Source organism: Calidris pugnax, unplaced genomic scaffold (genome assembly GCF_001431845.1).
Source record: "Calidris pugnax isolate Ruff unplaced genomic scaffold, ASM143184v1 scaffold317, whole genome shotgun sequence".
Taxonomy (NCBI): domain Eukaryota; kingdom Metazoa; phylum Chordata; class Aves; order Charadriiformes; family Scolopacidae; genus Calidris; species Calidris pugnax.
This window is the reverse complement of record NW_015091111.1, coordinates 2619394-2761073: the sequence shown is the minus strand read 5'-3', so window position 1 is coordinate 2761073 and position 141680 is coordinate 2619394. Positions and strand designations below refer to the sequence as shown.

General features: G+C 43.0%; 6 protein-coding genes across 12 annotated transcripts in view; 3 read left to right on the top strand and 3 right to left on the bottom strand.

The window, feature by feature from the left end:
* Window positions 1-16746, bottom strand: part of PDE6B (phosphodiesterase 6B) — a 20689-nt gene extending 3943 nt beyond the window's left edge. The window contains exons 1-17 of the mRNA XM_014958101.1: window positions 16178-16746; window positions 13685-13837; window positions 13262-13351; window positions 11895-12035; window positions 10761-10835; window positions 10606-10670; window positions 9473-9539; window positions 9278-9325; window positions 8947-9096; window positions 7810-7953; window positions 7158-7223; window positions 6378-6524; window positions 4676-4783; window positions 3607-3716; window positions 2527-2614; window positions 1850-1950; window positions 270-377 (exon numbers count right to left, since the gene is read on the bottom strand). Of these exons, the coding sequence (XP_014813587.1) occupies window positions 270-377; window positions 1850-1950; window positions 2527-2614; window positions 3607-3716; window positions 4676-4783; window positions 6378-6524; window positions 7158-7223; window positions 7810-7953; window positions 8947-9096; window positions 9278-9325; window positions 9473-9539; window positions 10606-10670; window positions 10761-10835; window positions 11895-12035; window positions 13262-13351; window positions 13685-13837; window positions 16178-16588 (2072 nt within the window). The 5' untranslated portion in view covers window positions 16589-16746. The remainder of the gene's footprint in view (window positions 1-269; window positions 378-1849; window positions 1951-2526; window positions 2615-3606; window positions 3717-4675; window positions 4784-6377; window positions 6525-7157; window positions 7224-7809; window positions 7954-8946; window positions 9097-9277; window positions 9326-9472; window positions 9540-10605; window positions 10671-10760; window positions 10836-11894; window positions 12036-13261; window positions 13352-13684; window positions 13838-16177) is intronic.
* A 14679-nt stretch (window positions 16747-31425) lies between these two features.
* On the top strand, window positions 31426-37846 carry LOC106897497 (purpurin). The gene is made up of 6 exons (XM_014958165.1): window positions 31426-31482; window positions 32420-32537; window positions 33996-34132; window positions 35007-35119; window positions 36196-36408; window positions 37716-37846. Exons 2-6 carry the CDS (start codon window positions 32421-32423, stop codon window positions 37724-37726), a joined length of 591 nt encoding a protein of 196 aa, XP_014813651.1. The 5' UTR covers window positions 31426-31482; window position 32420; the 3' UTR covers window positions 37727-37846.
* A 2720-nt stretch (window positions 37847-40566) lies between these two features.
* IDUA (iduronidase, alpha-L-) lies at window positions 40567-89163 on the bottom strand. Of its 3 annotated transcripts, XM_014958163.1 has the most exons (14): window positions 88888-89163; window positions 85575-85715; window positions 56120-56202; window positions 55399-55506; window positions 54663-54758; window positions 53912-54114; window positions 53331-53510; window positions 51564-51780; window positions 49885-50100; window positions 49141-49262; window positions 47763-47888; window positions 47056-47132; window positions 46239-46339; window positions 40567-44172 (listed from the first exon to the last, which is right to left on the bottom strand). In XM_014958163.1, exons 1-14 carry the CDS (start codon window positions 89007-89009, stop codon window positions 44072-44074), a joined length of 1893 nt encoding a protein of 630 aa, XP_014813649.1. In that variant the 5' UTR covers window positions 89010-89163; the 3' UTR covers window positions 40567-44071. The 3 variants fall into 3 exon arrangements, 2 of the variants coding, with proteins under 2 accessions (XP_014813649.1, XP_014813650.1); XR_001413778.1 differs by lacking the exon at window positions 47056-47132; XM_014958164.1 differs by lacking the exon at window positions 56120-56202 and having other exon boundaries at window positions 88888-89025.
* On the top strand, window positions 44037-82377 carry SLC26A1 (solute carrier family 26 (anion exchanger), member 1). Of its 4 annotated transcripts, XM_014958159.1 has the most exons (7): window positions 44037-44265; window positions 44537-44632; window positions 62956-63052; window positions 68159-68306; window positions 69095-69173; window positions 76055-76705; window positions 78063-82377. In XM_014958159.1, exons 6-7 carry the CDS (start codon window positions 76061-76063, stop codon window positions 79581-79583), a joined length of 2166 nt encoding a protein of 721 aa, XP_014813645.1. In that variant the 5' UTR covers window positions 44037-44265; window positions 44537-44632; window positions 62956-63052; window positions 68159-68306; window positions 69095-69173; window positions 76055-76060; the 3' UTR covers window positions 79584-82377. The 4 variants fall into 4 exon arrangements, with proteins under 4 accessions (XP_014813645.1, XP_014813644.1, XP_014813646.1 ...); XM_014958158.1 differs by lacking the exon at window positions 62956-63052; XM_014958160.1 differs by lacking the exons at window positions 62956-63052; window positions 68159-68306; window positions 69095-69173.
* A 20736-nt stretch (window positions 89164-109899) lies between the features above and the next one.
* On the top strand, window positions 109900-126331 carry CHRNA6 (cholinergic receptor, nicotinic alpha 6). 2 transcript variants are annotated; one of them, XM_014958095.1, is made up of 6 exons: window positions 109900-110150; window positions 112449-112588; window positions 114417-114461; window positions 120252-120361; window positions 120461-121448; window positions 124227-126331. In XM_014958095.1, the coding sequence occupies exons 1-6, from the start codon at window positions 110072-110074 to the stop codon at window positions 124347-124349; spliced, it is 1485 nt and encodes a 494-aa protein (XP_014813581.1). In that variant the 5' UTR covers window positions 109900-110071; the 3' UTR covers window positions 124350-126331. The 2 variants fall into 2 exon arrangements, with proteins under 2 accessions (XP_014813581.1, XP_014813582.1); XM_014958096.1 differs by lacking the exons at window positions 109900-110150; window positions 112449-112588; window positions 114417-114461 and adding an exon at window positions 116503-116541.
* Window positions 126332-128700: 2369 nt separating this feature from the next.
* On the bottom strand, window positions 128701-141014 carry CHRNB3 (cholinergic receptor, nicotinic beta 3). Its single transcript, XM_014958099.1, has 6 exons — window positions 140720-141014; window positions 138092-138243; window positions 136978-137022; window positions 132178-132287; window positions 131083-131965; window positions 128701-130231 (listed from the first exon to the last, which is right to left on the bottom strand). Exons 1-6 carry the CDS (start codon window positions 140760-140762, stop codon window positions 130097-130099), a joined length of 1368 nt encoding a protein of 455 aa, XP_014813585.1. The 5' UTR covers window positions 140763-141014; the 3' UTR covers window positions 128701-130096.
* Window positions 141015-141680: the final 666 nt, after the last annotated feature.

Sequence of the window (141680 nt, the reverse complement as noted above, 5' to 3'; positions counted from 1 at the left end):
TCTGGTAGGAATTTATGGCCAGAAGGGGTACTGCATCTTGTTAGGAGTATACAACCAGAATAACACTCCAAAAACAGTCACTTATCTAGATGAAAATTTGCTTTAAGCTTTTTTCCCCTATTTTTCCCCTCCTTCTCCAGAAGATCAGATTTGAGTGGACAGTAATGTATCATGTGTTGATGATTTTGTGCAAAGTGCAGCACAAGGTATGTTCTAGGTGCTCTCACCAGGTGACCACATCACTAGCCTTTCCAGAGCCGCTTACTCACATGACAACCTCTTTTTTTGTTGTCTCCAGAGACAGGTATTCAGTCCATGCAGTCATGCTATCATATGTCTTCGACTCGTCAACGATCTTTTGAAACATTGTTCTCTTTCTTTGAGAGGGCGGAAAAAAAAAAAAAAAAAAAGCTCCAAAACAAGTAGACAAAAGTGTTAAAAACAAATGTCTGATCCTGGTATCGATAACCCTTCCAGAAGGGTTTCCGGAAATTACTGTCCTACATTTAGATCCTCAAGTAAGCTCTCAACAAATCCAAGCACAATCACCTGCTTCTCTTAAGTAAGGGAAACTATTGTAAATTACTTAAAAATAAGCATAGTGGTGAGACATGAGCAGGAACTTGAAAGTATGAGGTACTGCAAGTTACATCAGCTGAGAAATGCTTCCACCTTTGTTGGCAGCTAAAGAAGGCTTTTCCCCTGAATGTTAAGCAAGCTGTGGAAACGTGGAACTGGCTAGAGTATTTGTAAAGCTACCTGGCTTTATATACTTAGTCTGAACTTGTTAACCTTATTTATATACCTAAATATATGTAGCATTTCTGGGAAGGGGTTTATACACAACACACCCATGTTTTGAGTGACATGAAATCTGCAAAAATCTACTGTTTCCATGCTAGCAGAGAAGACATTTAGGCCAGAACCACAAAATGACTTGCACACATGTTCTGTCTGTATCATTTTTGCCTGGATCTAACCTCAACCAAGCCTTAGCTTGCAGATCATGGACCACGGAGGGCAAAGACTGGATTGTTCCCACCCTATCCTTCGAGTAGGAGGACTGGCTATTACTCCTTCTGTCATATTCCTCTTTTGTGAATTGCTTATATTTCACAGAATCACAGAATGGTAGGGGTTGGAAGGAACCTTTGGAGATCATCTAGTGCAAACCCCTGCCAAAGCACATTCACCCGGAGCAGGCTGGACAGAAACGCATCCAGATGGGTTTTGAGTATCTTGTATAATCAGTCTTAGTGCAAAACACAGAAGCAGTCTCTGGTCTTGGCACTGTATTTTGAAAGCACATTTTGAAAGCTCCTTGCTAGTTAGGAAGTCATATGTTATTGAATTCCAGCCTGATGTCCCAGTAACTCTGTGTATGCTGCTCCGAGATATTTGGCGTTTTTGGTTTTTGAGTGTGAAATAGATTGTGAACTGGACAATGGATCACTTGTTATTTGGGTTATGCTGCTCTCCCAGAGAGGTTAATTTAGCCCTGGCCAGGCCATTCACCTTTTATGAGTATTGTGAGTGCTGAAGTGCTAGGTAAAAAATAAATAAATTAGACATCTCTTTCTGTTAGGGGATCACACAGCACTGCCCTATTAGAAACAGAAGGTTAACAAGTCATGTATGTGATCTAATGAGTAAAAGTTCAAAATTCTTTTGAACAATTTGAGCAGTACCCAGCGGTTCTAACGCCAGTATTAAAAGCAGCCTCTTGGAGGCAGTGCCTGTGAAGAGGGCTGCCGCATGGATGGCCTCTCAGAGCAAAGCACCCTGTTTTGCCTTTGTAAAGCACTAGCTGCTTTTTTCCCTTCACACATAGAGGACACGACTGACTTACTTGAAGTAGAGTGCCAGGTCTGTTGCTATAATGGCGATTTCCATCAGGTGAATCATGTGCTCATGCTGTCTGCGGTTGAGGTTCTGGCATATATTCAGTGACTGAAAAGAGAAGGAAAGAAGCTGCAAAATCCAAACACTGTCGTTGTGAGATACTGGTCATCTCACTTTCTCAAATGTGCCCACTTTTTTTTTTTTAAAAACTTCAGCTTGCTGCCCTAAGGTGCAAGGGTTGTGAGCCCCATTCACAATACGTTGGTGCCTAGTCTCTTCTTTTGTTCACTGACCCAGGGCAGTGTCCCGAATCTTTTTACACAGCCTGTGCCCAAACCCCGTCCGCTGGTCCCACTGCAAATTTGCCTGAAATGAGAAGTTAGGTGAGGGACCCTGTCAGCCTTGGCCTTGTCAGAGGGGCTACAGAAGTACAATCCTGTATTTAATGTATTCCTGTGGGGATAACGATATGGCTTCTGAAGAAACCAAGTCGTGCATTTAGGAAGCCTATGTGTTTTGGTCCTGGGTGAGCATAGAGTACTGTAGAGTACTTGGGGAATGAGGCAGCTGCAGTTCCTCAGATATCCAAACCAGGAAAGGTCTTGTGCTGACAGCTCTGTTGTTGTGGGAGAACTTCCCTGAAAGTAAATTATTCATGTTCTTACATTACAGTTCACAACCAACCTCTTCAGAAAGCAAGAATTTTCCAAATTCCAAGTGATGTCTCTCCAAAATTGAAGATCCATGAAGCTTAGCTAAAGGATTTTGAGACCTGGTTGCATAAAGGAAAAATTGTTAGTGCAGCACTTAAGAATAAAAAGAAGTGTCCTAGTTTGTATTTGATTTTGTCACACACACAAGTTCAACTCATTTTAAAAGGCTGAAAAGCAGTATTTTTAATAGCTAATGAGTTCAATCTAGTAAAAGACTTTTGTGACACTGCTTGTAACTATTTGGACACTGTATAAAACAGTCTTCCAACTACAAATTTCACCCAAAATATTGTTTATGACTGGACTGTTATTACTTAGCATAGTAGGCTTGTTTAATTCCTGAATAACTACATGGTGATATATTGTAATACGAACTATAAAGAGCTGTACTTGGACATTTTCTTAGCTGGAAAGCAAGACCCTCTTGTATCCAAAACACAAGCCAGCTTCACGTACATTTTTACAAAGCTCCAGAAAACAGTAAGACAGTACAACCAGCAAGCATTGCAGATGAGCTGTGATCTGATGCTACTTTAAGCAAGCAGCAGAGGCTTGACTGGTCCATGAAATCATGCAACTTTTTTTCTGCAGCTAGTAACTACCTACTGAGAGCACCACCTTCATACTTATAGGTGCTTTGTTTCTGCAGATGGTGAGGGCAGTGCCATGCATGGTGCTTTCTCCATAGATACCTTCCAGGAAAAGGTAGGCTTTCTATGTTCAGAGTGCTGCTGGTGGTACCCTGAGTCTCCTATGATGCTCAAGCTACTAAATGTCTGTGCTGTGCTTGTTCCACCCTGTAATGGTAATGTAGACTCTTGCTTTAACTACAGGAGGTTTTCCGGGAGGCAAAGAAAGCCCCCAGAGAGTATCACAAAATTTCAGCTTCCCCACTGTCTGTAGCAAGCTGAAAAGCAAGTTTATTTGCAAAAGAAGATTGTTACCCTTGTATGTAAAACAGAGCTGTACTGGAGTTTGGTGTGATCACACCCTGATCCCACTCCACACGAGAGCAACAGTAAATGGTCTGAGGTGGTAGGAAAGTGCTTACTTCATTTGGTAAAGGTTGTTGGTTCCTCTGTGGTCTATATCATGGCACAGAGCAGCAGTTACCATTGCAAGGGCTTCAAGGTCTGTGTAGTAACGCTTCAGTTTGCCAGTCTGGAGGGTGAGAATTTGCATGTTGTCTGTTAGTATCTCTTACAGAAAAAGGTACTGGGTTGTGACTGCCCTCCTCATTGAAACAGTCCTGGAGAACTGAAAATACTTGTAAAGCTAAATGCAGTACAGAGTATACTTTGGTTAAAATGGGGAAGCAGCTGGAAATTAAACATTTCAGGCTCAGGTAGGACACGTCATGCGTATGTGCTTGATGCCCATCTGCAATGTTGGTTACCTGCTGCTATAGCAGCCTTGTGCTCTAGAGACACCGTGCTGCTTATAAGCACCCTTCCAGTCACTGGACACAAAGTGCTTTGCAAAGGGGCTCTGGACCTTTCTGGGCAATGGGGGCAATACAGTCTTCAAGCTGAATCACCCAAAGGGTTGTCTGGAGGTTGTAGGTGTAATTCTGTTGCCAGCTGCATGGGCCACACCACCTGCACTGGGTCCTGGTGCTGGTCCATATTTGGTGTGGAGCAGCAGTCTGACACCTTTATTTCTTGTTGGGACACCTGTTGCCCTGAGACCCTGTGGGAAATGGCACTTTTCACATTCACGCTAGCAACAGACTTAGACCCGTGCCTGCCATGCCTGGAAATGGAAAGTTTGAGGTTGTCTCTGTCCCAGCCAGCTAATTTCAGCCTGGCTCTTACTGTCAGTAACTGCAGGAGGAAGGGAAGTCCTGTAGTCTCCCCCCACCTACCCTGCAGAAGGGGAGGGCTAAGGCTGTTCAACACCATCCACATCTGTACCCATGAGAGTCAAAGCAGCCCACTCATTGGGCAGTATTGGCTGCAGCTTTATGTGTAGTGCAAGGGCTGTCACTTAAGGCAAATTAGCAGGACCTGTGCTAGGAGTGACAAAGTCTTACCCTACACCTGCATATCTCCAGGGTGCAACAGAAGACCTCCTGTGAATAAACCCCTGCTGCAGAATTAACTGGGGTGGTGTTACCTTACCATCAGGAGCGTGAACATGGTCTGTGCGACGTTGAAGCCATGGCGCCAGTTGTGGTAAGTTATCTTCCGGTAGCCTTTGCTGACAGAGTACACAAACCTCACCAGAACCTACAAATCGGGGAAGAGGATGTTAGTTTGTGTGATGAAGCTGCTGCCTGGTCCTCTTGAAATAAAGACCACGTACAGAAGTCCATGGATGAGGCTCTGACCAGCTTTACAGAGGTTGCCCCAGAAAGGAATTGGAAGTTGTAATATCATCAGGCTTCCTTGACAGTGTTGTTATAATAGAGCCTATCGGAGAGTTAAAGAGGACACTAAAACATAACTCTCTGCTTTCTAATACCTTGCTCTATTTTTTGGTGGGTTTTTTGGGTTGTTTTTTTTTTTGGGTGGGGCATGTGTTCTGCTTGGTTGGTTGGTTTTTTAAAGAAAAATGAAATCACAGAGGTGGGAAACAAGAAACAGCAATGTCTAGAGGAAAAGAGGTTTCACCCTGCTTTTTGTGAATTTATTGAATTTCTTTGTTTCTCTGTGTTGTCACTTGTAAGATTTATCCCTCCCATGTCCTGTGATTTACTAATATTAGTATCTCTCTTCAAGAGACGTGGCTCCATAGATGTAGAGAAGGGTGGCATTTATATCACCTAAAATATTACAATATTAGAAAATATTAAAAACTATTTTTTCCCCCTGCATTCTACTTCTCCATGTGTACTACCTCTGTAGCTATATAGGTTTTCTCATTAGAGAGCTAATTAATTACAGATGAGTATACATTTTTTAAATTCCCAACTGCTTAGAGTGGTAGGAAAGCATGACTGCTTTTCACACCTGTAATAGGGGTTGGTTGTTCCAGGGTATATATTTTGAATACTTTTTGACATTACATGCTGTAAGTAAGAAGCACAGAAGTAAATCCCATTCAGAGGCCTTTGCTTCCCTCCTACTCCATAACCTGGGTTCCTAGGGTGAAAACTCTTGCTGCAGTTACCCCCAGATCCCACTAGATGGAAATAAACGCCTTAGAAATCCTGTGGGGAGAAGCAGAGCTGCTGAAATGCCGGTTTCACCAGTCCAACACGGGTTTGAACTGCGGCAAACATCGTGAATTTGCACGTCAGGGGCTATGGGGTCCTTGCTCCCACAAGGTCCCACCACTCCTGTGGCCAGCAGTCAGGAAATTGGAACAACTGCACCAATGAAGGCATGTCCGTATTTGCAGGGGGAGGAAGTGTGTGCCAGTGTGTGTTTTAGTGCATGTTGCCTGAAAGCTATAGGGTACTGGTGTGGTTTAGGCTATATAGACTATTCTACAGCAAATGAAACATGCACACATGTATACACTGCCCCGTGTCCTACTTGGAAACTCGGCTTTTACACTGTGTGGCATTAGACACAGCAAATGCAAGCAACTTTTTGCATGGTGTAGCCCCATCTATACAGCCCCCATAGCAAACCAACACCTGTAGCAGACAGTGCAGAGCAGAAGAGGCCAGCTTCACGCTCCAAACCCACATGGGGCGACTGTGCTGAGAGGGGGTTCCCTGCCCTCGATGGGGCGAGGGACTTGAGGACACACGCTCCTCTCCCCACAAACCCTCGTGAACTTCTGGCCACTCAGTAAGCTGTTAAGGGCATGCATGGGGACCTCAGCCACGCTGGCCATCTGAGATAGCAGTCCCTGGGTGTTGCCAGCTCCTACCTCCTGTGGGATCTGGAACTTTTTCACCACGCCGAGCTCGTAGTACATCTGAATGCCGCACTTCACCAGTTCTAGCTCGGTGCAGTCAAAATCAGAGAACCTGAACTCATAGATTTCGAACTTGGTGGGCCCTGGGAGTTCTTCTTTCTGTAAGAGAGGAAGAACATTTTGTTGCTGAGCAACTTATGCCATTCCTAGAAACATCTGGAATGTGTTTTGCTTAATAAAAATCTGTGAGTCTGATGCTGTTGGGAACTTTTCCTTTTAGAATATAACACATAAATAGACTGAAAGGCAGTTTTTCATGGTAACCCCATTAGTAGGGGAAGAGGGAGGACATTTTTTGGTAAAGTGCAAGAAATATTGCTTGTTTTCGGTTAAGGACTTTTCTTGTTGAGTTGATACAGTTCAGAGACTCCAAACTTGACAGGAGTCAAGATTTACAGGAGAAGACTGCTGCCCTCCATATTTACTCTAGAGAACAAAATGTGTGACAAGTCAAGCTGGCTGATGGGTTTTCCAGACAGACTTTGAACTCTTTGAGATAAAGTGGCCGAGAGCAGGTACTTTCTGGGAGCTGGGGAAGTCATTCAGTGTCACCTGACAATAATAATCTCAAACTCCCATGGCAGAGGCAGGCAGGGTATGCTTTGCTTTCACCCTTCATCAGGTGCCCTGTTGATGTGTACCACTGTGTCAGCACTGGGAGCTCTTTCCTGTATCCACCCAGGCAATGTTTGTTTGCCAAGGCTGTCCATTCCAGTCGTATATTGCTCTTACCAGGATGCTTGCCAGCTCCTCTTCCTCACACTCACTTGGCTCCTTTCCCAGCTTTTCTCGTGTTGGCTGCAAAGAGCATGGATGTGTTAAACTGACAACAGAACCACACTGGACTTTGCACTGTGCAGCTTTAGGGCAACCTAGGGCAGCTCTCGCATGCAAATTGTATTTTCTCCCTGGACTTTACTTCTATTTCTGATCTTTCAACCCATTCTTCCTGGTAAATGATCTGTTTCTCATTCATTTTGGCTCATGTTTCCCCCACTTGCAAATGACCCCCTGGAGCCAGTGTCCCAGCTGGGTCGTCTAACTTCACATCCTCTGCACTAAGGAGGTTTGGGGAATAAATCAGCTCCTCTTCCACCCCTACAGCCCTGACCTGGGTAGCACCTGCATGAGCCCACCTGCAGGGCTGTCTTTTTCTGAGGAAACTAGAAAGGACACGGTGTGGCAGTGTGCTGAGGTGAAGGGCAGACTACAGGGTCAAAACAAAGACTTGTTCTGCCGCTGTGCAGTATCTGGGGCCCTGTGTGCTGCCTCCACGCTCTGGTGGCTGGAAGCATTTCTGTGGGGTGGGAGACCTGTGTCTGTGCCGTAAGTCATGGGCCAGGCCAGTACATTTGGGGGTGTGCCGTATGTTGTGAGACATTACCAGAATTTCCTGGATTTCGTCTTTGTCACACTTCACATGGTAGAGCACCATATCCTGAGCAATGTCCTTCCGGTTCTCCAGCTTGTTCATCTTGTCATACGTGTCTGTGTTGAGTACAGACCAGCCCAGGAACTGTGTCAAGGACTTGGTCAGGGGAAAAGAAGGAAACACTGAAATGACTAAAACAACCATTCCTCAAAGACATAGTAATAGAACACTGCATGATGTATTTGTAGAGAAAAACAAGCTCTGCTTTGGCCACAAGTCTAGCAATGAGCAACAGTGTGTTTGCTCCAAATTGCTACTTGTTCCTCAGCAGATCACTTCCCCAGCCATTAAATCAACCAAGGTCTCCAGAGCATCCATGCTGTGGAGGTTCGAGAAGCCTCTGTCCAGTTCAGTATATGGAAAGCTATTTTTGTGTTGTTGCAAGTGTCTCCATGCCTGTGGAAAGGCTAGTGTCACAATGGGGACAGCAGGTCAGGAACCCTCATATCATTGGAGAGCAAGGTGGTCTCATCACCTGTGTTTACTCACAGCCTGTGTTTTCTCTCAACTTGTGTGCTGCCCAGTGGACAACTGATTCTCTCTCCCCCTTCCCCCCCGCAGTCTTTTTGTTTGATAAGAAAATTCTGTTTCAGTGAATGTTCTGATTGATGAGAGATGCCAAGAGCCTATATTGGACTGAAACTAGCATAGAAGCATTTCTAAGCAGAGAGGTCTTTAATTACAGCTGGTTTTGGTAGATTTAATAGCAGGCCACTTTTTGTATCTTAGCTACACAGATAATTTCTGTGGAATTTCTCGAGGGAGTTGACCAGCCAATGTGAGCCAGCTGTCTGTGAACATGGGTGAGAATGGTCATGTTAGCACATCATAGCTGCTCATGACTAGGTGTTCATTCTAAGAATGCTGAAACAAAATGATGTGAAAATAGCTGGGTTTCCAAGACCAAAAAGCCCCACTAGTTCATATAGTTCCTTTCAAATCTTTCAAGCTGATGTATAACACCTCCATAAGCAACAAAGAAACTTACTTAGCTCCAAAACACTGGGGGATGCCTTGCAGGTGCATAATGAGCAATTCTGATCTCTTTCAATCATATGGACTACCTCCAGCCACAGAAAGGAACTATACCTCCATGAGGGTCTCGTCCTGTTCATCAAATGGTTTCCCATCTTTTCTGTTATAAAATGTGACAACGCCAACAATTTCTTCCTTTTTGTTGACTATTGGCATCGATAGAACATTTTTGATAGTCCATCCTGATTCATCTAGAGGACCTTCCTTGAAGCAACAGCAAGCAGAAAGACACCATGTACTTAATGTGTTTTCTAAATACTCCAGCACTCCCATTTTACAGCAAGACTACAGGCTAAAGAAATATTTTTATGCCTAATATAGACTCTAAACTACATTTCTGCAAACAAAGTAGAATCCTTGATGGGATTGGAAGTTTTCACAGTACCTGAAATTTAAACATCTCATCTGCAGCAGCATTCATAATGTTGCAAATCTAGGGGATCACACACAAAAAAAGAAGTTTTACAATACAGGCAATTAGAAGTTTAAATACCAAAACAAAGCACTGAATTGATGAAGAAGCAGCATTAGTATGACTTCATCTCAGAAAGCCTTGATGAAATCGAAGTTAGGTACTTACAAACCCACTTTCAGCCACATAGGTTGGCAGTCCAGTAACTAGTGCCCAGTGATCAGGGGTAGGATTTCTGGATGAAAGAAAAATGCATAAGAGAAATTAAGAAAATTGAAGAATGAAGGACTGATTGAAGAATGATCATGGAGCTGATAAGTATTTACTTCACTGCACAATCCATATTTACATGTTTCACCTTCAGTAACTAAACAGTCCTATTACTTTCAAAGGACCTATATGTGCAAACAATGATTTTTTTAAATAAGTGAATACTTTTCTTTCAAGGATTCAGTACTGAATGACTCATAAAATATCATTGTCTGCAGAGACTTAAGAAAAAGTCATTCCTGGGAGTTGGGGCCATGTTTCAGACCTTCAGCACAGAGAAAGATAAAAGAAAGTCCCTGGATAAGAATGCCAGTCAGAAGTTTCGAACACTGCTGTACCTAAAAAATGGGGGCCTTTCTTGCAGCACTTAGACTGATACAAAGCTGCATGACTAGAACGCGGTGAAACTCCTGTTATTTGTCCAAGGTGCTCAAGGCTCCTCTAAAAAATTCAGTGGCAAGAAGAGGGTGGCCTTCAGAAAGACGGAGTCTCAGTGTGGTGTCAAGGGAGGAGGAAAGGCCAGACATATCCTTGAGATGGGTGAATGACTGGAGGATAAGAGAGAAGCAAGGAAGCTGGTATACAGGCAGGGGAGCAGGAGGGACCATGAGAGGTCTGGGGAGTAGCAGAGGGGTGAGAGGCAGGACTGGAGCAGCGGGTGCTTCAACACAAGGGCAACCGGGATGGGCTCACCCATATCACAGGGAAGGCACCAAGAAGGAATGATGGCTTAGCCTGGCAAGGAGAGTGGAAGAACTGCAAGCAGTCAAGGCAGTTCACTTCTGCATCTAAAAAGAATCACTAGTTGCAGCATCTTTTGGAGCCTGACTTGCAAGCCAGGATCCCAATTGTCCTAGAGGAAATCTTTGTCCCACAGACATGTGTCTCAAAACATCAAATTGTATTCTGGCTCTCTTCCTCAGTCTTCTATCAGTCCTTCGCTTGTCTCCTCGTGAATGTCTTTAAATCATGGGGAACCCTCGTTATAGCTACGCTGTGTCAGTACCTACATACAGAAAGTGGGCACTTACGGGATGACTTTAATGTCTTCTTTTCCATGTAATATATAATCAATGACCTTGTAAAAGACAATTTCCTACAAATAAAAAGAAGAATGGTGTTAAAATTAGTGGTGAAACAATCCAGCCAGACAGAAGAGAGTTTAAGAAATCTGGTTCTCACATACCCTGCCATCTGGGGTACGAGGTCCTGAGTAGGGGGGAACTTCTCCCAGCAGAACTGGCCACAGGTCAAAAAATTCCTGGTTTTAAAATAAAAGAAGTATTTTTAGAGTGTGTTCTGCCTTGAGCCTCAAGGTAACCACTGCTCTACCATGCTGGTTTTGGTTCTGTGTCAACAAGGCATGAAATAACAAGACTAGTTTACTACTAGACAGTAGAATGGTGTATCTTATTCAGGAAGTGTCAGTTGTGTTATATGGCTGTATATCATCATATATTACCTATACACAGAATGCTGCTTCATTCAATGAGTAGCACAGGCTGTGCTCACAGAGAAAATGGCTGTGACAATATTTTATATGTTCTTTATGTGGCCATAGGGCTGATCTAATACTTGCTGGCTTGTTAAAATGAAATATTTTTGTTGTTGTTTTTCTTAGGCTGCATTATAATGCCAATTAAAGTGTCTTTAGCACACTAATGATCTTTTAATACACCTCTTCACAAGACAGCATGCTACAAAGGCTCTGGCAACATGGTGGAGATCAAAGTTCACAGTAGGCTCAGTCAGCCTGACCATGGAATAAAGCAGTGCTCTTATGAAAAGAATGCTATGTAACCCCCACATAAAGCTTGCCACATGTGCAATCAGACCAAGTCAGAGCTGCAGAAGTAACTTAGCTCCTGTCAGCTTATTTTCCTGAAGCCAAATTTCACCTAAAAGCCTGGATAATGTGCACGTTGATGATACCTTGAGGAAGGCAGCTGCTTTTTTGCTGGGGGTTTCCAAACGCATCTCACTGTACTTTTGGTATCCATAGACTTTGTGAGGATGTGCTTATGTTGCAGACTTTGACCAGCGTTGCCATGGTCAGACACATTTGCCCTTCCTTTCTTTTCTGAGCCTCTGATTCCTTCAACAGTCCCATTCTAGTAATAAGCCCTTCCCTTTCCCTCTCTATATTTTATTCCAGGCTTTTTATTTGCACAATGGAATAAAAAAATGCCACCCAAAGCAGAAATAATGCCTGAAAGCTAGCTTGCATTTGAGCTGTCCCAGTAAAACCTTCCCCCACACATCACCCCTCAGTGGACAGCAGTAACACAGAAAGATGTACAACACACGTGTGAACACTCACCTTCTGCTTTGTCATGTCCAGGAGACCTACTGAGTACCGGTCACAGTTCAGGTATGCTCTCACCGTGTAAAAAGCCTTGTGGAACTGTCTCTCAATGTCAGTTAGTTCCTCGAAAACCTTATTAGCTGACCACAACAGCACCTGCAGGATAAAATCCGGATGTAAACATACCCTCTCCATAAGAGCTGGTGCTTCCCAAATGTGTTTGGAGTAACAAGGCAGCGATTGGGTTTTTATACTACAGTTCCTGAAAAGTGCAGTAGCAACCTACCCTGGAAAATGTAAAATCATTTCTTATTCACACTGGGAATTACTAGGGAAAGATACACTCTGACGAAGAGTCAGAGTCATCAGGGAGTGCTATGTGAAAGTACAGTCTGACAAATACAGCACAAAAAAGTAGTAGTGCCAGACACCCATAAGTAAAAGCTTGTATCCAAAAGCAATTAACACCAAATGTGTTGCAAATTGCTGGGGTTGGAAATATCCGAATTAACACTTTCCTTAAAGCCTTTGTGCAGCTGCTTTATGCACACATCAGCCTATGATCCTTTTCCCCTTTCTGTGCCCTGCAGGTGGACCCTTAAGAAAGCTGTTGCTATTAGGCTGTTTCATTTGTAAAAAGAGAGGTTATGCAGTGAATTAGGTAAGTATTTCTGGTAGCACAAGGACAGTCTTTGTGGGCCTAATGGAGAAGTTAATTTTCTCTGAAATTATAAAGGAAGCCATCTAAGAAATTGGCTAGTTCAGCTAGTGCACGTGTGCCTGTGTCTGAGCAGCGTGTGTGCTTTGCTTTCTGAGCCCAGGACACATGAGGAGCAGTGATTCAGAAGCACCAAGAATTGCTACTGGAAACTGACTGGACCTGTGCTTTCAACAAGAAGTACTGTTACATGGCCACAACCAGGTAAAGTGTCTCACATCTTCACTGGACATCAGCAGATATTTTTGACAGTTCTGAGCTGCATCAGTCTCTGTTTCTAATCATTGGCCTCTGAGCATCCCTCAGATAGGACAGTGGTGGTGTCATACAAACCATTAGAGGAAAACAAGCCATGCTTTCTTTTTGGCATTTCACAGCATGCAATCAGTAACGCTGACAGCTGCAAGCCCAGTGAGGAGGACTGAAAGAAGCACCAGAAGAATGGACAATTCATGGAATGATGTAAAGAAGTTGGGCAAAATATGTTATATGGTCTTCTGCAGTTAGGATTTGCAATACTAAAATCCTAGACCACTTTTGAGAATGTAGTTTGCTCACTCTGTACTTTGGTACATTTAATTCTAACACAGTGAACAGTCACAGACCATTAGGTCTAAATGGCCAGAGGCCAGAGTTCTGAGAGTTGAACTATTTCCACTCTTACCTGGCCTCTTCGAGTCTCACAATTGTGAAGATAACTCAAGTGATAAATTTTCAAGTTCAAGGAGGCAAAATTCAGGTACTTCAGAAAAAGCTGAAAAGGCAAACAATAAGATTGAGTTGAATGCGGTAGCAGCCTCATGTATACTGGATTTCATAACACCCATTTAGCAACATCATGGTAACTCCCCTGGATAAATGCTTTGTTTTGCACTGGTGTGAGATGAGGCTTATCCCACTCTAAATTCCCTGAAAGATTTCTGAGATAAGCATCCTCATAATAAGCCTCTTCTGTTAGAGGGTGAGTCCCCTGTAGGGAAATTCACACCAGTGGAGCTTCACTAAAGCAGATATCCCTAATGTGGAAGAGTCTGTGGTACATGGCAGAAGCAACAACATGATAGAAACTGAGCTACTGACCACTTACTGTTTCATCAGAGCTGGTGAAGTATGGGCCGTTCAACTTATTAATAGCCAAAATGACAGCAACTAAATCTTTGCCATTCAAGATGGGTGTCGCAAGGATGCTTTTTGTAGTGTAGTCGGTGAGCTCATCAACAAACGGACTGAACTGGGCACACTGTTCAACAGAGAATTTACAGATTAAGCATTTCCACAATGTCTGCAGTCTTAAAACAGAACTAAAGCCCATCCTCTCAAAGTGAGCTGTCTAAAGGAACTTTTGCTTAAAAAATCATTAGGGAAGGGAAAGGAATTAGCAGAAAGTTGGATAATGTATGGGTGATAAAGCTAGTATCAAGAGAACTGGCTGTGGTTTCTAACTGCGACATGTGCGCTTTTCCACTTTTTGCAAAGATCTTGCAAATCATAAGCTTTCACATGTCAAACTGTCAGAACAAGGAGGCTATCCACTGGTCATTCTCAGATCACTGACATCCTTCATAGTACCTCTTACATCCTTTCCTCCAATTTCTCATTAGCACCGCAAAGTAGGCAAGGCCAATTACCATGCAGCACTGTGTGGCCATAGTTTATAAACCAGTGTTGGCTAGTAGAGCTGACACTGAAAGCTTCACTCATCCTCATTTTTCTTCTGCTTTTGCCTGGGGCCTGACTCTTCTGTCAGCTTGTAGCCTCCGTCAAGCCATTTACCCCTCATTTCTCTTCCAAGTGTTCTCCCAGGCATTCCCTGCCATGTTGCCGAGCCTTTGTGAGTGGGGTGATAGATGATAGGGAAGGTATCCCACTGGAGGATGCAGCTGGCACTTTCCCCTTGCCCCTGAGAATGACCCACCCCTACCCCAGGAGCATTTTGGCAGCAGTTGCAATGTGCAGGCATCCCCGGTACGGCCTAGACTACCCAGGGAGTTGCTCATGAGAGAGCCACCATTCAGAACACTGGGAGAGTGCTAGGCCATGCTGTAGGGGCAGCACAAAGGGAACTCGTCCAGTTTTTCTTTACATGAATGTCACTGTACCCCCCTTCCCAAAAGAAAACAAAGCAGAAAAAGGGCAGTGTGGGGAAGGCCGACCGTCCATCACCTTGCCTGTACAGGGCCTTATTGACACTATCATCACCTGCCAAAAGGGAGTGCAGGGATGGTCTTGCTGACCCAAGACCTTCTCCCTGCTCAGTTGAATAACTAGTCAGTTACAAATCCTTCTAGTTGGCTTAGAAAAAGTCCCGCAGCTCTGATCATATTCAGGAGGCTGCACTAGAAAGAATAGTCACTCCCTGAGGCACCTTCTCTCTACACCTCCCCCACTGCTGGCTTTTCCTGCCAATTGGGGTAGACCGAGCATCTAGTCGCCAGGTCTCCTTCAAAGGAATTGCCTTATGGCAATGCCTGAAAGTGTTGGAGTGCAGCACTTGGTTCTCAGCACTGAAATCCTACCATATTCTTGGAGAATCGTCTGAAGCTAGAGAGCTTTTAAAAGTTTAAGTCATATTCTGGAGCTTCCCCCTGCTCTCTCCTTCCTCCTTCCCCCCCAAAAAAAAGCAAAAAAGAAAAGTGATTGCAAAAATAAATGTCTCAGCATGTTCTGTGGAGGGCAAGGAAGTTTTTGCTAGAGCATTTGGATATGCTTGTATTGAGCAACAAATGGATGGATACACAGATGGTCTCTTTGTAACTAGCAAACAATAGATGGAGTAATCCCAAATGCCATATTTGGGTCACACGGATTTTAGTTTTATACCTATGATTACAACAAGCGGATTGTTATTGCTGCCATTCAGGTTTACATGATCCAGCCCAGGAGTATGGGAGGGTAAAAATTGTCATGAAGACATAACAATAAAACATTAAAATTCCTTGGATGCTTCCTGGTGTTGCAGTGTGCAGTGTTTGTTGAAAGAGGTTTTTTGATCAAAGTTTGTCTCTTGCTGCTTCTGATGAAGATGACCTGTGCACAGGTGCAATTAACCCATCTGCTCTGAAGTCCACTCCCTCTGGTTGATAAAAATGCCTCAAAACGCCCTTGGCCCAAGCTTCATTGGACAGCAAACATTTTCAAATGTCACTTGTGGCGGAAAAACCTTTTCCAGACTCATTGTAAAGGATTTATCTCTCTTTGCTGATTACTCTTGGAATGTAAACACGTGTGGAAAATTCCATGTATATTCAGTGCAGATCTGATTGTACCTCGCTTTCTCTTCTCTGGTGAACTATATGTGATTTTATTTATATTTTTTTTTAATTAGACATGCAAGGTGTGACTGCACTTGTTTGCAGGCATTAACACCTAGTGTAATTAATGTACTTAGCTTCACCTCACTCCATAAGTGAAACTGGAAGCAACTTACAGACTTGCTACTGGTTCTTTGTCCGCTACACAGCTATTACACCGCGAGAGGTTTGACCAAGCACCAAGTTGCTCTGCTACCTCTTGACTCCTTTGTGCTACTAAGCATGTGAGCCTTTCTTCTACTGAGTGAATGAATAAATAGCAAACGTACCTCACTGACATCCCTGATGTTCATGGTTTTCTTGGTCTGCGCAACATAGCCCACAATGCCTATGTCCAATGGATAGACAATCTCGCAGTCTGGGGAGACCAGGCATTCCTCCAGGGTGCTTCCCTCTTGGATATTGAAAAGCCTTGTTGCAAGTTCAGGTGTGCCGTTTCTCTGCCTGTACATGAAAAGACTACAGCGGTCAGCATGAATAAGGGACCTGATTCTTCTTAAGGTCTTGAAAACCACTTTCTCCATGTTGATGCTTTCTTGCATGTCTTGGATCAACTCAAAAAGGATTTCACACTCATTGCTATCCCAGGTCTCTGTTTTTAGTTTCTTCTCAAAGTACTGCTTGGCAAAAGCAGGGTTGCCATCCAGAAACTTCTCCACGTCGTCTTCACTAATGCTCATTGTGAACGCGCTGGATCTTGCGGTAGATAGTAGTCCAAAAATGTGATCTATGCAAACAGCACTCTGACTTCTGATGAAGTTCCTAAATTTTTGTAATAGAGGATGTTGCTTATAGAATGATCAAGGGTGAGGTAATACTGGAAAGAGAGCTTGTCATCAGGAAGAGGTATTCCTTTATAGTGCCGAAGGTGAGTCAGTGGGAGGACAGATCTTCTCAACCAAACAGATTAGATGACCTCTACAAGAGCTTTGGGTCAACTTTCTTCTTCTTAATCTAAATGCAAACAAAAATGAAGTACTCACAATGTCTGAAAACACCCTCCTTTCTCTTGATAAGCAGAACGCTTACTGAAACAATGATATTGAGGCAGCAGCAACAGGGAAGAACTGCATCTCCTAACATTGAAATAAGCTCTTTAAAGTCTAATTAAATATATACTGCTTGGGCCTAATCCTTGGCTAACAAGGTGAGCATCTTATTATTTCTGCTCTCCAAGCTCCCTGCAGTAGCAGGAAGTGCATCCTTCACAAAAAACCACAGTGATCACAACAGAAATAATGAGGTAATGCTGCTCTTTCTGGACTCCATCTACTATTGCATGTTTCTTTGTCTGCTGCTGTGAGGGCTGTTCTCAAATGGAAGCACCAATCCTGAATGGTTTAGTCCAGGTTTTGAACTGAATTTGCAAGGTCTGTGGTCTTCTTGCTACTAAGAAGTAGGAGAGGAAAACATGCCTCTTAGTGGGATCCCTTTAGGAAGGAGTCTGTAGAGCTTCAGGTTGGGGTGTCTGGGAAACATTCTGAGGAACCATGGGAAGGCCTTCAGACAAAACAAACAAATAAACAAACAAAAAACTCCACCCAGGAAGGTAGAAAAATTTCTCTCATCACTATCAGTGGAGAAAGGGTGGGAATTATGTCTCTGAAGGACAGAAGTTGTTTCATGACAGAAGTCACCATGCTGTGCAAGCAGCAGGTGAGGGTTAGGATCATGCTGGTAGGGAAAATGGCATGGACGCAACTAGTCTTCAGTGGAATTAAACAATGCACAAGAGTTTTCATCAGTGAGGAAAAAGGGTAAGTCCCATCCACCACATTTCTGGAAGATAACCAAGGCTCACCTGCTGAAGGAATAAAGGTCCAAGCTGCTCAACCCTGTGAGCGTTTGCCCTACTGCCAGGAGTAGGGGAAACCAGTCCAAATGTGAATGTGGGTGCCTGGCAGGAGAGTGATCAGAGTAGGACCTGTGGTGGCAGTGTTAGAAATGCAGGTGGGCTGGGAGCCCGGAAGGGGAATGGGTGGGAAGCGCCTTGGGTCCACCAGCAGGGAGGGCAGAACAGAGATCTGTCTGTGTCCAACCCTGAAACAGGAAGTGAAAAAATTTGCACAAAGACATGGGAGTACTTTCAGTACTTAAAGGCGGTCTACAGAAAAGATTGGGAGGCATTCTTTATCAGACAGATAGTGTTCAAGGCCAGACTGGATGGGGCTTTGAGCAACCTGGTCTAGTGGAAGGTGACCCTGCCCATGGCAGGGAGGTTGGAACTAGGTGATCTGCAAGGTCCCTTCCAACTCTAAACAGTCTAATGATTCTATGATTCTATGAGTATAGGGGAAGGAGCATAAGAGAGAAATCCTTTCAGAAGATTGCAGGTAAAACAGTGGAAACTGAGACAAAGGTCAACAAATTTATTTTTTATAATTCCATTTCCTCCTATTCCCTCTTTCCATTCCCTGGATCACTGGAGATGCAGTAGGAAAGTTGTTGAGTCAACTGGTTGAATGTCTTAGATGCCTTTATGCTAGTGTGACAGAGACTTTCTCAGGTAATTCTCATAGTCAGGATATTAAAATAAAACTATTGCTGAAGAAGACTTGGAGGAGGTGATGTGTGCCAGGGGTCCACACAGTGCCTCCAACATCCATATTCTAATGGAGGGACAATGACCTGCTCAGCACTAGGATGGTAGAGGTCTGCTCTGGGTCTCCAAAATAGAGGTGGATGAAAGCTTTTCATGAGCAGCATGCAGGACTGTCCCAAGCACAAGACTTAGTGATAGTGAGGAATTTTAATTGCCTGACATCTGTAGGAATGGCAACACTTCAGGTTGCAGGCTTTTTGCAAGGTCTTGCATGTTCTTTGGTTTTGACTGGAGACAAAGGAAAGAGCTAACTGAGAACTTGAAGGAGGGAGACAGTTGAGGTGAGTGAGAACAAGAAATATGGGTTTGAAAGCGGAAAAAACATGCCATTTTGTAAATTATGTGCTCTTTTTAAGCAAGAGATAAAAGGTCAGAAAACATTTAAGCATGGTGAAATTATTGAATATGAGTATAAAAATATCACGAATGAGTAAAAATGTAGTCAGAAAGGTCAAGATTCAGAAAGGTCAAGAGCTTAAATGAGATTAAATTAGGAACATGAAGGGCAATGAGCAGTTTCAGTTACCATATTGGGAAGAATAGGAATATCAAGGAAAGTACTGAAGGACTGGAGTGCTTACAGAGTCTTGTGAAGTAACCTCTAAGCTGTTAATGGGTTTTTCTGACAATTTATGGAGGATCTTCTGAAGTTCTGAAATGCTGGGAAAAGTAGATATAACGATTCTTTCAGCAAAACAGGAAAAAAGAACTGTAGAATTCCAGAAGAGACCACTTTAAATCTAGCTTCTAAGAACATACTGGGACAAATACCTTTCTGTAAATAACTAGAGGAGATAAGTAACAACCAATATGGTTTTATCAAGAGCAAACTCTGCCATACCAGCATAATTTCCTCTATGCCAAAGTGAGAAGTCTGTGGACAGGAGGAAAGTAACGACTGTCACAGGTCTTGACCCATGAGGAAATGACACGCAAGATATTCTGTCTCTTAAGGGGAGGGCTTAGATGAAATAGTTAAAAGCTGGTGATAAATCTGTTTGGAAAATTGAGAGTCATTGTTGCTAGCTCACTAATGAGTTTTAAGAACTTCTTGATTAGGATTTTCTGCAGAGGCTGTCTTAGATGTAGAGCATCTCAATATTTCCACTGATAAGTGGAAGAATGCATAATAAGCCAGCGTATGAGCTGTGGTCAGGTGTCTGTAAATGTGTTTAGGCAGCATCTTAAAACTAAATTGCAGACTGGTGCGTACAGAAGAAAAGGACTAGAACTCACCAAGGGTGCATGGAAAGCCCCACTTACGTGGAGAACAGTCAGTTGGTGAATTCATGGGGATGAGTCACTATCTGGGCATATCATAGGCTCCACTAGTGTCAACACTACCAGGCAGAAGGAGGTGTACAACCATTAGGATGAACTCTCCATTGTGTAATGGATTATGCCAAGTTGTACTAAACAGATGTGTTACCAAGAAGACAGTGGGAAAATGTGAATTCTGAGGAAAGGCTGAGGTTTGTCACATCTCTTTTGAGTTATTTCTTTTCTAAACAGAAACAGCCCTCAATTGTATAAAAGGCCACTACTAAGAAAAAGAGAACAGTCTGTTCTCCACAGTCATGCAGGACAGGAATTTCAGATCTGTGCTGAAAGGGCTTCCACAACAGTGGGGAGGGATGGCTCTTACCTTATAGGCCTAGGTACCTGCCTGGATACCCCTAGAAACAGACATTTCATCCTTTTTTCTGATGAACACCCCTTCTCAGAAGTGACGCATGTGTAATGACACCAGCTTGCTGGAAATGGTGTGGACAAACAACTTCTTATGTCTGGAGGGAAACCCATTTTCCTGGTGGTCCAGCCTCCCTACAGTCCATGACCTCCCAGGCCAGTTATATGTAAGGAAAACATTGTTTGGACACCAAGAAATACTTCATTTTCGGCAGTGTAAACCTGCCAGATGGGAGTAATTTTATTGATGACTGATGCACAATGGAAGCCAGTGGGTATCCTTCTGCTTTCCAAGGTCATCACCTCAGTACTAATCTGGGCCCTCCTAATGTGCTTGTTTTATCCCACAATGACAGGGAGGAAAAGGGGTTGGGTACAGTAAAATCAACTAAAAATTTGCCAGGGGACTAACATATTTTGGATTCTGGTATCCCAAAGGAATGAAGTTTCCTATTACCTGGAGTTTGAAGAAGGTCTGAAATGTGGTTCCTCTTAGGGTCTAACATACTGTGGCCTGGCAGTTTTTCTGATCTAGTGGACTTTCCTTGTGCCAGTTCAGATTTGTGGAGAGGTCTCCTGGGAGCTCATAGCCACTTCCCTGAATTATTTCAATATCCAAAAAATCAGGCTGTGTATGAAATGGATATCACAGCACAGAGCTATACAGTCAGAGGATGTACTCGGGATGCCCTATGTCTGAACAGAAGGTCCTTTGGCCTTGCTGACATATGGTGTTTTCCAGACTGTATGGCTTCACTCTTTATGTATAAGCTGACATAAACAGGTTTGATGGCTGTATTAAGGGGTATGCAAATCATTATGTGCAATTTTGGGTTTTGATTTGGGAGCTGAAAAATTGCAAATGGATGAACTATTCATATTGAATCGAAGCTGGCACTCTTTTGGATCTAAACTTCCCAGATATTTGCACTTCATTGGGTATGAACTTTCTGTTCAGTTCAAGATAAATGGGGGTTTTTTTTGGAGACATGTAAGAAAAACAAGCAGTGTGCAACAATGATATTCCAGAGTCAAAATATGTAAGATCCAAGTTCAGTTTCTTCCTCTGCACCCACAATTTGAAACTTAACAAGATTTCCCCTTAACAAGAGGAAAGAACAAAGGTCCTAAAGTACTGCAGCTTATAGCTGAAGAAGTGCAGAAACTGAGCCAATATTTTTAAGCCAGTACAGGGTTGTATAACCGCCGTACAATTGAAACCATGTAGGAATGGGGGGTGAAAATCTAAATCATGTGTGAAAAGGGAGCCAGCAGTGCCAAAGCAAACCCCTTAGAGAAAGGTGATGGGCAGACATACCCAGAATTTAAAGCATGTGTTCCCTAGGCCTTCAGGGAAACTTAGGTGACACCATGAAAGCCATTGCTGGCATATCAATCATAACTGAGGTGGATACAGTCTAAGCTTGCAATAGGATAATTCTGTTTGATTGGACTTAGGCAGACAATGGGGGATTTTGGAGGAGGATGAGGCTGCTATTTTAGGAAACTTGCATTAGGCTCTCACAGAGAGCATAATAATATCTGAACACATGTGGTTGCACACATTTGTTTTTAATAGCTTTAAAACTGAATTGCACAGTTGGCATAACATGTCTGCCTTGTTGGGTGTTGGTGGATGTCCTTTAAACAGTATTTTAAAGGGAAACCTCACATGCTTAAGCTGCCCAGAAGGCTTGGCTGGTGGCTGTGAAAATGAACTGGAGTCCCTGGGACTAAAGTTATTCCCCTCGCAACAACTCATATCACAGTCTCTCCCCAGTCCTAGGATGGACACTGTTAAAAACTCCAGTTGTGAAGTACAATCATCCAGCAAAACGTACTGCACAAGAGAAGCAGTACAGTTAGGGCCATTTATGGGACTGTGTCCAAAGCAGATGGAGCAGATACTACCTGCAAAGCAGAAAGGGCAATGGCAAGTGTTGGGATGCTAGGTCTGAAGATGCTTTTGCCCCTCCTTCATGGGAACAATGTTTTCCTCCTAACGAAGAGGCTGTGGGGAGGGGAGCTGCAAGTGACTAATTTGATTAGGCATTATCCTTACAGGATGCTGTATTGACAGCTACACTCAAACCTTTCTGGCCCACTCATCCGCTGGCATAACAAGATTGCAGCTTATCTGATTTACCAAGTAATATTCGCATGCCACCTGCTTGTATCCAAGAATAAGCTTCCCTGCATGGAGCCATGGGAGCCCAATGAAGATCAGAGCTGTTTCCTTCAGCCCTCCTGGATCAGGGTCTTCTTCTGGCCCTGAAGTCCAGCCCGCTCCTCCAGCCACACACAGAGGACTAGCATCCAAAACCTATGGGGTCTTGCTCAGCACCCTACCCTGGCCTTTCCTTCCCCTCCGTGGCTGGCCAGATGGCACCATAGCATGGCCCTGCCACCTGGACTCCTGTTCCCCATGCCAGACACTGCCAGGACTCCATTCCTACCTGCAGCAGAGGTTAGTGGAGCCCCCAGCACGTGGGAAGCTGCTGCAGCCTCCCTGCGGGCACCATGGGCAAGGTAGTTGGAGCTGGATGAGGGGCAGAGGGCACTTGGGCAAGTCTGGGGATGGCACCAAATTGGGGGAGCAGAGGGCAGGGCTGCCCTTCAGAGGGACCTCAGGGGCTAGAGAAACAATTACTGGGAACCTCCCACAGCCCAGTCTGGGCGATCAGCAAGTCCTGTCTCTGGCTGACAGGAGGTGCAGGATGGCAGCAGCAGGGACGTGTGTCACCTGGGGAGTATGCATGAGCACAGCCTTAGCTGCACTCTTGCTTCATCACAATCTGGCTGTTACACAGAAATACAGCACTGGAGCACAACTCAGTACAGAAAACACAGCTTGGGTAGTAGGTGGCTGTGCTAGAGATCTGTTTCCTCACTGGCTGGATAGGTGACATCTGAATTGTAACAGGATTTTTATATGTTTATAATGAAGTATAAATCCCATGCACTACTGTGGACAGGGAAAGTGTGCTGCTGGCAGTCCAATTGCAAAGATTGAGCAATGTGTTTTAGTCAAAATTAGTACCTGAACACGCCTCAGAAAATTTTGTTTGCATTTTAGCCAGAATGTTGGGTCCATGTTGCCATGACCATGGATCATCCCTTCCCTTATTAATTCTTTTGGAGAATTACTTTTAAATTAGTGTGCTAATTTAAGCATTGCATTGGTGAATTGCAGGAAACCATCAGAGATTTGAATCTGAAAGGTTCTTACAGAAGGGAGGTGGTGCTGTGGATGTAGAAATAAACACAAAGTTTTGCTTTGGATAGTAGTGTGTTCTGAGTAAGTAACAATCAAGAGGCATGCTTGGAGCTAAAATACTTTCAAGCTCTATAAATTGATAAGACTCAGAAAGTACCTCAGCAAGTTAATGTGAGGCTAGTCTTCACTTAATTACTTTATTTCTAAAAAAACCCCTCACCTTTGCCTAAATGTAGAATCTTGCAAACTTTTAAAATAAATGTCAGGTGATGAGGAAGTTCATGTTCATTGTTTTTTGTAATTGCCTAGTGTTTAGGGGAGGTATAAGAGCAACTGCTATACTGGAGGTATGCCGAGGCACTCAAGGGAATGGTAGTGTGTAACAAGATGGAATCTGCACTGCTCAGTGCTCCAGGATGAGCTCTGGATTTCTGAAAGTGGCAACCCTTCCCTTGCACTGTAGCACACAAGTCAGTTTGGGATTTGGCCATCTAGCTGTCGTTTTTTGAAAGACATCTATGAGAAAATATATCTTTGCCATGTACCTGAGCCTTGAGTAAGTCCACCAGACCTGGAATGGTGATGTACCTTCTTGTCTTTATCCTCCTTGTGTCCAGATGTACCTTCTTGTCTTTATCCTCCTTGTGTCCATTGTAAACATGTGCAGATTCTCTTCCTCTTAATTTTATGAAGGGACGGCTCAGTTAAAAAAAGATATTAAAACAGTAACAAGGGCAATTTCTGCAATAAGACTACACAAGTTTGTTATCTTTCAATTGACAGATTGTATCCAAAGCTCTTAGCACCAATCACTGAACCTTGAATAAGAAGATTGCTTAGTTGGTCAAATGTCCTGTGAAGCTGAAGAACAAAAAGGATCATTAAACTCTTCCCAAACTCTACCATATGCACTCCATGTGGAACCATCTTCCCCAAATACTCTGGGCATGGAATTAAGGAAAACAGAATGGTAGGACACACAAAACTTTAATAAGGAACACTAATAACAAAATATTGGTGCTCAGATCTACCCAGAAGTAGGTTTGCTTGTGCAGTGTCAGGGGGAAATGATGAAAAGGAGAGAAAAGGTTTGCAGATGTCTACAGAACAAAAGGGCAGCATCCCATGTAAGTGAAGTTATTTGTGAGAAATACCGCCACAAGGCAGGAGAAGGGCGAAAGGCAGAGAACAGGATTATTTAGCAGAAAAGAAGTAGAGCAGAAAAACTGACTCTAACTTTCAGAGTAAACAAAGAACAGAAGAGATGATAAAGTTATGCGGAAGAAGGGCTATTGAGTCTATACAAAGCTGTGGAAGTGGCGAAGCACAGAAACCTGGGGAACAATATGGAGAGCATGGAGAATATAGTGATGAGCCAGGAGGGTCATGGGGTAAAAGCCAGCAAAAAAATGCCCATCCATGCTTCTGGAATTGGTTATTAATGAAAACCCTTGGGCCTCTAAATCAGGGAAAATCCAGGGGACAGAAGCATTTCTGCAAGCCAGAGAGGGTTGTTGGGTAGGCTGAAGTGGTTCCATGGGGAGTATTTCAGAGTTTGCTTTTGACTACTTAGTTAAGAACAGATGATGCTGAGTGGTTCTCAACACAACTGCTCCAGGACAACTAAACCAGGCTGGAAAGATGCTCAGAGAGATATGTGTTCTGGTGAGTTCAGAAAGAGTCTGATGGCACACTGAGATAATGAAGATGGAGGTGGCTCAGGGATACGCCTTGCCAGGATTAGGTGATAGTGCTGGGCACAGGGATGTAATCACAGAAAGTGGCTTTAACTCAAAGGACGGACTGCTAGGAACAGCTGGGCATTCAGAAACGTGGGACCAAGAGTGGCCACCATGGGTAAAAAATGGTCAAGCCAAGAAATCCTGAGAACAATCTGGGAGAGACTGTGTAGTCTCAGTCCACTCAGGAGAACAGTGTAAAGAGGAGTGCAATATTGGCAGGTACAGGGCTGCAGCAAAGAGGAAGCAGGTTACTCATATTCCAGGGACCAGCAACAGGGCTGGTCATACAGGTGTTTTGCTGGTCATAGCAGGAGTGGCTGTAGGTCCCCATGGTGTGGCTGCAGGTACAGACCTGCGTTAAGTCTGGCAGAGGTTTTGACAGTGCTTGGGCACACTGCAGCCTGTCTCTTCCTCCTTCTTTCCTTTGGGCCGTGAGATACTTAATGTTAATTTCCTGCAGCAGAGGTTGCTGCAGGGATAGAATTTTTAACACCTTTAGTAGCTATCTCTTTGAGGCAGCACTGTGACTTTCAGGGGTTTCAGCTTGTTCCTCAGTCTGAAGTGGATGTAAGCTTGGACTTTGGGTCTATTTCAAGCTTACAGAGGTGGTAAGGCTTCTGTTACCCAAGAGTTGACTGGAACCTCTGGGCCCCTCTGTAAAATAAATCACTTTGCTATGTAAGTGCCCTCAGCTGGCAAGAAGCATGCCATGGTGAAAATTGTGAAGTTTCCTATCTATAGAAGACTTACTCTATCTCAGGTCTTGCAGCTTCAAAGCAAACCAGCTCTTTAAACTACAAAGCAAACAAAATTATCAGTGAAAAAATAATAATGATTTTATCATCTTAGCTTAGAAAAAACCTTAGTTCTTTTCCCTTTTCCAAAGCAATCTGATGTAGTTCATCCTTTTCTCCCACAGAGGAAGCAGAGATAGAGAGCCTTTGGCTTATTCTCTAGCTCTGTGATTCACTAATCAGCTTCACATTCCCAACTGCCCTCTCCTTGGAGTGCAGAGAGGTGCTCTGACCTAAACGTTCCCTCCTTAGTCTGTTTCCGCCTTCTGTTGCAGATGGAGACTGTCTCCTCTAATGCTTACTAAGGCCAGGTGCCTGGCTAATGGTCTTTGGCTGCATGCACATACAGATTTCCCTGGCTTTGGTAATTTGTGCTTCTGGTTTTAGCTTTTAAATCCTTCATCAGGGCTGGCATGGACATCCTGTCTTATCCAGAACTCCTCAAGCTCTGTGCCAGTAGTATCACTTTGGTAAAGCACCTTGAGATGCATGCCATGTAAGGATCTGTAAATATCCCTCTGGAGCAATAATCTGGAGGCAGCACTTAACTGTCTGCAACATGTAAAGGAGGACATACATTTCTGCTGCTACACTGTGCTTTGCAACAAGGTAGAGCCTATAGATTTATTCCTTCATTTTTGGTGTTAAACTGCTTCTGATGCATGAACAGAAAAGGAACCAGGCTTAGAATATTACACATATGACTTATACCTTCAGGGATATTCACATATTCTCTGTGCCTCTCATTTTTGGAAGGCATCCTGGGAATAACACCAGGGATTAAATGAACTCTAGTCTGTTACCACACTGCAAAATGTGGCAGTGTGTACTGGCTGTCTCAAGGGTTGTTCCCTCTTCCTCCTGCCTCCCCCCGGAGATAAGAATAGGATCAGGCCATGGGTATACCCCACAGCTGACTTCAAGTGCAAAGACCTCCCACACAGCTGAACTCCCATCATGTTTACAGATCCCATCCTCCTTGTCCACTTTGAAAAGGCAGGTTCTCCAGGCTTCCTGTGCCAAAAGGGCTGATCTCTGCCCTCCAGGAGCTGGCATGTTGGCATGAAAAGGGAAATATTGTGTCTTTAAATAAACGTTGCAACTAAAATGAAAAACCATGCCAATGTCTGCAAATGAACCAGCTCTATTGTAGTAAATACTAGATATGTATAGAGATATGTCAACAGTATGCCTAGCAGTTTATACTAGAAAACAACAACCAAAATGTCTGCCTCTTTATTATATGGTCAAAAAAATGGTGACCTCTTTGTTTGATGGCTTTCTTTTTCCTCAGGTCGCCTCAGGCCTGGATGGTATTTTGGTACAGAATAGCAACAGGCCATTAAGGAAACTCTCATGGCTTGGAGAGTAAATGAGCAGCTCACTGATGAAGCTGCAACCACCATCCACACAGTTGTGCAGAAACCTGGAGATGGCACAAAAAGTGATCTGCCTCTTTGGCTGGTGGTTCCCTGTATAGTAAAATCCCATTTCAGGAGAGGTTTTTCCCACCTCTGCATTCACCCTATTCCGTCAAGGCAGCAGCAAGATGCTGAAGGGTTTGGGGCAGAGACTGTAACTTAGTTTTGCTACCAAGCCCTTGACAACAGCTCTGAGACAACCATTCCCCTGCTGAGGCTCCTCAACTCTTCCATGCTTTGAGCAGCCTCCTGTTTTCACTTGCGAAGTCGGGGAACACATGTGTCTGTTTGTGCCTGAGATGTATTGTGTGTCCTGAAGCATCTGAACTCCTGCTCTACCAATTGTCAGTCAATATGTTTAGCAAGAATGACACTTTCAGATTTCAGAAGGGAAAGGTGTCTTTCAGTTTATGACATTTAAAGCTGTGAGGTGTTTGAACGGCACCCTGAAAGTCACAAGGTAGTGTTTTCTGATGCTTTTTTATCTAATGATGTAACACACCCAAGAACCTTACCCTTGAGCCACAGAGGAACAAACTTCAGATTATTTCCTCTTGATCTGTATGGCATCACCCTTTTCATTGGGAATGATCAGCATTTCTGAGCAGAAGTCACAGAAACTGAGAGCCTCTTAGCCAACAGCCTTCATGTGGTGTGCCACTTTGCGAAACAATTATTTCTTCTGCCTCCCACCCTGGTGAGGAAGTTGAGCAGACTGCCACTGTCCTCTCAGTCCTTGGCAGACCTGGGACTAGGACACGGGTCCTTCCAGCAACGAAGGCACACATGTGTGACACCCCAGGAGGAAGCCCTGCATCCTCAGCAGCACAAATTAAGTCTAAATCTAGAGCAGGAAATCCTCCCAACTTATGGTGCAATAACCACTACATTAGATGTCAAGGGCAACTCAAAATACACCTACATGTAGTTGTTCTCCAGCACTCTGGTAAACAAGCCCACAACTTGATTGCCTGCTGGACAGTGGGGAACTTAATGCCTGATGCAGGAGGCTATTTAGAGATCTCATACTGTGCCATCGGCTGCTGAGCTAGCACAGGTTGCTAAATCTGATCCGGCAGTGCAATTGTAGTAATTCCCAGAGCAGTTTACCCAGTGCTTATTCCAATAATAAGGCAGAAGGAGGGGGACTGCTAGGGGTAGGAAATCCATAACTGCTGTGCTGCTGTATTTCATAAGATAGGGAAGAAGATAAGATTAATCATCTTGTCTGCATACCTCTTTTACTGCAGGCCATTAAAAATACCAGTTACTCTTGTGTTGAGCCCAGTACACTGAATATATGTTTTATTTGGTCAACCACTTCTTCTAGTAAAAGACGGCAGTTTTGATGAGTAGGTCTAGAACAAGTCCTCAGGTATCTTCTTTGACAACCAAGACCCTGCAGTGCACCTTTGTTTTTGTAAGATCCATTTCATGTTACATTACGTTTAAGAGGCCCGGGAATATGGGCCTTCGATACTTTGATGTCTACCTCTTTTTTTCTCTGTGCCCAGCACTAACTATCATAATAGTGTGAAATGAAGTTTACTTGGATTTTGTTTTCTTCTTGCTCCAAACAGCAAATAATGCACTGACAGATGTTATGTTCACCAATCAAAATCTTGTGCTGTGATTAGCTATTATTAGCATGTCTCTAATCTCCAGGGGATTAAGTGGTCACCTAAGCATGGCTTCGAGTGTCACCTATGTCTCACATGGACATAAACTAATCTGTTTTGTTGGAAACAGATGAAGTGATAAGTGTTTTGAAGCCCTTCTAATTTGCAGAAAACACTGCAGTTCATTCTCTCTCAAATCCCCATGTCAGGGATGGAAAAGCACACTTCTGCACTTGGGTTCAGATGAAAGCAAAGCCCTTTGAAAATAAAGTGGGCATCTAGCCCTCAGAAAGCAGTTTAAGAAGTTAATTTTGATGTCATTCTTTAAGCGGCCAAGCATTTTAAAGAAGTTAAATGGGCTTCTGTTGATCTTCCTTTTACTTCTAAATGAAGCAAATGCTGCTGGTGAAGATGCAAGTACAAGGCGTGTGTGTCAGGGGAGCTGAAAGCAGGCAGCACAGAGTGTGAACAAGGCCACAGGTAGCAAGCTGTGCTTTAGTTAACAGAGCTGGTTTTCTTCACACTCGGTGCTGTAGGCCGCCAGCTCTATGCAATACTTTGAGAGCCCTGCGCAATACTTTAGGAGGCCCTGCTCGTCCCTGGAGCACAGTACATACAGTGAGCAGAGAGCTGTAGCTGAAGGATTAGTTCAGCAAATGGCTGTTTGGCATCTTTATAGAAAATCAGGTCAAGGGGTCCAGGGCAGGACAAAGTAGATGCACATTGCCTGGGACATGAAGGAGCTGGTACATCACCACAGCAGCTGGCTATGTGCCACCTTCCCATACCTCCAGGTCTCAGTTTCACTTGGTAAACCCAGCCAAAATACCCAGGGAGAAGAGGGGACCCTTGTCTGTAACACAGGCCAGCCCCAGAGCACTCCATCTGCACCAAAGAAAGCCACTTACAAAGAGTCAAGAGCAGCGTGATGGTGTGGCCCCACCATGGCTGGGGAGGTCAAGGAGGCTGCACCCAGCCCCTCATCAGGCAGATGGGGGCACGTTGTGGCACTTGCTCCTGGTCACCCCAGGCCTGGGACGGGTGCTCTCACATTCCTGTCCCAGTTACCAGCAGGTCACCCCCTTGTGAACTTGCCCAGGTTTCCTCTGAAGCCACGCAGATGGCACGAGCAGGGTATGCTCAGTCCCTCTGCCAGACACGTGCATGCAAAGTATCATTGCCTCCCTCTAGACTGTAAGCAGAAGCTGCACAGAGGCCAAATCAAAGTTTCCTCTGGCAGCAAGCAATGACTATCTTTCCCAGATAATGGGCAATTGTAAACAAGCTGCCTGGAAAGCAATACGGTTCACACCAGCTATGGGGCAAGACCACGTGCTTCCGTTCAGGAAATCCTGGGCAAGTGGCTGTAAGTGACCTCTGCAGTGAGTCCAACACATCCAGAAGGCTTCCACCTTCTTCTGAGTGTCAAAAGTATTGCATCTGTATCAGGAGGTTCAGGACTATCTGGGCTTACTCCGTAGGAACTATAGACTCATCCCTAGTGGCCATGTCCAAGGATTCCCAGCACCCAGCAGCCCAGTAACTGGGAGAAGTAACTGCTAGTGCCGGCAACTCCTGGATGAGTGTCTGAAGTCTTAAATCTCCCAGGTGAGCCAGGATAGAAAGAGTACCTGGGCAGCCTTTGCAGTTGGGGAAGTTCTTTGGGCACTTGGGGAAATTTTAAGAATGGCAGGCACAGCTTGCTACGAAAAATGTTTTTCTAGTCATTTCTACCTTCTGATCTTTTTGTGCTTTATTGCATCTCCACAGAAGGCTTCTTGGAAGAACATCTTGGGAAGGAGAGAACTATAGTATTTATGTAACTGGAAATGTTGACCAGATGAGCTGGGAAGAATGTGTGTAAAGATGTTTCAATGCACAGGACAACTGAGGACTACAAGATTTTGATGTGAACATAAGGCAAAATCTTCATTTTTGCACTTCTTCCCCCACCCCCCAGTAGATAATGAATAACATCTTTCCACTGTTGCAAGGATGACCTTAATTTGATGATGCAGATATTAGAAGAGCTAATTATATATCTACCCCATGGTAGTTGTCAAATGCGAACACGTGCCTATGCAGATGAGTATGTATAGTCCATGAGTTTCTCTGGTTAATGCTCTGTGCTTATTCTCCTAACACGTGTTAGGAGCAGAAAGACTTCAATGAGACAAAGGTGTGGTACAATCACATCAGTGGACTTATTAGCTTTCTGGGCAGCTTTTTCCATTATGTAAAAGCTGGGTTTGCATTAGTATAGCAGTCAGACCCACCGGTGTGAGGATTACAGTTGGTTTTTACATAATGGATTATCCAAGATTAAGCGTTTTACTCAGACACACGAGCAAAAATAACCAATTAGTGACTTTCCAGATTCATTATTTAAAGGCAGCTGGAGGGCAATTGACACAAAACTCGCCTGCTGACTGCAGCTCAAAGACTGAAGCAGAGTTGTCTGAGGGATCTCCAGCATCTCTACCCCAGCAGGTAGGTCTCTCTTCAACAGAGGTGGGCCAGATTAGCATTTTTGCAGCAGGGAAGGGAAGTTTGCATGGCAGCAACTGAAAACAGAGTAGCTGCTGGGGTGTTTGGAAGTCCTGCATTGGTAGCTCAGCTTGGATGCTGCAGGCAAATTTCAGGTAGTTGTGTTTTATCTTGGCATCAGAACAGGTATTCAAGATCATATGCTGGGATACAGATGAGCTGGGATATCCGAGGAGACAAATAAAGCCATAGCCACCTTGTGGCTGTGCTGCAATGTCAGATCAAGCCTCTAGAAATTGAATATTATTTATCATGTTTGTAGAGGTAATGGTCGGAGGGCAGACAACACTGAGATATGTTTTGCCATTAGAGTAGGCAGCTGGGAAGGGCCTGTTTCAGTGAGGAGAACTGGTCATAAAGAACACAGTTTTGCTGGCTTGAAAGCAAAGTGGGCACTCACCATGAAATTTTTAGAAGCAACGTTCTTACAACCTACAGTGCTTCACTATCCTGCTTTAGCAGGGGAGTTGGACTAGATGATCTCTAGGGGTCCCTTCCAACTCTGACAATTCCATGATTCACCAGAGCTCATCAGAACATTGTTCTTCTTGAATATTCAAGAATTCAAAAAATTTCAAATTTTTATCAGTTCTTACCAAACTTATCCAGAGTCTGGCTTGATTTATAAAGTAAAAATATCATTAATCACAATACTACCACTGGCAAAACATTCTTGCAAAGTAATTGCCATTGATTCTCAGTTTTGGCTGGATTTAAGCACCGCAATGACTGAGTGGTTTCTCAGTGGAGCTGGTATGGAAGGAAAATCAACATGGAAAGAAACTAGTTTTAAAATGAGGGGAATGTGTCTCTAGGCACAGCACTAGCTACCCACATCTCCTGCATGAAATAAAACTCCACTTTTGCTTTTGTCTTGCAGAATGAAATACGCACAGTATGTGTTCCTGGCTTCAATCTTTTCCACTGTTGAGTACAGTCTCGCTCAGACCTGTGCAGTGGAGTCCTTCTCTGTGAAAGACAATTTTGATCCAAAAAGGGTAATTATGGTTACTTCAACAGTGTATGTGAAGATGTGTCATACATAAACTGTTTTTCCAGGTTACGGTTTGTGCTAATCTAAAGGGGTTCCTCACCAAGAAGTTAACTTCTTTTGTATGCTATCTCTCAGAGACTTCCTGTAGTTTGCTTCTCTCACTGCTGTTTAACCTGCTGAGCTTTATGGTAAAACTGGCCTTGAAAGTCAGGGATGCTATTCTTTTAGACATCATCTTCTGTTAGCTTGAAGCTTGGTACAGATCTCAGGGTTCAGCAGTCCCATGAATGAAAAAAGTTATATCCCCATCAGAGAGAAAGTCCAAACACATGACCAAGGGGGGCTTCCACCCACTACCAGCCATTCTTGGGAGTCATAGGAAACTGAAAATCTATCTAGCTGGGTATCCTGAACACAAACTGAATCGTGTTTAAATACAGCATTTAATTTTCTTGCCTCTGAGGAGTAAATCAGGGCTAGTGATGTTGGAAAGGTCCAGACAGGTGTCCCAGTACCTGTTTTGACTGTCCCTCAGCAAACATCACTTCCAGCTGCAGCTGTGGTGGGGCCAGCACTTCCTCTACATAAGACTGGCTTTGCTGGAAACAAACCCATGTCTGGGGAGAATTTTGGGAACATCCCAGTTTTAAAAAGTCAATATTTTATCATGCTCCTGAATTTGGAAATTACAGACTGTTTCAGGCTTAAACCTGTAACCTGTCAAACAGATACTAGTTTTGCTAAAGAATCAAATTTAACACAAGTAAATTCTGCTTTGGTCAGAATTTCTATTATTAATGTTAACTTAGTGTTAATGAGGGCTTTCCTGTCTGTTAGTCACCTGTTAGACCTTGTTTTCATTTCACTGACTGTGCATTTTCAGAGACCCATTTTTACCTAGAAACTTTCTTCCCCTTAACTTCATTTCATTTTCCCCTGCTGCTCATCTCTCCAGCACATCCTTCCCTCCCCATAGCGCACAGATAGGGAAGCTTTCTGCTTTCTGGGTACACCCTTTTCACTGTCAGAGATCAACTGTAGCCCCCAGCAGCCACAAGAGTATCTCCAGCCAGCTTACCACGGCCATTGTGACTGCCATTTGGTGCTGTTGATGGCATCTTCCACAGAAAAGCAGGGGTCTGAATGGGAACAGGAAGGAACTAGCCTGACTCCCAGCAGGCATCTCGGGACAGGAGAAGCTTTCAGTGTGGGGGGACCATGACAGGAACACCTCACACGACAACGAGTACACGCACCCAGAAGTGCAGAGCTGCTCCTAGCATGGAGGCAAGGATTCATCTGATGGCATAGCAGAACCTGTGTGCTACAGGTCCACCCAAACTCAGACTTTCTCCATAGGCCAGGCAATGGGTAGTTTGAAGGGTGCTAATGTTTACAAAAATGCTTTTGTGCTAATCTTGCCATGGAGATTAATCCAGATATTAACAGTCTTTCATGTTAGTATGCAGGGAAATGGTACGCCCTGGCCAAGAAGGATCCAGAAGGCCTTTTCCTTCAGGACAACATCTCTGCTGAATACACCGTGGAGGAAGATGGCACAATGACTGCATCTTCCAAAGGCCGTGTGAAGCTTTTTGGGTGAGCTCTCTTGACATTCAGCTCTATCTGCTGCCATGAGGTACTTGAGGAGGGGAACATGGATTTATTTATCCTGGCCACATTTATCCTGGCCACACAACACAACCAGGTTGTCTTCATCAGAAAGGGAAGCTCAAGGTAATATATTAAGAGCCAGGGGTTAGACACTTTTGGGTTCTGGGTTTCTTCTCAGCCTGGCTGTGGCCTGCGTCCATCGTCACAAAACTACTGCATAAATTCAATTATAAAAATAAAATCTTTAATGATGGAGCAGTTAGGCAAGTGAAGTGTCACCAAGTGAGAGGACCTAGTGAAAGCTGTGGGACTGAGAGGGCAGGACAGCTCTTATTTCACTGAGGTATTCAGGGACAGTAGAGGGGTGTAAGTAAGCATAACTTTCACAGATCTTTCAACATAGTGTTGGATGGACTTCTGAGGAAAACAGGTGGCTAAGTCTTGGATGCCATTGCGATGCCTGAATAGACAGATGGAAGGAAGCTTAAGATTTTTGCCTCTTGGTCATGGTTATTATAAGAAATTACAGCATGTAAATGGATTAAATATCTTTCTGAGTGTAGAAAAGAAAATCCAGGCTTTCCAGTAGGCTAGCACTAGTCCTATTGTGCATTAAGTACCAAGAACTGTCTAACTGCATGAATAATAGACTAGAGCAGGTGGCTATGAACCTTTTAAGTCTTAACAGCACAGCACTCCAGAATATTTTGGGATGGGGCAAATGAAGCTTTGTAGGCATGTCACACAGTGCAGGTAGGAAAAATCTTGAAAGGACTCTTCAGAGTCCTGAGTGAAGGACACCCATCTGTAGCTCACACGCCACAGGATTTTACCTTCAGTCTTGTGGATCTCATTGCAGGTTCTGGGTGATCTGCGCTGACATGGCTGCTCAGTACACAGTACCTGACCCAACCACTCCGGCAAAAATGTACATGACCTACCAGGGCCTGGCCAGCTACCTCTCCAGTGGTGGTGAGTGAATTTCTCCAGCCCTCTGGTGCTGGCTGATAGCTTACAGCTGCCCAGATTTATGTCTTTCAGCATATGAGAAGGAAAAACAGTTGAGCTCAGATTTCTCCAAGTGGAGACAAAGCACCCTTTTTCAGGGCAATGCTTTATCCCAGCAGTGCTTTTTAGCTCCACAGAAGGGATAGGATCCAGAGTCTCCCCAGAGACCCTACCTGTACACCATATGTACATCCACAGTGAGGATGTAGCTTAGAGGCAATGGGCCACACATGTAGATTTTGTACAGCCAAGTGATGTGCTGAACCTAGGGAATTAACACTTTCTGGGCCCTGCAGCGTGCATTAGAAAGGTGTTGAGAGTCAGTTGTCCTTGTGCTCCTCATAGCTAATGGGAGGAGACACGTGGACCCACTTCTGCAGCAGGCGCAGTTCTCCTCGGACAAACATAGCTGGACTCAACAAAATGGAGCTGTTCACTGAAGTCCCCCTTGCAGAGACCACTTGTGCTGAACATCAGTGATGCACAGCCTGTACTTCGTACCTGAGTATCCCATAGCTGTGGGACTCCAGCTGGGTGGGTCCTGGCCTGCTAATGCGTAAGAAAGAAGTACACGCATTCAGTACTTGAAGATAAGACACTACAAAATGCACTTAGCTGATCAAGGCTGGAAAAGAGATGGCATATTCTGCTGATGCTTCTTGTATAGGAAATGTAATCTATATGCCCAAAATTTAATCTGTATGCTCTGACCCCCATGCGTGAGTGAGAAACGTAAAGCATTTTTTTTTGTCATTGAAAACCTGGAAAGTCCCAGTCTTCCTAATATTTCTAGCCTAAGAAACCAAAGGTGAAAATGCACTGAACATCACGGGGAACAACATGGTCTCAAGACACCCTGTGCTTGTCCCAGTTCTTCACTTCATGGTGTGGAGATAAACTGGATGTAGGAGGTGACTTTAGATCCTTTGGGAAGCTCTTCCTGCCATGTGCTGAAGTGGGGTGCCTCCCTGCAGGATGACTAGGTCCATCCCTGCTCTGTTTCGCCCACCATGACAAACACTTGTGTTCTGATGTTTCAGGGGACAACTACTGGGTGATTGACACCGACTATGACAACTATGCCATCACCTATGCCTGCCGCAGTCTAAAGGAGGATGGCTCCTGTGATGATGGCTACTCCCTGATCTTCTCGCGCAACCCCCGTGGCCTCCCCCCAGCTATTCAGCGCATTGTGCGTCAGAAGCAGGAAGAGATCTGCATGTCTGGCCAGTTCCAGCCCGTGCTTCAGTCAGGTACTTTGGGCTCATCAGCAAACTCCCTGAAATAGCTGCGCTGGCAGCTTGTAGAGTAGGTGATGGCATTTGCTGTAAATGTGACAAAATCGTAGCAAAGTAAGTCGTACTCTTTTAGTGACATTTTTTTTAATGTTACATCTGATAAGAAAATGGCTGTGAAGGGAAGTCCATGCATGGGAGAGTGCCTGTAACGGGATGGTTCTGCAAGCCTTAAGTTTGCCCTTATAGGAATCCTGTTCTGAAAACTGTCACACTACCAAAGGAAGATCAGCTTTGTTAGTCTAATAGGTAGGACAGGAACAAGTCTAACAAACGGGGGTTTCTGCACTTGGAAATGCTTGTCTTGGCCACTTGGATAACAGCATCTTACCTTAGATCTGTGCACTATCCTCCAGGAAAGGAGGAGAAGCTGCCTGAGGAAGGAGCACCCTCACTCTTCTTAGCTCCACCATGATTTGTGTCCTGGGGGGGCTGAGAAGCAGAGACAAGGAGCTCTGAGCAGTGGTTCTCGCTGTGTCTGCTGGCAGTGGGAATCAGCAGTTCATTCACATACATGTGAAGAGCATGTCTAAAGTTCACTTTGAAATAACTTTTTTTCTGGCGGCATGGGAACTCCATGGCAGGGGGTTGGAACTCGATAATCTTTAAGGTCCCTTCCAACCCGAACCATTCTATGATTCTGTGATTCTATGAACTGATCTGCTGTCCATGAGAGAGGCAGATAATTTTTTTAGGGTTAAGCTGGAGGCAGAAATTCCTCTTTGTTGGTAGTTGAGTGCCCACATGTTTCACATGTATGCTGCTTTGCCTGGAGATTGGCCCTTCACTAAGCCAGGCCTGAGGACCTGGACTTGTGGGTTGCCACGTGTTCTGCACTGCTGGTCAGGAAATAGAGCTAAAACCTTCTGAAGGACACATCATTGTGTAAGCCAGTCCATTGGCTCTACAGAGCAGGTGCTGGCATCATCCAAGGCTATGGGACTGGTGTGGGCATCCCTGCCCCACACCCCTCCACGTTGCTTGCTGTAGCAGAGAGGGAGGTAGTTGGTTTGTGGCTTATGCCTAGGAGCTCCAGTAAGCTGGAGACTCATGGCTAGCTGGGACTAGCAGAGGCTGCACAAGTGCTGTGCCAGCAGACACAGAGGGTGCAAACAGCAACTTTCGCACCCCACCATCCTGATCTTGGACTGAGATTCAGAAGTACCCTAGGAAGAGTGTAGCTTCACTGAAGACTAGAAGGCTGTTGAAGCACTTCTTTGCAAATTTACTTATAATGACTAAAGTTTACTTTTCTTTCTCTCCAGGGGCCTGCTAGAAGTACACTTTTGATCCTGTCCTTAAGCGCAGAAACCAGACCTCTTGGTCTTGAAGTTGCCACTCAGCTAACAAATAAAGAAAACATAGTGTGTTTTTTCCCGAAAAACACATGAAAATGGGGGATCCGTAAACTGTGTGCAATACAGTACTGACATTTAAATTTTCAAGGTAATATCTAATGTGGCATTTGTCAATAAATGTTTTTAAAAAAAAAATCTCTGGAACTGCTTTTTGTCACCTGCTGTTTTGTCAGGGAGCAGGAAGAGGCTGGTCACAGATGGGAGGTGATATGGCAACCAAGGGTGTCCCCAAGCACGGGCAGGGCAGCGTTCCTCCCCTGCTCCAGGCAAGGAGAGGGGGGCAAGTGTGGTGACAGGGACAGGTCCCCTGACAGTACTGGAAATCCAGACAGCGAGCGAGGGCAGCAAGGCCCCAGGCAGGGCACAGGCAGGCTTGCAAGGTGGCTCCGGCCAGAAACTGGACTGGAAAGTGGGCCAGAGGCAGGGCTTGGGGACCATGGGCAAGGAGTATGCAGGTGGAGGTCCCAGGTGAGGCTGCACAAAGCAATGAGGGCTCGTGGGTGCCTGCAGGGCCTGAGCACACAACACGTACCTCTCCCAGCAACATTTCTGTTTAAATTCTGAAGCTAAGGAAGCCTCTTGAACAACAACTCTAAGATGAGGCCAATCCTTGCTGCCTGGTTATATCTTATGGTTATTTCTGGTACTCGTGTATGCCTAAAAAGCCTGCACAGAGTATTTCTAACTGGGCTCTGAATCTCAAATGCAGTAAAGCAGATGTTCTTTCCAGTAGCACTGCTTTAAATGAGCAGGTACTTGCTCTTCTAATGGCATAAGCTGTAATTTACTTCCCACTGCCTTCATAATCCTGCCTCCAGTATCTAAGAGGTATAGAACTATAGACAGGTTTTATGGCCAAGAGTTTCACAGACAGAGAGAAACTGAAAGAATAGCATCTAACCACTCCATATAGACAAAAGTAACTTGAGTCAGCATTTTTACATATATTGCTCTTAGTAAAATCACATTCACTTGCGTGTTTCCTATGAATAAAACTACCAGTGCAGAGCACCCCCAGCATCCTGCTGAACCCAGCAGCTTGTCAGCAACATAAATTTTAACAAGTCATGATTACCAAGCATAGAGAGAAGGGCAAGAGGAACGCTCCCCTCTCCTGAGGCTTTCGAAAGGTATGCAGTGCAAGGTTCACATTGAGTGAAGACCTTCAGATCTCTACACTATAGAATAGATTCTGCAAGAGGCTTGCACAATCTTACCTAAGTATCCAATGATTATCTACTGCATCTGTTGGAAGAAGCATAAAAACTACTGACTAAAGACTCTTCTCCAAGACCAGAGACATTATCCCAGGGATGCTGGGAAGTCTTTCAAGCTTGCATTTTCCAGGATTTCCAGGTGGGACTTCTAAGGGTCTCAGCCAGCATTGAATAAAGGTCTTCCTTCCTCTTCTGGTCTAGGGAAAGCTACTCTGAGGGGGAACAAGATGGTGAACTACCATCTAAAGATAAGGACAGAATCAGGAGAGTAGCAGCATGCAAGCAATGCAAACAAAACCCCATATAGTAAGAGACTATTGAGTGTTGAGAATGTATCAGCCTTTTGCACTGGAGCAAGTGCAAAGTCAGTGTGTTGATTGTTCACTACTTGCTTCTCTCTCCCAGGAGGAAGTATTGGGGTAGAGATGTGTGGACTTAGGAGTTGTATCACAAGTGATTAGACAATATTAACCCTTAGCTGAAGGAGCCTGACCTTTTGCTAGGACATTCAGACCAATACTACCAGTCCTAGAGAAGGATTTCTAATGTCTACAGTCATAACAACTGTATGAGCAGAGCAGACAGGAGTTCTTGCAAGAAGGATTGACGTGCAGGACGAAGTGCATCCTTACTGTGTTTGGGGTAGTCTGTCCAGATGAGTTAGGTACTGAAATCCCTGCAGGTGCCTCCAGGAAGACAGTGATGATTCTAGAATACACCACAGTGTTATACATGCCTCAGTAATATGCCTTGTTCTTGGAGGAACTAGGGAAACACATTCCCATCCGGACTGCATGCAGGCCCTCATTGTATGATCTGGTGGATTAATACAGATGTGAGTTAGCTCATAGCCATTTTTGTCCACTGACTGCAGGAAATGCGAAAGATGAGACAGGGTAGGGCAGGTAGCTGTGAGCGTATTCTGATCTGATCTCTCTCGTTATTCTGTAGAGTTCAACATAAAATGGCTAGGGTGCATCTAGAGTCAGCCACACTTCGGTGTGCTGTTTGAGCTGGCTGATGAGAACCAGTCTATTACTCCTGATTTTAAGTGTGTGCATAGGTCCCAAGTTACAATTTCTGTTGTGCACAAATTTTCCACTAACAAGAGAAAAGAAAAAGCTGTTTAGGAATGGAAAGGACTGTTGTTTTGTCCTCAGAAGGTCCTTTTGTGTTGGCAGGAAGCCTATGACTGTGCAACAGCAGGAGGAACCCTGCATGGATATTGTCCTTCACATGCCAGTGAACCTCATCCCAGCAAGGGCACCGCAAGTCCTGAGATCTGACTCTATGATATCATGTTGAATTAGACCAGTTTTCCCTGGACTGTGGTAATTGAAGCAATCTAAGCATCTAAATTCTTACTTTGTCCTCAAAATTTCTTATCATCACACTCCTGATACACTTCATTTTTACACACTTCATCAAGCTCTTTTTTATACCTTGAGAATAGGCTTTACTTTCCAAGATTAAGTTGTTGACACAGGAGTTTTGAGCAGCTTCCAGAAGAGTGATCAGATCCTGTTTTTACAGGGCTCATGTGAAAGATTCAAAACTGGTTTTATTGAGTAGCACAAAAGATGGTAACAAATGCAGTATATACACAATTACACAAAACACTCATCTGAAAGGTTTTTCCCTAGGATTCATTTTAACAAACAGTTGCAAAACTATTCCATAGCTTCAGAAGCTTTTTTTTGAACAGCAGGCAAACAATCCCACCTTGCATTTGCAGTTAGATTTTCCTACTTGGATTTATGACCAGTGAGAGACATACCTGCGTGTTCTGCAGTCTTGCTTTGGTTCTGATGCTACAGAACTACTAAGCACCTTCTGCTCCCACCTAGCACTGTGCTCACCTGGCACTTCTGAAAACTGAAACTGTGAAGGGGGACCCAGTAACAGAGGAGACAGTAGAGTTGAACATGCAGTTTTGGAGGCCGTATCAGACAGTCGCTGAAAGAGAGTTACAGAAAAATCAAGTTTCAAGTACTAAATAGCATTTTTCTCTGGACATTAAATTATTAAAATGACAACATCAGCTTAAACCTTCAATACTTTGTTGGAAATACCAAATTCTCATCTCTGCTGCAATTGTTTAGACTTGCTTATTGCTTAAAGGAATAAGTTTACCAAAGCAGCAAAGAAGAAGAAAAAAAACTTAGTCAATATTTAAAACTTGTTTCTCAACAGAGAGTGCACCATTTTTGGTCAGCTCTGCTTTCCATGCATATTTGCCACTGCCAGAAAAATACCTGAAAAGGCACTGTGCCGGCCACACTTTGGTTGATGTTTAATGTAAAAGCCCTAAAAGAGGGACATAGTGACAGATTTTCAAAGTGGCTGGACTTCACCCAAAGAAAGTGGATTTCATTTGAATCTACAACATGTTAAGCTCTACCCTTGCAAATAAAATTTCTGCTTTTTTGTGGCTTCAATAAGCAATACAATAATGTACAAAATTTTACCATGAAACTTTAGAGAAAATAGTACTCTTACTTCACTTTTCAACAAGAGGAAAAAAACTAAGCATAAGAATTGCAAACTACTTCAAAGAGGCAGCTGCAAGCCTCTTGTCTGTCACTGCTGAGAAGCAGAAACTCCCAGCCTAAAATCTTCTAACCTGCCCTAAAGAAAATCACAGGGACAGACACTACAAAAGAAAGTGAAATACAGTGAAAGAGCAAGTGAGTTGCCATTCTCTGTTCTGCACTTCTGTAAAAGCCAAACATTCCACCAGGACTCATCAGCTCTGCACCAATTGCCTCATATATGCTACTATTAACCTCACTTGTGTGAGGTATAATTTAAGTTAAATAAAGCAGGGCAGTGATTTTTGATCTTCTGTTTTCCATGAGTTTCACTTATACATTTTCTGCTATATCCCTGAATAGCAAAAGCAATACTCTTCACAACAGCTATGCTTCATTTATTCTCAAACACCTGTAACTAGTGTATGGTCCTTTGTTTGATAAAGAGTACTATGTTCTGATTTCCAGTGTGGGAAAATTTTAAAGCAGAGGACTACTCAAATAGGACATCCTAACAGACTAAATTGTCCTCCCCAGTTTCAGATGCACTGAAATCTCTCAAGGTCCTATATTTGAACACTTCTAAAAGTATTTTTTTTCTGTGGTTCCACTTCATACTGGCAAAACAGTATGTCTTAACCACTAGATTTTATTTAACTGTATTTTCTGATTTTTCACTTAGGGGCAGCTGTAACAACTTTAAAATGTATTTTTACTATCTCCATCCAAGTAGAACATCTCACTAACTTTTTTGAAACTGAGAAAATTACCATTTAATTAGGGTCCAATGGCCATTTGATGTCCTGCACAAGCCTTTATGGGAAAGCAATTGGCAGATTAGCATGTGACAAGCGCTCCTCATTCAAACTTCAGTGACAAAAGAAATACTTCATCTCAACTGTGACAAAATTAATCTTTGAAGGCTGACTTTCAACATAAGCACAAGAAGAAGTAACCAGAAGGTAAGGAGACACAAGATACAAGATTACAAGTTAATGTAATATATACTGACTTTTTGTATGTTTCATTTTTGTGCTGTAAAAGTGAGGCCATTTGAGGTAGTTCAGCTCTCTCCTACTGTGCAAACTTGGTTTTTTTTGTCTGAGACCTGAATGTTTCATCAAACATGCAGTCTTTGTTGTTATATTGGTGAGGTGGCTGATGTCAGCAAAGAGAGCAGTAGGGGATTTGTTTGTGTGACAAAGTTGCTCCTCTTATGGAAAACATTCCAGCTGTTTTCACTGGCATTCATCCTTCCCCCTACCAGCATTTTAAAGGCACAGTTCAAACTGTGCCAGTTGTGAAAAGGGGAGAGTAAAAAAACACTCCTGTTTTTTTCAGGGAACTTTGCTGTTACATAAAGTGTTTGGCAGCTGCAAGGACAGCCAGAGGTGCTCTGCAGCCCATGATCTGCAGCTATCACACCCTTGCGCACACACTTTGCAAAGCACAGGAACTCAAAATGTTCTTGGTTAATTTTCCAACTGTCAGTAGCAGCCCTGTTACATTCAAGAGACTGCTCTCCTGCATTATGACAAGACATAAGGCTCTAACTAGCATTTCAGCTTTCTCCTGACCGCCCAAAGCCAAGCCTCAGGTCACTGGGGAGAGACACTAGTTATAGAGGTTGTAGAAGGAGGCTAGGTGACAGCAATGTAGAGAATGAAGGGCTCTCAGGGTTAGAGCCTTCACCACAAAGAGGCAGTGGCTGATGGCCAGAGTGAGAACAGGTGAATTGGGCAAAAGCAAAAAGCAGAAACGGCAGGTAAGTCTGGAGGCTTCACCACCCTGTGTCTTCTTCCCCTCTGAGGATGAGCTGCTATGCTGTCTTCTGCCTATGTCAGGGAATAGCTCTGGCCTTCAAGTAACAGCCACAAATGCAGAGACAGCTGGGTAGAAACCCCTCTGTGAGAGAGTGAAGAATCGCATATATCTGAAGACATGTCAAGTGCTCTGAAATAACCCACTAGAGCATGTGTGACTAACCAGCAAGGAAGCAGGAATCCTCATTTCATGCTCTAGACACATCTGGTGGCTGTACACTTTTCCATCGAACCATTACATCAGGACAGCCTGGCAGCTGAGGCAGGCAGTTCACTCTCAGACAGGTCCTCCTTGTTCCTTTGCTGCCATCCTCACTCATACAGTGAAACAATGGTCCTGTTCCTGCTGCAATGTGTTACCTCTATACATCTTTGGTTGTCCGGGCCATTAGCTCAGTGTAAAATAGGGAATAATAAATGTTTATTCCCTTAATTCCTAGTTACCAAGCTGAATCCCAGTCTTACTGCAGCCTGTTAAAATTGTACCAGTTGGGTTGTCAGTTGTGGCAGTTTGATAATGCTGTCTTTCGAGCTCTGAAGAGTTAATAGAGGCAGTTGCTTCTAACTTGCATTCCTAACTTGCTTCATCGGTACTCCTTCCTCAGCTTGGGAGGAGTTTATTTTTCTGGGGAGTTGTCATTTGCAGGGAGCATACGCCACTCAGTCACCAAGCCAGGCACCATTCTTCAGAGTCACTTGAAAGCTTCAACATACTCCACAGGAAGAGAGAAGAGGCCTGCCTTCCCCCAGTAGTCAATGGCACGCACTCTGTAAAAGCCGGAGACTGAGCTTCCTGCAAATGAAAAGGTTAGAAACGATCACTGTGAAGGCTGACACCTGTGATGCATGGAGGATATGGAGCTGGCACTGCTTCTGTAAAATGCAGGTTTGTGGAATGGGCTGGTGAAGGGGTGAAATCAGTTCTTCATCCTATGTGTGTCTGTGCTTGTCTGACTAAAAATTATTATCAATTCCCCATGGCCAACTACTGGCTCTTTGTCTTTGTTGGACCAAGGACCTCCTTTCCCCTCATAAGGATTTGCAAGTTCAACTACAGTAGTCCCTTTGGAAGACGGCTATGACATGTTCTGCAACCCTCAACTAGTAATTCTTTTTTTCTGACTAACTTTTCTGCCTCAATTGTGCCTTTGGAACAGGTTAGGTGTTAGATCAACAAAGAAGAGAACAAGCAACATGCAGGCTGACTGAAAAACCCCTGCTCAACTCAGGAGGCAGCACCACTTGCTCCAAAGGTATGTGCGTTGAGGTTCTGTGGCTCTGCTGGTTTTTGTCCTCAATCTAGTTTGAAGAGCACAGCCTTCACTAGCAGAGCCTTTAACCTTACAAGCAATATACAAAACCAAGCAATGTTTTTTCTCATCTATTTACTTGATTTTTATGTGTGCTTTAGTATTAATATTTTTTTTCTAAAAGAAAAAGAATGCTAGAAATAATGAGTCAGAAAGAACCACCTAGTAATAAAGGCTGCTGAGATGTGAGATTTTTTCAAGCAGTCTTTTCTTTTTTGTTTTTGAAACAAACAGTTAAATCTAGCTCTGAATTTCATTATGCACCCACTGCTGATGCTAAGCCTTTCTCAGGCTTGTGTTTCTGACAAAAAACCTCTCTGAATTGCTTTTTATTAGTACCACTTTGAGTCAAGGTCTGTCTGTGTTTCACACATCCCTGACCACTGCTTATTAGTAATACTTGTTGGACAGTCACATTGCAGATTAGACCACATTTGGTAAAAAAGCCCCAAAACCAACAGAAAAATACACAAAGAAAACATCACTCACTATCGTCTTCCAGCATTTTTCATCTGGGTATATTTCTATTGCATCTAGGCTGTACTTGAGGAGAAATGACCAAAGGCTCTTGGAGAAGCTTTGTCTGTTGACAAAGATGAAATTCGCTGCCCACTAATATGAAATAACTAAAACTTAGGTGGCTCATCAGGGCCTCTAAAGAGAAAGTCCTACAAAACAGCAAAGAGAGGGGTCTCTCTTTGGCTGGGTGTTCAGATAGTCAGGACAAACTGTCCTAAAGGAGGACCTCTCCTGTTCTTGGAAGTGAGCACCTCAGTAGTTTAAGACTGCCAAGCCATAAAGGGTATGGGAACAGGGAGAGGTGACCATGACGATAGCAGAATTGTGACCTTCCCGTGGGGCAGCTCAGAACACAACAAATGCAAGAAACCCAACTGTTCAATGAAAGGTGGACGAGATCTCCCACTTACTTGTCTGTTGATGCCATTACCCTTAGGCAATTTAACACCTCAAGACTCAGTGGTACAAAACATATGTTGCCAAGGCAGTTTGCTCCTACTGCCCTACCCCAAGAGCATTGTACAAATTTAGGCAAAGGCATGGCCAATACTTGTGGGACTGAGCCCAAACCTTAGACTTTCCTTGCTCTGAGTCTACTACCAAGAGCACAACACCAAAAAATTCAGTGAAAAAATTCAGTGAAAGCTCCAGTCACGTGGAGCGATTTTTTTTGTTCTCATTTTTGCATGCTTCTAAACCAGCTACAAATAGAGACAAAAGTACTGCTTTAGCTCTCAGAAAGCTTTCCAGGCCTGCAGCTGGGTGAGTTTCATTTCTGTGACAAGGAATTTACTTATGGCAATACTCCTAATAATGTCCTCATGACTATCTGTCAATTAGTGCTTGTTCTTGAGAATATGGCTTTCACTGAGAAAGTGGTCCTAATGGAAGGGACATGCTCTTATTTGTGATGGGAGTGTATGTCACTAGCAAGCTATATATCTTCAATAGTTACTAACTGATGTTTCACACACTTATGAGTGGCAGTATTAACATGACAGCTTACATAATATACGTATTCTTTCCTTACCTGGACTGTAGACCCAGAGAGTAAATATTGTGTCTTTGGCATTAATCCGCTGGTACGCTTCTCCATCTGGCGAGAACTGCACTTCAAATGTCTTTATACATCTAGAAAAGAAAACAAGATAGCTCAGTAAATACAACTGATAATACAGTGAGCAATCAAATCCTAATCTCAGGGCATTTCAACAAAGAAGGCCAAAAATAGGAAATATTCAATTGACTCATTCCTAACAAATGTGGGATGGCATGAATTGTCAATATTATGAAGAACCATGGCTCCAACAGCCCACAGAACACCCAGACCGACTTGTTAATTTTGCATACTTGCAGCATCTCAAACTCTTAAACATTTTTTGCTTCCAAACCAGAGTTACCAAGGCTGAAGAATCTAGGGAGACTGGCTTGTGAAGGAGCTAAGTGCTTCCTGAGAGAGTCTGGATGGACACCGGATTGCCTCTGACAGTTCACCTACAGAGGGGTTTCCAGTCTAGTACAGCTTGCTTAAGCAAGAAACCAGAGGTTTTCTTTTCCAGCTCACATCCCTTACAGGAATGTGCAAGAGCTCACTTAGGCACCTGCTGCTAATATAACTTTTATCCTGTGTGCTATGTTGAAGGAAGACCTTCAAAAATGTCATTGAATGCTGATGAGCAACAGGCAGATTCCCTTGCTCAGACTGCAAATTACTCAGGGTTACCCTCCATAGTTACTGTATGTACATACTACAGTTTCATTTTGACACACAAATGCACTGTAGCACCTCTCAAGGAGCAATGTGCTAGTAACTAGGTTATACCCACTTTATTTTAAAGGCTACTTACTTTGAATTTACACAGCCATCGTCCCACAACACAATGACCTGCCCCTTTGTGAGAGGTATCAAACGAACACCGGTCACCTGTCCAAAGACATATGTCCATATAAGAAAACTGAACAAACCAATCAGCCAGGTCAGATTTATGTGTTTATCCTTCCTCACTAACTATTTGCTTTGATTCTTTCAATTGAGACGTGGGGGAAAAAAACAAAATTCCTGGCTCTGTGGCTTTGTAGTCTATGTCTCCAACCTGTCAACCTTATAGAGGACCTTCAGAGGCTCTGGGCACCACTAAGAATAGGGGTGGGACTGAAGGAGCAGATACAGATGTCTAATCTATGACAGCCACAATTCCATTTTATTTTTAGCTACCAGTTACTACCTGGAGAGCTGTTGTGAAGCCTGGTACACATGATGTGATTTGCAAAAGGATACTGAATTTTCCAGTACTGCATTAGTATTTTCCCACCATGGATAAACTTGCATTTATGCCAGTGATGGCTCCTATCCCTTGCTGTGGAATGCAAGATAAACTTGAATTATGTCTTGGAGAGCCTTCCCATCAAAGGAGAGAATTGTTTATTTACTAGGTCTTACACGGTACTTTTAACAAATAATAGGTCCAAATGCTAGTACAGCTCTTCTTAGTGAGACTTAAAGCAGCAAGCAGTTTCTAATCTGGTAAGTCTGATAGTAGAATACAACACATACTTGATCAGGAACAGATCTGGGTCTTGCACAGATGTGGATAAGAAAGACTGAGGGAACGGGAAAGTCTTGCTTCAGTGTCAGGATGCCACCTTCAGGAACTGGGAATGGGCCTGTTGTCACTGGGTCCTGTGGAGCCAAAGAGAAGCTTTGTGAATAATCTTTCATGACAGCACCTAGAAGCCAACTGTTACATCAGTGTAAAGTGACTGTGTATTTACTTTGGGACTGTAAATTTCCAATAGAGTTGGTGCTGATAAGTGGCTTACAGCCATCAAAATTTTTTAAGCTGGGAGACTTTTCTACCTTGCCTGTTTTCCAGCTCTTCAGAAAACAGAGGGGTTTTTATCTCACAAACTGGGTTGATCACAAATGTCCTTTATACGCGATCTGTCGCATTTAGTAACCTACCACAGATGTCTTTCAGACTAGTGGTCTTTACAAATCATACCTCCGTCACTTAGTTATGGATTCCCAGTGTGCAGTGGAAGCTATTGCTAGCTACAACAACCACTCAGCTGGTCTCTGTAAATGAGGTTTCGCCAGATGGTCAAGAGCATCTAAAACCTTGCTGCTGTCCTTGTTGATTTGATGGGTTCTATAATATCTCACAGGCCTCAGCAACAGTGGGTTATGGTACACCAAAGTCAGAAGGCAATTACTGTCTATGGGCCTTTATTTTAACCTGGGTGTCTGAATGCATAGGGAAACGATGGGACAGGGAGCTCAAGTGACAGGCTGCTCATACAATCTCACATACAGTAAGTAATCTGGGCATGGCTTTTCTCAGCAGGGAGGAGAGGAGCCCTCGGACAGGGCTTACTCCTCAGTCCTCTCTGGCGTCAATTCAGAACTGGTGAGGATGAGGGGAAACTGCAGGCCTCCCCTTGAGATGCCAACTGACTTCTGAACTTGCACTGGGCAGTTTCCATCTCAGAGAGCTGTTTGTTTCCTGTTATTGAGAGGTTCATTTCAACTCTCTACCACAGCAATTTGACCCTTCTGTGATATACACAGGGTGATGTGACTTATTTGGGGTCTCAGAGCTCATTGAAGTTTCAAAGAGAAGGTGGAACTTGCTCTGGAGCAGCTCTGCCCTTGTTAAAGGTAGCACTAGGTGGCCCCCTTAAGGGCCACTAGCAAAGAAGTTGGTAATCTACATTTAGTTTCTTGTATAACCAAATGCGAAGGTATCAGTTGTGTATCAGCTACACTTCTCTGCATGACTGCAAGTGTCATTTTCATACGCATACAAGATGTGCATGACTGTGAGCTAAGGAAATTTTGACTACCTGAGCTCATTTCTCGTCTCTCTACCTGTAGTTAACCAATTCAGAAGCACTTTACCCATAAAATACTTCAAGCAAACACATGGTCATACCTCAGCATCCCTTATTTGCCGGAACTGTTCTGGGGAAGGAAAGTCAGGGCTTCCTAGCTTTTTCCACTTCAGGTGGGGATTGGTTTGGTTGTTATCCAGGTAATATGTCACATACACCAGCTCTTTAAGAACACAAATTAAAGAGAGTAAACTCTTTACTTGAATTTAAAGATTAACAAGAATAATTTTAGCAGAAGGTGTTTAAGTCTACCTTCTCAAAAGTGCTTTCAGCACTTTGAAGCCTGGCTTCGCTGGAAAGTCACAAGGCTAGCAATCTTACAAGGCTCTATAATTTATATTTGCCAAGTTTAAATTTCAAGCTATTACGTCCATGTCTGGAATTGAAACCCTCCTATTTTTAACACTGGTGCTGCATGCATAGGTTGGACAACTGCATCAACTGTGTAATCATGCAGTCATGTTGGCCATCTTGGAGTCATCCAAGCAAGGGAATTGTTTCCTGGCAATATCCAGCCAAGGACACTGAGATTAATGGCTTTCTGAAAGGTAGCACTTGCAGCTCCCATTAGAGGCAGCGTCAAAGTGCAGGCATTAGGAAAGACGCTTTCCTAGAAGAGCACCATCATATCTCAGAAAATCTGGGAGTGCCCAACAGACTGCCCAACAGAGAAAGTTAGCAAATGAAACCCTTTCTTGCAATGAAAGGCAACTCCACACAAGTGTTCTAGCAGATGTTCTATCCTAAAGATAATTATACGAGCTGCCTACATTATGTTTGTTTACCTTTGAGTTTGGGGAAGTGGGTGATGTTCACTGTGACAGCGCTGATGTTGGATGAAGTCCTGTTATCCTCACTTGAATACATCAGTAGAGTAGCTTGCCAACTGTCTGAGTGTTGCATCTCACTTGGGGTGTGTACTGATGCCAGGATGCCAATTGTGCTGTTTTGAATGCTTTCACCTTCACAGCTCTTCACTTCTGCAAAAATCTGCTTTTTTCCTTTAAAAAATGTGACAACTCTGTAAGCATCACTGCTAGGCAGCCCTGTATTAGCTTCTGATAGGGTCAAAATGTAGGGTCAAAACACAGGGATCTATAGATTAAGCTATCCTTTAGCTTATTTTACCAGGTATAGCATTCAGTCAGGCTTCTTTTACAACAGCACAGCATGCACATACTACAGCAGTTCTTATGCTTAGCAGGTCAGCTAGCAACATCTAAGCACATAACAGTGAATACAGTGAATTGGGATCTTCCTCTAGTAATTCTTAAAGACATCTGCAGCCTGATGTGATGGCACAAGAGGGAAGTACCAGTCAACAAAATGCTGAAATGGTTGGCAGACAGAAAATATAAACAAAGCAGTAAATTACATCAGATGGATAACAGACTGTCAGGAACATCTCCTGAGCTATTAATTTCTCAGAGGAAATGAAGTCTCATTTTCTTAACACAGCTGGCAAACTGAGTGTAGGAGAAATCCTGCTTTTATCAGTGGTGAGATGGCTGGAATAATCTCTCTTAGGCATGAAGCTTCTAGGTAGAAGATGTTATCGATGTGCATTTGTCGTGGTTTTGACCGAATTGACCAACCAGAGTGACAGATGGCCCCTCCCTCCCCCTCCTAGGGAAAAGAGAGGAGAGGAAGAGGGAGATAAAAAAAATCCGTGGTTTTGACCGAATTGACCAACCAGAGTGACAGATGGCCCCTCCCTCCCCCTCCTAGGGAAAAGAGAGGAGAGGAAGAGGGAGATAAAAAAAATCATGAGTTTAGAAAAAGACTAAACTACTTTAATGAAAATATAAATAAATAATGAAATAAGAAAAAGAAAAGGGAAAAAAAAAAGTAAAATAAAATAAAAATGTATACAGTATATACAAAACCGTATCAAGCTCCCAGGATGACGATCACATCACCAGCAGGCACAGGGGAAAGTCCCAGGCTGGACTCGGTGATGGACAGGAGCCAGATTCCAGATCTGGAGTCAGGAATACTCAGATTGGGATCAAAGGCAGACGAACAGACAGGGTCCTCCTTGGACGTCGGCCATTGAAGGAAGAGACTTGACCCTTTGATCCCTCAGCTTTTATACTGAGCATGATGCGGATGGGATGCAATACCCTGTTGGTCAGTTTTAGGTCACCTGTCCTGTCCATTCCTCCCTACAGGTGTGACCCCTCTACTCTTTTCCGCTTCCAAAACCTCCAACAGGGCAAATAACAAATTTGCCTGACCTTAGTTGTTATAGCAAAAAGCATAAGCAGGGGCCTCTCTGCATACCATCCCTTGGTATAATCAGGTCTTATCACTGTGAGAGTGAACAGTTTCTGAACAATATGCTGTTAATTTCAGAGTTTAGTTAGTCAGAAGAGGCCCAGCTAAAAAAGTAAAATTACTGAACAGAAAATTAGTTCTGTTTTACCTCAAACCAGGACAGCATTTTAATCAGTATTTACTATACCTAGCAATGCCAGCAAGCCCATGACAGTCAGCACTGGTTTCCGCACCATCTGGACATGAGGTGGCTTTGTATTGTTCATCTGGAAACGTGCTGTCAGAGTTCTCTGTGTGAAGTAATAGGGGTAGTAGCTCAAGAAGGCGTTGTCGTTACTCAGCAGTGTGTAGTTGATGGTGTTGTTGGCTTTGGAAATGAGCAGGTTTTGATGCTGGATGATTACCTGCAAAGTCATAGATAAGACAGAACTTCACCCTGGAGAAAATCAAACAAACACACAATGTCTGTATGTTTTTAATCTTTACCGCATCTTGAAAAAAGCTGTTACTCTGCCATTTAGAAAAGTCTGAATAACTAAACTGTTCCTCACCACTCCTGAAGAAACTATTCTTTAGGTGACATATTAATCACTGGAAAAAGTGAAGTATCCACATAGTTTTGCCAGTAAAAAGTCTCTGAAATAACTAATTATGAATATATATTGGCTACTGGACTACAGATGATGCTCTCTGTCTTGAATATTAAATTAGTAATTTGGATTTACCATCTGAATTAAATCTAAATGGTCCTCCAATTCTGGAGTTACTTTGTTCCCTTTACATGAGTGTCCTGGATTTTGCTCCTCAATGAGTCATTTTATCCACTTGGTGCTAACATGGAATTAGTTCTCCCAGTATTTCACTTGTTGCTGCGCTGCTTTCCTGAAAAATGTCAGTGCTCCCAAGCTCTCTGTTTACCAGATTGTCCGTAGGTATCAGAATCAAACAGAATTTCAGAAGGCTCACAACTGAAAAGGTGTCATAATTATGTTCCTGAAGGAACACAGGGCTCCAGTTCCTACCCATCCAAGTATTAGTTTTCCTTTGGATGTGGGTTTTTTTTGCATTACTATGTTATTATACACACTGCTGTTTCTTGTCAAAAACTCCCTGCAATGCAGTCAGCAACTGGTTGCTTTGGAGAAGACTGCTTCTGTATGGAGCCTCAAGAAGCTGAGAGACTGTCTCCACAGGAACAGCTGATAAGACGTATCTTGTTTCCAGGTGACATACGTGCTTCCAGGTTTGGGAATTACTACTTTGCACAGCAGCACTTAGACTCTGGATACTGTATAAGACAGTGGCTCACACAACAACAGGCCTGCAGTGGGAACTACTGCTATGCAGGGGCACGGGCTGAGTTCACTCTGGGGCCAGGCTACAATTCCTGCAGGGCCAGGAATGCTGAGCATTCTCTTCTATTTATGCTTTTCTGATCAACAGCTGTAATTACTAGCAGTAATTAATAAGAACACATGTACAATCATTATCCAAAACCAAAGAACATGCTTATGATGAGAACTCAAGGGACTTCTTAATTATATCTTGATGAGATAAACTTATGAAGGAGCTGGGAAATAACGTCTTACATAAGTGAGGTGATAGCTAGCAGTAGTGAGGTGATAGCAGTAGTATTTCATGAAGAGAGGATGTGTGGGTATAGTCTTCTCAGGTGCATCTGACTGGGGGACTGTATACAATATCTATCACATTCTCCAACACATGGAAGGCATTTGGATTTTTTAAGGGAAGACAAAAAAAACTAATACAAACTAAATAAAGCCACTGAAAACAGACTATTCAGGGAAACTCCAGCTGTATCAATATGGAGCTCTCCTTTTGTTGGATGTATTATTCTGAGGAGCTGCCTAGAAACTGTGTAAGTTTACTTTTGTAACTGCATTAATGCATCAGGAGACCCTACTGGGACAAGACCGTCAATGAACTGAGTTACCTTTACAACCATAGCGGCATAGGTCACATCAGCTCGCCACAGTTCTGGAATGGACCATCCAACCATCGGATCTGCTTCATCGTTGTATATGGGAACAGAAGCAAAATTTGGAAACAGCTTCTGAATTTGTCCAACTGTTTCTACTTCCTGTTGCAAGATGTAGAGAGAACTCCCACCTCCCTGCAACAATATTTCGTATCTGCTTAGTGAAAGTGAGCAAACAGTAGTAAACACACAGACATAACATACAGACAAGAACACATTCTGAAAACATATTTTTGGAGTTCCTGAAGAGCTGTAGGCCAAGTACTATTTTAGTAGTTTTTAGCTAATACATTACAGCATGTGCTCTTTGCATAAGCTCCTCCTAGAACAAAACGGCCAACAGGTAGAGGAGCTGTTTCCCCCTGGAAATTAGGGAAAGACAAATCTGCTTTGAGTTGAACTCCTGCAGCTGAACATCTTAGAATAGGTAGCCATGCCTGCTGTTGTAGGTTGGACACTCATAACTTAATAAATTAGAGTAAGATGTAACTTGAACTGATTTAAAAAATAGCCTGAAACCGAAATCTTGCACTGACCTTCTTATGAAGAGAGATGTAGTCCAACCTTATACCAGTCTCCCCTGTGAAGAAGTTAGTTCCATTGTAGCAATGACTCAGAAGACTCCAGCATATGGGTGACTTGGGTAAGGGGTGGAAGGAATCCCCAGGCCCTCCAAATTTTAGCAGAGGACTGGCTGCTCTTAATCCTTCTGAGCAAGCATCATAATAATTGAGAAACCCTAAAGTCCAAGCAGACGCATATATCAAAGATGACTGACAACTCAAAACAGAATCTTGACCTCAAACTACAGGGATATGTTATAATTCTATTATTGCATTTATTGGCAGGACCTTACAAACTGGGGCTACTCTTTCCTATGCACTGACAAAGAAGAAGACATGAAAACCTCAGCTTCATTAATAAGGTTCTTCCAAAGGTCTTGTGAGGACAGGTTCCTAAAACAGTTTTCTTTTTACCCCACCCTTCATGCCCTTTCCCTCAGTAACCTTACTTTATATCCAAATAATAAACTGCATCTCCTTAGTATAACTTCTGGTCTGTTTTCCCCGTTCTACTATCCCGGTATTTACACTGATGTCCAAGCAGGGAACATAGTCAGTATCATGACCTTAGAAAAACAGACTAGATATACCTTTCAAATTCCTTCTCTCTCCTACCCACCTTATTTCTTCACCAGCATCTCTCCTTGATCACTGTCACCCCTCCACCCATCCCACTCACCCGTTTCACTTCACTACACTAGCAAGCGCTCCAAAACATGCTTACCTTTCACTGTCATAGACACATTGTCAAAGTTGTGGTGGTCTGGTTCATTCCATGTTTCAAAATTCCATTTAGCAACATGCTGCAATCCGTACCTATCTGTAGAAGAGACCTCATTTATCAGTGAGTTGCATATTCAGACAATCCTATCAATTAGTCACTGATGCAGACGATCCTATCAATTAGGCCTGCAGGTGAGGTTCAGCATACAGAGCTACAACAGGGTATGAATATTGCCCATTTTTAATAATGAGGGAAATGTGATTTTGGTAGTTTCAAAATGATCTCTCATTTTCAATGTCATGTGTAATATTTGAAAAGGTTGAAAGGTGAGAGGGGCGTGATGGGAATTACAGTCCTAACTCAGGTTGGGCTTCTGTCTCAGTAGAGGTATTTGAAGCTGGCAAGTGGGAAGTATTCAGGCTATCATGTCTCAGTGCTAGCTGGTGCTTTACAACCACAACGACATAATAAAGTTCAAAGTCAGTCCTGAGAGGCAGGCCAAATATGCTACCCAGAACACAGTACTCATTCAGGATGTTGGTCACAGATCAGTAAAAAAAGGGGCTATTATCCTATTGTCTGTTCTGGCATGGGGTTTTTCTTACTCTGTGCTGAAATCTAGGGTGTTGAAATTGATCATAATACATAGAACTTTTTGAGGTAAGTAGAAGGGATTACAACAGAACATATAACAGGGCATTTTCCATCTTTTTTGTTTTGTTTTTTTTTAACTTACCTATGTATCTGCTGGCCAGAAGTGTTATTAAGTTTCTCCATCTTACTACCTGTTCTTTATTTTCAAAATCCAAAAAATATCCTGATGGATTCCCCATCAATTCAAATCCTAGAAAAGAAACAAAAGATTGCTCTCCTTTTTTTTGGTGAATGCTATGTCTTTTTGATTAACAAAGGGGTTATTGCATTATCTGAAACAAACTTGCTAATGAAGAAGCATCATTAAATGGACTTTCTTTTCTGTTCCTACATGTCCCCACCATGAATATTTCGGATTTGAGGCTGTTGACACTCTTTTTACTTATCAATGACTACAGCAGTCGATACTAATACTTAGCATCATAAATTCAGGGATCAGATGGAACTTTAAACAGTGCATGTTTGCAGAAATTTAGGGGAACCTATACCTTGAGTATCTGCTTCTCTGGCCTTTTTAGGTACCTGCTAATAGGTACAAAGCTTCCTCCTCTTCAAGAGATCTAATTTCCCAATTCATACATCTCAAACTGTTGCTAAAAGCCGTGTAAAACCATTTGTGTTGTTCTTAATTGGCTTTATAGTGTTTTGCTCACACTGCTTACATGTACAGAGACATGAGGTAAAGGCAAGTAGGAAAATAATTAATTTTTATCAAAATCAGCTTTGACACAGTTCTCAAAGTATGAGTGCACAATATGGGCAAACAGATGTGGCAAGCTGGGGAGGCAGGGAGCTGCCCTTACCTGGAATTAGCTTATTTTCCCACAGGCGATCCATAAGGTTATCCAAGGCAGTAAAATTGTAATGAAGTTTCCCATTTATCACTCTGAAGAATACAGGTAATATAAAGTACAAATGTAAATATTACAGCAACAGTAGCACTTGGTTGCAGATAACAGGTCAGATGGCTGCCTTCTTTTGGCTCTCAAAATTTACATGTAAGTAGGATTCTTGGCATGGTACACAAACTTCCTTCCTCTAAAGTAACAGGTGTTCGCCATAAGCAAGTCATGTTTCTTGTTCAATCCATACCCTTTTCCTGTTCCAGCAGCAGCAATAGAAGCAATATAATGAATTTGTTTGCTGGATTTTGAGTTTCAACAGGATATTAGGATTTCTAACTCTTTGCTGAAGTGAAATTTACCTAGACTTTTTTTTGGTAAGCTGTTTTTTCAGTTTCCATTATCTCATATGCAGTCTTTCTTAACGTTCTCTTAACTTGCAACATATAATAAAGCTCTCTTAGTAGCACTTCTTATGGGTTTTGGTCCAGCTGAGAAATAACACTGTATCACTCAAAGAATGCTGAATTTATGCACACATCGTCTTTAATTTTTATTGCACTGTTAGCATTTGCTTGCTATTTCTCCTGTACTCCCATGATCTCAGGCTGCAATCCTTTTACCCAGCTTTGAATATATGTGTTCAAAGACTTAGGAGTAGCACCATGATATGAATCTTGCAGGAGCACAGGTAGTAAAATTCGGGCATTCACCCATATGGAAACACTGGAGTTCTCTTACCCAGGGGATGAAAACCGGTATTTGCTAACTATCTATGCTTTAAATTTGATGATATGCTTTAAATTCCTGAAAGGCTTTTCTTGCCTGGTATCCAATCAAAGAAAATATAATGTAATATGTGGGTAAGTTATTTCCCATAACTTCTGAACTTGTGGCCTGATTTAACTGAAATCTGAGACAGTGGCAGAAGTTTTGCTGGTATGAAGTGCCAAATAGGAATTGAACTTCTGTGGACAATATTCTGGTAATGTGACTTACTGCCATTTGGCCCAAGCCACAGCCTTGGCCTAGTGCCCAAATTCTGACCTCAGTACACGCTGAGCAAAAGGCTTTGTAAGCACCCTTGAGCTAAGTCCAGCCTTGGTCATATAGGAGGGCTGCTCAGTGTTTTGCCAGTCTCTCAAAGCTGATTTCTCCAGTCTTGCCAGAGCACAACACTTAATTTCTCTGGTACAGTGCAGCCTGAGCTCTGCCATCTTCCCTACTCTTTCCTGGGCACTTTACCTCTGCTTGGATGGAAAGGTGTACCAGTGAACTGCAGATGCAATGTCCTAGCTTGATGGAAGGCGGAGAGACAATCACAGTTCCTGTAACTGATCAGTGCTAGCAAGGCATGCTGGTCACACAGGATAAAAACTGAGAACGGGGCAGTCAGCAGATCTCTTAAATCAATGCTGGACTCTGTGCTGAGATTCACAAATAAATAATTTCTCTCTATGCCGTCCTGTGTCTTAGATTTAGGCTCTTTCTCTGTGCTTTCCTGCCAAGGGAAGGTTTCAGTGAAGAACCTGCAATAGCAATCCTGAAGTTCTCTGAGAATTAAGAAGGGCTGACACAATTGCCTAATGAATAAAGAAGAGAACTGTGCAGCCTGAAGAGGACAAAGTGACATCAGTATCTCTGACTATGACTTAGAAGAGGAAAACAGGACAGGCAAAACAAATGTAACATAAGCCATATCCACTGTACCAGCTCCACCTGTGATATAACCATGCACACAATCTTAGCCCCAGCATGGTCACACTCTTTTACCTAGGACCTGAAGCTAGCTTTTCTCTTTTAAAGTATGTCCTACCACATGACAGAAATTGTCATGTCTGCAGCCACTGATGGGCTTGCAGTTCTTGCCAGAGCCAAATGGTGCAACTGTGAAAGAAACAAATAGCAGAAAGATATTTATTTACTTTAGTATCTGTAAGAGCATTTTAGAAGTTACTATTGAACTAAAGAATGGCCACTTGAACTTCGGGTTTCTTTTGGCTTATATAGAGGTTAAAAAAAAGTTTGACAGTCCTATTCCGAAGTTCAAAGGCAAATGCTTTGTTGCAAAAGGTAGCTCCGCTCCCTCAGACGTATTAACTATTTCCAGTTGTACCTTGTGTTCTATTGAAATATTTGCTTACATGCACACTTACAGTCAGTGAGTATAAGAATGATTAACTCTACTGTCTTGTAAAAACTTAATAATGCCATTTAGATAATAGCAAAGGAACTTAGTCTTCCCAAGTCCAGTCTAAGGTCTACACAGTACTACGTGAAAACATCTGGGTAAACAAGGCCTTCTATCTGGTGCATGTACACTTAAGAACCCAGTACATCTACATTTTTCCTCCTGTATCAATTAAGTAAAACATTTAAAACAAAATGCCATTGCTAGCCATGACTGAAGTGATGGTACATGAGTGTTATGTGTGTAGGTATAGAGGCACTTCTTACATCCATTGGCTGATCTGATACTTTATGAGAATCTTTTCTTGCTTGCAAATGGATTAGGCAGTATGTTCCTATTAATAAACTGATTTCTTGATTGATAGGACTGCTGCTTTTTCAGATATTGATCTTATCCTTACCCATAATACTTCTCTGATGTGAAAGTGATGCTTTTTTAATAACCTATACAGGACCACTGGAATTTGGGTTGTAGGGTTGCATGGTTGCATGCCCTGCGGTGTCTGGAAGCCATGCTGAATGTCACACATGAGGCACAGCAGGAATCTCACAAGCTGGAATTACTTACAAAAATTCTGCCTGGGGAAGACTGGCTCAACTGTCAGGCTGAGTGCTTCAAATATAGGAATTTTAGGACACTGAAGACCAGATCACAACTGTTTACAGGCATGTGACAAGGTAAATCCCCAGATTAATCCATAGGACAAATTCACCTGACATTGTCAAAGTTGCTCAAAACAGCTTTGTACATCTGACTTAGGACCTGCTGGTGCAGCATACATACCTACAATTGGTAGCTTTGTAGCAAGCTCATAAACTTTTTTGCCTGCTCTTCTTCTGATCTCTGCCCTCAAGCATGGTTTCTAGACACCAACGTCTTCGTTTATGAACATGCAGAAGGCTATGTCCTTGTCATTTCATTTGAGTGCTTGCCAGACTGCTTCCCTGTTTGCTGTTGGCTATTTCTGATGTGGAGCAGCAATCACTGTCTTGTCTGTACCTGGCTTTCAAAGTGGGCTTCTTCTGGGAGACTTGTCAAAGAAGGTCTTCCTCGTAACAAGCAACCACACTTAAGCATGTTTACTGGCATCCTGGCACCAATGCCCTTGTAAGCCCCAGGCTTGAGGCTGCTATATTCCAGAGATTACTGCCTGCTGGTGTGGTGTCTTTCTGGTCTTTGTCATGGTTTCACTTCCAGACCCATTTGCTGCCTCTTGATAGCAACAATGGTGCTGTGAACATGAAGAGCAACAACAAGTGTGGAGGGGAGCCTGCTGGCTGCCACAAAATCTTTTTGCTCTCTTCCTCAAAAAGGTTTGCTTTGTGCACTATCCTTTGCTGAGTCATAGGTTACAGGCCCATGTTTACAGCTTTCCACTGTCTCCTTTTACTGGAGCAAGGTTTTTCCAGTATGGACGGAACCTCTTTTCAGGTGCATAGGCAGCTACTGAATAGCTTGCCAAATTGTTGAAGATAACCATTCTGTGCTTCTTACCCATGTCACTTTCAGCCTACTCCCATTCATTAACTTAATCTCTTGTGAGGGCAGGGGTAAGCTAGTTTTGGCTGTCAACCCCTGCATCACGGCCAGATCTGCTTCAGTTAAGCACAGATGTGGAGACTGCTCCATAGCCTACAGCTACACCTTCCTTTCTGTGCTCAGCAGCTGCTGCTTCCCTTCTGCCCAAGGTTGATCCGGCCCTAAATTGAACCTGCCTAGGTTGATCCTTGCATGACCTGGAAAGCTGCCAAAGTGGCAAGCAAGTAGAAAGCAAGTACACACAGAGACATTGGACCAAATATCTAATCTACAGAGAAGAGAGCAAGAAAAACCCAGGCAGGGAGTGTTTCCGTTATGGATAATCTTCAGTCTAGTATTGAATCCCTGATAACACGTCAAGCTAACTTTATCAAACTTTACTGTAATGTACTGAACAACATTTCCTGGGATTGGAAGCCTTGTAGCTGACCCCTGTCAGTAAGTCACAGCTAGTTTAGAAACTCAAAGGTAACATGCAGGGTAATCATCATCAGAGCTATTCTACTGGAAAGAATTTTGTCTGATCTAGGATTGATATGACTGGGAAATACCTATATACTGCAGTAGTGCCCTTCTCATCCTGACGTTCTCACTCAGCTAGTGTGGCCCTTCCTGCCCCCGTGGGAGGGAGCTACCACAATCTAGCTTGGTTTCACCAATGTCTGAGAACAGCTTCTCTTCTGGTAGATTGGCTATAGGGGCTGGCTAACACCGCTCCAAAGGCAGCAGAGCCTGCTTAGATCCTCACTGGGAGTGTCAGCTGCGAAAGACTCACCCAAAGGCAAATCCAGCCAGGAAACAGGAGCACAAAGTGCCGGCAGAGGAGAGGTGCAAATAACAACTTAATAGTAAATAAAATTTTTCAGCAGGGTATTGGCTGACTTCAGACTTGAAAGGTATACTCCATGAAGGAGCCACCTAAAAAAGAGCCTGCTCCATCAGAGGGTTTCTGTGTTAGAGTATTGGAGAGAAGTGAAAGTGCAGTCTAAGATATTACCCTACTATGGTGACTGCTGCAATAATGATCATATCACATACCGTCATTCATTTGATAGAGATGCTTAGCTGTGAGCCCAACTGGCCTTGTAAGCCAGTTCCTGAAACATACTCTCCCTTAGCCATGGTGCCAGGATGTGGACCGATGGTAGCAGTCACTGTTATTTTGACGCGTGAAGTATGCATGATAATGAAATTCCCTTCGTCAAGAGTAAATCAAGAGTAAGCAGCTATTGCAGTAGGTGATCCTTATATAGATCCTTATATATATAGCATCCTTATATACAGTGTCCCAACGAATTGCTTACTGCCTTTCTAGAGTCCGTGATGCCATTTAGGGATCATAAAACTCCAGAACAGACACAAGCGCCTGTCTAACCTGGAGAGGAGCTCAGTGTTCACTGTAAAGAGGTAGGAACAAATATCGATAAACCATGCCTGTTGAAACTCTTGCTTCTAGCAGGTCCTCCAGAAGGAACTGTCTTCAGAAGCAACTGCCTTCTTTCTTCAGCCAGGCTGGTGAATGACAGTGAAGTACATAAGCTGTGAGCACAGCACCTTCAAGATGGGGGTCAAAAGCTCTGGAGAGGAAATGTCAGCAAGTTCATCTTTTTCAAGAGGGCAACTTGTTGCCCTCCAAGTCCCTTTTACAACACAAAAGGATCCTGCCTCCTTGTTTTTCACTTACTTTTGCAGCTATGAGGAGTGAAATTAAGCCAGTTTAAAGTTCAGGCTGTTAGAAAGACCTTGTTTGCTCCAAATCTATGAATTTTCTCTGTAAGTTTCTTGTCCTGCTGAGTACTTTAAAAACCTCTGGACCTTAAAATGGGTCCTAAGGGACTGTAAGCACTATGGAAATGATACCTCAGAGTATATGAAGGGCAGAATAGCCTTCATTAGCATTAACCTTTCCAGAGACTGTTTTCTCAGCAGTTATTCCTCCAGGTTTGCTTACTGTCAACCAAAACCCCCCTAACTAGATTGGTACTACAGGTTTAAGCACGAGGTCATTAATGAATAACTATGAAATCAGCAAGCTCCTGGGTTATTAATAAACAATGCCTTCCCCTTCTGAATTCAATGGAAGCTGACAATACAGTACTTATTTACACCAGAGCTGCTTCTACCATGTTCTTGCTCCACTCGCTCTAGCTTATGATCATTACAGGTATGGTAAATTGGCTCCCTTTCATGAAACCCCCATATCTCAAAAAAACGACAATCACCTTTTGCAGGTTCATGAATACTGGTTCTTCCTCCCCAACAGTACCCAAGCAAAACACAGCCTGTGCTTTTCACACATGCTTCGGAGATCAAAAACCTCATTCAGAGGCTTTTTCACAGTCACAAGGCCAAAGATTACTGCACCCACACTAATGAACTGGCATATTTTATCACTTGTGGGTTTATTTATTAGCATTTCTACTTCTCTGCATTTACTTCCCAGCTATATCATTTATGTAAGTGGGGACTGAAAATCTGCTTGCTTTACAATTATGGCATAGATTCTGCACAGAGAAGACTTCAGTCCAGGCTGAGCCCATACTACGCATAATTCACTCACCCTACAGCGTGAATGAGCCAGCCCAGCAATAACGGGAGGATGCATTACAAAACCATACAGCCAGGCAGCACCCAGCCCTTGCTGATGTCACAGCTTGTCACAGTTAATCCATGCACACAACCAACCAGCATGATACACGCGCAAAAAGAAGGATGAGTCTAAATCTCTCTGGTTCAGGAACAAACTGGCTTCAAAAATGCAAAATACAACATCTGTTATTTATTGGAAATCACTGCCTCTTCTACAAGCCAGCCACGAGGCTGTGCATTCAGCTGAATCTTTTTATTTTTAAAAATATATAAAAATAGAATTGACTTTGATTTATACAGCATCTTAATTAGCTTCTTTCCTCTGAAATCAGCATTATTTGACCTTTACCTGACAAAGCATCTCACAAAATCCTTGTTGTGATCTGGCTAAAACTGACATGCAGAGAAGTGGAAGCAAACAATGAATGCTTTCAAGCTGATGCTAATTACGGCCTATGATTTTCCGTTTCTTACTCAGCCTGCTTTTGTGAGCACAGTCTCAGTTCTTCTTTCAGCAGTGTGTGGGGGGAAGAGAGAGAAAGGCAGAGAAAGCATCAACAGCTTCCTGTACCAAGGTGAGTTAGCTTGCTAGGAAAATGTTGTTAAGAGTGTTGTGTCTCTTCCCCTTCTACTTCCCCCCATTTAAAACAAATTCAAGATGTAAAAGGGGAAACAGGCTAGGAAAACACAGCAATATAGGCAAAGGCATAAGGCATTTTAGTATCTGGCCTCTCTAGACATGCATACATACCCAATCAGATCATCTACGCATGGATAATTTAGACTGTTGTGAGATCTTGTTGTGATCCCTTGTTGAGCTCTGTTTTGTCTACATTCATTTACAAAGGGAGGTAATCAAATAATAATCAGGGAAATCCACTAGCAGGAAATGCTTTTTGACTGATTCTGGACAACAAATTTAAAGGCTCGGTCAGTGACTGCATGGTAGGCTCAGTTACTATATGTAAGCTGAGGTGCAAGAGGACACCTTTCCTTCTAATTGAGTTTGATGTATGGAAGTGATTTCCATCTGCATAGCACATGGCTACAAGCAAAATATTCATTGTGGTTTTATGCTGCCCTTGATGATGGAACTATGGAATGCCATCTATGAGCAGAAGTTTCAGAAAGACAGGGTAGAGAGACTAAATCCATAATGAAGATTAAAGGGTTATTTTCAGTTTTCAGATGCATAAGGAAGAGGAATGATGACCAAGTGCTAAAACTAGCTTGCTTCAAGCACATAACTCCTTTTGGCACTACCTAGGAAAGCTGTCACTTAACTTTTCTTCCCAAGCAGCAGCAGAACTGTTCTCTGTATGCATCCAGCATTCTAACGCAAGCAGCCAGACAAATAGTGCACCTTCAGTAACAAGTCTCTTTGGTACATATTTGACTTACTGGTTTTGTTTCATAGTACTGTTATTGTCACTTCTTCATTTACACATCTTTATTTTCTGTTTATGCTCCTTCTATTCTTTTGCCTTTCAGCTGTATGTGGAAATACAGTTCAAAAGTATGTGAATCCGACTATAGCACAGGACATAGCTTATTTACTACTGTGTATTATCATAACAGGGAGTTGGAATGGTTGCCCTCCCTGCTGCCAAATATGCAAAAAGAACCAAATTCAACAATGCTCTACTTAGTCTGTTCTGTACCTCTTGCAACTATGAGTTAGAATTGCTCTAACTGGACCTGAAATTTTGCACTAATGCACAGTGCGCAACTTTCAGGTTTTTAATCTTCTCCATCTTATGTTTCTCAAAATTTCTTTCCACTTGGTGAGATCTGTATTGAGGAGCACATAATTGGACAACAAATTAACAGAGAAAAAAAACCATGGAGCTAAATACTGAAGGTCTGAAGATTTGCAGCCACACTTCTCAGCCGATATGTTTCTCTAATATCTAATGTACAGCTAGCACATGGTGTCTGACAAAGTCCAGATGCTCTTGGATCTATTTGCATGGCAGATGTACCTTCAGGTATGTCTTTCTATACCAATCCTATCCTGCCCACAGGCAATTGCATGTCTAACTTCAATATATCACTTATTTGCAAAATGAAAAACAGAAAAAGTCTTCGGTAAATGATACTGAGTTCATTTCCTAATTTACTGATGTTTAATGACTCACTTCGGTGAAAAGGCACAATGAGTATGTCATCCACTGTCTTCCTCTAAATCTTGCATATTTTTGTGATGAGTGTTTTCTGAATACTTCAGAACCGACAATGAGCGCTATAACCCAATCTGGAAAGAGCAGCTCTTTAAATGTCATCCTAGTGTCTACTCTTGTCTCTTGAATGCAAATTGCAGCAAAACCTCTTACCATTAAGGAGGTAAAACTAATCAATTGCGTTTTCAAACAGTCCTCAATGAGATGCAAACCTATATGTCTCACCAAACCAGAAGATGATAATTCTATTCTGAACTGACTCTCCAAATTGAGAGCTGATAATTCTATTCTGAAACTCATTTTGGTATTATAATTTCGGCTAGTGATGTATTACTAAATACGGCAGTGATAGCTCTTCCACTTCATGGTCTTCATGTTCATGAATAACCCTTTTTTCTTCTTTCTTCCCCCACTCCAAACAACTTCCACTAATGAGAAAAATACCTCCCTTTTCAGTATAGAAATGCGTTATATTCTGTCCTTATGAAACATTAAAATTTACCTCACAATGCAGAAAGAATTCCTTTGTTTTCTTTGCACACAGAAATGGGTTTTGAATACCCAGTTAAGATTACATGTGAATGCAAGGAATGGATGAACAAGCTTCAGTATTCCTGAGTGACTACCTTTGCTACAGTATAATTGCCTCTAAAATTTACAAATACCAGTAGTAACATTCATCCTAAACCAATCAGTAAGCAGGCTTTGCTTCCACAGTTCTGGCTGTTTGAGGACGAAACAACAGGCAGTTTTGTTTACAAAATGGACAGGCTCAGACATTTTAGAGTCAATGGCAGTTGAAGGTATGTAAAATCTTCCTAGACATAAGGTTGATTAGCCAAGCTCCCTCCATGACATATTTTAATAAGAATCCTTTTTCAAAGGACACAACTCTGTTAATGACCATGGACAGATCAACACTGTGTGAAAGGACAGTTCCACGCACTGTCTATTGTAATCGCATTTAATACAGTAGAGTAATACTTTGTCTAACTGAAGTAAGTACACAACCCCCCTGAAATTGTTAAAGCTATTTGACGTCAACTTAGTGCAACTGGCTCTATTAAAAAAGAATAGCAGGGATGAGTAAGAAGGCAGAGATTACCAGCCCCTGTAATGTAATGGTTTTCAGCTTATCTTCTACCTGCAATTATACTCTACAGGACAAAGATTTTTTCTAGTGCTACTATTTATTTATGTTATCACACTGTAGATACCATTGGAGTAATATCATTGGACAGACCCAAACTACATCATGACAGAATTTCAAATCTGCTCTTGTATAAAGCTGTGCTCTTGAGAAACTGTGCTACTGTGTGCTGATAAGAAATCTGTGGTGGAACTACTGCAGCTACTTTGTACCTTTAGTAAGTTCTCATCAATTGACTCTATGTTTGTAGTGGGAAACAGAAAGAGGAAGTCATAGCAAAAGGATGGTCTTACTCATTTTTTGAATATACACATTTGCGCTGAACCTTGCAGATCTCAGTTTCTCCTGCAGCAGGGGCTAAAGAAGATCTTTTTTTAAAAAAAAAAAGCTAATCAGTAACATGTCTATCCCCTCCCACATACACATCATTTCCAGCTGCACTGGACACTTGCCACACCTAGAGAAGGAATGTTTTAGGAGTAGCACATAGGGGCTTCTAATAGAGTGGATGCTTATTTTTAGTATTCCCATCTTTCCTATTAAATAAAAAACAAATGTGCGCTTTTTAGGCACATCATCTGGCCACTATGGTATAAAGGTAAATTGTAGACTAATTGAGGCTTGAGAGCATTTTAAATAATGCATATTAGGCTAATGTGTTTTTTATAATTCACTGAATTTATGAACTTCAGACACTTACACAGAAGGCAGAACATTTGCACTATGTACCTTTGAAGATTTAATGTTACTTATTATAGCCCAGTAAACACTTTTAACCTTCCGTATATGACTAATTTAGCATTATTTTTTTAAATATATAATGAGGTTACCAGATATTAATTGTATGTAGTAATGCCATTAATTGTTCTGAAATCTTCTGAAATCCTCCACTAAATGTGTAAACAAAGCAAAATATATTTTATCTTGTTACAGCATTTATTTCATAAATACTCTCAGGTAGATTTTGCTTTTAACCTTTTGCCATTCTTGATTCAGTTAATATTAGGCACCTATTCATAAGGATAAAGAGTAAGTCACGCAAAGGAAAATAATCTGTAAACTCTCAACTCCTGGTCAATGATTATCTTTTTCTTTTTTTTGTTTTTTTAATTGCAGTTTCTACTCTGAAAAATAGTGTTCCATTGTAGCATGTCTTTCAGTTATTTTGGCCATTACCATTGTTTCTTAAAGACACAATTGAACACTTAACATGGAAAGGCAGTCCTTTTAAAACTCAGTCCTGCCTTTTAGTGTCAGTGGAACTCAACAAGGACGCCAGGAGCTGCCCACTCAAAAATTATTGTTGGACTGAAGCCTTGACAAATGACTTCATGCTATGGAGTATGAACTACCATCTCCATAATTAAAGCACTGAGGAGTATGAACTACCATCTCCATAATTAAAGCACTGATGAACATTCTGCTGTTAGTACTTCTGTATGTTAAGTAAGCTTGTTCATGACAAAGTTTCTTGAAAACTAGATAATTTTCACAACTCCTAAAGACAGAATAATAGACTGCTTCATTTTGTCACTTTTCCCCCCATGTGTAATTGTCCTGTCCAGAGATATTTAGCTTCACTTGAATGGTGCTGCACCTAATAATGCTCATATAGTCCAAAATAATAATTTGAAATTTCCTTCTTTTACAATTTCAGAAAGTGTTATTTTTAGGCTAGCTTGAGGCAAAACAAAGTTACAACCAACTCCATATAGTAGGGGTCAAGTGATAACCTGAACATCCTGTAGTACTCTTAGGAGCCAGATATTGCGCAAAGGGCTGTTGGAAAGAAGTGCAGAGAACTTGTGCAGTGGGGCAAAATCCAATTATTCTGCAAATTTCAGGACTGGAAACACTAGAAGTTGCAGAGTTTCCAAATCTTGTAAACATGGTGTAAAGGAGAACAGAGTAGGCAAGCTTACTTTGGTCCTGAAGCAGATGGCATGAACATTTTAAGAGACTGTTAGAGAAAAAAGACCAAAGAGACACACTATCTTACCACAGCCACTATGCCAAATTCATTGCACAGATTAAGTGCACTACTGCTTCCCTGTTATTCTAAGAGCTACCTTGGGAATGGCAAAGGTACAGGAATGCTTGACAAGACTTTCTACAGGAAAGGGGCAAGTAAAAGGATTTTATTAAAACTTACGTGACCTTTAGCTTTTGGAATTAGAATGTCACAACTACCGTCACAAGTCTGAGTTCTTGCCAACAGCTGGTAGTTTTAAGAATTCATGACTAGTTTTGCATCACAGAGGTGAGATATGCTTCCCTTTCTGTTCCACCTTTCTGTTGGTGTTTTGACTTTTCATTTCCATAATTTTCATGTTTTCTTTTTATTTTTAAAGAGCAGCAAACAACTTTCTGTGCTGGGATAAAAGATGATGCTGGAACCTGGCCCTCTGTAGACATGCTTGTGCACTGTACCCCCTGCAAGCACTCCTGACGGGGAAGGAGGAACCATCTTTGTCTATCCAGCAATGCAACCTTCTTCAGGTCTCACTCCTCCCATCTCAGATTCTTATTGCATGCATGTTCGTGTTCTTCCTTGGCTGAGAAACATACCCAACTGAATGCAGCTCCTGTGAGTTCTGGCCTTGTGCCCAGTCTGTTAATCTGCACTGCTTAGTAACCATCAAACATTACCTATCACCTTTTTTAAGAGGAGGAGATGGATGATTATTTGTCATTTGGATAGGCCTGCACCTATCCAAAGAGCTAAGGTAAAAGAGCGCGGACTTAGTCATTTAGATACCTCACAAAGAATGAACAGAAAGACAGTCTTTGTCCTGCTAATCTGCCCACATTTTACAGTCTTTGGTTTACACGGAAGCAACAGAGATCTTGTGATCTGGAGGCACTGACGTGTAGGAATGGAACTCTGACCTCCAGCAGTCCCATCCTATGCGCTGAGCAGAACAGTACTTATTCCAGCCTGCAAAATGGACAAATCTCAGGCAAGACTGCAGTTCTCTTCTTACACCTTGACTATGTAAAATCAAAAAGCTAAACTTATATGAGGATGCATAAACGAGATTAAATCTCAGATGAGAAGCAGCTTCAAAGGTCAGAGATGTGCTAGCCTGAAGTCAGTGTAATTTTTGGGTCAGCATTAGTTAATTAATAATCTTACATATCATTTAAACTCAAATCCTCAGCAAGTGCTGCATATATATCCGAGTTTTCAGGTCAGTAGAGTGACAACACACTACCAAGCAGCAAGCTCACGATTCCATTCTTCCCTAGAGGAATATTTAGCTAATAATTATCCTTTATGCAAATAGAGCAATGCCCGACTGAAGACTTTCATTCACTCCGACGTGCAAAAACGGAGCTGAACATTCCTGTCAAAAAGCTACCCAGGTAAGATATTTATCTCCCTTCCCACACCTCTGAACTCAGGTTTTATTTGCTCTTTGCCTGTTTTAAAAGGTGCAAAACGGCCTCTTTTCAGTTATTTTGCATACTGGTGTGGCTTTTAATGTTTTGTGATTATTCAATTCTTCATATATATTGCTTATAAGGTAGATACTGGACAAAAGTTTGTAAAGCAGGTAGCCAGCTGCAACTGGCTTGGAAGCAATCTTTCCTCCAAACTGGCCTAAGAGTTCAAGAACAGCCATTTGGCTATTTTTTATTTGGATTTAAGAAAAGTGGCTTATATGACGCTGACATGGTTCTCAAAGTATTAAATTGTTATTAAAACTGAGCATTTTCATAGTGATTAAATATGAAAGAGGATTTCCAAAATATTGTCCTTATTGCACGTGGTAAACCCAGGACACCAGGGAAACCAACATGAAAATACATGTAAAGAGGATATCAATATGGTTTTCTGTACAACAGTTTAGTGTGACTAAACAAAGAGACCAGCAAAACCATGGGGACAGAAAACAGAGCTTAGCGTTCAGTTTTGTAACCGATGAGTGAAGTCTTGGAAAGCTGTGCTGAAAGATTTTCTTAAAAAAACAGACTTTCACTTTGGACCAGCTACGTTCCCAAAATCAAGAAGTCTGATTTTTAGGGATATTCTTTTGACTCCATAGAAAATGTCTTTTTAGTGGTCATACCCTAGGACTCTTCAGAACAATACCATTGTCTTGCCTTCGAGCGCATGCCAATATTTTGATGCACACGTTCTGGAACCACTGAACAAAACCATCCCTGCAGAACCACTGAAACTACTTGATAATTTATTTCCAAGGTCTGATCACTCCCAAGGATGTTCTGATGGCTCACCTTTACAATAGCTGCTGGCTGACTGTGTGAGTTCTGCTGTAGCCTGCTCACCACTACTGGGATTGTTATATGTTGGTGGCTGTCATCTTACTCACTGGGACACTGGACTGAGAATCCTTGGGAAAACATGAATTGAATCACAGCTGCTGGTGAATGCAAGCATTTGAAAAAGAGCCTAACTTGCCTTGGAAATCCTAAATCAATTTATAGTTGGATGCAGAAGTTGTGAATCAGAAATTTAAATTAGAAATACAGAAATCTAAAAGACTGCTTGACCCCTTCGTATAGCAGTGTTAATTTGTAGAGGACTTAGACAAATGTTCTGGCTTTCCTGACTTACAGAGACCAAAAAACTGTATTCTTTTTCCCTCTTCCACTTTTAGATTAGTGTAATGTTGAAACTCAACAGGAAAATGTTTTGAGGCCACAATATTTTGCCCAGATATAGTAAAAAATGAGCCCATCAAGTGCCATATGATTTTCCTAAAAAGCACTGCAACGTTCTTTGCCTATACCCTGAAAGGTTGCGAGGTCAGTGTTTAAGTAAATGGTTCTGGTTGCTGGCCCCTTGCTTAAGTTTGCTTCTATGTATATCTAGGTCTGAGCATTCTAAAGCTGAAAATACAATAGCTTATGCAAGACAGAGAGAAACAACATTTCACTTGTTCTGTTTTGTCACTTGATCCCTCTAAAACACACAGGTTATGTCAACATTTCTAAGTAATCCTGCACAATAAAAGCAGATTAACAAATCAAAGCAGTAGATGCTGGAGCAGTATCGTATTGTATTACATGCATTTCAGCTGATTTTATTTCAGACTAGTCAGGTCCAACAGACTAAATGCCCTCATCACATCTGCTCAAATGTGTGCAAAAGAACCAATTGCTGGCTCAGGTTTTTATGCCACAATAAAGGGTCAGAGTGCACCAGGGCAGAGCTTCTGGGAATTTTCCTCTGAAAAAAAGTCCAGTCTGCAGCCATAACATGCCTCTGTACATTGAATCTATGCCCCGTAAATGAGACTAAACAGGGATTTTTTCCAAAACTGTGTTAATGCTCAAAACCAGAACAGTAATGTAGTCATAGCCTTTTGGGACCAAGAGAGGTTTCTTACAGGCAGCAAAGGTTGCTGATATGAACGATAAGTAACTTTAACAGTTTAACTCAGCACCTAGAAGTGTTTTCAAACAAACGCTTAGCTAAACTTATGTCCCTCATGTTTTTCTGTAATATATGCAACAAAAATACAACAAAACTTCAGATGATAAATACAAGACCGACTTTACCCTCGTTAGTTTTCAGCTGAATTTTCTTAGTTTGAACATAGGGAAAACTGCAAGCATCACTTGACTCAAACTATATAAAGGGCTCTATCCTAACTTACTTTTGCAATCACTATTTTAGCAAGAGTAAGAGATTCTCCTATAGACTTGTGATACACTGTCTGACTTCTGTCCGAAACGCAGCATTTAAGAGATCTCCTTAGCACAGAGAGGCAGGCTTATCCTGCCTTCTCCCTCTTGGGTTTTCTAGAGATACAGTTTGAGATTTTCTGATGGACAATCAGAGCGGGGAGACAAAGGGATGCATCAGAATGACATTTTTTTGGGTTGTGTTTTTTCACAAAGAAAAGCTCCTTCAGCCAGAATGGCTATATATGTACCAGCAGAAATTGCTTGCTAAGGAATCTGCAAAGAGAAATCCCACTGAACATGTTGAGACGAATGTTCCCTCTCCTGCAGAGAGATTTCTCAGGTCAGCAGCACAGTGAAAACAGAAGGTAGGCAGGACTAAGGCTGGTTGGAAAGTCAGCAGTTTGTTCAGCTTGAATGGTTCTTTGGTTTGTTTCTCTTTTTCACAAGATAAACTGAGTCACTGCATTTAACCTGAAAGAATAAGTGGTTCAGTGGTTCTGCTCATGCAGAAGAAAACCCCAAAAAGACCCAATGCTTTTTGCTTTTGCTTATACACGGTCAAGGGCAACTTGAAAAAACTTAACTGTGAAGATTCCAAACATCAAAATGCAATTAAAAATAACCATGACTAATTTTTGTTGTAATGATATGGATGATACAAATGTATATGAATGTGCACACAAGTAACTTTCCCTTGTATTAAACAGTTGAGAACATTCTGATGCCTAAGGCAAATGCAATGGATAGACATGTTCTATGCTATATGCTGCTTCATCCATACATCCCTGCTAAGAACAGCTCTTGCAGCAAGCAGTGGGAAGCCTTCACTTGAATAAAATGCAAACATTATGTTCTGTGAAGCTCTGGAGTGAGAGGGAGAGTGAAATAGGGGTTGTCCCTTTTCTTACAAACCACTTAGGCTGAGCTGAAAATGGGTCAGTTTGGCGAACCAGTAGAGGAATCTCTTTACTGACACCCCTGTGGCTCCCGAATATCACTTGAGCATCTCCATTGTGGAAGGATGGTGCTGTATCTCAGCGCTACAATCAGAAGATCAGAGTCCACTCACATGCACAGGATCTGCTCTCCACTCTCCTATCTTTGGAGATGCCAGGAGCATTGGAAGCTCCCAACTCTCTGCTAGGCTGCACAAATGTACACAGTATAGCACACAGCTGTGGTAGAATCCCATTTTCTTCAGGTGAAGCAACTGGGTTATTACTGAGCTATAGGTATCACAGCCTGAGAATTCTTGGATTACACAACTGAAAAATGTTTTGATAGTAACAAAGTCCCTTATATTATTTGGTGTGGCTTTACTATGTTCTAAAAGCAACAATTAAACTCTAAACATTAACAGTTTCTAGAAACCAGCAACATTTCTAGAAACCAGCTGAGTGTTTTACAGCTAGCATATTCATTTGACACGGATTCTGAAAATCCGTGCATAAATAGCAGCATAAATGGTTATTTACAGGAAGGAAAACCTTGTTTCCTGGATAAAAAAGAACTGAAGAAAATGACCTCCTGTCAGCATTTGCTGTGTTTTAACTTTAATGTATTTATTCCACCAGGAAGATTTTCTTGAGCTTTTGTCAAAAATGCATCAAAACTGCTGTAAAGATACATGCATTAACATTCTAGCTTTTTGTTGTTGTTGTTCTCTTTTACAAAAAGCTACTATTCTGATTATCCAGTAAGGCAATATAGCCAAGATATATTACTAAATTATCATTCATACACAAGATCTCTTAACAGATTTCCAGAGAAATTATATTCAAATAATCTTATGTATTAAAAACCATTATCATCCCTCAGAAAGCTGCACAAACAATGCATACATGCAAATTTTCATGTTGGGTTTTTTTTTTTTGCAAATACAAATTTACTTGCAAGTAAATTGTGTGAATTTAGAGAGAGGCAGACAGCAACTATGAATTAAATATATGAGCCTAGTGTACAGAAGCTGATGCAATCTTTTTATATAGTCTATCAAAAGCACTCATTGGATATTGAACTGCCCACTAGCTTTGAAGTAGGTAGAACAAGGGCACCGTATTTGTTTCTTGGCTGTCTAAATTCACTTGGCTGTAAGAAGCGGGTGGCATTTGAATAGCACTTACTGTCTTCATGCACAAGCCTCTTATTCTCCAACTAATTTAGGTAAGACAGGAAATGTTGGGTTTTTGCATTTTAAAAATTAGTGCCTATATTGTAGTTCCTAGCATTCTGTATTTGGTAAATTTTAATCATATGCACTTTAGTACTTCTCTTGGTGTTGTAACTTCTTTTATCTACTCTTTCACCTTTGCATTCTAACAAAGACTAGATCCAACCTATTTTCTGTCCAAGCAGATCTTGCCTAGCATAACCACACAGTAGAGTCTAAAGAAATTTGGCATTACTGATAAAAAATAGCTATCAAACTTTCTAAATAATTACATTAAATTGTAATTACTTTTCCTTTACGATGGAAATAAATGTTACTTACAAAGAAACTTAGTGGAAACTTAGTGGAGAAATGCAGTGGGAGCTAAAAGCTATTTCATGTAATTGGGATGGATAGAAATCTACTGTTTTTTTAAAAATATATTTAGACAATTATGCAGGTCATTTTCAACTTGGACAATCAATCTGCACATCTCTAACAAGAATCTCTTTTCTGCCTTTTACCAAATTATGAATTACCTATCTGTAACATTTAAACATCCTGTTTCTAGTTGTAGTTAAACTTTGTATGGCCTTAGAAATCACACTGTGCCATTTAAAATAATACCTAGGAACCTGTTTAAGACTGTTTTGCACTAGTTACAGATACATATCTTCATATTGTTTTTAATTTGTTGGCAAAACATATTTGTTAAAATCTTGAAAAAAAATTCTAAGCAGGATACACAGAAGACATTATAATAAGCCACTCTATTTGGAGTGCTACAGATTGAAAGCTTACAGGCTGTTGGTAATCTATGCTTTTGCTTATCTATTATGCTTCCAGTCGGACTCATAAGCCCTTCTTTTATCTCAACTTGGAAGTCTGTATGTATATAACTGGGTGTTATCAAACATTAACAAATCAAAATACTCTTCTTTCAAAAGACTATTCTGTCTTTAGAGTCCAGAGTTACTATTAACTGTTAAAATCGTTAACCAACTAACAGAATACTGCGCCAGTGAGCACACTTTAGCTTTAGGAAACTGATGGGTATGGCTTCTGTCTCTACATACTGAAGGAGGAAAAAAAAGAGCTTTTACTTGCAAGTGAAGACAAGCTTTGACAATATGTTGCCATGTCACACCTGACACAAAAAGGCAGATATCCTGGCTGTTTACGACATTGGGAGGGACTGGGCTTGAGTCCTCTTTCCTAGAGATTCTGCATATTGTAGTACTAGCACATACTCTCTTCTTCTAGGCCAATATGAATAATTTCTTATCTCCCAGTACTTCTATACAGGCATCCATTCTTTTCTCTGCAAACCAGGAGACAAATTTGCCTCTTGGCATAGTCTGTTTGGTATTTTCCACCTTTAAGATAGATCATATGTATGTTATACTGTTTTGCCTCTCAGTCATGTCCTCATCTACTCCCAAACAATTTATGAATGCACTAAGCTAATTTCAACTAATTTCTAACAATTTAGTAAAAATGCAGAGGATCAGTTTGGTGAAAACAGTTGTGTTCATAGATGCAAGAGACACAAAAAGCACCTCCATATGGAGAATACAAATCTTCCCTGTCTTTATGTATCAGAAAACTGACATGCAGGAGAACCATAGGAAACTCCACTGTGTGTGTTCTGCTGCCCACAAAATTGCATCTTATTCCTTGGAGAGAAAAGCTAGACTAACTATGGGTTTAAACCTGAAAATACTAACATGTAGCACTCTTTTGAGATGGTAAGAGATTCCATCAGGGTTCATGGTCCATATGTTGTGGTATTTGTGAGGAGATGCTTATTAACTAATTGAAGTTTCATATCAAAACAATCTACAATTCAACAGGTTCATCTTATGTAGCAGCTTCTAAAAGTCCATCAATGGTCTGTGTACAAATTTTTGCATAAGACTGAACTGTTGCTCTCCAAAAAACTCTGCTTTACAGCTTCTACTAGTAGGATTTTTTTCCTGTGCATTGAAGACAGCTGCAGTGACATATCAATATACCACATGTGAGTTCCACATCAATGACTACAAGATGCATTATTAGAAGGACCATAGCCTACCTCACTAGTATATGTTTATTTCACACCATCAAGTGCTGCCTCTGATCATAGAGACCTCTATTATGGAGCATTTGGAAAAGCTGATGGAAATATTTGTTGTACAAAGAAATGACTAATTCAACTCCATTTTTCCTTAGTAAAATAAACTGGATTCAATTGAATATACTCTCAAATGTCTAAAAGAAAGGGCTCAATCTGCAGATTTATTTCTTAGTGTTATGTGTCACTGAAGCCTTGTGGTGGTGTTCTTGTTGGGATGATGCTTCCTTAAAAGCACAATCAAGTGACAAACTTTTAACATTAAGCATCTGTGCTCAAAAAAATCTCATGAACTGCAACCTCAAGGCTTTTTTCTTCACATTGCAGGAACACATGCATGAAGTAAACACTGGGACAATGGAAAGACCACTTGAGGCTATCAGGATGGAAAATAGCACCTCTTCCTGCTTTGCCATGGAAAGAAAGACTCGAGTCAAGATTAATAGGAAAGAAGTCATGTTAGCTAAGCTGAGGAAAAGCTGCTCCTGTACCCCAAAGAAGCTGAAGAACTTTGTCATGAACTTCTTTCCTGTTTTACGATGGCTTCCTAAGTACAATTGCAAAGAGTATATTTGGGGTGATGTTATGTCTGGGTTAGTAATTGGGATCATTTTGGTGCCTCAAGCAATAGCATACTCATTGCTGGCAGGTCTGAAGCCCATTTATAGTCTTTACACATCATTCTTTGCCAATATCATCTATTTCTTAATGGGCACATCCCGCCATGTCTCAGTTGGCATTTTCAGCCTGATAAGCTTAATGGTAGGACAAGTTGTGGACCGAGAACTTCTCTTGGCTGGGTTTGACTTGAATGATGATGTTCCACCAGCCTTAGGTGATGGCTCTCTGCAGAATGACAGTCAGTCCAACGCAACTGCCTTCAACCTTACAATTGCAGGGATGAATGCTGAGTGTGGGAAAGAATGCTATGCTATTGGAATTGCTACAGCCTTGACATTTGTGGCTGGAGTGTATCAGGTAAGTGGTTGCTGACATCCAGAGGCATGGTATGAAGTTTCTAAAACTTTTTTGCATGACATAAGCTTTGGTTTGAGTGTCTTTCAATGAGAGATACAGTATCAGTTCATTTGAATGACCTTGGACTATCTTCTCCAGGAAGCCTAACTGCAGGCAACTCAGAGAAAGCATGAGGTAGGCAGTTTTCTTAGCTACTAGCAAGCACAGGTAAAGCAAGTCTTCTGCAAGACCATTAACATTGTGTTGATACTCTACTGCCTGTTGGCCTTGCAGCTTTCATGGGATCATAAACCCTTTGGCCTTACCATGAGGGAAATTTCCAAATAGCTGTCCACTTCCACAATGAAGACATAATTCTGTTTCACTAGGTATTTTAACAAAAGTGCAGACCCACTCACCTACTTCTACACAGGTTCAGAATGTGCTGCTCAGTGTTTTGCTAGTGGATACTATGTTGTACCAAACTGCTATCCAAAGGTAATTCAGAAGCAGAAAGGACAAGAGGGGAAATAGATTGACTAAGCTACTTTTCAGGCAATGGGTGTGCTGGACTCTTTGAGACTTACCACCGTACTGCCCGACACAAGGATATGAAGAGAACACAGGAAGAAGCACAATGAACTTACCTACCTATTAATCATATAAAGAGATGAAATAAGAAAGAGCTAGCTATCTTCCTATTTACCAAAAAATTTCAGGCCACGTTTATGAACAACAAAATGCCCTTGTGAAGCTGTATTTTCCAAAGCCATCAAAGGAAGGAAAAGCAACAGTTAAAGACACTATTTTGGGATCTGGGAAAGTTTGGGAGCTCTTCTGCCACTTCTGACCTTAGGCATGCTACAAAGGCTGTCTTTGCTCCACTTCCCCTTCTGTTCACAGGGCTAAAGTTAAAAGCTGTTTAATATAAGAGCACTGCTAAAGTAGGGATCCTAGTTGTGGTCTTTCAAGTTGTATTTATAGAGCAATGGCCGTATGTTTTAACTTTATTCACTTTAAGACAGGAAAAAAGAAAATTGGTTTTGGAATAGCAGAAGATTTTTTGGGTCTACTGCTCTTTTGCATGGGAAATAAAATTCAGACAAGCCACTTCAGTGGAGTCACTTGATAATAATGTTTGATTGAGTCTGTCTCAAACTTCCCATTCACCTTGTGGGTTTGTAGTATTCCACTACAGTGAAAGGAATCACATTTTTTAAAAGCAGACTGGAAACATCAAAGGATAATTCTTGTTTTAAGATTCAAATAGCCAAATACTATTGTCTTCCAGCTAGTTTTCGCCCATCTCTACTTAATTATTTGCAGCACCATTTAAGACTTATCTTTATTTCTTTTTTTTTTGTCTGTGTCTCCTCAGGTTCTAATGGGAATCTTTCGTCTGGGTTTCGTATCTATGTACCTATCTGAGTCTGTACTAGATGGCTTTGCAACTGGTGCTTCCTTAACCATTTTAACAGCTCAAGTGAAGTATCTGATCGGAATAAAAATCCCACGTAGTCAAGGGCATGGGATGCTTGTTATTACCTGGATTAACATTTTCCGGAACATTTCTCAGGCTAACCTTTGTGATGTCATCACAAGTGCAATTTGTATTGTGGTGCTGGTCACTGCTAAGGAACTTGCAGATCGGTATAAGCATAAGCTGAAATTTCCTCTTCCCACAGAGCTGGTAGTTATTGTTGTGGCAACACTGGTGTCACACTATGGGAAGTTAAATGAAGTGTATGCATCCAGTGTTTCTGGAGCTATTCCAACAGGATTTGTTCCCCCCAAGGTACCACGTTTCAACTTAATGCTCCGAGTTGCTGTAGATGCTTTGCCTCTTGCTATAGTCAGCTTTGTCTTCACTGTATCCCTTTCTGAAATGTGTGCAAAGAAATACGCTTACACCATCCGAGCCAATCAGGAAATGTTTGCTGTGGGGTTCTGCAACATCATTCCTTCTTTCTTCCACTCTTTTGCAACCAGTGCAGCTCTGGCAAAAACACTCGTCAAGACATCTACAGGCTGCCAGACTCAAGTCTCTGGAGTAATTAGTGCAATGGTGGTTTTGTTGGTGCTGCTTTTCTTGGCACCTCTCTTCTACTCCTTGCAGAAGTGTGTCCTGGCTTGTATCATCATTGTCAGCCTCCGAGGAGCCCTAAGGAAGTTCCGCGATGTGCCAGCACGGTACCATGTGAATAAGGTGGACACACTTGTTTGGGTTGTTACCATGTCTGCCTCTGCCTTGATCAGCACAGAAATAGGGCTGCTGGTTGGCATCGTTTTCTCCATGTTATGCATCATAGTTCAGACACAGCGGCCACGGACAGCCCTGCTTGGCCAGATCCAAGACACCAGCTTTTATGAGGATGACTCAGAATATGAAAATCTTTCTTCTGTTCCAAAGGTCAAAATATTCCGTTTTGAGGCCCCACTTTACTATGCAAATAGGAACTATTTCCTAAAGTCTCTGTACAGATTGACTAATTTAGATCCTAACCTAGAAGCTGCTAGAAGGAAGAAATATGAGAAGAAGGAAAAGCAGCATCTCAAAAAAGGAGATCACAGAACTGTTAATGGACTGGACATTGGAGAAACCACTCTGCAGCTAGTTCCTAAGCAAATTGATTTCCAAGCCCTTGTTGTAGATTGCTCTTCCATCTCATTTTTGGACACCACTGGAGTTAATACTCTAATGGAAATCCTGAAAGACTACAAAGACTTAAACATTTCTGTTCTCCTGGCTTGCTGCAATCCCTCGGTAATAGACTCTCTGAAAAGAGGAGGTTACTTTGGGAAAGATTTTGGAAGTATGCAGGAAATGCTCTTCTACAGTATACATAACGCTGTGCAGTTTGCAAAAGACCGGAAGCTTCCACCAGATTGCTCAGTTTAATCCTGTGTCTTCCTTACAATTCATTACAAAAGTGATAAATGGGGAGGGGCAGTTTGCAATAATTAAATTATCAGACACACTGTTGGCTGTGTACAGCAATGGGCCTACGAGCCATTCTCCCCTGAAGAGCTCTGCTGTTGTCAGACACCACACAGAACAGCCCAGCCACTGGCAGTCCAGGACCAGGATGGACCAGGCTGCATTATTACTTGCACCTTCACTTCAAAATGCAGGTGATGTGCACTAGGGCAGTTTAGGATTGACTTTCCCCTTGTGCCATGATCATGTGTGACCCAATATATACATCATAAAACTGTTGTGCTGGCAGGTCTGCCAATGTCAGTTGACCCTCTCACTGGTTTAATGGCTGGTTTGTTTTAAGAGGGCAAAGCTGTCTCCATGAAAATGCAATCAATTAGCATCTTGGATATACAATGGTTTCAATTCTGGCACTGCCCCTTCCATCAGGCAGAACCACCTGACCGGTGTTCTCTGATGCAACCAAATGCTAACGAAACTTTACAGTAGCATAACTGGGCCAAGTAAAGGCAGTAATGCTTTGTAAGTTCCCCATATGCTTTGTAAATCCCCATATGCTGGAAAAATTCCACCACTGCTTGTACATACTACAGATGTTTGGCGTTTTTTGGTTTTTTTCCCCCCTTGTCATATTATTCTTTGATTTAAGGTCCACTAAACTATGTTTTCCAGGTCTGGGTTAACTACTGTAAAAATTTGCATTAACTGCTGTTAATTCTGCTTGGTGTCAAATGATACTGCCAGAGTCAGTTTCATGTTCTCACTTTACAAATAAGGATAGATTTATATTTTGATTGTAACACAGTATCCACTGTATTGGCAGAATATCCTCCCTCATACTCCAGCTTATAATTACCTGCATGAAAGGTAAGAGAGCTGCCCTATCTTTCTCTCCTTCATTCATGGCTGGGTCACACACAGCATCAACCATGGAAGGAAATTCTATCACAGCTGTGCCTCTTACAATTAGCAGCCTCTAGAAATAGGTTTCATGTATGCAGAAGCCATTTCTCTGCTGTGCCATTTAAAAAAGTAAACATCAGGTCAACACATCATACGACTTGCTTATTTCAAATTTTCAGGTCACTGAATGAAAGAACACTCAAACTGAGGTTCTCCAGGTGCCCCAGAGCCTGTCTGGCTCTCAAGAACAAGTATTTTGTTAATGGAAAAGCAGTGCATTCTCAAAAAATAATAATAAAAAAAAAGTCTTCACAGGGATTGAGAATAATACAATATTAGGTAAGTGATTCAGTGCTGACATTTTCATGCACTCATTATAAAAAAGCCTATCAGCCGCACACTGTTAGTGCTGCCAGAGCAGTAAAACCTGACAGAAATGTCTGTGAAGAGATGAAAGGATTGACTACTGGCAGCAGTTCCTTCCACAAACAATTTGATTATATTATTAATTAAATTACTGACTTGGTATGCCTGGCTTCTTTCTGACATAAAAGCAAAAGGGGAGAGCCCAAGGACAAACTACTGTTTTGTGTCTGCTTTTGTTTGTGACCATTCTTTCATCAGGCAATATCTCCTGCCAGGGCCTAGCATGAGGAAGTGGGTTTACAGGAGTTACTGCCAGACAATATCAATATAGATACTCTTAGGCTGTTGTGCCAAAGCAAGCTGTCATTGGAAGTCAAACAAAATTGTTTCAGCACAAAAGAACATATATCCTAGCAATCTAGGCTTCTTTTATCTTTACAGGCCAAGCCACCAGCCTAGAACATAAAGGAAAAAATTCAAAAATACCCTTAATCTAGATTAATCTCATTTTAAGACAGAAATAAAGAGACACTCCAATGGAAGGTGTATCCTTGCAACAGTCTCTGGAGAAAAATGAAGAGAGGCTGCCCTTCTTTTATCCAGCAGGCTGAGATATTAAGTCAGAAGTCTCTTTTTCATCGTATTTATTGTAAGAATGGCACCAAAGTTTCAGCAAAGAAACTTGGCTATGCATGAGAAGGTTGTAAGTTTTATGACTTTTAATAGGATGAAACTACTGACCAGAATAAATCATAACAATTTTCTGTTGACAGAGCTGGCTCACAATCAAGTTGCTGTGTTGGACAATGTCAAACACAGCAGGGAAACAGCTTTCAGTGTTCTGATGTGGGAGTGATGATGTTGGAAGACTGTAAATCATTTTCAAGCAGTATGTAAAAGGTAACTAAAAAAAGCAAGCCTTTTCCTGGAAGGTTTATGTTTGCTATACTGCATTATACCAAGATCAAGGGTATGAAGGCTGAAAATGTTAAAAACTGCTGATTGTCTTCTCTCCCATTCTACCAGGAAATAGGTACTGTGACTTGGAGAAGAGTTGGGGATAAACTTGTAATTCCAAGTAGGTTAATACTAATGTTGAAATAAAATCATTATATGCCTTTTAGGAAATGTTATATTCATCATGTAGATTGACTATATTTTTGTCCACTGTGGTGCCTTGTATATATCATGTATCCAATAAACTTTAGTACTGCTACATAATAGGAAAGGGTTCTTGCAGGCTGTGTGGGTCCCATGGAGCTTGGCAAAGAGGTGGGAATCTTCACCTCAAACTCTCCTGTTGACCCATGCAGCATGGTCAGAATGTGGGGTCTTGGTGTCAAAATTGATGTGTTTATTGGCACTGGTAACTAACAACCAGGGAACTGTCCAGTCCATGAAAAACATATTGGGTTCCCCCATAACCACCAATGTTCCTGTGTCACATGACCTCGAGAAAAATGTGTGCTTTTTGTTGGAAAATAAAACTAGCAGTTTTTTGAAAACACTTTGCCTCGTGGATATCCTTTCATGGGTGGCAAAAGAACAGGATAACTTGGAATACGGAAAAAGATAAGAGGTGGGCTTGCTGTCCTAGAAAATGGTTAAAAATACAGGGATGCACTCGGCACCAGTGGTTTAGAAGACATCATGAGAAAGATCATTACAAAAGTTAAAAGGGGAAGGTGGCAGTCTTTTATTTGAGCAAATCTGCTTCTTCAGAGGAACATTTATGGCACCTTTGTACAGATGGCACAACTCTGTGGAAAAGCAATGCCTGTATCTGTTACCCTTCCACAGTGGTGGTATCTCCTAGTCCTCTGTTTTCTGTAAGTGCTTTTCTTCAGTCAAGTACCTACCACCACCTTCCAAAAAGTCTTCTCTACTCACCACCCCCATGACCTAACGTAGTTTTGCTGTTATGGTGATCTCACTCAAAACAGCTTTACTTTCTTCTGGAAATCACTGGTTCAGGAAGAGAACTGCAAATGCATAGAATTTAGCATCAGCACTGAACTCCTCCTGTTGAGACTTGCATTTTTGTCCCTGTTGCTTCTTTCAATTCCAGTGTTTGTCTGGAGGCTCCAGGCTCTCTTCCTTCCCAAACCATTGCTGCCACTCAGTCCACTAGTTGTCCTTTCACAACTTAAATGTCTTCTTGTCTCAGACAAATGCACATTTTTGCAAAATGAAAAGGTTTAGCTTGGTTCTAAACCATGGCGAAGTTTCTAATTTCTACATGTCAAAGCTGGGCTTAATATTGAGGCTAGTGGGTTAGAATCCTACCCTTGAGCCACTACAGCTTTTCTGGGGCTTCTTGCTCAACTGCTAAGTTTCCATGCTCCTAGAATTTTGATAGTCTCAAGGACCGTGTTCCACTTTGAAGGACTCAGTGGCCTCACTCCCTACAAAGGCCGAGCAGAATCAATGACAGACACATTACCTTCTCTCAATCATTTGTAAAACCAAATCAAACATGTGGCAGAGCTGGCAGGCCACTAGGAGGGATTTTTGCCTCTGCCTGCAGATGTGGCTAGCTTCTTTTTGAAGGTACTCACTGATTTTTCTGTCAGTCAGTTGGTTACAGAAACCTCAAAGACCCAAGCCATCTCTCAGGAGAAACCTCTGAGGTCTAAGACCGGCACTCCAGTGGTGGTGAGCAGTGACAGTTGTCCTTGTCCCTGTTGAAGCTGGGTGACTGCAAGAGTGAGTACAAAACCCATAGCCCAGTAAGAGAGGGAGGCATAGCACAGGAAAGGGTGTTTACTGGGAAACTTCCACAGGGAAAGATGGGAGGGAGGAGTTGTGTTCCCTGCTATATTCACAGGTGGACTAATATACAGAGGCCGCTCTGGGGTACAAGTGCAATACTAATCTGTGTGCAGGACCTCCTCTGAACACCTTCCCAAATAAACCTACATACACAAGCACACCCTAATACCTAGGGAAAAAACAACTCCTGTTCCTACTCTGAAACCTCACATCCCATTTCCAGAGTCTGAGCTCTCCTTCTCCTTGTTGCTTTCCCAAACCTACAACTGGTAAATTCCCATCCTCCTGTGTCTGGGACAGCAGATGCAGTAACGATGTAGATTGTAAATATGCTCTGCTCAGCAACAGCCTGAGCCAGGCAGAACTTTAAGAGCTACCACACCTTTTGATGGCCTTTTATTGGTTTGTCTTTCCTCACAGACCAATCACTCCTGTTCAAGGAATCTGCATTTGCATCTTACCACTAGGCATATTGGTATAAGTGTGTTTAAGCTGAGTTAAATGGGACTTGAAAAATAAGGAATTCCAACTTTGTCCTCCTAAAAGTCTGAAATGTATTTCCCTAGAACTAGAAATGCTATTATGTATAGGAATCCTCTTGGAAGAAGGTATCAACTGGTATTAACTAGAGTCACCTTGTTTTAGTAGTCACTACATGCCACTCAGTAAATGCAGCACACAGGTGGGTTCAGGATGCAAAAAGAAACTCCTAAGTGGAAGGAAGACAAAAGTAGTAACAAAATAGTGGCAGCTTTCATTTGTACCTCTCACTAAGTCAGACTTGTTTTAATCTTTGTGAGACTTATTTTTGCTGTATTATATCTCCTAAATTAAAGGACAGAAAAGTAAGCCATCTTTCTAGTCTCTCAGCATTGTTCTTAAAACGGCTAATGGTTAGCAAAGCACATATCAGGATGGGTGAGAAAATCTTGTTTGAGACAGTATGGCCGCCTGAAATGCTTTGGTAAGAAATAGACTGAATTTATGCCTATCACCCTATTCCAACCCATTCCTAGCTTTCATTAAAGATCTATCTAACTTGGAAAGGGAGCGTTAACACCGTGACCTGAATACTAAAAGCAGACCTACAGCCAGGGGCAGCCCTAGGTACGTGTGGACAGCTGGGATGTGGACAGGAACCAAACTGTCAAAGTCTGGCTTCTCTCAGCAGCTCTTCTCAGTACTGAGTAGTTGCTGGTGTTACTGCACTAAGATAAAACTCTGCTGGACTTGAAGGAACAGCAGTGATAACACCCAGTATGACTCTTGAAAACAGCTGGAATGACTGTTGCCTGAAACCCAGCTGAGAGCTCCCTCTGTAACACTGGGCATAGATGCCCTGATTGCAAAGCAGAACTCCTCCTTGCTTAAGGAACGACTGAAGACTCCTCTAGAGTTCTCTTTTCATGGTTGTGCCAAGCAGTATTTTAGAAAGGATGTACCAAGTTTAAAAAAGTTGCACTAGAACCTTGTACATGCAATGGTCCACAAAACCCATTTCTGCTAGCTTGAGGCCTCTCTAGAGGTCATGGTACATGGGAATCAAGATGCTGAGGCCTGGATATGGCAGCAGGGGAGATGTGGAATAACTGTAGCATATGAACTGAGATGGTCTTGGTAAAACTTGACCAGCACACCCACAAGACTCTTCAGATGAAAGGAAACCTTAAACTGCTCCTTAACCTGTTGTTAGGCTGTAACACATGCAGGTTAGCACCATCGTTCTCAACATAAGCTCTCTGTTTCTTAATCTCATACACCCCCAAGTTGATTCCCCTCCCTTGGCACTTACCTGACTTCCAAGGAAATAAAAAAAAAGGTTGCAATTATACTAAAATATCAAAGTGAGCACCTGTTTGACACTTTAATGTGTCACATTTTTCTGGATTTTGACTTGAGGTGTTTGCTTACCTGAGAGCAACCAATTCCAGTAACCAGTGAATTCGAACTTGTTCAATGCCACCATGTGGAACAGAAGAAATATAGGCTAGATTCATCTCTTGGTCTTTGCTCAGGTCAAATAGGTCAGCACGGTTGTGAGGTAAAGGAGGGCTTCAGGAAAGGAGGGACAGAAAAGAAACAACACATTGCAACATTAACTGGCAGCTCCACTGGGTATCTGAAGATCACTATGCAAAGTCCCCATACCACCTCCAAGATCCTCCCCAGCATGACGAGCACTGTCATGAGTGACAGTGAGATGAAAGCAAAATGGAGTTGTGGGTTATCTGGGGCTAACGGGCTACACATGTAGTCTGGGAAAGCAGAACACAACTTGGGTGCATCTCACAGCCATGCTCAGAGGAAAGGATTACACGCAGTCATTGCTGCACAGACAGCAACCTCAGGCAGCACTGGCCTGAAGAAGAGGAGATGACACTGGCAGTCATCTTGTCTCTGGGTAACTAATCGTAAGGGAACTCAGTATCTTTTAGGCTTTGCAGTGGAAGTCAGACTTGCTGAGGTCTCTACTAAGACAAATATGGGTTTGGTCTTCCTACTGATGTCCATGCAATGACACCAATTCCTGCTCTGCTGTGGAATCTACACTTGTTAGAAGCAAAATTACACCCTCAGAGCCTCCACATTCTTCAGCCATGTTCAGCTAACCACTAAGCATAAGGAAGCACAGGAGTATGAGGCTTGAGGTTTTTATGTTTGATACTGCAAGCAGTTTAACCTGCTCACGGCTATACAGCAATGATAATGGCGTCAGTGTCTACTTATTCCACTGAAATTAGCATAACACTCAGGCAAATTTCTTCTGCCTCTATCTCTGCAGTTAAATATCTGCAAGATGGAGGAAGATCTCACCCCTACCCTCCACAAGTCAAAAACTTAGCACAGGATTTGGGCATCCTTATAGACTTTCATTAAGCCTCCCTGCCAGGAGGCAATGTGCAAATCCTGAGTTTTACAGCATTTGTATTACAAGAAAGATAAACCATCATTGTCCCAAAGGTTTGGTAAAATATTTCCACATCTCTTCGTGTTGCAATGAGAGATGACTTGCACTCTAACTACAGACTATATATTAATTGCATAAGCAAAAAACTAATATAGTTTATGCTTTGCCTACTGTGATCCATCTTCTCTGGTGGGTGGATCAGCTGTGTGCTGACCATAACTATGCTAGGAAGAGTCACGCTGTCATCCTCTCCTCCTCTGTACCCCTCCAAATACTCATCCCACCTCCAAGGATGCAACTGAATGAACCTGCTACTGTGCCATCTGCGCACAATGGGGGAAAAGCCTAACCCAACTTGGACAAGAACTTGATGCAACTTTTGTCTTAGCTAAGACACTGCCTATCTAATCCCCTGCATCCTTATCTGAAAGTGCAAGTCTCAACACAAATTACATCCTTGTAGCTTCATACATATCTGCTAGCACATGTGAGCCCCTCTTTGCCACTTCACCAGTATACAAGGCACTTAAAAATCATCTCCCTGAGGTTCCTTCAAGTCACACAAGTGAGACTAAGAAGTTACAAATTCCACTTTTACTGAAAATTTATCAGTGATTTGGGTCCTTTTAATTGTTCCAGTGAATAATGTTCACTGTCGTTTTTTGAAGGAGTGATTTACTACTGCTCTGAGATTCAAACCAACTTCAGTTCAAGCGCTGGCAAAGATGGAAGTCAAGGCATAAAGCATGCACATATTTTTATTTAGTCCATGCTTTGTAAACACTCTGAAATTCACATTCTGCTAGAGAGAAGTCTAGCAGAAACCATCATGAGCTCCAAAAGAAAGCTGGTGCAACAGTGGGTTTTGTTAGTATCAGTATCTGTCTTTTCCTGTTCTGAGTGGAAAGTGCCCATCCAAGAGAACATCAAGCCTTGCAGTCTCCCAGGCTTTATGTACTGCTGATTTGCCCAACTGTCTGAAACCATGAAGAAACTTTAAGAACTGGAACTCAGTTCTGTCACAGTGTGAGCTTTCAAGGGAGCTGGGATCCTATAGCTGCAGCAATACCAGTGTTGGCCAGGTGTTATAACTGAACAGCTGCTGATACATGGAGCCTCTACCTCTGCTGCTGCTGCTCTGCCTTCCCCCACATGCTTTTCATGGTCACAGCTTTCCAAAGTTTCTTTCATACAATTAAAATCATGGGCATTTTTTAGACTGTAGTTTAAATGGGCAAAACATACCGTTTTTTAAGGAAGTTTTTCATTAATGTTTCCTAACACCACAAACAAAAATTAAAAAATGAAACAGCAAAGGAAAAAAATATCTAGAAAGCCCAAACATCTCTCTTCATCAGAATGTGTTTTAGGTCCTGTTCTGTTTTCCCACTGACATGGAAAACCAGTGGAAAATTGTTCAAGTCTTGTCTTAGACTGCCTTTAAGCATTACACAAAAAAAGTGCACAAATCACTTTTTGTCCAAAGCACACCCTGCTGATTCCATCCCTGTTGCGTATCTTTTTCCTACAAGTGTAATTTAATCCACTGTACACCTAAATGAAGGAGGTCATAATCAGTTTAGAGTAAAATACAAACATGCCTGAGGAAGATACCCTGTCCTGCTTTTGAGCCTGCTAGAAGCCTTCACTTATCTCACAAAATTTGAAGTCTGTTCAATCCCCTTTAGCTCAGCAAGACTAGGCTTTCTCTGAGAACCATAGCACTAGCAGGATAAGAAGCCATGGAGCTAGGATTTCTGTGCTAAGATGTTCTTGTGTGCTGTGCTCCCACCCAGCCCCCTGACTTAGATCAACCAGGCTCGCTGGCTGCATCAGGAAAACAGTGCATGTTGAAAGCGTCTGGCAAGAAGGAGCAAACTCCTAGAACTAAGAGGCAGGGAAGCTTTGCCTAGGCCCATTTAGGGGCTGCGACAAGGGAAACACTGAAAAGGAAAGGGAAGGAGTTCTAAGCATCACCATCTGTGCTGTGCTGGGGAAGAGGAAGAACATTCACATGTTCGAGGACCCTGGAGGCAAGCCGGAGAGAGGATGTGGACTGGCCCTGTCTTGTGATCCACTTTGTTCTCATTAACCAGCCACGTCCCACCACCAGCTCCATGCAAGTAACACGCAACAGGCCGAGGAGCAAAGGGCAGCGAGGTGTCGCGCCCCCTAATCCCACCGCAGAGGGCCCGGAAAGGCCTAGGTTCCTCCAGGAAGGGCTTCCTCACACCCTGGGGATCCTCTCCCTGAGGAGAGCCCGAGGCGGCCGGCTCCCACACTGGCTGCTCCGGCCGCAGGCCCCTGCACGCTTACCAGAAGCCAGTGCTCCTCCAGAAGTGCTCCAGGGGACGCTCGGCCCGCCCGACGTCCACCTCCACCAGGCAGGCGGCCGAGCCCGCGCCCAGCTGCAGAGCCAGCCAGAGCAGCGGCCCCATGGCGGTCCGGGGGGAGCCGGGCCCCGCCCAGCCCTACCGGCGCCCGGTAACGACGCGCCTCAGACGCGACGCCGCGGTGGGTGGCGGCGCCCTCCCCTGAGGGCTCCCGCCGGGCCTGTTGAGGCCGAGCGTGTGTAGGCCGCTTGAGGAAGGCCGGGCGTGCTGTCCGTGCCGTTGCGTTTCCCTGACAGACCGCATGAGGGAGGTGTAGCTGCGTCCCGGCGCTGGCAAACCCGTCGGAAGGAGGTGGTGGTGGGTGGCGGCGGGAATAGCCTTTCCCTCAAGAACATCTTAGCACAACCGAGAGCACGTCCTGGTTTTCGGTCTGAGCGCTTTTATTGATCTCCATACAGCAAGAAAAGCTTGACATGCAGGCCAAGAAATCAATCGACAGAAAGCGTCTCCCTTATGAGGAGAGGCTGAAAGAGCTGGGACTCTTTAGTCTGGAGAAGAGAAGGCTGAGGGGAGACCTTATCAATGCCTACGAGTATCTCAAGGGCGGGCTGAGGGAGGAGGGAACCAGACTCTTTTCAGTAGTTGCCAGTGAGAGGACAAGGGGCAATGGGCACAAGTTGGAACATAAAGGGCTCCACCTGAATAGGAGGAAGAACTTTTTCACAGTGAGGGTGATGGAGCCCTGGAAAAGGCTGCCCAGGGAGGTTGTGGCATCCCCTTCTTTGGAGATCTTCAAGACCCGCCTGGATGCAGTCCTGAGTAACATGCTCTGACAAGCTCTGGGTGGTCCTGCTTTAGCAGGGGAGTTGGACTAGATGATCTCTATGGTCCCTTCCAACTCTAAAAAATTCAGTGAAATTCAGTGAAAGGCTGTAGATTGACTTTCTGGGTGTTTATTTCTTATGATGTGTGTCTGGACTGGGTTTTCCATGGTTGTGGGACTCTGTTTCTCTGGATCGGTCTCTTATGTGTGCCTTCGGAAATCTCGTCCAGCCTTGCCAACTGGAAGGGCAGTGTGGGGAACTGGGTCTCCCTTTCCGCATCCCCAAATACTGTGGTAGCATCTCGGTTTGTGTTCATTGGTTCTGATTAAGTGTGTGGATGGGGTCCTCCTACTCTGATTTCCAACAGGGGCTCTGGATTTAGCAAGGGAAATCGGGATTTCCTTCCAACAGTGCCCACACTGGGGAAACTAGTGTGTTTCTAGAGGGAGCTGTCAGGGGAAAGAGCTGGATTGCAGATGATCTCCAACAAGAGAATGAAGTGACAACTGTGTTCATGGGAATCAAGGCTTTCAGTCTTAGTAGAGCAACCAAAATTTGCCAACCCAAAAGCTCTGGTGTTTCAGCCCCTTTCACCAAAGCAGTTGTGCCAGAGCTAACAGAAGGGAGGTCTGGCAGACTCCTCAGCTCAAAAATACTGCAACAAGGAAAAGGCTCTGCACAAGTAAGTTTATGCCATGTGTAATCCTGCTTGAGCCAGGAGATTCCCTGTCTCAAAGTAGTAGCAAACCAGGCCCTATCTCTAAGAATTTGCAAAGTGGCTTCGTTCTGATTGGTAATATGTTATTCCTCTGTTTGCAGCTTTGTCTGTCTCTTGAGGCCCTCAGTCCCTGTGGGACTTGTTGTGAGCATCCAAGGCTCATGACAAAATTCAGGCAACAGCATTACATGCTGGAGGCTCAGGTAGAAATGGTGATCTGGCAATTTAACTTGATTCTGGCAAGGGTGACTTCCCTAAATTCCCTAGGACTCCACATGCTGTGGCTCAGCTGCAGTACTCCACTGCCTTGGAAGAGCAAGGCCCAAGCTGAGTTCTAGTGAGGTTTCCATGCAAGATATTTAAGAGGTTGCCTTTATCCTTACAGGAAATGACAGTTTCCAGGGCTTCTACCCTTCTACCAGTGCTTCTGCAGGGGGATACTTGTTTCCTCCGAACTCTCTGTTTGCTGAGAAGACCTGAAAAGGGTATTAAACTGAAAGCACCGATTCAAGTGGGATCTGACAACCAGGGGCCAATAGGCAGGGAAGTCAACCCTGTGCTGCTAGCTGCACCCTGAGCTGGGGCAACAACTGCCTGTGGTACCTGGGCTTCAGTGAAGGCTGCAGGTGCTTTGCCATCTGGAAGGATGGTGCATGGACCTCACTGATGTTGCCTCTCTTCCTTGCTTTTCCTCCAGAGGGATAGGCTGGAGGAGATGAACACATGACTACCAAATGTCACACTTTGGTTTGTTGCTTATTAACAGCAACACCTCACTGTCCTTAAGTGTGGAGGGTTCATTGCAGGGCAAGCGTAGATACCAGTACCTCCAGCACCTAGCTCCAATGAGCACGGAAGCTATCCTTTACAGACGAGCCAAAAGCTCAGTCCCTAAACAAAGACCTACCAGCAAATTTCAGCAAAAATATATTTTCAAGGGAGAAACCCCATGGTTTCCTACCATAGACTTTCCCCATTGGCATCAGGAAGGCTTGAGCCCTTGAGACCTCCCTGACTCTCCCTCAGAGACTGCCATAACAGAGCTGTTGTGTTTTAGCTTGGCTGATTTCAAAGTCACATCTGGGAGACAAGTTGTCAAACTAAAACTATGTTCATTTGACCAGGAAACCTTGCCCCTTCTCAGATGCAGTATCAGGCATATTGTAGAAAGTCCTGAAACACAACAGAGCTGTGGGTGCAGATAGCACCCTGTTGGCATTTTAAAGAAATGTCTCACAAAGCTCCTTTTCCCCTGGAGTCTGACAAGACCATCATCGCCAGAGCATTTCCAAGAAGGTCCTTCTCAGAGGTTGGGGTAGTGTCTAAAAAGACTTTCTCCCTTTTTTTCTACAATTTTCCTGAAGGCATGGCAAAGTTCTACATCTAGCTTGTCAAACGCATCAGAGCAGAAGTTGGGAGACAGAAGATAAGACAAGACCCCTGCCAGAGGAGACACAGATAAGTAGGGGCATCTCTCTGTCGCCCGCAGATTTGTCTTCCCTTGTCTGAGGAAGAAGCTAACAACACTTTTCAAGGTACTGCTTCTGAAGAACTTCAATTCCCAGCAGAAAATCTTTCTTGCTTAAATGACTGCCCTGGTGGCCTCTGCCAGAGGAAGAAAATGCAGCAGAAAGAGTCACCTGTTCCCTGTGAAGGAGCCTGATATACCTCTGTTCCCAAAACATCTGCAGGGATGCTGCAGGGAGAGCAGCTGAGACTAATGGTTTGCTTTTTCCCAACCAAGGTGGCCAACTGGCCCAATGTGTTCCTGGAAGCATTTGCAGGCCAAATGCCAGGTTACCCTGGTGAAACCTAGTGGCCTGCTGTGCAGCTCTCCCAAGCCTCTTCTTCCAGGGGCAGGGTTACCACAGATGACCTCCAGCAAGCATTCCCAGGTATGAAATTCTGATGCAGTGCGCAACACCTATGTCTAGCTTGCTATAAGCATAGTTATAGAGACTGTTAGGCAGAGCCCTGATAAAGACCCTTGCTAAGGGGAACCTCTCCTATTGCCTTTGATTTTCTGCTCACCCAGGGGCTGGGAAGTGCCCAAGCAGGAGGTTTTCTGTGCAGTGATTTATCAGGGAGGTTTCCCACAGCTGACGCTCCCCGCCAAAAGACACTGGGGATTTTACAGCAGCCTCGTCCTGTCTCCCTGCACAGACCTGGAGCTCTTCCTAGGGCATTCCTGAGGAGGCACACAAGCACAGGAAATGGTGGGAGAATGGAAGGGAAGTAGCAGGAGAGCAGCACTGTGCACTGGCCCTTTCCAGTGTGCTGAGGCTGACCTTTCCCAATTACTTGGCCAGCTGGCTCAGTCTGAGCAGATGAGAAATGTTAAGCCTGTTGTTCCTGAGTTGAGTCACTCTTTGCAGAAAGGCTGTGCAAAACATTTGGCCCCAGGTGCTCTCCCTGCGGTGTCCTTGGAGAGGTTTTTGAAACGTCGACATATCTGGCTCCTTCAGGTGTATCAGGCAGCCTTGACTCAGCTGCCAGCTGTTATGCTGAAGAAGGCATGGTATGAAATTGTGTCCAACTCATGCATCTCCATAGCTTCCGTAGCATGGCCAGCCTTTGTAAAAAGCTAACTGAAGTGATCCTGTTGTTTGCAGGAACCCAACAAGCTGTGTACACCCATCTGCACCACGTACTTGCTGCTGTGCTTGTAATTGGCTGCAACTAAAGGAATCAGTTGATCAGATATTCCATATCGGGAGTCTTATCAGCAACACAGCATGGATTTTAGTGTTACTTTTCTTATGGAGAGCTTGTTTTAAAAGCTCAGCTTATCACAACGCTGCAGCTTTCCCCCAGGACCTGGTGTGCTTTGTGAGTCCTGGGATTTCCTTCCTCCTCTTCATTGATTCATCCTGAGCCCTTGGCATGAGTACTTGAACTGGATGTGGCCTGCAGCTACATTTATTGCCTTTCCCCTCGATGGGGCAGTTTCGTGCTGCTTCGAGACCTGCAGAACCTCTAACACTAGGTTTCTGCCAACAGGCTGTGCAGATTGCAGACAGACGTGATATCTGGAGGCTCTGCTGGTACTTGCTTTTTGTCAAAGCAGCGGTGATCAGGCCCAGCTAGAAGCAGGATGTGCAGGTACACTGATGGTCTCCCGAGAAGCACTTAAAAGCTTGAAGTTGACTGGGATATATCACCCTAGAGTTGCATCATCGCCACTTGGGATTAGCAAATCAGTTGGGTAGAAGATTACAGAGTGCTTTATGCCCCTGTGTAGGATGGGATGTGCCATTTCTTCCTATGCACAAGGCCTTTGTAATGTTCATGAAGAGTAACCTTGAAGTTAGAGAAGAAAAACACAACTTTTTCTCACCAACACCCATACCTTTGAGTGAGAAAAGTGGTGTTAGAGTGCCATGTGGCATCAGAAACGCACAGCTGTCAGGAGCTCAGTTCCGAATATGGGGAAGAGAACATGCCTACCAGGGTGGAAGAGAAAGGATTGGTACCTGTGTAAGGACCAGGCAGAACCCTTATGAGTTAACTTTCATTGGAGACATTGTGCTAGGGAGCAGGATAGCTTTAGTAGCAGTGTAGCAGAAGAAGCTGCATGGCCTCAGAAGTGCCATGCAGAAGTGCCCATCAGAAGTTTTGGGTCTACCTGTAAGAGGAAACCACATTGCTTCTAACTTTCTGATTCCTTATCTGCACTGGGTCTGAACAGGAAAGAGTGGTGAATCTGTTCTATCCTCTGTCAGCACCTTTCTTCTGCATGAGTGGGAATAGCTAAAGACCAGAAGGGAAACTTTCAGATCCTGTGGTCCAACAGTGGCAGTACTGTGTGCTACCATTCAAAGAACATTAACCAGTGGGCCTTTCACAGCACTGAATTGCACTTCATGGTACTAAACAAGTGGAGGTTGAGTGCAGTCACTTGTGGCTGGGCAAGAGCAAATTCTTGAGCTGTGGTTAGACTTCCATGTGCTCCCAGTTGCTACAAGATTTGGCTTCTGTTTTGCAGCGGATCCAGGAGGAACATTTATTATTTATATATCTGTTCTTAATGGGTCAGTTAACTTATCATTTGTCATAATGCTTGGTAAAAAGAATCCAATAGACATACATTTTTTTTTGTGAATTGGAATTAAAATTGTTTGTATTCGGTCTTACAGCAAGTTTTGGAAATCTGTGATGCTGGTGGCAGTAGTATCAACGATGGCTCATGGTTTAAACACTAAGTTCAGGATAGATGCCAGTCCACGTATTAATTAATACTGGTCTGCAAGCCTACCCCAAAAGTGGAAAGGCACAGGATTTACACGTTCTCACTTGTTTGTTCCACGGGACGTGGATGGTAACTGACTTTCTGGGGGCCCTGTGGAGAGGCAGAGGCAAAAATCACAAAGACCTCTAGAAAAATAAGAATGGCTGCTCTTTGAGTCCTTTGAAAAGCTTTCATTGGCTTATTCTGTCTAAACAAATCAACCCAACTGTACTCAATTAAAACTATATCTCCATTGCAAAGTTATTTCCTACTTTGACGTATATAGCCTTATTTTCCGTATTAGACTTCCTGTGGCCATGAGCTGATGAGATAATCCATTAGAAGCTCTTTCAGTTAGGAACCATGTCAATAATTGAGAACATAAGTAGTCTCCCAGCACTGTGCTTGTGAAACAGATAAAGAAAACTAAGGGCATTGGGCCACTACCCCTTTCAAAACAAGGAATAAAGATGTTTTCCTCCACCATACGATATTCTCAGCTGTAGTTCTCTATTGCTCATAATCAGTCAAGAAACCAAAATTCAGAAGTAAATGCTCTGGCTTTGATCCTACCATCACTTCAGCAAACCTGTGGTTTGTCTCTATCCCTTTTATGTCCATCTTGTATAAGCCCTAATTAATCTTTAATTCCTTACCAAAGTCTGCCATTAGGGATTCACTTTGTTTCTGGGAGGCATAGGGCCATCACAACTAACATTATCATTTGTTTGACAGTTTTATGGTTCAGTTGGAACAATTTGCAGAACTGTCCATCAGTATCTTCCCCGCAGCTTTGCAGCCTTTCTATTTTAGTCATGATCTGCAGAACAAAACAGAGTAACAGGCCACTAAGTGATACTTAGAAACTGAAGGAATAAAGTTCAGGAAAGCCACTAGAAATACTTCACCTAATGATTTATTAATTTGTGTTACTTTGTTTTGCAAAGGCTTAATGTTAGTGCATTAGAAGAAGAACAAGTCAGTGCCCTTACCCCGCCAGGTAATCTCTAGCTGTCTGTGAAATGGCTGTGCCTCTCCTCTGTGGTCCCCAAAGGTCTCTTTAAGTATTTGCATGCAATTCTCAGGCATATCGCCTCCCCTGCAATACCTGGCTTAGATTCATAACAGGTCTTGTATCTTGACAGATCTACCTGTAGTCACAGTTGTACACAAGCCATAAATAAATTGTGACAGTTTGTGATGACCTTCCCATTTCATTGTGATTAGAAATGACAGTGTGCAATATCCATGCCCACATCTCACACAGCTTTCCCAGAAAGCTCATCCTTCTTCTAAAGGAGCAATGACCAGTGCCAGGGCAAGAGCCCCATGCCAGCAGCTCCACCATTTTATACAGTGCTCTCTAGAAAGTTTTTGTAATGGCAGGAGGAGCCTGCTAAGACACAGAGTGCACTCAGGTGAAAGGAAAAGCTTGGAATTTGCACCACTGACTTGTATTCATGCTTAGCCTGGTCATCCAGCTTCAGAGGTTTGCAGCTGCTTCCTAAATAGACATCCTGAATTCTTTTGCACAGTTAGACTTCTCAGTTTTACTGCTTTCTGAAAATGAACTGGTAAACTCCTTGAACCAGAACACAACTGCTTGCTTTCCTTTGAAGTCCAAAGCAGCTTTAGTAGTTCAGGAGACGTGACCATTGCACACTCCTTTGGGATTTTATAAGAATACGCTTCTGTACCATTACATGCTGCCATGCAGCCTAATCTAGACAGGACAGGATCATTAGAGGGTCTAGATTAGCACAATGCATCAATTTCAAGTATGCCTTGTACTTTTAGGGCCTTCCCAACCCATCAACATGATTAGATTGATATGCATGCACACACAAAACCCCACAGATATATATTCCCCTTATCAGGGGAATCAACTCTCAATTTCTTGTTGATCAGGGGTTGCTGTCTGCAAACAGATTTCCTTGGAGTCATGACATCCTGTATAATTATTTTTCAATATGATCGCTTCATTTTAGTTCATGGGGCATATTTTGCTGCTCCCATATTTCCATGTTAGTCTTCACAGTTTATATCTCACCAAATGGGTGAGAAAAGATGACTTTTGGGAGGAAGAAGAGATACAAAGGAGCAGCACTGGAATCTCTACTTTCCAAATTATATCCTCTTTGTCTTATATATTGCAAACTTCAGTCATACTGATAAGAATTTCTTCAGAGTCTTTGGAATTTTCGGATTGAAGGTTGAAACAAGGATGAAGGATGAAACAAACTATTAGAAGCCGTAGTAATTAAATCGAACTCTGTACTCTCTTTGATAGCTTTTTATGTGACGAGTATTCCATGGTACAGGCTACCAAGGGTATAAAATCTAGAGATGTTTATCAGACTGGCTTTAAATTTTAAGTATTTCCCCCTCCCAAAATTAACCATTTTCTTTTCAAGAGAAATCACTTCAAAAAGCACAAACTAGGATACTTGAAAAATTTCTACTGGCTGTAGAGGTGGCCAGGGAAAATGAGGTGTCTTTGCAAAAAAAATGTGTCTGTTCTTTGTATTTTTGGCTTCTTTCAAACCTTGACCTTGTCTGAATTGCAAGGCTTCTATCCATCTCTAAACTAGGGGGTCCTGTTGGCTGAGCCAGCAACATTTTCATTCCAGAAGACCTTAGTTATTGTTGCTGCTCAGTCCTCATGGGTGTACTCAGGGAATTTCACCCTCTGCTCTCCTTGTCAAGCTGCAGGTCATTGACAATGTAAATATGTTAGACAAGCACTGACACCCTCTTGCCTGTCTTGGTGCTGATGTTTGACATGACACCAATTTACTGTGATGCCCCTTGGATTATGGTTGCCACTTTGTGTCACTTCTTGCTCTCTGTCATGTTTTCCCTTAATGTTTGGATCTGTGGCTCTGGAACTTTACTGCTGAATTTGCACCCCTGAAGCCAAGGAGTGTCATGCCAATTGATATTCACCTTCTTCATCATTTTTGATTCAAAACTACAGCATCTTTTGTAGTATTTATGAATGACAATTGAAATCTGTCTGGCCTATTCTGAACATTCAAGCTCATGCACACTTCAGCCTTGATTGTGACTGCATATTTGTACTCCTCCTTATACAGGTAATACAAACTGATTTAAAATGCTCTTATGCTCTTAATAATGTGCTATTAGATGCTCTGCCAAAAAGAAATCACAATAGTTAATTACAGAACTCTGCTGCCCAACTGAATTGCTGATTATTATCATATGTTTTGCATCAATTTTTGCTTTATTAGATATTCATATAGATGAGTCATGAGCTCAAATACAGTATATGTACAATATTATAGCTACAATGCCTTAAGGCACATAGCACAGAAAGGAAACATGAGACCCGCTGCACAGCCTCTGGAGGCCTACAAAGGAATTGTCATGTTTTTCCTCACTTCTGTCATCTGATTTTCTCCTTAAAGAGAAGCAAGTTCTTCTCACTGTTCATGTAAGTCTGCCCTAATGATTACCCACCTGAACATCTTCCTTATTACTGCCTACTTTGCTAGTTGTAGGGGATGTCTGTTGTTACAAGCGTACTGCAAATGGAAAGTTTGTGCCAGCTTCAGGGTCTAGAGAAGATCTAAGAGTCAAAGCATTGTTATCCTGTTGTGCCAGAGGAAACAAGGGGAGGAAACAAGGGATCTATCTGTCTGGCCTAACCTAAGCTACCCAGAAGGCAGAGTTAGATAGTTCTTGCAGAACAAGCTCTGAGATATACCTGTTCTAAGTCAAACTCTGCAGCAGCAAATAACAGAGAAAGCTTTGAAATGGACACCTCATTTCTGGACAGCTAAAGTTATATAGAATTAATCCCCTATTAAACAGATTACCTATTTCTGCCTGAAGTAAAGATAGGAATGTCTCAGCTCTGCCTAAACCTAAGACTGCATCACAAGGACTGTGGCATGGTAACAGATCACCAAACCCTCCTGTCTAATCCCAAGCCTATGTACAAAACTTTAAGCCTGTGCCCTTCAAATATTGCCTTGGTCATAGTTAATAGTAGCAATACTTGTGTAACTAAAGCAGATGATGTTTTTAATTATTTTTCCACTTTCTCCCTCTCTTAGTCACAATGCTCATTATGAGATTGCTGTTACTCTCTTTTCTTCTTTCCAAATGCTCTTTCAGAGCACAACAAAAAAAGATGATTTCTGACCATGATGACTTCAGACTTTCTCCTTGCACTTTTTGGCCAGAGGCAGAAGAGGTATTGATGGCTCACCCTGCCCTAGAAATGTCTGAACTCATAAGGTTCACAAAACCATGCATTAAATGAAGTGTACAGATCTTTGTAGCTTTCAGACAGTCATTTAACGAAAATAAAACATTGCTACATAAAGAAGAAAGTCACTCAACTTTGCTGATGGCCTCCATAACTTCCTTCACTAATATGCAGGTGTCCATAGGAGAGATGGACAAGTCCACCAACCTGCCAAAAGCAAGATCCTTCCACTTGGCTGTTATTAACCTGAATGCACTCATTTGTGCTTTCAGTTACAGAGGTACTATTTTCTTAGAGGGATTGCTCCTTCCACAGCAGAAGATAGTGACTTTCTTTCTTTCTTTCTTTCTGAGTTACCAGAAACTTTGGACTTAACTTGTCATCCATTTAAATGGGAATGGGCAGCTAGCCTTGTTGGGCAGCCCTGAAGTGCTCTCCTTTCACATGCAAACTTAGGCCAGCCTCAAAAGGTTAAAAAAAATCGTAACTTGGGGCATCCCAAAGTAACATGGTTGAGGACCACTGGAGCTTTGGTCACTCACACTGCAGTGTCTTTATTCTTTGCTCCTCTGCAGATGGTAATTGATTTAAATTCTGCCAGTCCCACAGCTGTCTTTCTCAGTACCCTTTGTTTGAGAGCCAGCAATTAAGTAATAAATAAAATGGATTAAAAATATTTTTAGCTGAAATCTGGATTTTTGGTTAAGTGTTTCTGTTTGCAGAAGGATGGCATCATTTTCTAAGGGTAAAAGAGTCCTCTCTTTGCCCTTCATATAAATCAACTGAAAATTGAAATACATCACATAGGAGGCATGTCATGATGAGATTTCATGGGAGATGTCACTTGGCTGCTTGGTCTTCTAAGGCTTCTGTATGTCACTACACTCATAGCATGGTCTTCTTCTCCTTGCCAGGAGCTCTGTCAGGGAGTTTACGTTTGTCCAAATACTTCTTTTCCTCATTTTTTGTGTTTTATCTAAAAGGAAATGAAAATGTCTTGTGAAAATGTGCATGATTTTCTGACAAACTGTTGAAATGTCTCAGAAAACCAGCTCTGGGCTATTTAAAACAACACTGCTAAGACATGCTATTACAATCTAAGTACAGGTTCTGTGGCACAGTGCAGACACAGTTTTAACACTGAGATAACCATTTTCTCTTTGAATGAGGACAAAATTTACCAGAGACTTGCACTAGTTCCTTCTGGAGAAGAAAAATGTCCCGTGAGAAAAATTCTGACCAAAGTTCTCAGCTTAATGTGCTTTATTGCATGTCAAGGATCTGACATGAGTGCTGTTCTAAACCTGAATACTGTGATAGGTCGAGTCAAAAGAAAAGCATTTACACAATTTCTCATTTCCATGTGGAATTTTAACAGGACTATTGAGGTCTGACAGATTAAATTCCTGCCTGTTTCCATCATTCATTTTGCTTCAAAATTTCTCAAGATTTTGTGTCTTTAGTTTTTGCCAGAAAGGCTCCTGTAGACGAATTTCTGGTGAAATCTGATTAAAAACAGAAATAGGGGCTTAGTTTCAGGTGAAACTATGATTGTGAATATGGCTGATTGTCCAGGAAGTGTCCCCTTGTGGTTAGTGCCCTGAAGACCACATTTTTCTCTGCAACTTTTGTTGATTCCCGTGGCTGCTCAGTGCTTTGGCTGTTCCAGGTTTTCATGTGACCATTGAGATTTTTTTCCTCCATGCTTTTTCTCCTATGCTAGTTTAGATGCTGACTCCTTTGAAGATGGGCTGTCTCTCAGTGTGTTTGTGCAGAGCTCATGCAAAGTTGATCTTTATGACACGTGGCTGCCCTTGCATCTTCACTGCCTCTGGCACTGAGAAACTCCAGAAACCTTTGGTGACATGTTGAAAAAATAGGTGGAGAGAGAAAGATTGGGTTCTCTCAGACTCAAATTTTTTAATGCTACTTTTGTTATTCCAGAGTGAGGACATGGTCTTTGGGAGCAGAAAGGGAATAAGCCAGGTTAAAAAAAAAAAAAAACATTAATACTTTATAATGAAAAGGGATCAAAACTGCTCACAAAACTGAACATAAATAATCCCAAACAAGATAGCTTCTTCAAAAGTCACAGAACACTAAGGATGAGAGCATCTCACAGACTCTGAATGGAACAGGTTTACTCATACTTCCCAACTTCCTGGCTCATTTTAACAGAGATGGGAGAGAGAAGTTCATAATTTTCTATATTTTTGGTCAGCTATTTTCCATTCATTTGTACTGGATGTGCCAAATTCCCACACAGACTTTTAGAGGTATGAGTTGAAACCGCTCAAAAGGAAGCAGTCTTCGAGAAATAAGGAGTTAAAATGTAAGCTGGGTTCCTTCTTTGAAACCCCTATCTCCTAACAAGGTCGACAATACTGTTTTGCTGCTTCAAGACATCATTGTGCTGGTCTCAGGACTACTCCCTACATTCCTGCATCCTCTCTTGTCACTTATCATAGCTCTGAGTAGTTGCAGGCCCCGTTTGTGGTCAGTCAGGCTACATTTGCTAGATCTTACCAAATCACGAAGGTAATAAATTGTCTGAGAGAACAGAACGAGTTGATAGGAAGGAACACCAGAACATGAAGTAGTGGCTTCAGCAATTTTAGGATGAACCAAGGTCACTCTGACCTTGCCAAGTACACCAAGAAGCTACCCAAATTAGGAAGAGTTCAGAAGTTTAATCCGAGGAAGACTCACAAGACGATCCCCCACCCTGATGAAGGCACCGGAACTCCCACCAGACGACTCCCCAAAATGGAAGACTCCGCCTATATATGAATATGCATGTAAAGATATGAATATGCATGTAAAGATGATGTAACCTACACTCAAACTTGTATAAAAAAGCTGCACTGATTACTAACCGACAGAACTCTTTGTCCAGGGCGGCCTGGAGAGCTCCCCAACGCGTTGTTAATAAATACCTCCTGCTTATGGACTTGAAAACTTAGTCTCTGAGCAGTTTCTATTTTCTGAGCAGTTTCTATTTTCTGAGACTGCAGTTTCTATTTCGCCTTTTGGGGCAAATTCAGCATCAGAGTTAAACATATTGAGCCCTTACAAAATACTGCAGCACCTGTCTTGCTTCCAGAAGGTTATCCTTCTCTGCCAGAGTCCCCTGTACCTTGTGCAAACACCCATGCAGTGTCCATTAACATGTAATGCCCTGGGAGATGTTGGGGAGCTAGACATGAAGACTTTTTAAGAGAAACACTTGTAAATCATTCCAGTGTTCCAGAATAAAATTTAAGAACTGAAGTCTTCAGAAATTTAAAGAAAGCTTATGATCTCCTAATGATCCATGGAGGACCTGTGTCCTTCAACATTTTCATCACTATGTGTTACAGATTTCAGGCAGAGGAACTGTAGGTATTTTTTAAGGGATGTTGTTTTAGTTTTATTACAGGGAAATCTGAGAAGTAAATTTCAGAATTCCTGATGAGATGGATTTTTCATGTCATGTATTTACATGTTCCCTCCAATGGTGCTTTTTTTGGTAATGGCTGGGGTGACAGCTGGGACCTGGACTTTCGGAGTATACAGTGCATTGTTAAGGCTTTCCTTCAATATCAGAAAGGTACAAGGGTTTACTTAGGTGTCCAACCTGACAAAAGCTTTTCCCTCAGCTTGTCCTCAGTTTCTGTCCTCTGACAGAAAATTAGTGACAGAGAAAAGTCAAGCTGCCTGGTCTAGATGTGGTGCATTTCCGAGGTTTCCATCCCAGGTGGAATCTGACATTTAATGAGACATGAATGGATACGGTGTTATCACCGTGTAGTCAAGTGTTTGTTATGTCAGCTGCACTTGAACATGTGGTGGGCAAAAAGTTTTCAGGACATACACCGATGTTGAGAAGATTAGTCCTGCATCTCTCTCTTCTGCTTATCTAAGTATTTCGTGTTCCTCCTACTCCAGATTTTGGGATAAAAATTGGAAGACATACTGTATTTAACTTATTTCCTCTCTGAGGGTCTTATTTTCTATATATGTTGCTAATGGTTAAAGCAGGAGTAGAAAAAACTGTTCTTCATTTCATTCCAGCTTCCTGTTCAAAGAATACTTATGTCCTCACATATTTTTTTCTGTCTACTCACTGATGTCACTAAAGGCCAATTCATAATAGATTTCAAAGGTAATTAAGTTCCTGTAAATTTGGTGTGAATCAAAAACTGCAGAAAGAAAAGATTCCAAATGAGATTTCCACTTTGCCCTATCTGAAGAAGCAACAGACAGACTATATATCTCATTTAGAAGTACTCACATGGCCAGTCAAGACATATACATTAGTCCATGAATCAGATACACATAGCTCCTGCCTAGCTTCTACACATGCTGCTTTGAATCCCTTGGGGATTTAAGAGGGGACAGGAGGAATGATTAAAGCAGTTAAGATATGGGAATTTTAGAGACAAAAGATGCATACACAAGAAGTAAGGTTTCATTAGTGCCCCAGCTCACTGACCAGCCCATTTTTCTCATGATAACTATGATCATTTTTTTCAATTATTAGTAGGTTTTTTCCACACTAATCAGTTGAAGGACTTCCTTTTTTTTTTTTCCTTTTTTTTTCCCCCCAGTTTCCAGCCATGAAGTTACCCATGGATTTTGTTATTTTTTTGGAACACATCCATGAATTTGCAAACTTGCTGAGTTTGAAATCTCAGTCCACTAGAATATGGCCTCAGAGAAGTTACTGAGCCAGCATATGAGTGTATTCCTGAATTGTCAAATCAGCAAGAGCACTATTCGGTGTGCTTCATGTGCATAGCTCTGTTCACCTGGTGAACATTTCACCATTCACGTGGTCATGTTCACATGGTGAACATGGCTCTGTTCACCTGCTCCTTGCAATGGTCTATTACTTAATGAACTCATAAGGGCTAAAGCTGGGCATTTGCATAGTCATTTGGGCAGCCTAAACTTCAGTTCATTCTTCCAAGAATGAAATGTGGATGAAGATGAAATCTGGCTTGATGGCTATAAGCAGACAAAGCCTCATTGTCCCCCAATAATTCTTTTCTAGGGCCATCATACTACTCCCATCTCCAAGCAACATTTCCTGGTGTGCTAAACCCTGTAGTATTCTTCTTCTCCTTCATCCCTTTTGGCTGGGAAATTTCTGACCTTCAGTCTGGGACTCTTTCTTGCAGTCATATTCTCATCACTCTCTTGCTCAATCTGACCATGTACCTTTCATTGCAAGACGCCTAGCCTTTCGAGTCATCATATTCATTGCTGTCGTATTTTTCCTAGCAATATTGCTACAATACCCATTATCCTCATTACAGGAAGAGGACGTTAGGAGAGCCTCCTTCATCCACTGAATCCAATAATCCATCATTTCAGGATATTATGTCAGAGCATCCCTTTAAGCATTTCCATTTACAATTCTGCTTGCTTTGTTTTTTTTCCTACTTTACTTAGAAGTAAAAGGTTGGCTATACTAACATCCTTGGAGGCACTGCAGATATCAGTGTAGAATTAGCTGATTTCCAAAAGATCCTATGCAAGCTTGTGTGGTCTTTATGTTATTTATGTTATCACAACTATTTGCATAAACAAAAAGATTGTCTGCTGGTCTATCTCCATTATATCCCTTCAGAGCTCTTTCAAAATATGTCATGTTTTTCATTTTGGGATTAAAGACAAATGACATCTATGGCAAAGAGGTCAAAAAATGGTACAGAAACATCCAATCCACCCCTCCCTACAATATAAAAGTATGTTTTCACCAAAGAAAGGTATTTATTTATTTATTTAGTGAAGTGTGGGAACATGTGTTTTACATTTTGAAAACTTACTCCTAGGACCTGTTCCTTTGATAAGAATGCTAGAAAAGCCAAAAAGAGATTACTGGTTTGGGTTTTAATTCCTTGTAATGTTATTAGCCTATGTAGGTCTCCATCAATTTCCAAGAAGAGCTGGTCCAAGGTGGAGGTCTCTGAAGGTAAAAAAAAAGAGATGCTATTTGACCCCATATGTACAGTGGAAGGTGCTTTGAGGATGTTGCCATTAGTGATGCTTTAGTTTATAAAAGCTGGGTCTTTGTGTTGTACCCTGAGTACTGCAGCTGCTTAGCAGGCAGCATCATGGGAACAGGCATCGCCGTTAATCAACCTGGCTACTCAGTGTGTAACGACTGCCTGACTATCCAGACTTTATAGCCGGGGCAGCAGGGGGAATCTGATAGAGGTATTGTGGTTCAGTCTTTTCTAGACAAAAGGAAGAAAGGACTGTATCACAGAGGAAGCTACTGAACTGAAGAAATTCTGTGTTGAATATATAGAAATGCCCTAATTAATGCAAACTGCAAGGCCTTTTCCCACCCATCATTTAAAATCTGTCTAACAAATGTTGTAATATAAATGGTCCTGAAGCATGAGCACATTACTGTGCACATTTGCACACAATAGCCATTGAAGGTCCATCCTCACTCATGCGTTCTATCTCCTGCACATTAGAAGCCACTGGTCAGTGCCTATTGGATTGGAGAGAAACGCTATTGGCACATGAGGTGCCAAAGCAGGAGAGAAGCCAAAGCCCTGGACTTATGCATGAGTGAGATGCAGGCTTTGCTGCGGGGAGTGCAGGAGGTGAACTGGCTGTGTGAATGCACTGTTCAGGCTGTGAGACTTGACAAGCTGGACTGTACTAGCACTTCAGCAAAGGGCAGTGACCTGGAAGTGCTTCTGTGATTGTTGAATGTCTGCCAAAAAGACAGTGAAAACTGGATTCCTAATATTGTTCTTGTACGTGCTTATTAGCCTGGTTTATTGTAGTGATATCCAAAAAACAGGGGATCCCAAACGCACTCCGCACTAACACAGGCTAGTAGAAACCTTCTGCCATGATGAGACTAATGGGCACACACAAGGCCATATGAAAGGTCAGAGCAAACAGTAGTACAGTGCTTTGATCTTCAAGTACCCCAGAAAGAGCTGTGCTTCTCTACTTCCCAATGGCTCTCATGCCACGGAAGAAGAATAAAAAATAAAAATAATGGAGAAGTGCTGCTGTTGGTATTGCTTCTATGCAGCTGTAGGAAATCGTACTGGTCCTCTAAATAAGCTAGGATTTGGCAGGCTGGTGTTGCCGGTTGGATTTCCATGAGGAAATGGCCTCAAGTTGTGCTAAGGAGGGCTTAAGATGGATATTAGAAAATATTTATTCACCAAAAGGGTTATCAAACATTGGAACGGGCTGCGCAAGGAAGTGGTTGAATCACCATCCTTGGAGGGACTTAAAAGATGGGTAGACGTGGTGCTTCGGGACATGATTTAGTGGTGTTTTTCACAGTGTTTGGTTAGTAGTTGGACTCAATGATCTCAAAGGTCCTTTCCAACCTAGACGATTCTATGATTCTATGTCAAGCATTTATGGAGAACATATGCCATATTTCACATAGATGGAAATGCATGGCTCTGCACATGTACATACATGCAGGTGAGAGGAAAACATCATGTATTCAGAGTTGTCTGAGAGTGAGTGAGACATGCGTGCATGTCTCAGTGTGAACATGAGAGGTGGTGCTTTGGCAACTGTGGAAGCCAATACATGTTTGTACTTTATGTTGTGCTTTTCAGTGTTGGAAAACCAAGCCATGGCAGGCAGAGGAGGCTTCAGAGGACAAAGCATTAATGCAGGAAGAAAGCAGGGACCACAGACAGCGGGAGACAAAGTGATCTCAGATATCAGGGTAAAGAGAGGAAATGGAGGGATGACTAGAAAGACAGAGGTTGTAGCAGTCATAAAGGGAGAGAAAATAAAAAGAAAAGTAACAGAAACAAAAAGGAATAAGAAAAGGAGGAGAAAATTTACCATTCTTCTCTCCCTCCCCTGTCTTTCTCGTCACTTGCCGATCCTCTGGTGATTTGTCCACAAGAGAGGCAGGAAGGTGGGTAGACAGAGAAGAGAGAAGGAAAAAAAAATGAGAGGGGAGAAAAAAAGAAGAAAACAGGCTTGGAGGAGAGCAGCAAGTTGAGAGTGGAAGGCTTTTTGGTAATTGGAGCGTTCTCAACATGGACAGATGCAAGGTGAAGGGGAGAGGGATGAAAAGAAAGTGAGTGCAAGGGGGCAGGCAGAGGCTAGATCACCAAGGGATGACCATGGAAAACGTGTTCATCACAGCCCCACTGCAGGTGAACACATTGCATTGTAAAAGCCTACAAACAGTTCAGATATAGCTCTCCAACAGTTAACTACTTGGCTCTAGAGGGAAGTATCAGCCATTCAAATTTAGGCCTGACTCCAAAAGTCAGGATCTGTCATTAGGATTTGCAGTACCACCAGGACACGTGCCTTCAGCCAGAGATACAAGGCATACAAGCAATCCCTGAAATGGGTCGTGATGTTTTTTTCACAGTCAACACCATGCAAATTTTACAATGTCAAGCTCCAGTGATGAAGTGTATCCACATACTAGAAACATTTATAGGGGGCAGATTTTGTGCATCCCTGCAAGCTGCTTGTCCTCTTTTGCCTGAACCACCTCACCTGAAGAGAGTAGGCCAGAAATTTTGCTCTGAGTCAGTAAGTTCTTTGAAAGTCATAGCACATGTGAAGGGACTTAATCAGCCCCTTCTTCCACACACAGAGGGCAAACGAAGAGTGAAAGCCTGTCAGTATGTGCTTGCTGTTTGGGCTTGGCCTTCCTTGGCCAGTTCATTTTAGATTCAATTAGCTGTCTTCCCTGGTGGCAATGATTCACAAACTTTTTGCTCAGCTTCCAGCTGACTTCCTTGTCACTGAGGCAGTACCTCAGCTGATCTCTCTGGACTCTCCTTCTGGATGCCTCATCAGGCACTTGTCATGGCCCAGTTTGAACATCAGCCTTCCTTTTCAGCCTTTCCCAAAGGCAGCACCCACTCCAGTGGGGTCCTACCAGCAGGGCAGGTATGGCACAGTCCCTCCTGCCATCTACCCACTGAATGATCGGTATTGTCTCCTAGCTCAGCCTGCTTTACGCAGTCCCTTCCTCCCCACAACAAAGCAGCTCTTTTCTTCAAGTGTGGCAGTAAGGGTCACCTTGCTAGCTGGCCTGCCATTGGTCTCCTTCTCTTCACAGGGGAAACACAGTCATTACTCTTATCTCTGAAGACCTTGCAGTTTAACTCAGATATGTGCAGGTATGTTCACTTCTCACACCCAATCCCCTGGCCTGTTTGGAAATGTCAAAACATTTTAATTTGGAGTCAGTTTGTTTTCAAACCGCATCTGAGTATGTTACCATATGTCATCTTTCTACAAGCACGGGACTTTAACAGGAGTGCATATGCCATGACTACAGCCAGCCACGGGCGTCCTGTGATGCCTGCGTAATTCTATTAGCCACAATGCACCATGGGCAGCATAAGTTCAAGGAGGAAATATGAGCTTCACTGGATAAGGTGAGAGAACTGCAAGGCTGTGGGTCTGGACTGTTAACATCACTCTAACAAACAACCTGGGAAAAAGCAGACACAAACCAATATGGTTTTTGGTTTTTTTTTACTTTTTTTTCCTTGGAAAATGTTGGCAAAAGTGAAATTTACAAGAAAGTAAGAAACTCACATTTTCATCTTAAAATCATTTGTAAGGAGAATTTGTATCTACCTTCAGCTTCGAGATGCCTCGTAGCCATGCCTTGTGGTCTGCACTTAGAACTATGTTCTGCTGCTGCTTTTGAGGGTGCAAGATGACTCTGAGACCCTGGAACACTCTTGTGGTTTGATTTTTTGGTTTCCTCATCTCTCTGCTCAAGGCTCCCTGACTCCAGTGAGCTCTGGAGTAGGACTTCGGTTAGTAATCCTCCAAGTCTGCCTTTTCATCCCTCAAAACTAAGTCCCTTACATTCAGACAGACCTCTCCCCTTCTACCCCTATTTGAACAACTTGCATAGAAGTTAAAGCACTTTCTCATCCTGAGCTGCATTATTGCCTCTGTGCTCTGCAGTAGGAGGGGCCTCCTTTTTCTGTTTATGGCTATTCTCTCTACACTTACAAAATAGCCTAAATGCCTGGAAACCAGCAGCATTTCTGTTTTGATCAAGCCATTCATCCAGTGACTTGGACTTGTTCATGCTGGATTGAGCACACATAAAAGAAATAGCTTGTCCGAGCTGCTTTCTGGGAGGCTGGATGTCACCAAGTAATCTGCAGTGCCTTTCACCCCTCTGCAGTCAAACAGGGCCTCAGTTTCTCAGACCCTTTGCCTACAGGTTCTTTTCAGGCATTCCTGTTGCAAGGATGTGCATACTGAACGCTTGAGGAGTGAACATGCATTAATCTGTCCAGGTTCATGATCTCTGTTGTTTTAGCCTCTGCGATTAGGAGTAACACTCTGTTCCAGTGAACTTGGCCTGTTAGGAACTTCCATAACAGCACCTGATGTTTTTCCTTTATTCTACTGCCCTGTTTCCACGCTAGCAGGATGCTGGCACAGGAATCACTCACACACACAAAAAAAATGATAGAAAAATTAATGTTGTGAGCTGATTTATCTGTCAGGACAGAACTTTGCATACTTAGTTGTGCCTGTCAGATGGCAATAATAAATCTGCTTGCCTTAGATTTGTTCACTCAGAATACTGTCAAGCAATTCTATCACATGATGCTGTTATTTCAAGTTACAGACGGTTTCTAGTAGAGGTGTTAAAACCATATAGCATCCATTTCTCCTGCTGTAGAATTACTTCTCAGCCAAAAACCTGAAGTTCTTTTATCTCTACGTATTCTGATGGACTCACTCAGGTGAGCAGCAGCCAATAGCTAAAGCAAGTGCTTTTGGATGAGTTTTCTTTAAACAGTGGGTGGAGGGCTGAGTGAATTCCTCCCCCGGCTCTGCGCTGGCTACCCTGTATCTTGCCTTCCTTCTCTCTCTCCTGCACTTTCATACATTCCCCCAGAGGCAAGGGTGCGGGTGACTGGAAATGTGAAAAGTCACCTGATCGGATGCTCCCTGACTCCCTTCTCTCTGCACAGCACTCTCCTAGCCTGGCGATAGTGGAAGCAACTCTGCAAGGCTTAGCTTTGCTCAGCACATTGCAGAGTTTGCTGCAAATGCAAAACTGAAATCCATCTTTGTACCGCCTACTTACCGTCTTATGTGTTCTTGCCTTCTGTTTCTTTCCCCAAACCTCTCTTCTCAAAAGGAAGCTCTATTCTGCTGCTAGCAATGCATCCTGAGAGGTGGCTATGTTGGGGCTACCCTGCTTTCTGTGCGTGGGCATTCGTGTTCACATCCTTGATTAAAGGTAGGCTCTCTTTGATACTAGTCTCTAAAATATATTCTATTCACTGTCTCTGCTTCTGTCTTCATGGAATGAATTAAATGTAAAGCTTCTGCCTGCTATTTCTAACCTGAAATCTGTAACATTTCAGCAGTATTTTAAGAGACCTAAAGCAATACTACTTTTCACACATAAACTCAATTTTGGTTTTATACTTAATTGATGAACTGTTTCTAGCAAAGAATGAATATGTAATAGAGTTCTAGTAATTTCATTTGGGGCTTGAATTTTGCAATTGCTTAAATAACGCAGGCTAAAGATGTGCACGTTCTGCACTCACACCTTCAAAATTGAGAACTTGATACATTTTTGTTCACTGTTGCTTGTGATCTGTGGTTGAATAAGCTGGAGTGATTTCCATGTACGTCTCAGGTTCTTCAGGATTTTTGCTTTTAAGACACTAGATCTTTTTTGAAAGTCTCACTTCTGCTGATGACCAAGGCATGTATGAATTACAGGGCTTGTGTTAGCACGACATAAGGGATTGTCTTAAAGCAGCACCAATGGGATGAGGATCTGTAACTGAAGTATAAAAATGAAAGGCCTAAGTACCTGTCTGTTTCTGTTACTTTGTTTTAAAGCATATGTCTGTTAAGAAGCCAGTAGGAAACTTTCAAATGAAGCATAATTTTAGACTAACCACCTTTAGTCATAACACTGGTAAGAAACTCATGTTCTCACAGTAGGGTAGTTCTAGTCACAGTGCAATGGATGTGGAGGAGGAAATGTGAAAAGGAAATTGCAACTTCCTTTTTGAATGGCACAATACCTGATCTACAAACATCCAAACTTTACAGACATTCATGTATCTGCTCCAGACAATGCTAAAATGATGAAACAAAACATCAAGTAATGGAAGTTTTACAGTAATTTTCTTTCCATACATGTAAGTTACCAGTAACCAACATTTCAACTTTTAATTGTGATAATCCCCTGAATCTGAGCATGCTTTGTATTACCTTAGAGGTAGAAATGTCATTTTTTTCAAAAACAGGGGAGGGACTGTCTAAGCATGAAAACAGTGCCATATGCTGAGACTAAGCATCTCCCTGTAGGACATCTATGCAACTACAGGCCCTTGTGTTCATTGAAGGAAATGTAAATTACAAATTTGTGTACTGTGCTGTGCCAGAGGCCACGCTGCTTGACCCAAACCACTTCTGTGTTTAATATTTGCAGTCATCAAGGTTTATCATGATTGCTTTCCTAATGTGTTCTAGTGCAGTCTGGGACTGATGAAAAACTGGTGACCACTATCTGAAAAACTTATTTTTCCTTAGTTGTATCAGTAATGTCTTTGGCATTATCATATAGCTTTGATAATACAGCAAGTTCTAAATCTTTGCCTTAAAAATTATTTTGAATTTAAGTGCTGAACTATAGTAGTGCATTGAAATAGCAAAGTTATTCAAGGGAAGTATTCTTCTGAGCTGTTGTTGCCAGAGTCCACATGATTTGATCTTTCCTTTTGAAATGTAAGTCTGTAGCCTTTAACACTGTGAAAATAATTATTTCAGGTTTGGGCTTTGTGTAACAGATTAAGAGCATTATTCTTGACTCTGCAGTGAGGCAGCTCAATGCCTGTCATATACCTTATTCCTGCTAAGCCATCTGTCTGTCCTGCACTGACTGGAGGTTACAGCTATGATCTGCTTCTTCCCAAAGAATGGGTCTATTCTATAAGAAATTTTAATATTTCCACTTTCTTTTTTTTCACAAAACTTAATAAATGAAATTCCCTCAGAGCAAAAATTGTGCTATCTAAAGAGCTGAAATAGCAAACGCGAGGATAAAATGTAGTCATAGTTTTTAAGATTAGGAAGCATCATTATAATCCCCTAATCAGAGTCCCAGACATAGATTTTGATCCAGTAGTTGCAGCCTCGAGCTTTTAATTTCTGAGTAAGTAGCTATGCTTTTCAAAGACTCTCAGTTTTACCATAAAAACTCACAAAGATTAAATCCACCATATTTCTTCATTTTCTACTTGTCACCACCTTAGTCTGCTTTGTTCTGATATCAGGGTGTGCCAAACGGAGGCCCATGGGCTATGAGGAAACAGGGAGCAGTGGTCAATATTCTGCAGGAGGATGCTTTCAACTGACAGCGTACTCCAGCCCTCTTCTCTCTGTGCTCCTCTGTCGTGATACATGGTCACAAGCACAGGATCCAGAAATACCACATGGGCTAGTATGTTATCCAGCACCTTCTTTCACTCTTCCTTACCTCTGACATAGCTGTTCTTTATCTTTACCAACACAGATACCACAGCCTGCGAATCAGAGGAACGGTTATTTCACAAACTCTTCTCCCAGTACAACCAGTTCATCAGGCCAGTGGAAAATGTGTCTGATCCTGTCACAGTGTATTTTGAAGTTGCCATTACCCAGCTTACAAACGTGGTAAGATTCATTACAGAATACTCCTGACATTTGTGGGGAGTTGGAAACACACGCCAGTTGCTAAAGCAGCAGATGTAATTGTGATGGTTGCACCTGCAACTCTCATAGCTGACATTATCATGTGTGCATATGTGTACATGCTGAGACTTTTGCTGTTCTTTCAGTCAGCTGAGCTGCTCCAGTTGCTCCAAGAAGAGGTTCGAACCACACAGATTCTTCTGTTTACTCTGTAGCGTGAAATCCCTCTGCTCCAGGCAGCAGCCAGTGGCACCCAGAGAAGTAGTACCAAATGTCCAAGTCTACTCTCCACAGGGCTACTAACCCACTCCAGAGACACCTGATTGTGTCCACCTTGTGTAACATGTGGCCCAGTTCTCCTGTAGGGCCAGTATCATTTCTCAGTGTCAAAATAACACAGGAGACATGCACCCTAAAGAGTGGTATTTCAAAGCATGGAGCTGGGGAAGAATGTTCTGTGTTCTGGGGTGCACTGTATACACAGGTGAGTGTGTCTGAGGTGGCAGACCTGCTGGGCAGGGCAGAGGGACTGTGGAAGAAGAAAGACTTGACTTTAACCCTTGCTGAAGTCTGCTCTGTGAAGCAAATTATCCACAAAACAGAGGCTGAGTTTTGATTCTGCGGTACCTAGCTCAGTCCGTAATGAAGTGACAGGCAAACAGTGAGGAGGAGTATTCAAGTGCAGCCAGGGAAGTGAGTTATCTTGAGAGTGTAAATGAAGGCAGTGCAACTCCTCATGATGAAGGCAGTTGTCACCTTTTGGAGTTCCTTTTTCCCATGTATTTTGTCTCCATGTTACAGGTAGTTTGGTAGGTTTCAGCAGTTCTGTCTCACATTGTAGCCCCCGGCTCCCAGTGCTACATTTGCAGAAAAAAAGGAACACCAGAAGTAAATCAGCTGAATTTTCTCAAAAAAGAATCATGATTTTTACAAGATTTTTTACAAGATTTACATGATCTTTACAAGAACTTAGATAGCTTAACCAGTAGGCGGGATCTTTGTGCTTAATTGTCATTACACAATGTTGAAAATTCATCTGCAACATTTTCTACCTTTGGCTTGTAAGTATCCTAAATTTTTCAAGTCCGCATGCTTGAAAGCTAAGAACTACCCAAAGCAATATTCTTGCAAGTATTTTAATTGTGAAAGTCAGCCAGCATTCATAAATATATGTAATACGAGTCTTTCTGAAGTCTTGGGCTGAAGACTCGTTAGAACAGGATCCAAGCTTTTATTTTTGTGTTTCTTGCAGCAGCTTCCCAATTCGTTGCTGATTGGCAATAGCAATAATTGACTGTAAAAAGAAGGCCTCAGAACAACAGTAACCTAATGTAGTGCTAGTTGAGTGCATCTGCTCTAGGGGTTTGCATAGAAATGCAAGAATGCTGTAGTAGAGATGCCATTTTCCTTGAATCTTGATTGGTACTGTGTTGTGTAAACAGAGCTTTTGTAAACACTGAATCCAACAAAACACATAGCCACCAGCAGAATCTTATTCCTCTGGTACTGCATAGAACAATTTTAAGTTTTGTGCTCTCCAGGTATTCAGGCTTCTGGAAAGAGAGTACAGCTCTTTGGGTGTCTGATATTTGTGGGGTATAATTTTCCAGTAGAGATCCAAAAATTTTTCAGTAAAGCTGCACATCACTGTGCACAATATGTAAGCCCCCTGAAAAAAGCCAGAAAAAAATCTGGTATCAGCTGAAGTGGAATTATACTTTCCATTTTTATCAGAATAAGTTTGTGATCATCTCAGGATACTGTAACTGATTTATGGATTGAAGATGTGCATGCCTGTGTTTCTTTCTAGGATGAAGTCAATCAGATTATGGAAACAAATTTGTGGCTAAGACACGTAAGTGACTGCATTTCATTTCTCATGCATTTTGCATTGGCATGATGAAATGTGCATTACCTTGTAAGCTACATCTATAGAATAAGTGCTTGTTCTGTAACAAGGACTTTAAAGGTACAAATAAAGAAAAGGTCCATTAACCAAAGCCAAATTTGAGAAAAGTAGTTTCTTTATTCTTATTTCCAAGAACTTACTTCTCCCATCTCTCCTGTGTAATATACTCTCCTCCAACTTCACAATCATTGGTCCATCTGATAAACCTAGCTGAATGTACCCATTAAAGAGTGATTAAATATGCAATTCTGCAATCCTAGGACATCTTAATTTGGAAGAGTGCAACCAAAATATTTATTAGCAAAAGGAACATGCCTCCATTTCTCCTGATGCTTTTATACATAGCTTTTATACATAGACAAAGATCCTTACAGGACCTAAACTGCTGAGAAAAACAAGCCAACTTCCACCAAAACCAGTATCCTTCAGACATTGATTGTAGCCTGCACAAAGCTTTCTGTAAAAGATACTGTGCTTTTGACTAGAATCTTCAGGGCAGGCTGCAAGAGCATGGAGCATGGGCCTGTGACATGGCGCAAGACAGCAATGCAAGAGAGTTGCTGGGCACACCTTGCTGCCCCTGACTTGGTAATTCGCTACCCTGGTGGAACCAGTCATGTCCCCTGGCAGTAACTGCCCATTAGTGTGGATATGCACCTCCTTTTTCATTAGAATCATAGAATCATAGGGGTTGGAAGGGACCTCTGGAGATAGAATCATAGATTTGTCTAGGTTGGAAGGGACCTTTAAGATCATATAGTCCAATCTTCAACTTAACTGATAGAAACCATCACTAAACCATAAGTACTATGTTAACCTGTTTTTTGAATACCTTCTGGGATGGTGCCTCAACCACTTCCCTGGGCAGCCCATTTGAATGCTTAACAACTTTTTCAATGTAAAATTTTTTCTTAATATCCTATCGGAACCTCCCCTGCTGCAACTTGAGGCCATTTCCTCTTGTCCTATCACCTATGGCTTGGGAGAAGAGACTGACCCCTGCCTCTCTACAACCTGCTTTCAGGATCATCTAGTCCAACCCCCCTGCCAAAGCAGGTTCACTTAAAGCAGGCTGGACAGGAATGCATCCAGGTGGGTTTTGTAATATCTCCAAAGACAGAGACTCCACAACCTCTCTGGCATCCTCAAAGTAAAGAAGTTTTTCCTTGAGTTCAGATGGAATTTTCTGTGTCCCACATTGTGCCCATTGTCCCTTGTCCTGTTGCTGAGCCACACTGAAAAGAGTGTGGCCCCATCCTCTTGACACTTGCCCTTTAGATAGTTATCAACGTTGATCAGATCCCCTCTCTGTCTTCTCTTCTCCGGGCTAAACAGCCTCAGGTCTCAGCCTTTCCTCATAAGAAAGGTGCTCCATTCCCTTGATCATCTCTGTAGCTCTCCATTAGTTCCCTGTCCTTCTTGAACTGCGGGGCCCAGGACTGGACACAGTATCCAGGCCTCACCAGAGCAGAGTAGAGGGGGATGATGGCCTCCCTCAACCTGCTTGCCACTCTTTTTTTAGTATACCCCAGGATATCATTGGCCTTCTTGGCCACAAGGACACACTGCTGCCTCACAGTCAAGAAGTTGTTGAGACTCCCAAATCCCTCTCTGCAGAGCTGCTTTCCAGCCGGTCAGCCCCTAACCTGTACCAGTGTACAGGGTTATTTGTCCCCAGGTGCAGCACCCTACACTTGGCCTTGATTAATTTCATGAGGTTCTTCTCTGCCCAAGTCTCCGGCCTGTCCAGGTCTCACCGTATGGCAGCACGTATGGCAGCCTTCTGGTGTGTCAGCCACTCCTCCCAGTTTTGTATCATCAGCAAACTTGCTGAGGGTACATCCCATCCCTCAGAAAAAAATCTGGTATCAGCTGAAGTGGAATTATACTTTCCATTTTTATCAGAATAAGTTTGTGATCATCTCAGGATACTGTAACTGATTTATGGATTGAAGATGTGCATGCCTGTGTTTCTTTCTAGGATGAAGTCAATCAGATTATGGAAACAAATTTGTGGCTAAGACACGTAAGTGACTGCATTTCATTTCTCATGCATTTTGCATTGGCATGATGAAATGTGCATTACCTTGTAAGCTACATCTATAGAATAAGTGCTTGTTCTGTAACAAGGACTTTAAAGGTACAAATAAAGAAAAGGTCCATTAACCAAAGCCAAATTTGAGAAAAGTAGTTTCTTTATTCTTATTTCCAAGAACTTACTTCTCCCATCTCTCCTGTGTAATATACTCTCCTCCAACTTCACAATCATTGGTCCATCTGATAAACCTAGCTGAATGTACCCATTAAAGAGTGATTAAATATGCAATTCTGCAATCCTAGGACATCTTAATTTGGAAGAGTGCAACCAAAATATTTATTAGCAAAAGGAACATGCCTCCATTTCTCCTGATGCTTTTATACATAGCTTTTATACATAGACAAAGATCCTTACAGGACCTAAACTGCTGAGAAAAACAAGCCAACTTCCACCAAAACCAGTATCCTTCAGACATTGATTGTAGCCTGCACAAAGCTTTCTGTAAAAGATACTGTGCTTTTGACTAGAATCTTCAGGGCAGGCTGCAAGAGCATGGAGCATGGGCCTGTGACATGGCGCAAGACAGCAATGCAAGAGAGTTGCTGGGCACACCTTGCTGCCCCTGACTTGGTAATTCGCTACCCTGGTGGAACCAGTCATGTCCCCTGGCAGTAACTGCCCATTAGTGTGGATATGCACCTCCTTTTTCATTAGAATCATAGAATCATAGGGGTTGGAAGGGACCTCTGGAGATAGAATCATAGATTTGTCTAGGTTGGAAGGGACCTTTAAGATCATATAGTCCAATCTTCAACTTAACTGATAGAAACCATCACTAAACCATAAGTACTATGTTAACCTGTTTTTTGAATACCTTCTGGGATGGTGCCTCAACCACTTCCCTGGGCAGCCCATTTGAATGCTTAACAACTTTTTCAATGTAAAATTTTTTCTTAATATCCTATCGGAACCTCCCCTGCTGCAACTTGAGGCCATTTCCTCTTGTCCTATCACCTATGGCTTGGGAGAAGAGACTGACCCCTGCCTCTCTACAACCTGCTTTCAGGATCATCTAGTCCAACCCCCCTGCCAAAGCAGGTTCACTTAAAGCAGGCTGGACAGGAATGCATCCAGGTGGGTTTTGTAATATCTCCAAAGACAGAGACTCCACAACCTCTCTGGCATCCTCAAAGTAAAGAAGTTTTTCCTTGAGTTCAGATGGAATTTTCTGTGTCCCACATTGTGCCCATTGTCCCTTGTCCTGTTGCTGAGCCACACTGAAAAGAGTGTGGCCCCATCCTCTTGACACTTGCCCTTTAGATAGTTATCAACGTTGATCAGATCCCCTCTCTGTCTTCTCTTCTCCGGGCTAAACAGCCTCAGGTCTCAGCCTTTCCTCATAAGAAAGGTGCTCCATTCCCTTGATCATCTCTGTAGCTCTCCATTAGTTCCCTGTCCTTCTTGAACTGCGGGGCCCAGGACTGGACACAGTATCCAGGCCTCACCAGAGCAGAGTAGAGGGGGATGATGGCCTCCCTCAACCTGCTTGCCACTCTTTTTTTAGTATACCCCAGGATATCATTGGCCTTCTTGGCCACAAGGACACACTGCTGCCTCACAGTCAAGAAGTTGTTGAGACTCCCAAATCCCTCTCTGCAGAGCTGCTTTCCAGCCGGTCAGCCCCTAACCTGTACCAGTGTACAGGGTTATTTGTCCCCAGGTGCAGCACCCTACACTTGGCCTTGATTAATTTCATGAGGTTCTTCTCTGCCCAAGTCTCCGGCCTGTCCAGGTCTCACCGTATGGCAGCACGTATGGCAGCCTTCTGGTGTGTCAGCCACTCCTCCCAGTTTTGTATCATCAGCAAACTTGCTGAGGGTACATCCCATCCCTTCCTTCATCCAGGTCATTGATGAATAGATTGAACAGGACTGGACCGAGTACTGACCCCTGGGGAGCACCACTAGCTATAGAACTCCAACTAGACTCTGCACGGATCACAAACCATCTGAGCTCTGCCATTCAGCTGGTTCTCGATCCACTTCACTGTCCTCTCATCTAACCCACGCTTCCTAAGCTTACCTATGAGGACATTATGGGAGACTGTCTCAAAAGCTCTGCTGAAGCCAAGGTAGACAACATGTACTTCTCTTCCCTTATCTACCCATCATAGAAGGCTATCAGGTTGGTCAAGCATGACTTCCCCCTGGTGTGCCCATGTTGACCACTCCCAATTACCTTCTTTTCCTCCATATGCTTAGAGATGACATCCAGGATGAGCTGTACCATCACTTTTCCCAGGATGGAGGTAAGGCTGACTGGTCTGTAGTTCTCCTTCATACCCTTTTTGAAGACTGGTGTGACATTGGCTTTCCTCCAATCCTCAGGCACCTCTCCAGTTCTCTGTGACCTTTTCCAAGATGATGGAGAGCAGCTTTGAAATAACATTTGCCAGCTCTCTCAGCACTCATGGGTGCATCCCATCAGGGTCCATGGATTTGTGGGTGTCAGATTTGCCTAAATGATCTCTAAGCCGCTACTCTGCGACGGAGGGAGGGTGTTTCTTACTCAAGGCTCTCTCTCCTACGTCCAGGGTCTGGGGCTGCTGGGGGGCGGCCTTAGCAGTAAATACTGGAGCAAATTCAGTAACTGTGCCTTCTCTGCATCCTCCAGCACCAGGGCACCTACATCAATCAGCATCAGGCCCACATTTTCCCTAGTCTTCCTTTTTCTGCTGATGTATTTGTCGCTCTGATACTAACACAATGTTTTAATCAGTTGACGTAACAGATCATTGACCTGTGTGAATCGTGTGCAAGTGCTTACCTTTCTGCCAGGAGAAGACTCTGGGCTCTCACTGCAACCTACCACCTGCACTGAAGTCTCCCCCCTTGCCACTTCCATCTGGGTGGATGCATTACACATCTGAGGAGCTTTCTCTATAGTAGCACTGGTTTTAACTCTAAGATAAATACCAACTATTTTGGCAGAGATTTTGAGCGGGGTGCAGGGCCCTTCCTGTGTTCCATTCCGCACAAACTGTCACACCAGTCCCTGACTGACCCATTAGTGTTCCTGGTCACTCACACTCCATAGGGCCATTTAAATCTCTCATGGTTGCTTCCAGGAATGCTCACCCTGCCATGTCCTCCTCACTCATGAGAGCTACCAGCTCCTGTCAGGGCTCTCTGCTCTTCTTCAGATTTTTCTGGCCCTGGGAACCCCCTGTCCACCTCAATCTAGCACCTAGCCATGGAACTTGCCATGTCCACCACTGTGTTCCTCTCCGACTGAGTGATTAAGATGTTGATCTCCTTTGATGCTGGCCTCCTTTAACCTCTGAGGTGCACTTTCATGACAGCAGAAGTCTCTTTTCCTTTATTTCCTCTCTGCTGTGAGGAGGTAACCTTGCACAGGTAGGGGGCTATACTACTGTAGTAAGACAGAGGAGAGACGTCAGCACGTCAGCAACGGATGAGAATTGTCATCCCATCCCCTCACAGAGGAAGGAGTAGCAAATCAATGTGAGCAGTATTCATATACGCCCAGTGTTTCTCCAAGTCATGGCCTTGTTGTCTTTCAGACCATTGTCCCCTTCTACAGTCTTTGTCATAGTCTGCTGTTTTACAGGAAGATCTGAGAAGCAGATATTTGCTGATAGTTCAAGGTTTTAAAATGCCTGTCCATTCTTCTTTCAGATTTGGAATGACTACAAATTGCGATGGGATCCCAGAGAATATGATGGCATTGAATTTGTTCGGGTACCAGCAGATAAAATTTGGAAACCAGATATTGTCTTGTATAATAAGTATGACCCTTTCTCTTAAAAGTATTGTCTTGTAGTGTCCATGAAAGACATTTGACTTTGATTGTAATTTTCTTTTCTTCACCTCATTGGTCTTTCTAGTGCTGTGGGAGATTTTCAAGTTGAAGGCAAGACCAAAGCCCTCCTCCGCTATGATGGAATGATCACCTGGACCCCACCAGCTATTTTTAAAAGTTCCTGTCCAATGGATATTACCTTTTTCCCATTTGATCATCAGAACTGTTCACTGAAATTTGGCTCTTGGACCTATGACAAAGCCAAAATTGATCTTCTGATCATTGGATCCAAAGTAGATATGAACGACTTTTGGGAAAACAGTGAATGGGAAATAGTTGATGCTTCTGGCTACAAACATGACATCAAATATAACTGCTGTGAAGAGATCTACACAGATATAACGTATTCCTTTTACATTCGAAGGCTGCCAATGTTCTACACTATAAATCTGATCATTCCCTGCCTCTTCATTTCATTCCTGACTGTGTTAGTTTTTTACCTGCCATCTGACTGTGGTGAGAAAGTGACTCTTTGCATCTCTGTGCTCCTGTCTTTGACTGTATTTTTACTGGTGATCACAGAAACAATCCCATCCACCTCTTTAGTAATTCCCCTCGTAGGTGAATATTTACTCTTCACTATGATATTTGTGACTCTGTCAATTGTCATCACAGTGTTTGTCCTGAATATACATTACAGGACTCCAACCACACACACAATGCCCAAATGGGTAAAAACTGTCTTTCTTAGCCTGCTCCCCAAAGTCCTGTTGATGCAGAGGCCACTAGAACTGCAGAAAAAAAATAATTCCAGAAAGTACAAAAAAGAATCAGCTGATACGTCAGGCAAGTCAAAGCACAGCAAACACAAAGTTACCAAATTGCAAAAAGATCAGCGATGCAGTCACTGTGATAAGGCAACTGAACTCACTACCAGCAAAAGAAGACGACTGAGCCATCAGTCACTTAAATGGATGGCAGAGCATGGGGAGTACTCCCCAGAAGTGAAGGAAGTTATTAGCAGCGTTCAATTCATTGCAGAGAACATGAGGTTTCAAAATGAAACCAAGGAGGTAAGGGAGATATAACCACTCAGCTGGGCATGGGGCCACACTTCCAGCAAGTAGAACATGATCTAGGAAGGATGGGGCAGTGAAGAAAATTTTGAGACCTGTGAATGGATCAAGGTTTCCTACAGAAAGGGAGGAGATAAATCATCCACTGGGGATGGAGCGGAAAAAAAAGTGATCTGTTCTTCATCTGTCTCCAGCAGATAATTTAAGCAGCCAGGCAGTTTTAGATTAAACGTGAGGCTTACCTTTCAAAGGAAAAGAAGAGGAGCATCAGCCTGTTGCAGACATGAAGAATGAACTTTGATCAGCAGTGGTTCAGGTAGAGTTGATCCTGCCATAGTGCAGGGGATAAACTAGTTGGGACCTTTCAAGGTCACTTTCAACCCTTCTTCTGTAAATCCTCAGAAGCAACCCTCTTCCACTGCTCACCAACTGCTCAGCCCTTGTAAGCAGAGACATCTCAATACTAAGCATGCTATTTGCCAAGCAGGGTGCTTTTCTGTGTTAGTAATGGAACAAGCAAATTTAGGAACTGCGTTTTAAAGAACAGGGCTTGCCTAGGCAGCTCAGTAAGTTCAGCTGGAGAAGAACTATTCTCAGCCAGTGATAAATCTGGTAAAGATACTACTTTCAGAATGCTGTTGTCTGTACTTTGTTTCAGTTTGGTGTGTTCTGTGTTTTTTTACAGTGATTTGACTAATTGTGGCTTCAGTGATACAGTATTTTCAGCCACGACAAACATATGTTAAAATAAAAGTTGAGTTTTGGGGGAAGACAGCTGAATAAAAATAGATTTTAAAAAAGAGAGAGAGGGACTTAAAAATGAGACTTGGCATTTGAATTAATGCTTGTGTGAGGTTATAAAACTTTCATCCTAACTGGGATTCCTGTCATAAAAAATGATGCTTGTTGGAATTTAGAGAATTCTGAGGCCATGTCCTTAGGTCTAAACACAAGCAACTAAAAGAAGCTCCAAGAAAGATTATCTGACACCCCTCCCAACCCAGGCTTCACAAGGAATAAGAATTCTCTGACACTTAAAGATGTTTTTCAGAAGTGTTTAGAACCTAATGAAACGTTTATCTTTGAATCTGTCATGAAATGTTTGCTTTGGGTTTTGAAGTTTTTTAGGTGGTCTCTGGTGGAAAAATCCATTTAAAAATGAAATACTGCTGTATTTGGATTGAACAAATACTTTGTGGGGAAACATTGAGACCTAGTCTTTCTACCAGAATATTTTGTTGAAAGCAGCACAAATTCATGCTGCAACATCATTCATGCAACCCCAAAATTACTTTTTTTTTTTCTCTTATTTATGTCCTGCTGAAGAAGTTTCATCTGAAAACAAAGTCCATAACTTTCTGAATACAGGGCTACAGTTAAAGTCTGGTGACTGAATTCACAAGATGAGTAGATAATACATGCCAGCCCAAAGCAAAAGACAGGACTATCAGCACAGAGGAGGATGTAGATTGAGTGGAGCCTTACTTAGTAACTATGCCCTAAATGTTTTGTTTGACCCCAGCATTTTAGCCCTGGTGTCACTGACACACCAGCTGCTGAAAACGTGTCCATGTACTGTATTTAGCTGATTCCTCCAATGCACTCCAAAAAAGAAGAGGCTTTACATGAAGCAGTCTGAATAACATGCCACCTTGATTATAAAGCTTATTCGATTGCCAGTTTTGCTGATTTGCATTTTGCAAATCTCTCCTGCCACATGAAATTGAATTCTTAGTCTAGTGTGTACACCAGCAGCTCTATATCTCACCTTTCAAAAAGTACTAGGGAAAGGAAGCAGGATTTTTCATTTGAGAAAAATCCTCTCTTTGGGGGAAAAAAGGGGTTGGTTCTCACGCAATCTCTGAGGAAATGATTCTGCAGGCAGCTTCTGCCAGACATACAAAGCCATATGAGTGATATCACGCACTAGTCCTGTGTAAAGAAAGGGCCTTTAAAAATTGAGGTAACATTTAAAGCAGCTGGAGTTCTTGCTGCATTTTTCTTTCACAAAAAGCACAGTGGCAAACTCCTGGAGGAAAATATCAAGAAATTGGGAAAACAAGTGGAAGATCCTTCAGCAGACAGCTCTTAAACAGTCACTAGTTTTATATGAATGTTCTGATGCAGTGATCCTTGTATATCGGTACAATTTAAAGGACAGCAACTTCATTGGCTGTTGTTCTAAGATGTATCTCTCAGACATACAAAATTCACCCTGGCCTGCATGACACTGTGGTTTACTCAGTCAAGGCCCTTGCTTTGCTGCAGTCCATGCATCTAGCTGTCCACTCTGCTGTAATCAATGGGGCTTGATTAGTGTGGCACTGTAGCAAATGGGGCCAGAACAGCAAACTGTCACTTGTGTGGGCTGTTAGGATACATCCTTTGACAGGGTCTAGTGATGTGCAGCTATGGTGCTTCTGCTGCTGTTAAACCATCCCACTCTGCACCCACCACATGATCAGGTCCTATTTGTTAATGTCAGCGTCTCAGCCATAGCTTGACAACAGACTCGACTGTTTAGAAAAATTCAGCAGATCAGGACAGCGTTGAATGTTCTCAGCCAAAAGTGGTAAATCCTATTAGAAAATCAGCCCCCTCTAAAGACACTTAAAAACTGCAGCAACTATAAGCACAAGCAACATTCTTGGCTGCCTATATGTTCTTCCTCCCATTCAGAAGCATAAGGGACATTTCTACTGCATAATGTCAACTCACAAATCCATGCTACATTACATGTGCTTTATCCTTTTTTTTGTTTTGTTTCTCTTGCAGGTGGAAGATGATTGGAAATACGTAGCTATGGTGATAGACAGAGTATTTCTCTGGGTATTTATTATCCTTTGTGTGTTTGGGACAGCAGGGCTCTTTATCCAGCCTCTAATAGCGGATACATAACTTGATCCACTGTTTTTTTATCCATTTTTGTTCTTGTCTCATTTTTGGTTCAGAACTGTCTCCTATACTTCTCTCCTCTTACATAACCCCCCTGGTCATCATCTCCTCAGCACCCAGCCACAGAGGAAAAGAGAAGGAGAGGGAAGGGTCCTCTGGGAAAGCAAACAACCTAAAACAGAATGAGAAGAGGACTGGAAATAGGAGATGAGCATGCAGTATCTCTAAAGCAGAATGCCTGGGATTTTTAGAGTGCCTGCCTGTCTTTACCTCAGTGAGATCAGCAATAGCAACCACACTCCGGATCACAGGAGCAGATTGAAGTTATTGAGCTTTTCTCTTGGTTTCAGTACAGGGGGCTTTTAGGACAGTTCAGGCATTTCTGAGTGCCTTGCCCAAAGAGCACTCTACATGGCTTCATTTTGCTCTCCTGATCAGAAATCTTCCTCACCTTTGAGTTAATGTACATTTCCTCTCTATTTCTCTCCTTACAACAGCTAGTTTTTGTTATGGTCCTTTAATGAAGTACCAGAGTCCTACTCACTGGACCAGTGCTCCTTGTAGTATTCTTGTGTCAGGGCAATAATCAAAATAAAAGTACAATCAAACCAATCCCTTGACCCTGTAACATTTTCAATACAATCTAAAATAACGAGTCCCCATCTTCTGCAGTGTATGTGCACAAATGAAGGTCCCAGATCAACAAAGCACATGTCTACATTTATGTTTGAAGTCAGACAGGCCTTAAGCACTGAATCCTAGTTGAAGACAAACTGAGTTAATATTTTGCACTGTATGTAACCCTGCTGACATAATTTGAAGCATCCTAGAGTCATCACAGGAATGAGCTGGATGCACTATGGAAAACCAGAAAATACTTGAACTGTCTCTGGTTACCACATAAGGTATCTACATTTGAAACCTACATGCTTCTAAGATTTTTAAATTCATCTGCCACTTTAGTGCCATTTTTAGTTCATCTGCCACTTAACTTTGCAGGGTACCAAAGTCTCCTTTGCTTCCTGATACAGAATACCAAGACCTTGGTCAGCCCCAGTAGGAGCTCCAGTAGGATTTCAAGCCACATTTCTCTTGTCAGGTTAACAGTCCACAGGTTCTGCTCTGAAAACTCTTCCTTGCTCATGCTCAAACATAAGCCCAGTAGGGAAAGCTTTGTCTGTCTCGTCACAGACAGAACTGACTTGACAGAATTGGATTGATCTGAGTTTTCCTGTGTTTTTAAAACCCAAGACCAAGATGGATTACACACATCCCAGTAGGAGAAGATTGGCAATCATGAATCCTATGCAAGGCTAGGCACCATGGTCCCATCTGCTCTGCAGTAATGTTCTGTCTCTGACTCCTCATGGGTCAGTGCTGTGTATGCCAACCTGTAACTGTAGGAGCATTTCCTTCTGGGCTGAGGTTGCTGCTGTGTAACCAAGTTCCCAATGATAGTGCGCCTAATCTTGAATCACTCTGTAAATGTGCACCTGATGTGGTTTCTACACTATGTGGACAGTTTACTCTCAGGTCCCTTGTCTGTTTAGATTCCTGGTGGGTTTGTGTTGAAGGATTCTTCCCTGAAAGGCACGATTCCAATTAAAGCCAATGGCCTCAAGAGTAAAAAGCCCTTATTGGAGTCTTATAGAAGGCTCTAAATTTAATTGTACAGTATCAGTGCATTGTTTTCAGTGTCTGCCATGTGTCGGCCTCTGCTTTGAACATCACCAATCCTTGGAAAGTATGATTCCCTGTTTCTGAAGTCCTTGACTGGCCTTTTACTCTTTTTGATGCTCCATAATAAAAAGAACAGGTATGAATAAATGTATATATTGGAGATAAAGGTGGAATGACAGGAATATAACTGTCTTAATCCAGTAGCTGAAATGTATAATGTCATGCTTTTCTAGAAGAAAAATATGTTTTCTGTAATCCGCCTGGATGTTGCATAATTATGTAGTGAATGACACACAGATGTATGAACAAGCATGGATTGTTTTGTCAGCCTGTCAATTAAATATCATTCCTTTTTTGAAGCATTTCTAATTTTTAAAAAACTCCCTGCTATACAATGTGTTTAGAGATGCTACTAAATGACATTTGCTATGCTGGCTCTCTAATCAGAAAGGAGGGGAGGGGAAAGAAAGGGCATTTGAAGAGGAAAGCTGCATTCTGAGCACAAAAACTTAGTTTCTACAGGAAAGACATCTGGCTGCCAGCATTCATGTTGCAATCTATGACCATACAAACAATGAAAGTATTGTGGCTGAAGGTGTACTGCATTGGTGTTTTAGGCCTGACAGCTACTGCCTCACAGCCAGTAAGCTGACTTTAGCAAAATTCTTGGCTTTTTGTCAAAGCATTCACAATTGTACAGCTCCTCATCTCCAGTTAGAAGACCTCCATACCCTCCATACCCATAGAAGGCCTCCCTGTCCTTGTTACTTACAGTACTACACATCTCTCTGACTTGCTTCTGGACCTCAAACAGAGTGTTTGGACATTTTAGCTCATCAACCTGGTATCCTAAGAAAGTAAGATTTACAAAGTCATGTTCTGTGCCTTTCTGAGTGTACTATTTCCCCTTCCTTCCCCCCATCCAGTAATCTTTGGATCCTTCTTTTGTCATTTTCAGCTGTGTTTGGCACATTCAAGACTGGGAGCCTTGCATACACTTGTCAGCTTTGTGAAAGTAGCTGGCTGAATAGAAAGAGTAGGAGTAGGGGACACAATAAACATCTCACCTTGGAAAAAGCTGCAGTAGGGGCCCACCTCTGAGCAGATGTGGAACGTGCACTGGTAGCCAAGAAAGCTAACCACATCCTGGGCTGCATCAAAAGCAGAGTGGCCAGGAGGGTAAGGGAGGTGATTCTGCTCTGTTAAGAGCCCACCTGGAGTCCTGGATCCAGCTCTGGAGTCCCCATCATAAGAAGGACATAGACCTGTTGGAATGGGTTGAGAGGAGGGCCACAAAGATGATCAGAGGGCTGGAGCACCTCTCCTGTGAGGACAGGCTCAGAGAATTGGGGTTGTTCAGCCTGGAGAAGAGGGGGCTCCAGGGAGACCTTATAGAGGTCCCCCAGTACCTGAAGGGGGCCTACAGGAAGGATGGGGAGGGACTCTTGATCAGGGAGTATAGCAATGGAGCAAGGGGTAGTGGTTTTAAACTGAAAGAGGGGAGATTTAGATTAGATATTAGGAAGGAATTCTTTACTGTGAGGGTGGTGAGACACTGGAACAAGTAGCACACAGAAGCTGTGGATGCCCCATCCCTGGAGGTGTTCAAGACCAGGCTGGATGGGGCTCATTCCTTCAGCTCCGTAACCACATTAGCAATATCCCCTTATATGTCCAGTGAAAAGTGTAGCAGTAGCAGCCGGAAATGTCCTTTCCTTAAGAGCGATGGCATCTATTAACTAATTTTAAAAGCACAGAAGCAATGCGACAGCTCAACCAGCTTGTAATGTTCTCTTCCCAAGGGTGGCCATCTTTCCACTTTCCTCTGTACTAAAAGGACCACAGGATTGTTTCCCTGCTTGTCTGTTGGTAAATGGATGATACACATGGCCCTTCCAGGCACTGCCAAGGCCTTCGCAAACCAGTGCTCAGAAATCAAGGCAGTGTTGAGACAGTGGTAAGACAGAGGGTTGCTGTGTTTTTTTATTTAAATTTGCAATTTGCAATGTTGTCATCCACAGGCAGAGCACATGGAGCAGAGGGAAGGAGCCCATCAGAGGACTGTCTGCCCAGATGTCCTCTCCAGTTGTGTGGTAGGCCAGGCTGTGGGATATGCTGAATGCATTTGTGGGCCAGCAGCAAAGAGATTCAGGGAAGCTCAGAAACAGTCAGCACAAGGAAATAACGGGTAGTGAGACTACAGATGTAGCAGTCCCAGGTGCAATGCTTGGAAGACCATAGGCCAAAAGCCATAGTTCTGCAGTGTTCACACATCTCCCACTCAAGAGACCTGAGCCCTGCTGACCTTTACCAGCACAAGCCAGAAAAAGCAGCTTAGCATCAGACACAGCCACGTGAAGCGTAGCCATGTGTTGCCTGTGAGTGGGCAACTGAAACGTCTCAAGGTGAGGATAAGACCACCTGCCAGCAAAACACCTGAAGCACTCACACACAGAGCTAAAAAGTTATGAAGACTTTCCAAGAATGTAACAACCCCTCTGTGTGAATAGTTTTGAGAAAAGGCTTTTAAGCTGGGCTATGGTCTAGACTTTGTTGACAACAAAACAAAAACAAAGTCCAGAATATGAGCACCCTCACCCCAGGAATCATTACTAAATACATCTTTATTAATAATGATTGCACAAGTGAACAGAACTTTCTGTAGTGACACAACGAGATGGGATGATATTTACTCACAGAGGTCTGGTGTGCATACATAATCCAAGCACAAGAATACTGCCATGTATTTTTAACACCTTCTAATCTCCATCCCTAGGGAGAAAGTTTCAAGGCTAGCTAAGTCTTTAACACCTTTAACACCTGATTCACACTTTGTCAAGATTTGGGTCTCCAAATCCTTTTCTAGCCTTGAAAACATCTGAAAATTCTGAATGGGATTTTCTAAAACACTCCATGTTGGCAAATCTCTTCCTCAGCAAAAGTGGTAAGAGCTTCACCTGTGTTTTCCATTAGATCTCATTTATACTCTTAAAAGCTGTCTGTAAACATGCAGAAGTATCCTGTTTAAATGAATTAAAGGAATTATATTCTGGATTACACGGGAAACATGAAGTCAAAACCCAAAAATGTATCTCCCTGGTAGCCAGCCCACCACAGGAGAAACTCACTCCACTTGTGCACCAAGTTTCATTTCCTGAAAGCACTGTCTGCAGCTTCCCTCCAGCTGAACTTGTTTAGGAAGGTTCCTACTGCCTTATGAAGTAGCATAGCCAGCTTTCTCCATGCAATATGCTTCAGGTGATCTTCCACTTGCCTTGTGAACAAGCAGGTGCAGGAATCATAATTTCTAAATGTGGAGCATGGGGAAAATCCTTACTTGTTCAGCCTTTTGGTACATTACAAAGCAGCAGGCAAAATTGCAAATAATATTGAAAAGTGGGTATGTAGCTTCCTGATGGCCAAGAGGAGAGAAAAAGTGTGCATGCCATAAAGGCTGGTAGGAGGCGGGCAGAGCAGTCAATTCTTCCACTGTTGAGCGGATCCTGCAGCTAGATGAGGTCACAGAGTCAAGGTTTTGAACACCCCTTTCTAAAAGGTATTTGTACTTTTTCTGTGCACATGCTGTGCAATTGCCAGTTCTGACACATACACAAAGCAATCTGTAGTGCCTTCGTGGTTTTCACCTGGAAATGTAGATAAACTGAGTACTGATTTGGGTTAGTACTACAACATCTTTGATAAAGTAGCATTTTAACTGACAGATCTGTCTTTTCAGTATAAACTTTGTGCCAGAAGTTCTATTTCCAATTGTAACTAATAATCTTGGCTTTTATTGTAATATAACCAAGCTGCTCGTAAAATACTTAACAACCCAATTGTGCAACCACAATTTACTTTAGGACTCAGCTGTGCACCAAGCCCTTCTCCGATCTCAGCCAAATGTGTAACTGGTAAAGTCATATGAAGACAGAAAGCACTAGTCAGTGCCCACTGCTACCATCGCCCTCCCTTGTTCTTGCTGTTGCTTTCCATCCTGTACCGTAGGGACCAAGCTCCAAGGCACCACCACCTCTTGGCATTGTACTTGTATGCTACTGTGGGAGCATTTTCTACAAGGTGCTGTTCAGCCACATCCGTAACGCAGGAGTAAAGATAAGAACGGAACCTGTCACTGACACCACCAGAAATAGCCATAGGAAGATGCGATCCAGGACTTGAGCTACAAATTTCCAGTCTTGGACAACCTGGGAAGAAGAGGGAGAACAAACGAAAACAGTAATGAGCCCAGTACTTTGTTGACAATGCTACATATATTTCAGCTCCAAAAGTCTGTGTCTAAAGTTAAAAGTCTGTAGCATGCTGCGTCCTAAAAGAGACACAGATCACCTTTTTGGTACCCATAGCTGCGAATCACTTAAAACACCGAAACAATTCCACAGTTTTACACTCATGGTAATCAGACTTCTTTCAGCCTGTGCAAAAGCTTTTAGCTAAGTGCACATGTGAAAGTCTAAAGACTCAAGCTTGAAGATGGTTTCATAATGAACTGATTATTTTTTTTTCACAGAACCACATTTCCCTTGAAGTGCCAGGACCTGGCTCTATCACAGCACTTTGATGCAGACATTACTTCCAGTACAAGTGGTCCCAGTGGCTTGTGTTTGCTTAAGTGCTCTGTTGGCTTGGATTGCGTGCATTCAGGAGGGGAATTTTGCATTGTGAGTACTGGCACAACCCTGCACACACAAAAGAGCTATTTATAAAAGCAATTCAAGGCACTTTTTTTTAATCAAAAATTATTTCAGCTTTGAACAGAAGGCTTCAGTCAAGGACAGCATGCTCATCAAATGCATGTTCAATTTACTGGTCATCTTTCTGCTGCAGTCCTCTCAGCACAGTTTGAACAAAGCTCTGGCTTGAAGCAATGCATTTTCCTGAAAACCATATTATTTATCAAGCAGAGGAACTTCTGAGGACACATCTTAGATGTGAGCAGGAGGAAGAGGAAAAGGCAAAGGCATGCAAAGAAGGTAAGAGCTTGGAAGACATTGCTGTCAAGTAAAATGTGATCCGTCCTTGCTCTCCCTTCACCTACCTGTCTGATGAAATGCTCCTTTTTGACATGCCTGGAAATGTATCGAATGGAGTCAGCTGCCTTTTCCAGGAAGGCAATAACAATTTTCTCTCCATCTTTTGCTTGCTTGTGTTTCTGCTTCCCTGGGAGCTTTGATTTCAAGGTGGTTTCCTTTTCTTCAGTCTCTGAGAAGGAGTAACGATCTACATGGCCCTTCATGCAGAGCAGCCGAGGCAACTTTTGGAGGAAGAGTCTTTTAACCCAGGGGGCCATGGGATGGTAAGTTGCTGATGAGCGGTGGTGGACATTGATAACAAACACAGTCACAATGATAGAGAGGGTCACAAAAATCATGATGAACAGAAGATACTCACCAATCAGAGGGATGACTTTGGAAGAAGAAGGGATTATTTCCTCAATCACTAGAAGGAAAACAGTGAGGGAGACTAGAACTGATGTAGACAATGAAAGCTTTTCTCCTTCATCTGAAGGCAGGTAAAACACCAAGACAGTCAGAAAAGACAATCCCAGGCAAGGGATTATCAAGAAAAGAGTGTAAAACAGGGGAAGGCGTCTCAACACAAAAGAGTAAGTGACAAATGGGTAAGAGTACAGCCCATCCTTCCTGTTGCCTTTCATACCTTTGGCATTTAAGATCTCCCACTCCCCATTATCAAAGAAGTCTTTCCTATCTACATTTTCATCCACTAAAATCAAGTCCACCATACTGCCATCATATGTCCACGACCCAAACTTCATGGAGCAGTTCTGCCTGTCAAAGGGGAAGAAGGTCACGTCCATTGTGCAGGAGCTCTTATAACTGGCCGGTGGCATCCAGGTCACCACTCCATTGTACTTCACTATGGCTTTCGTCATCAAGGATCCTTCAAAACGTCCATCAGCACTGGGAGTTGGACAGAAAGAAACAGCACCAAGTTCAGGACTATGTTTGCCCCAGTCTTACTCCCTCACAGCTCTGTGATCTACCCATTGCCTGGAGCACAAGGGAAGCCAACATTCATGCTGCCTTCTGACAGCATGTGCAGGCTTCATGGTGGCAGATATGCATTACCTAATCTCTGGCCTAAACCCGGAGCAAGAAGACATGCTACTCACTTTTCAAACAAAACAATGTCAGGAAGCCACAGGGACTCAGATGGGACACGGATGGCAGTGATCCCACCATATTCCTCTGGATTCCAGGAGAGCTTGTGGTCGATCCATTCCTGTAACAAGCCAGCAGAATCCTCTGCCCACTCATACACAACAGCCTCATTCCTCCTCCCACCTCCTGCCTCAGAAGGAACTGCATTGCACAGGACAATGGGCAGAACTTGGTGTAAAACTGTTCAGCTGCAGAGAGGATGATAGGGAGGCATGGCCAGGAGATATTAATCTCCACAAGCACTGCGCCTCCAGCCACAGGTGGGCCCCAGCATGCCTCCCATCCCTTTGCAGGCAACCTCAAGGCAGGCACTCCCAGGGAACACTTGACTCTCACTTCACTCACCACCCTGCCCAGACCATCTGGGGGTAGTCCAGAAGGAAGGAGCCACTTCCCTTGGGTATGGCACCTCTTCTTCCCTCTGAGGATCAGCCCACAGTGTTTCTGGGTGGCACTGACCCCATAGAAGAGCCAGCTGACATGGGTACTACTACACAACTGAGACATGGCTTTTAATTCTTTTTCAGTGGAAACCTGGCTTTTTTTCAGTGAACAGAATACAACTCCTAATATCTGTACACTGTCCTTGCAAACCAAATCACTCTTCTTTCATCAGAAAGAATTGCATGCTATTGCAGAAAAAATAATATGATGCTTTTGTAAAGCATTTGGTTACAATCCTGAAGAGACAACCATAAAGAAGCAGAAGCAGGGGGAGTCCTGTCAATTTTCATCATGCTGAAATCCAGAATAATTTCTCTCTCTTCTTTTTGTTTTTCAGTAGGGAGATTCTAGAAAAGTGGCTCTAGCAACCTGGAGATCCCCACGGAGATGCAGTGGAAAAGCAGCTCTCTGCTATTATTGATGGGGGCTTTCACTTGCCCATGAGAACAGCAAAGAGAAGAATCAACAGCTGTAGATTGTGGTCAATACCAAGAAGTGGAAGATGAACCACTTTCCATTAAGCTTCAGCACTAAGAGCTCCCCAGAGATGTGGGGGCCTCAGCCTTCTCAGGGCAATTTCCTCCATGACTTAAGAATGAACCAAAAAGTTATGGTCTCTGCTTCTTCTCACACCAAATTGTTCCCCTCTTACTGAGAATTATAGGATAATAGAATTGTTTAGGTTAGAGAAGACCTTTAAGAGCATTGAGTGCAACTATTAACCTAGCTAACCATGTCCCTAAGCATCAAAACTAGATGTCTTTTAAACACCTCCAGGGATACAGACAACCACTTCTTTGATTCCACATGGTTTTCACAGCTATACCTACAGACACTTCCTACTATACTCCTTTACAGTGTGACAGCAACCCAGAGCCTCAGTAAAGAACCTAAACAAAGACAGTAAGAACAAGTGTCTTCTTCCTCCACGTGCAGGGAAGGGATGGTGCCCAACATTATGGGCGGCTGGCTGCTAGATGCCTCCTAAAATCTGGCCCAAGGCCCAAGCAAAGGAGCAGTTGTCCAGGGTGGTACCATAGCAGGATTAATGGCCCCAGTACCTGCACCCACTCTCTGAATTGCCAAATGGCTGGTGTCAGCTACCAGGCACAGACCTCCACCCCTGGTTCCTCCGACTGGTGAAGGAGGGATGGGAGCTGTTCAGATGTGGAAAGAGAAGTGGGATCATTGCTGCTCTCAGTCTCAGCAGCAAGGACTGAGCACACCACTTTTAGCCTGATCTTTTCTCTGTGGGTGGGCGTCTACCAGATGTTTCCAGCAGCCTGGGCTGTTAGGTGGGCACAGACTCACTTGTGTCCTGGACACTTCCTGTAATAGGTGCAAGAGGGCTTAGGCTGGAAACATACCTGTTATGCAAGGGGATAGTCAGGGCTGACAGCAGCAGACAACACAGTCAGCTCGTAGCCTGCACTAACGCAAGAGAAGCAAATACCCTGTGAGCCATCTGGAGATACAATCTTCCCTCTGCAGTTGAATTGGAGCAGCCCATTGGCCTGGGTTATTTGCTGCATCTGTAATATTCCTCCCTCCCTCCTGTTCTGCATTGATTTCTCTCCCAGCTAAAGTGCTCTTTCATGTCTGCAAGGCAAATGGTTGCGTGTCTTCTTACTGGAGCAGAAAATAGATTGTGTGCCGACTTTGAAGATGAGTAGTTTAAAATGGGAATCTCCCTAGGGACAATGCTGACACGAACTGTAGCAGCAGATGCAAAAGGCCCTTTCTTCTCCCTTTCTTCCAAGCTGCTCCAGACCTTAGCAGGAGCAGGAGAGAGCAAAGGAGAGCAGCATAGCTCTCCCCTTTCTCCAGTTCTGCCAAATCCCTGTCTCTGGGCTGTCGCTCAGACAGATGCTTAACCCACAGTAAGAGGACCAAGAAACATTGAACCTGGATTCTCAACCCTTCTCAACTCTAAGTAGACTCCATAGCTTGCTTGAACCCAGACACTTTCTCAGCAACCACTTAAAGCTCCTTTGCATCTTGTGTGTCTGTCTGCATGCACATCATCCAGTCCCACTATCTTGAGTATGTGGATGTTGGAGGTAAAAAAAAACAACGAAAAAACCCACCAGAAAATCCTTGGATTTAAGCTCTGCTCACCTAAGAAAAGCTGAACTCTTGCAAAGAAATGATAACTGTGATTCCCTCTCAATCTCAAACACCCAGAGGGAGGACCAGATTTCCATGACCTCTCCAGCTCCTGCATAAGGACAGGGTCTGTGTCATGAGAGAATTCCAGTTTGTTTAAGTGTTTTTCATTTTTCTCTGTCCAAAGGAAAAATATTATTTTAATTCTCCTTAGTTTCCTAAGCTGTTCCTAGCTGTTGTGCTTGTGAACTCTAATAATTCCCCAAGCACTGGATTGCACATGAGACCAGTTCACGCTGACCCTACAGGAATGCATGACTTCTAAAAGCAGGGACACCTGGGTCAGGCAACTGGTATTTAACACTTAGCCTGACCTCCTGGGGACATCTACATGTGGGAAACTCAGAGCCTGTGTCTCACTTATTTTCTGCTCCCTTTACATTTCATTTAAGCCTTGCTGTTCTCGACCCTTTAGATGGAGAAGGGATATTAGAAATGGTAACAACTACTGAGACCCCAGGTCAGCAATTTCTGAAAATCACAGCGCTGAGTTACCCTAGGGAGCTGCCTTGGCTAAAATCTGAGCACAGCCTCCAAAACTTCGAGGGAAATCAGCACGCCTACAGTGCAGACTCCTGAGTTGGTACTTCTTTTAGCCACAACATGAGGCAGAAGGATCAGATAAAGTGGCTTCCCCTTCATCCTTGTCCTCCCCAACACTCAAGAAGCAATGCATGAATGGTGGTGCCTCCTTGCCTCCTGCAGCAGACATAGAATAACCTGCAGCAGAACCTGATTTCCCACAACAGAAGTGGTGAAGCAGGCCTCACAAGCAGGTGATGGTCACACCCAGGAATATTCTGTGAAAGGCTGCAAAATCTTTCAGGCGACACTTGCAGGAGCAGAGAGAATGAGGAGGGTGAAGTGGGTTGTTGTTACACCTGCAGACTGCAGGGCTTGGACCTGCAGGGGGAGGTGGGCGTTGCAGCCCGCAAGGTGAGAGGAGGGGAACAGGGAGAGGACAGACCTGGGTGAGGGATTGCCTTTGCAGGAGCGCTCTGTTGTCTGCTGTCTGTCTGAGTACTCAGAGTAAGGAAGCCAAGGTCTGGCCCTGTGCACATGAGGAGTTCTGCAGTTGTGGCTGAAGGCAGGGAAAACGTAACACCGCAGCTCTTTCACAGCAGGGTCTCAGCAGTTGGATTCAGATCAGAACAAATCTTCCCAGCAAAAGAGGATATTCCCATCCTCCCTGCAGCAAGGGGAAGCCTGAGCTTCTCCCTCTTCAAGGGAGAGACCATCTTGGCATATAACATCCATATGGCCTTTTAGGGTCCTGCTCCACCCAGAAGCTCACACTCACTGCAGCACTACAGGGAATATCAGATGGGGAACAAAAACTGAGTTGTATTTCTCCTCCACCAGCCCAGTGACCCCTGGTAACCACTTCCATGGCATCATTTCAAGTGCAGCTTATGTTTAATGTACTCTGCCTAGAATCAGCTGACATGTTTATAGATAGTCACATGGCTGAGGAGCTTAAAATAATTGTCACAAGGTCAATAAAATGGTGCAATGTAATCTAAACCAATTGCAGTGTTCTTCAGGAGTGAAGAAGAAAGAAGACCTAACTGCTCAACTTGCACCTTTCTAGCATTTGTATAAATTATTGTCACTTACAGAAAAAATTAGGTAGGAAAGATCTGGTTAATTTGTCATGGATTTTAATTTTGTGGGGAGTAATACTCTGGCCTTTTCTTTCTCTTTACTTAGGCTGAAGAAGAAATCTATCCGAGGCATCACTCTTAGCTCAGGCAAGAGAGACAGTACTTGTGTGACCTCTAAGTTTGTGACAGGATAGTCCCACAGGGCACATGCAGCATCCCAGGGACAGCCACTGCAGTATCAGGAGATGTTGCTTCCATGAAATGCAGCTGGCTTGAACACATAGCTGGGGTGCAGACCAGGAGAAAAGGGTACCCTATTTCCTAAAGGTCCACAACCCTTCCTTTCTGCTCCTTTATGCAATTGCTGAAGTGAGAGGAGTAAAGTAAAGATGTCAGGCAAGATAACATGGTGCTGCTTTCGTCCAGCCACTTGGTGTCACAAAAGGAGATGGATGGCACAGTGGACAGCAGACTAGGGTGGCCACTCAGCTCAGCAGCCCCACACTGAAAGGGGAGATCTGATTTGGTCTAATTTACCTGCTTCAGCCACACGTTGGTTGTCATCAGCTGATTCTTCTCATCCTAGGGTGAGACAAGGTAGAGAGGATTGCATTACCAAAACAGACAAGAAACAGACTCGATGGCCTGCTGAGTCCAGCCCTGTGCCGAGCAGAGGAGATCCCTATGGTCCTGTTGCCCCACGGATCTAGGCTCTTTAGTCACTGTTGGGGGAAGGGACTTCCTAGGTGCTGTCCCTGCTCTCACTGGGAGCTCCTGAGGCTGGAAAACCAAGGTCTGGCATGTCACAGGAATCAGAAGCCAAAGTGCCCAAAGGAATCAGGAGTCAAAGTGCAGGGAGGCAGCAGGACTCAGCCAGCAAGTGGGTTCAGGACACACATGGTTGTGGGCTCACAGGACAGCTCATCTCCCTACACTTCTAAGCCTGGAGTGAGTTTGGGAAGATATAAGCTGAAATATTGTCCTGAATATGTAAATAAAGCACAAAAATAGAGTCTGCTGTCCATGGCACAAGAGGATGCTGCCAGGGGCACGGGGATGTGAGGAGCCCACTGTTGCATGGGTACCTTTGGGCCCTGTGCAAGTTCCACTAGGCTTTGCAGTGATGGAAGGGAAAGGGAAGGGAAACTTTCCATATAGGCAAAACCATGAGATTGTCTCTTTTGCCTCTAGTCTCTTATCTGAGGAGCCAGCTGAGTCAAGATACAAGCTGTCTTTGGCCTGGATACAAGATTGTTTAGAGTGAGCAATGGTCAAACCAGCTCTACCCTTCCTCACATCCGCCCTGTAGCTGCAAAATGTCATTAAACTGCAAATGTAGGCACCAGGGACTGTCTGGCATGGACTGCTTGGTTAACACCTGATGCAATGAGGCCTTATTCCCTGAGAACAGCAGGGAAAAAAGGACCTTCAGGTTTGCTGCAAAATAAACAAGTATTATGGCTCATGCTGTGCGTGGGACAGGAGGTCGTGTCTCCAGCACTGCACCACACTTGGCTTTTTGTTGCCTGACTATCACTTCTCATTTCATGTGTCAGGAGACAAAAGCCAATGGCATCACCAGCCTTCCTAGGTGGATGCATGACTGTCTATAAAAGAAGGGATGTTTTACCAAGCCAAACCCAGCACTTACTACATCCACAAGCTGTGATATCTTTAATCCAAAAAGGACTTTGATGGTGTCATTGGAGTTTTCTACAGGGCGGACCCATTTCTGATAGCCTTGAAATAAGTGCTTGAGAAGCGCGTCCTCATTTTCAGCAATTGAACTGAAGGCAGCCACATCTGGAAAAGAGCAACAGAGAGTGGGGACATGCTGGGAAGCAGACGTGAAGAATGGCACGACATGAAGAAGTGAGGCAGAACGATGATGTGAGACAAATCCGCCTCTGGGCAGCTCTTGTCAGTAGAATCTGTAGGAATCCAGACACACGGACTCTCAGCAGAGCCAGGGTGAGGAGAGGGGAGGGCAAGATGGCCCAGGCACAGCTCACACACATAAAAAAAATCATCAGACCAGAGCAGTGATGACTTTGTACTAGGTTTTTGTTTTCTATGGCCTTTTTGTCTTGAGTCAACATACTTACCCAGTCTTTCTTATTATTCTTCAGAAGATCTGCAGCCTCAGAGCATCAGTTGCTCCCTTTCACTCTTGAGTGAGCAGCAAGTATCTAGCCCAGTAAGTGCCACTCTGAGAGAAAGAGTTCTGGTTTTTCAGATACCTGTGGTGTGCCACCGACAGCTGGGTCCACAGGGGAAATCTGGTCACTGTGGAGCAATCCCTGGCAGGTTGGTCTATGTGAGGCCATGGGCATGGGGAAACCTGGCAGGAAGCAGCCCAGCTGAAGGTCTGCCTGAAGCAAAAACCTGCTCCTACACTAGACCGTCCCATTGGACAAAACCATTCCCTAACTCAGTCCGGATTCTCTCAGGATAACACAAGGTCCAAGCAGCACCTTCATCCCCCTCTTCTAGCCACAGCAAATGCTTATTCCTTTTTGAGAAGCTGTAAACCCTGAAGCCTGGTGGGTTACCCCTGCCATTCACGGGGTAACAATTAGTTTACTGTCAAATGGTCTAGCCTCTGTTGTCGGATGTGCAGTTGCGGTGGGGTTAACAAACCCTGGTGAGCTGGAGGCCAGATGGTCAGGGGGAGCTTTCATACTCCTTTCCACCCCCTCTGCCCCACCGCTGGGGAAGCGCTCATGCAGCTAGCTGTCCATACAGTTTATAGCAGCCTCTGCAGCCACCCTGTGACTTGCCGCTTTGTCACAAGACTTTGAGGTCTGCTATCACCAACTGGAAACCACAAATGCCCCTCCTGCTTGCTCCAGGGTTTATTCTTACCCCAGGGCTAACCCTAGCTCCACCACAGCAAATGGGGATCAGAGTCTGGGGTCTGTCCTAGGAAACTGGATTGTCTGCCCGAACATGCCAGAGAGGCATTGCAGCCGCAATCAAAGGAAGAGAAAGAACACATTTCTCCCCCCTCAGTGGTCCCGTCCCCTGACACATGAGAGTCTCTGCAGAGACCCCAGCTCCCAGGCCTTTCACTTTCCCTTTAAGAGGTTCATAGGAGTGAGTGGTTGTTAAACACAGGAGATTTAATGGGAAATCTAGTGAACGGAAAAAATCCACAATGCCAAAACATGCAGGATCAAGACCAGCTTAATCTTAATGCTGGAATATGTTGCCCTGTGTTTATTTAAGAGTAACTCCCTGCACACACATACTCAACCACACGTCCCATGGGCACAGTGTCTGCGGCTGCATATGAACTCCCTCATAGGAAAACAGTACCATTTCACAGCCTGTACCTCAGATGAATTCCAAGGGCCCTAATGCTCTAAGAGGGTATAGCACAGAGGTGGTAAAGCTGTTTTGGGGGCTGGATATGTTGATTCTCAGCTTCTGGGGAAGCCACAGAAAAGAATGAAAAAGACTTGAGAAGTCTCACAAAGGAATAAGACTGGTGCCCTGATAAGACAGCCTCAGTACTTGCAGGAGGACAGTTTAAGAGCAGAAGTTTTCAGTGAGAAGAAGGACATATCAAGCAGAAAAAATTCCCTAGCAGCTCCTTTCATCAAGCCTGGTCTGATGACTAAGTTAGGTAAAGCCATGGAGAAAATACTGAACAAACTGACTTTGAAAGAACAGAGAAGTGGCCATAGGACAGATGCATCTCTGAATTTACCATACAGTGCACAGAGAAGGCAAACGTTGGGAAGGTCCCTGGCAGGTTACTGCATGTACAAGTAATGGGCACTGTTTGGCATCTCCCTTCTCCTCCAGGTTCCTGTTTCTCTCTGTGGTCCGCGCCAGGAGCACTTCCCTACAGGTGCAGGGGAAAGTGTGCTGGGGCAAGAAGTTTGCTAAATAAACATGCAAAACACCCTGAGAAATGCAGACAGGACACCTAGCCTTTCCTCAGCTTGCCTGAGGCATTTCAGTTTTCCTCCTGTTGATTGAGGTATTCCCATAACTTCCTTTAGCAGTGCGAGTCAAGCTTAGGATTTTTTTGTTAACTTCCACCCAGCGACCACCCTGTCACCCCAGTTATTAAAGCCCTGTTACCAAACTGGCTGTGGTTGCAGTACAAAGACAGCAGTTGATACAACCCTCCTTTGCTAGTCGGACAACGTTAAGAGGACCAAGGGAAGCCAGCATCTACCTTGTCCCTCAAGCAGCAGCTAACTGGCCAGCAAAAAAAATATCTTGAACACCTGCAGCTCAGCTTGGAAGAAGAAGAAATTGCACTTACCTGAGCGGCTCAGACACAGTGCAAAGAGCACTAGGCAAAGCATGGGCACCACTGTGGCTTTTCCTTTAAATCTGATCTTTGGTTTTCATAAGCAAATCGGTCTCATCCTAGTAGGAGACTTATAAAATCTAGTTAAAAATCAAGGCAGACAATTGAGTCTGCAGGGCAAGGCAGCACCTTTTGAGCCTCGTCTTGTCTCATCATGACGCTCTGTAAATCACACTTCATTGATTTCCAGTCAGCTGTCACATCCCCTAAGCCTAAAACAGGGCTCTGGGTCCTAAACTCTGACTGATTTTTTTGTGGCTCTATTGGGCAGCTATAGACACTGCGGTCTAAGAGTAGAAGTGAGGCAAGGCTTTTAAGGAGGAGAAATGTCTTTTATTATGCTGCCAGTTACAGCTGGGGAAAAAAACAGGCTGCAGATCAGACCCAAAGATAGATCACATGCCTGAAAGATTGTCTGTTTGCTCCAGCCATATCAGTTGGTCTAATAAAAGAGACAGCCTTCCTCAGACCTAACTTAGCTTATTCATTTTTCATACTTCACTTGCTGTTTCAAGGCTATAAAATGGGTCTGGGGAGGAAAAAAACAGTAAGATACAGGTGGGAAAACAGGGCTGTTTTCTAAATTTATGTCTCAAAACGTCATAGACAACAGCACAGAAATGCTTGCACAGTACTACCTATTGGCACAGCTTAACAGAGTGTGTTGCTCCAGGGCCTTGTGTTTAGCAATAAGAGTGAGTGGGCCTTTAATTATTTAACCAGTTCTCTGTAGCTGTCCCTCATCCCCAGTGACACCTTGGACAGGCTACTTTCAGAAGCCGCCAGAAATTGCTCGTATGGAAAGGGTTGCAGGTTCCTCTTTTCCTGTCCCCCTGCCACTCCTCTGCCAAGGGATCTCAGGATCTTCTCAGTTTTCATCCCAAATGAAAGTCACTTTGCCATCTCTCTCCAA

What these genes read in the sequence shown, in the direction of transcription:
- LOC106897497 (XM_014958165.1), top strand. Translation starts at nt 32,421, where the DNA reads ATGAAATACGCACAGTATGTGTTCCTGGCTTCAATCTTTTCCACTGTT. An exon ending in ACAATTTTGATCCAAAAAGG is followed by an intron (nt 32,538 to 33,995) that starts GTAATTATGGTT and finishes CTTTCATGTTAG; the next exon opens with TATGCAGGGAAATGGTACGC. An exon ending in CAGCTACCTCTCCAGTGGTG is followed by an intron (nt 35,120 to 36,195) that starts GTGAGTGAATTT and finishes CTGATGTTTCAG; the next exon opens with GGGACAACTACTGGGTGATT.
- SLC26A1 (XM_014958160.1), top strand. Translation starts at nt 76,061, where the DNA reads ATGCATGAAGTAAACACTGGGACAATGGAAAGACCACTTGAGGCTATC. An exon ending in TTGTGGCTGGAGTGTATCAG is followed by an intron (nt 76,706 to 78,062) that starts GTAAGTGGTTGC and finishes GTGTCTCCTCAG; the next exon opens with GTTCTAATGGGAATCTTTCG.
- IDUA (XM_014958163.1), bottom strand. Translation starts at nt 89,009, where the DNA reads ATGGGGCCGCTGCTCTGGCTGGCTCTGCAGCTGGGCGCGGGCTCGGCC. An exon ending in CTGGAATTGGTTGCTCTCAG is followed by an intron (nt 56,203 to 85,574) that starts GTAAGCAAACAC and finishes TGTATTCTTCAG; the next exon opens with AGTGATAAATGGGAAACTTC. An exon ending in TGTGTCTATGACAGTGAAAG is followed by an intron (nt 54,115 to 54,662) that starts GTAAGCATGTTT and finishes CTTGGACTTTAG; the next exon opens with GGTTTCTCAATTATTATGAT.
- CHRNA6 (XM_014958095.1), top strand. Translation starts at nt 110,072, where the DNA reads ATGCATCCTGAGAGGTGGCTATGTTGGGGCTACCCTGCTTTCTGTGCG. An exon ending in TTACCCAGCTTACAAACGTG is followed by an intron (nt 112,589 to 114,416) that starts GTAAGATTCATT and finishes GTTTCTTTCTAG; the next exon opens with GATGAAGTCAATCAGATTAT. An exon ending in CAAATTTGTGGCTAAGACAC is followed by an intron (nt 114,462 to 120,251) that starts GTAAGTGACTGC and finishes TTCTTCTTTCAG; the next exon opens with ATTTGGAATGACTACAAATT.
- CHRNB3 (XM_014958099.1), bottom strand. Translation starts at nt 140,762, where the DNA reads ATGCTTTGCCTAGTGCTCTTTGCACTGTGTCTGAGCCGCTCAG. An exon ending in ACTGTGTCTGAGCCGCTCAG is followed by an intron (nt 138,244 to 140,719) that starts GTAAGTGCAATT and finishes GCTCTTTTCCAG; the next exon opens with ATGTGGCTGCCTTCAGTTCA. An exon ending in GACATTGTTTTGTTTGAAAA is followed by an intron (nt 131,966 to 132,177) that starts GTGAGTAGCATG and finishes TCCAACTCCCAG; the next exon opens with TGCTGATGGACGTTTTGAAG.